The sequence below is a fragment of the Lepeophtheirus salmonis genome, chromosome 5 (genome assembly GCF_016086655.4).
Source record: "Lepeophtheirus salmonis chromosome 5, UVic_Lsal_1.4, whole genome shotgun sequence".
NCBI classification, from domain to species: domain Eukaryota; kingdom Metazoa; phylum Arthropoda; class Copepoda; order Siphonostomatoida; family Caligidae; genus Lepeophtheirus; species Lepeophtheirus salmonis.
This window is the reverse complement of record NC_052135.2, coordinates 59,048,756-59,192,934: the sequence shown is the minus strand read 5'-3', so window position 1 is coordinate 59,192,934 and position 144,179 is coordinate 59,048,756. Positions and strand designations below refer to the sequence as shown.

At 31.2% G+C, this 144,179-nt stretch overlaps 6 protein-coding genes and 1 long non-coding RNA gene across 7 annotated transcripts; 2 read left to right on the top strand and 5 right to left on the bottom strand.

The window, feature by feature from the left end:
- Positions 1 to 10,349: 10,349 nt before the first annotated feature.
- Positions 10,350 to 15,514, bottom strand: LOC121117438 (death-associated inhibitor of apoptosis 2). Its single transcript, XM_040711871.2, has 7 exons — positions 14,946 to 15,514; positions 14,757 to 14,867; positions 13,333 to 13,444; positions 12,789 to 13,247; positions 11,994 to 12,616; positions 11,787 to 11,928; positions 10,350 to 10,852 (listed from the first exon to the last, which is right to left on the bottom strand). The coding sequence occupies exons 1-7, from the start codon at positions 15,033 to 15,035 to the stop codon at positions 10,665 to 10,667; spliced, it is 1,725 nt and encodes a 574-aa protein (XP_040567805.1). The 5' UTR covers positions 15,036 to 15,514; the 3' UTR covers positions 10,350 to 10,664.
- A 12,335-nt stretch (positions 15,515 to 27,849) lies between these two features.
- LOC121117929 (zinc finger FYVE domain-containing protein 21) lies at positions 27,850 to 30,983 on the bottom strand. The gene is made up of 6 exons (XM_040712456.2): positions 30,861 to 30,983; positions 30,590 to 30,733; positions 30,461 to 30,517; positions 30,223 to 30,391; positions 29,837 to 30,162; positions 27,850 to 28,906 (listed from the first exon to the last, which is right to left on the bottom strand). Exons 2-6 carry the CDS (start codon positions 30,710 to 30,712, stop codon positions 28,841 to 28,843), a joined length of 741 nt encoding a protein of 246 aa, XP_040568390.1. The 5' UTR covers positions 30,713 to 30,733; positions 30,861 to 30,983; the 3' UTR covers positions 27,850 to 28,840.
- Positions 30,984 to 42,558: 11,575 nt separating this feature from the next.
- Positions 42,559 to 90,559, top strand: LOC121117781 (SET domain-containing protein SmydA-8). Its single transcript, XM_040712274.2, has 8 exons — positions 42,559 to 42,712; positions 42,779 to 43,158; positions 79,653 to 79,986; positions 85,396 to 85,573; positions 87,161 to 87,407; positions 87,471 to 87,886; positions 87,946 to 88,108; positions 90,361 to 90,559. Exons 2-8 carry the CDS (start codon positions 43,097 to 43,099, stop codon positions 90,458 to 90,460), a joined length of 1,500 nt encoding a protein of 499 aa, XP_040568208.1. The 5' UTR covers positions 42,559 to 42,712; positions 42,779 to 43,096; the 3' UTR covers positions 90,461 to 90,559.
- On the bottom strand, positions 43,187 to 65,714 carry LOC121117780 (uncharacterized). Its single transcript, XM_040712273.2, has 6 exons — positions 65,638 to 65,714; positions 64,904 to 65,157; positions 53,946 to 54,092; positions 47,769 to 49,367; positions 46,999 to 47,707; positions 43,187 to 44,257 (listed from the first exon to the last, which is right to left on the bottom strand). Exons 4-6 carry the CDS (start codon positions 48,726 to 48,728, stop codon positions 43,377 to 43,379), a joined length of 2,550 nt encoding a protein of 849 aa, XP_040568207.1. The 5' UTR covers positions 48,729 to 49,367; positions 53,946 to 54,092; positions 64,904 to 65,157; positions 65,638 to 65,714; the 3' UTR covers positions 43,187 to 43,376.
- On the bottom strand, positions 79,828 to 83,481 carry LOC139905508 (uncharacterized). Its single transcript, XR_011780331.1, has 3 exons — positions 83,355 to 83,481; positions 80,430 to 80,492; positions 79,828 to 79,960 (listed from the first exon to the last, which is right to left on the bottom strand). It is a non-coding gene; the product is annotated as an uncharacterized lncRNA (long non-coding RNA).
- Positions 90,560 to 98,961: 8,402 nt separating the features above from the next.
- LOC121118318 (uncharacterized) lies at positions 98,962 to 102,610 on the top strand. The gene is made up of 4 exons (XM_040712896.2): positions 98,962 to 99,330; positions 100,754 to 100,848; positions 100,911 to 101,059; positions 102,148 to 102,610. The coding sequence occupies exons 1-4, from the start codon at positions 99,040 to 99,042 to the stop codon at positions 102,501 to 102,503; spliced, it is 891 nt and encodes a 296-aa protein (XP_040568830.1). The 5' UTR covers positions 98,962 to 99,039; the 3' UTR covers positions 102,504 to 102,610.
- Positions 102,611 to 107,525: 4,915 nt separating this feature from the next.
- LOC121118493 (uncharacterized) lies at positions 107,526 to 143,873 on the bottom strand. The gene is made up of 3 exons (XM_040713075.2): positions 143,625 to 143,873; positions 120,793 to 121,001; positions 107,526 to 109,916 (listed from the first exon to the last, which is right to left on the bottom strand). The coding sequence occupies exons 2-3, from the start codon at positions 120,992 to 120,994 to the stop codon at positions 107,668 to 107,670; spliced, it is 2,451 nt and encodes an 816-aa protein (XP_040569009.1). The 5' UTR covers positions 120,995 to 121,001; positions 143,625 to 143,873; the 3' UTR covers positions 107,526 to 107,667.
- Positions 143,874 to 144,179: the final 306 nt, after the last annotated feature.

Sequence of the window (144,179 nt, the reverse complement as noted above, 5' to 3'; positions counted from 1 at the left end):
TTTTTTTCGTGCATTTTTTTGAAAATCACTCCACTGTCTCGATTCAAACGAATGCAAAACAGAAAGAAATAGACTGATCTGGCTGAAATTTGATGTGGGTTCTTCAAAACACTAAAAATAATCTCGATACGAGCCAGTAGTGCCATTCCTCGAACATTGCAAGGACTTTTCAAGCAACCCTCATTTATATACCTATGTATATACATATATATTGGTTGGAAACTTGAAACATACACACTTGTATTATATTGATTTGATAGGTTCTGTGAGAGGAAATTAAAGCTGTCTGTTTATGTATAGGTATATATTTCAAACACCTACTGTTTTTGGAATTTTTTAAATCAGACAAGAAATGCCATTGCAGTGAGATTCAACACTTAGGGAATCAACTCTTCTTCATGCAAGTCATACTACTACAGAGGTGGACAGGGTGACAGGAATGGTTTGAAAGACCATCTAAAATGTGAAGAAGAGTCTAAACTACAACGAGACCACAGATATGGAGGAGGGATCTAGAAAATGCCCATCATTAGTGGAGATGCCCGGAAGGACGCCGCTGATTCGGTTCCCGGAGAGATACAGACTCATGGCAGCAATTTATATAGCCATTTTCATGCTAACCTAGTTCCTTGGGTCCATTCAAATTTCCTCGATGCACCCCCACTCATAACTGCGAAAATTATTCAATCCTTCTTTGCCAACAACATCGCTTTCCCCTCGACTTTACTTTCAGCCACACATCCAGACAAGGACTTGTACCATCTGCCACCCGAACGTTGAAGCCATGAATGTCTCTGTCGGTGAAAGTGGGCTGCCGTGAACCCAGCCTTCATTTACAATACTTGCATCTCTTTTCGCAAGAAGTTTGTCGTCATCTGTGAGGGCAATTACGGCCGAATAGAATAAACCAATTTTAGATTGGCTATGTATAAAAAAAAAGATAAATAAATATGTTTTTTAAATGTATAATTAAAGAATGGCAGGCTATTTTCTTTTTTCTTTCCAATTATGAAAGTTTCCAGTTTCTACCCGGTATACATATACTCGTATGATATAAGTGGAAGAGTAACCCCAAAAAAAATATCATTTTTTAATATATATATATATATATACTTAGAGGTGTACACGTAAAATAGATGGTGTAAACTGCATTTACATGACGGTCGGACTCAACGATTTATATTATTTTATTTTATCTAGAATTGACATTCCAGAGCTTGGTACCTCTTTGGCATCAAAATTACCGAAACAGAATCCACGAAACCAAAATTGCACCTGATCCGCAGTTATAATATTAGGACCATGTGTTTTCGCCTTTTCGAAGAAAACTTTAAAATATGGCGTATTTTCTCTTTGCTGTTGTCCATCTTTGACGTACGCTTAAACAATACTGAGGCAAACAATTACAGAACTGTATAAAAAGTTTTTATTACAAAACATTATATTTCTATCGGCATCTAGCATAAACTGATCACACTTATATAACGTGATATACACATTACAAAGCCATCTATTGGAAAAATAATGTATTTTTTTTCTACACTTATTATGATGTCCCGGTTCACTCGTGTAGTACTAGGCTTCTGACGCATTTAAAACAGTACCATACTAAATGGATATTGGAGCCGGTACATGCAGTGACATTATTCCATTAAAAATATGCTATCGCTGATTATTTAATCAACCAAAATTTCGAGGAGAATAGCTTGCTCCTCAAACCATAACTCCGAAACAAAATTCGTGAGGACGCCACTGTAACTGCAAGTAAATTGCTGTAAAAACATATTTGTTTTTACTTTTTGTTCGAAAAAGAATGAAAAAGTATCGAAACACTGATACAAATTTTACTACTGGAACCAGTACGAAAATAATGGGTATCGCAACAACACTAGTATGTGCTTCTAACTATTTTGGGATGAAGGTCAAATGAATTAATAAAAGTGTAATCATTCACTTCTAGAGAATTAAACTGTTCCTTAATATGTATATAATAAAATTACGATATAATATTGTATATCCGATGTCATTTCTTATTGTGTCATTTTAGATACGTACTATATATTGAGGATAGTGTGTCAAATATAAATTAATGGGAATGGAGGTGGAAAAAGTCTTATTATATTGTTATTTGCCGCGGTTTTTTTTATTAAGTAAGCAAAAGAGAATCATAGTTCACATTCGATATAAACGGTTGATTCATTCTCATTGTCCATTGAATCTGAATCATTGATTTATTGACTTTTTCTCTTCTTTAAACATTTTTTCTCTTTGTAATTTATTTGTTTAATTAATTATTAGACAGTTGTCATTAGTGTTGTGTCGGTCTTTATTGGTTCGGTCCAGTCTAGTCTTAGGGCAGGCCCTATCGGACAGTAGGAATGTCGGTTATTTGAGTTTTTCATAAAAAATTTGAAAATTTATTAATGTTCAGTAGTGATGGGATGATTAATCGGAATTGGAGAATCGGATGTTTTTTTCTAGAATCGGCATCCGGAAAATAATCTTTAATTTGCAATTCCGATTCCTAAATATTTTATTTACTACTGGTATATAACTATTTATTACTTTTCTAAGTTATAAGAAAAATAGCCCCCTCAAATGAGAGAGTTTTTCCTTTTTTACTTAAAAATTGGATATTGGATTTTTTTTCAAAAAATTCCAATATTTCTCTTTTAATTTTTCTAATTTTCTCCAAAAAATTTAATATTAGAATTTGTCTTTCAAAAAATTTTAACTTAGAAATATAATTTTTCTAATTTTCTCCAAAAAATTTAATATTAGAATTTGTCTTTCAAAAAATTTTCACTTAGAAATATAATTTTTCTAATTTTTTGGTGAACACTGTGAATTTGAAAAAAAATCCCAATAAAATAGCTAAGCACATTTTGCGATATAATATATCGAATAAAAAGCCTAGCAAAAACATCTTAAAATTGGAAGCATTTATCTTTAACGATTACGCTCCAATGTGGTTTGCAATTAAATGTCAACCGAATTGCTATGACGGTTCGAAGCATTTTCAGCTTGCAATTTCACTATCAAGAGGTATTGATCAAGATCTGGCCCCTATTGTACAAAAAAATTGTATCCCGTAATTATTTCTTCGCTCATCATGAAAATATATTGATAGTCGCATTGGTAGATTAAGATTCAGAAGTTTGTAAATTTGCATTGAACAAAGTCTTGAATGCAAAAATTTCATCTGACCCCCATAGGCAATTCATAATTCCTAATAAATAAACTATGAATTAAATCATTTCATGAATATGATTGATTGGTCTAAGATAGTAATTTCAGTTCCTCTAATCTTCCAATATTGGTCAGATAAAGAACTTATGAAAGCAAAGAATGAGCCTTTGAAATTAGAGAAATACCCCTGGCATTCCCAATCTGTCGTAAGGGTAGTGAAACTAGTTTCAGAGGCTTGCTGCAGGGTTTACGGATATAACCAAAGACACAGATACATTTTGTCAACTTTAAAATTTAGAGATAAACTAAGGAAATGTAAAACTATGTAAGTGTCAGTACCCAGTTTGATATATTTACATATGATATGTTTAAAAATAGCATTCAGCAAAGATAAAGGATAATTATCCACATTATTACATACTAACTTATATAGAATTTAAAAAAAGATATTGGCAGAATGTTCTTCTTTTTATAAGTAATTTTCTCCTTTTTCGACTATTTTCGGACTAAATCCGGGGGCATGCAACGTTTATCTCGCTGTATAAGTAAGGGATTTAGCTTTAGCAAAAAATTACATATCGTGCAATATCATTTTTAAAGCACATAAAGCTTTTTTTATAATAAGGAAAAAAAAGTTTATTTCATAATATTTATTTTACTTCATACAGAAACCTTTTTAGACAAAAAGGGAGGGGGGAATTTTTTTATCCGGGATTTTTTTTACTAAAACAGATTTATATTTACCATTCACAACTTTTGAGGGGTCAGAATGCGTGATAGCTCAATTTTGGGATCCCATGATACCCCCTAATATATATATATTCCTATTCCCCTAATAGCAAAATGGTATTTTTTAACTATTATCTAAAATATTAAAGAATTGGGATTTTTACTAGAATTGCATCCATATCGGCATCAGTTTCTTTTTATATATATATATCTTCCAATCACTAATCTTAAGACCCCTTCAGTTCAGGTCAGCGTTATAATACAGCTCCTGTATATTATATGAAATGTTTTGGTTTTTTTTAATATAAAAAACAGAAATTGTGTTATAAACTTCTAATATCTTACCAACATACAATATGTATTAAATATGCAGTCCAAAATTTATTTTTCTCAGAAATTGCCAAATCAAAATTTACGAAAAATTGTAAACAACTTTTTTGCACTAATTTTGCACAAAAAAAAAGTTTATAGAATTTATTGCTTATGTTAAAAGGAATAAACAACAACCAAGTTTTTTTTTGCACTTGAAAAAGCAAAAAAGTTATGGAGAATAGTTTCGTACAACATCACCCCAATATCTGGTTTTTCTTTCCAAATATTGTAAAAAAATTGAAATGTAATGTTCTGGAAATTAAAAATACCTAATTATTTTAATAAGGTCAAAAATTTCATGTCCAAAATGTATCGTTTTGTGTAATTTCTTCTTAAAAATTGAAAATTGACTTTTGATGAAGAAAAAAAAATGACAAATATTTCAGTTAAGCATCAATTTTTATTTCTCAAATTTATATATACCAAAATCTCCAGGAAAATGTCTACAAACTTTATTTATCTAGAAATCCAATACTCTATTGAAAATTAACTTTTTACACCTGAAAAAAATAACACGAAACTGTAATTTTCACCCATCTCTTTTTTTTACCATAACTTTTGAATTGTGAATAAATTTACAAAACGTCATTATTAGAATAATTATATTTTGAGACGCCAGTCACTTTTTCAATATTAACTCAACCTTCTATTTAGTCTCTATGAGCTCCGAAATATATATATATATATAGAATAAGCCTCCTAGGCCCTCCGGTGTGGGCAGCTATAAAGGACACACACACAAACTCTATTGTATATGTACAGATTATATTTTTACTTAGATATGTAATTTATTCTGTAATATTATATAACGGAATAATTAAAAAGCCTCTCAATGACGTCATTAGGGATCGATTTTACCTTTTTAAGGACTGAAAAGTGGAAGCTGGACCGTGGTCCTCGGTCCTTAATAAGCCCCTTTGTAAGTTCTCCAGGTTGAGTATTTCAAGTCTTATAAAATAATATATAAATTTTACATTCATGGAGAAATTTCAAGCGTTTAGAGATAATATCATAATTACTTCCGCTAAAAAAGTTAAATGGAAGTTAAATTTTGCCACTGTTTGTTTTTTTGACTGTTGGTCACCAGGATTACGGGAAAAGTTTCAGATCGATTTTGATCTAACTTGGTACGAAGATTATATTTAATCACAGTAAGAGACTATTAAATTTTGAGAGGTAAAAGTAGCACAAAACGTTAAAAATACATAATTGACAGTAACTTTGGAATATATTGAAGTACAGAGCTCAAATTGGTATTTTATATAGGTTAAATAAAAATACTCCATACAGCAAAAAATCCTAGGTCAAGATTGCAGGTCAAAATCACAAAAAATGCATAACCAAATTTTGAAACAAATTGTGATAAAGAGCTGAAATCATCTTTTTGTGGCACACAATACACATACATTAAAGTATAAATGCAATATAATATTCATTTATTTTCATTAAGTTCAACATTGCAGATTTTTACTTAAACATAGAGAAGAAATGATAACGACCATAGGACATATGAGTTTATTGAGTCCCGATTATAGTTTGTATTTTTTATTTGAATGCATGTTTATAATACATATTATGTAGGTTAAATAATCTTCATAGAGAGGGTACATGAAGGTGTATGAAAGTACTGGGTGCGGGGGAAAAAAATCTTTACACTTCGTTTTTGCTACAAATGAAAAAAAAAACTAGATCTTCCTAAGTGTCTTAGAACTCTATAAAATGCCATCTGAACGTGACCAACGAATTTCGGTCCGCGCAATTTTGGATGCTGGCAAGAAACCAACAGAGATTGCAAAGCAGTTGGAGATCTAACAGGATGGTGTGCCTGCACAAACGTCCAAAAAGACACAGAAGTGGTTGGAGCACTACTTGCCTTTCTGGCCAAAGAAAATTTAGCCCCCTAATCACCAGATGTCAATCATTGGACTTCACTTTTCGGGTGCATGTTGAATCCAAGGCCTGCACTGTCCCTCACCCAAATATCAACAACGTCAAGTACACTGTCGACCAGCACTGGGATGCCATGTCTGAAGACTACATCTTGATAAAGCTCTATATTGAAAGTGTAAAGATTTTTTCACCGCACCCGATATATCATGTTCTCTTAAATATTATAAATCAATTGCTTTATGATTATCTATATAAAAATATTGTACGTCAAGCGTATGGATAGACACTATAATTATGATCTAATCATGGTGATTAGAAATCAGGGAGTAAATGGGGGATTTGATAGATAAGAACTTTTCATTGGAAAGTATATAGTCTACGGAATAGAGCATAATGCGCAAAGGATACCAGCAGAATATAAATATTAATATACCTACGAGTTATGTCTAAGAAGGTACTTTCTATGACTCTGTACTTTTTATTTTTTGACACATTATTACTCAGTTTGTATATAAGTTTTATTGAGTTTTGTGTCTTTTTTTTTCAAAGTTCAATCGACAGACAAAAATTCAAACTATTTTCTTTACAAAACAAAACTGTAAAATACAATATGTATTAACTAAGTAAACCTTTCCTAAAAAAAAGCAACAAGAATCATATTACTTTATACTCTTGTATAAATTAATTTGAAAATTGTTAATTCTTTATTCTCCAATTTACCAAATAGATGTGGCAAGTTGGTTATCAATAAATAGTACTGTTTATCTGTATAATATTAAAAAAAATAATAATAACCAAAAATATTTTAAATAAACTATTAAACATAACGATATTAATAAAGCTAAATTTGTCTGGATGTTCCCTGGTATCTCATTTTTAAGTGTTTCTCCCTGATCTAAGAATAACAATGTAGCAACGAGCGTTTGTAGCTAAAACTCAAGGCGTCATATTAAAAAAGAGAGAAAAAAAGGAGGGAAGGTCATCTTTATCGTTATAAATCCTAATTATTTTTAAGCGTGCGAGTTTTTTTGTTGTTGGCGACCTGAGCAATATTATTTTTTTCCTAAGCTGTTATCACTATCATTTATCAGTATTATTTTGATATTGAGGAAAGAACATCAAGGTATAAAGTGTAATCACGAATTATCTTCAATAGTAATAAAGAAAATCTAAATTATTAAAGCAAAGTATGTCTGTTCGTCGACGAATAATAACTCGGGGTAATGCTGGGTACTCACTCAAGGGAATAATAAATTAGTTATAAAAATATTAATATTAACAACCAGTGTGAGGCAACTTACACCCTCCACACACACCGGCGTATAAATGTATTTGCAAGTGGGGAGGCGAAATTATATAGTGGTGACGTCATGAAGGACGTTAGTAAGAGGGTAGTTGGTTTTTTACTGAATGTTTTTTTGCTTTTTTTTTGTTTTTTAAGAGCGTTATTTTTTTGAAAAAATTTTGAGTGTAAATTTTTCGGAAAGGATAAAACTTGAGCAAATTACCTTTTAATAAAAAGACAAATTGAAAAAAAAATATCGAAAACTTACTGACACTATAAAAAATTGTCAAAGGTGGGAGCAATGCCCCCTTGGCCCCTATGGCACTACCCCTTCTCCCGCTACTTTTTGACATCATGGAAATCATTTAACTCTTACAATAACCAAAAGTAATCATATTTTCATAAAATAAAATGAGTTTTAGAATTTAACCTAATACTTGAAGTTTCAGAAAAAAATTAATAAAGATGAAAAGAATTACTCCGAGGTTATAAATTCAGAAAGTCAATTATTGGCTATCACCCACAAAAAGTCCTAGCTAACGCAATACTAATAGATCATTATTTGCAGCGCTGGAACACAACATGTAGAAAATTGCTAAAAATTGAATAACGCAAACTTGCTCCGCTCTCCAACAACTTTTGATTCATGCTTAGTTCTTGTTAAAGAAGCGATGTGCCTAAAGAATTAACAAGGCTTAGCGATTAAAAAAGGAAAAACGGTTGATGCGTGTGCTCTTTCTTCTTTTTTGTTCATTATTTAAAAAGTCGTGGGTGTTAACATCTCCCTATAAAAGAAGAATTATCTTTATCTTTGCTGTAAATTGATTTAAAAATGCATAATAAAATAAGTATAACTACCTACACTAATGGTATTTAAAATTTTAAAAGGTTCACCTCTTCATTGGCGTAATTCATTTTTCCCTCCATAATAATACAATAAGCAGCTGATATTAACAAGGGTCTTAATTCAGATGTACCATATGTATCGCTCCCACCTTCTCCTCGTGCTCTTACAAAAAAAAGCATCTCTAAATCTATGAAGTATTACGCTTTTTGTTCTAATACAACAATGAAGAGATTCTCTCACTTTTCCAAAAAATATAGATAAAAATGACAGTTATCATTATTTCTAAACAATCAGGGTTATAATATTTGATTTGAATTTTGGAAAAAATTTGGACAGCCAATTTTTACAGGCCTCTATTTAGGCCTAATTTTTTAGCCTCGAGTGCATTTGTCATAGATAGGATCAAGGTAGTAGTCACTTGGTGCCAGGTCCAGACTGAAGGTTGGATTCATAAGAACTTCCCATCCGAGATCCCAGCTTCTGGCGCATCATGAAAGATGTGTGCGCCCTTGCGTTGTCTTGATGAAAGACGATTCCTCTCTTATTCATCAATGCTGACAGTTTCTGTTGGATCACCAGCTTCAAAGAGTCGAGTTATTTACAATAGAGGGCAAAATTGAGGGTTTGGCCATAGGGGAGCAGGTAATAGTAGATTTTTAACTGCCCATCCCACCAAACACACAACTTCACCTTCCTGGCAGTCAATCCTTAACCGCTTCTTCCCCTTTCGACCACAATCTCCCCAAATCAAGGAATTTATTTGAAAAATTATGAATATGAAAATAAAAAATTATCATGAGAAAATGTTAAATATTTTATTTTTTAGGAATTATTTTCTGAAAAGGTAATTCGATCAAATTATGTTCTGTAGCAAAAATATAAATCTAACCATTTTAACCCCCCTTCAAAAGAGCTATCTATAAAAAGTTCCAGTCTCCTCGGTCCAACGGTGTGGGCACCCATAAAGGACACAAACACATAAACTCTACTATATAAATAAACGTAACAGATATATAAAATAATGAATGTGCCTTTAGATGAGGGGTGCAAGTGTTGTGTCGGTTCTTATTTATTCGGTCCAGTCTTAGGACAGGTATTATCAGTGTTATGTATTTAATATGTCCTTTCTGGTTTTTATCTTCATATATAAGTACTGTGTTTTACGTGTTATAAATAGTATCGTCTCTTGTAAATATATTTAGAGTATAATTAGAATACACATGATCTAGTGTTACATTATTCCTCCACGTGAATTCTTCTCCTCATTTCTCTCGGTCATCCTGGATCTCTCCTATTATAAATAAGCTTTCTTCCCTAGGACGGGTCCTAACAGTCCGTCCTTTGATTTTTTCTTTAAAATGTCGATGGTTTATTTAGCCAAATAGATATATGAGATATGAATTAAGAGCATTGCACATATCTTCCAAAAAATATTCATGTTTTCATTATAATGCCATATAAAACAATCATATTATATATTTATTTAATTATATAATTTATTCTATTTTATAACATAATAATTAAATAAACAAAAAAAAAAACTCAATAATGTCACGAGGGATCGATTTTATCTTCTTAAAGTACTGACAAGTTGGAATGGACAGAGGTCCTAAATGAGGACCGATACAACAATAGGTGGACGTAACTAGCTGAAGCTCAGCCAGAAAGTAGTTAAGTCTCGTGTGAATATATTAATAATGAAAAACGGAGATAACATTGAGGATTTCTTGTGGAGTTATATTTTATGATATTGAAGCAAATTTAGTCTGTTAGTTGACGCCTAATAACTCTGAGTGCTACCATTAGTTCCTTATAAATTTCTTTGTTTGGTGCAAGTTTTTTGACTGCATATTACCCCAACGCTGAAAAACTCGAGCTTGTTTATTAACTTGAAACCAACACTAATTAGAGTGTTGTTGTTTTTATATTGAGGGTATCTTAGTTGACCCAATTGATTTAGTTCGCGTATTAACCCACTTAAATATTATGTGCTGCGACACTGACCCTAATCATACTGAATGAATAATTAGTCAAAGATGAACATAAACACCTTTGTATTTATTTATGTTTAATTGTTACATAATAATAAAGATAAATAAAATGTATAATGAAAATAAAATACATAAATAATATATTTACAATAGTCCAAAGTTATTTAATCATTTTAAAATATATTTAAAAAAAAAAAAAATACATGTGTTAATGAATTCAAAAAATAAATCTAATATGAGTTATGGATATATTAAATTTAAAATTGAGAAAAAGCAAACTTTTAACTAACGTACATATAAGCAAATCCCTTCATTTTACAAATATAGTATCTTTACTACCGTGCTAAAGTAATACAATATTTTAGGACATGTACGTTTTAACCGTTCCTTTGATTGAAGTACGACATAAGGGACAATCCTGAAGAGCGGGAGCACAAGAAGTACAGCAGATGAGATGACCACAAGGTAGAAATACAACTCCAATTTCATTATCCATGCATATTTTGCACTGTCTTTGCTCTTTTAACATACGATTCTCTGATTCCAAATCTAGAAATAAATAGTCACTTAGTTAATAATAATACATCATAAAAAGAAACTTTAAGGTAAAAATTCAAAATTTATGCCACTACCGGGTACGAGCCTGAAATCTGATCACTAAAATTCGCAAATTGACACATTTTGGTGAGCTTTTCAGAGACGTACATAAATAAAGTTATCAAGTTGAAAATTTTATATCACTGTGTAAAAATAACATTCGTCTTTATCTAAGTTATCAAGAAAATGTCGTCTGAACGTGACACTCGCGTGCAAATCCGCGCGTTTCTTGATGCAGGATATAAAATCTGGAGGCGCACCTCTTCCCGAGGGATTTGGCTAACTTCCCAAATGATAATGTGGTCCTGCAACAAAACGGCGCTCCTGTCCACACTGCCAAAGCTACTGAAAGATGGTTGAGCAATAAAATCAATTTCTTGGAAAAAGAAATATGGCCCCCTATTTACCCGATCAGCCTTTGGAATACGACTTCTGGTCGCATGTTAAGTCCAGGTCCTGTACCCTTAGGTACGAGAACATCATGGCCATGAAGGGCATTGTAAACGAACACTGAGCCGATATGTCAAAAAAAAAATACATAAAAAATATGTGAAAAGCCTTCAGATGTTTTGAGGCCATCATGGACGCCAGAGGGGGCTACATCGAAGGTTAGAGCAGACAATATAACGTTAAATATGGTCTCCAAATATTTTTTTTCATATATAGTGGCTACGGAAATATATTTCCTTAAAGTTTTAATTGTTCAGATTTCAACGTCGCGCTCGGTTATCATTAGCACATTATCAGACCGGGATAATAGCAAATGATGTAATTTTGCATGAAAAGTAAGGATTTTTTTGTATTGTTAAAATAAATAAAAAACTGGGGAGAGTGAAAGGTGTGGCCAATAGTTAGTCCAGGGATGACTGTATTTGTATATCAATACCTGAGCCAACTTCTGCATTTTCTTCAAGCTTTGGTGAAATTGAAAGGTTATTTACAGGAGGTATAGCAACAGTTGTGGAAATAGACGATGTTGTCTCAGTTGAAGGAGGGATTATGACATTAGTTTTTGGAACCCTCTCAGCCTTAAATAAATAAATAAAGAATCAATATTTAAGTTTTAATATATATATTTGATAAATTGACTTACTGCTAATTCATTTGTAGAGGTACCATCACATCTTTTTACTCCAAAGGCAGCATCCATAAGTTGTGAAGAAGTTGAAAACCCTATTCCTGTTTCGGAGACTTTTTTCTTTAAAGCGGATTTCACTTTATTAGGATCAATACCCATTGATAATACTTCATTTACAATTGATGTTGACATTAAATTAGTTATTTTCTCGTCCTCACCATCACCACCACTACCTGACTCTTGCTCGGTTAATGGATCAGACTCTGTTGTAGGCTTTTTAACTATACATTCTTGAATAAATTCATCTCCCTTAATTAGGCGAACAAAACCACATTTGGAAAACCATCGAGCATGTTCTGTCCATGGATCGTCTTGAGGTGTCCAATTTCTAAGGCCTCCGTCACATGAAAAACACTTAACTTGATCACTTAATCCAATGTAGTAAAATCCAGCATCAGATAATTCCTTAGGTCGTGGTACTAGAGCTGGGGGCCATTCGGCAAATGTGCGTAACCTTGATTCAACAGTAGAATATTTTGGATGAACAGGGCCCGTGTGTTTAATGATGCCAATGGATTCTTCACTATTAGACTTTGGATTTTCTTTGATTTTTAGTACTTTGTTTGAGTTATTTGTACCTGAAACAAAGTAGGTTGTTAGTATTAGATTGATTAAAAACTTTAAAACATGATTAATTGAACGAATACGTGAATGTAAAATGAACGATAGTGTAACTAGACAAACTCAAATAATTTACTCGTTTACTTGATTTAATTTAGAGTAATAAATATGAAATAGGGATAATCTTACCACCGTAGGGTCTTTCATTATCTGGTCTCTGAGGTCGCATTCCAACCTCATCATATCCCCGATTTCCTTCAACCAATAATGAAGGCGCAGAGGATCGCGCGGAAAGGAAAAAGTCAGTAGAAGAAGGCGAAGAAGAAAAAGGTCTCCGACTTATGGGAATATTTCCTACTTCAAGTCCACGAACAAAAGGACAATGTGAAAACAAATTCCTATGTTCTTCCTCAGGATCATCATTTCGATCCCAATCCCCCACATATTCCCCACAAAAAACACATCGGACACAATCTCCACGTCCTGAATATATAAATCCTGATCTAGCTAATGCAGAGGGATCTATATATGATAGGGGCCAATCTTCAAACGTACTGAAACGTGACGTCTCTGATTTAAAAGATTCAATCCTTTGTGGAGAATAGGATCGTATACGAAGCAATTGAGGTGGTATGTCGACTTCATCATCTAAAAAAAAAGTTAATTCATAAATGAACTTTTATTATTTAAACAAAAAAGAGAGGTAATTTGCGTATATAAAAGATTTTCTTACTGTTATTTGTTTCGGAATCTGATGTACTTGAGTTAAGAATCATGGGAACATTGTCCGATATATTCAAGATAAATGGACAGTTGGAATTTGCATAGCGATGTTTCGCCATAACCTGTAAAGAAAAACATACATTAAAATAAATGAGACATTTATTATATACTCCTACGCTATCAAGAGAAAAATGATAAGATATCCCTAATCAACAAAATTATTCAAAAGTCATTGCCAACTAAACATTAATATATTTGTATTAGAAAAAATGCAGAAATACACTTCTAAAGCATATTCACAGACAAATTGAATTTTAACTCCGAAGATGTGTTGATATTTTATTATTATGAAATCCTTCAATCCTTAGAAAAGGCTGTGTCTAGGTCAAAAAAATCATTTTTTTAAAGGTATAATAGGGGATGAAAAATGCCTTTGTTTTTTTCATTATATTTAAAATAAAAGAACTTCATTTGAAGTACAATTAATCGATGAGACTAAGACAGTTTACTTTAGTAGCAATATTGATTAAATTGCCAATTTTTCAAAGGTAAAACCACTTCAAGTTCAAATGTGGCGCGTCCACATAAATTAAATAGCACAAATCAAGAAAAGTATAAAATCCCAATTAGTTGTTTATTTTATATATACAAATACAGCCCAATATATCATAGACATATTTGAGTCAATTATAGGCTAATTATTCAAATGTGTGGGATAATTTAAGATACCCAAAAATTTAGCTACATTTTATAACCTTTATTTGATTTAAGACTTATATTCGCCCCAATATGGTCCCTTTCAAATAAAATATGACCATTTCGGCTACTTGGTATTGCTGTTTGCGACACACCAAAAGGGTTAATAAGAATAATTTGTTGATAGAAATTAAGAATAATTCGTATGAGAATACAAATGTAATCCAGAAAAATCGTGTGTTGAGAGCCAAATTGTCGTAACTCAAATATTAACTTTACAGAATGAAGCTTGAATAATTGTGTTTTCCAATTTTAACAATCAAATAGATATGATCCGTTTATTTCAACAGTCAGAACGTCTTTGTTTTTCAATATTAACATTACAAATTTGACCTCTAGGATGGTAATAACACGTAAATTTGTAATTTTTGAATTAGGACAAATTGGCACTCAACCCTCGAGATGTTCATAAGTATAATTATATATTGTAGAAAATAAGGGAGTTTGTAATTGTATTTCTGTTTCTTGTTCATGTGTTTTTTCCTTAGTCAAAATTGCCTTTAAAAAAAGTAAAACGAACTTTAAAAAAATTGAAAGGGAGAAAATCTCAAGAATCTAATGTGAAAGGAAAGAAAGGAATTGCAGATTCGTGAAGCGAGAATTTGTAATACTGAGTGCTCAATAATGGAAGCTAGGACTTGGAGCGTAATGACTCTTCTATGAGAAGGAAGGACTCACTTGATCCCCATACTCCCATTGGGAGATCAGAACATTGCACCAGGAACATTGAACTTCACTCTCATTTCCCGTGTGGAAGAATCCAGCCTTGGCAATCTTCCTTGCTTCCACCTGGAACAAAAAGGAATGTGAAGAAGAATACGCTGACTCCAGCTCCATGAGAAGAACTGAAGGTGTCATGCAACTTACTTTCGCATTACTCGGCCAATTCTTGAATGTAGATAGTCTCATTTCCTCGTATCTCATGGGATTCGTCATGTTCACATCCTGTTTCGTCATGGATGATAAGTGCGAGAGAGTGTGAGAAAGAAAGAGAAAATCCTGGAACAGAACACTGCTAATAGTCTAATGGAGTAGTAACTTAAGTGAGACAGTCGAACAGTTCCTGGGCTACTCTACTAACACCTAGAGACTTCTTCTTTTTCTTTCTTCCTAGCTTTAACGTATTATAATATTTATTGGTTGATCTTGGGCGAAAGTTTTATGACGTCATATACACTCCAGTTATGACGTAGTTATCAACACAGACTCACGTATTATGTGTGTACTTGCAAAGTCCATGGGATGCATGGGGCTTGCCTTTTCATGCACCATCTGTATTTGTGATGTTGGGCATTTTGGGGGCCCTGCATAACCAAGTTGTATTTAATAAAAACCTTTTTTCATTCATATGAAGGAAAATAGTCACAATTAAAAGGACTTTTACACTTTACTCTATCAGAAAATTACCCTTCTAATAATTGATTCTAAAATGTACTAAAAATCTGTTATTACGTCATGATACAATCTTATTTACATATTGTAAACAATAAATTAACTTTTAAGTTGGAAAGAATAAAATACTTTTCTCTATTTATTCTACTTTTCCCATCCCTAATCAATCCCAATAAATATTACACATTTAGACAAATCATTGTGATTTTCATTAAATATTAATTAAATTTAATTAAAATATCACTGTTGATCATTGGATTTAAAACGTATTACATGCAGATGTCAAGTCTTTTTTTATTCTTAAAGCTATTAGAGGAAGTTTCATCGAGATTTATTACAGATGTGCCCATTATATGTAGTAAAAATTTCAATTTTGATCACCCAAAATGCCTTCTCCTTCAATTATGAAGCAATGTATGACGTTAGTGAAAATTGATTTATACGCAACGCATATGCCTTATTAATTATTATAACAAGAAATGAGTAATGTCATTCATAATTAAGATAAGTAATTCTAAAGAAAAGTATAAATGTTTATTAAATACGCAGTTTATGGATCAAACATCTTTATGGCATAATAATAATAATATTCAGGTTAAAAAGATAAGTAAATAAAATAATTGCTTATTGATAGAATTCCTGGAATTTCCATCTTCGACAACAGAACAATGATGGTGAAATAATAAAGATGGGGGCAGGGTTGTTATGTTATTTGAACAAAGAAGTAACGCTCGCCTATTGAATAGACACAATGAATAACACAGGAAAGAGTAATATGAAAGACGAACAGATTTTAAATGTGCGTCAGTGTGCTACGCTTTCAAAATCACTAACAACAACGACATATGTTTCAAATAAACACATTTATTAATATATGTATAGTATCCATTTTCACTATGAGTCAGAGAGTATATTGGATTTTGAAGAAATTCTAAAATTAGCATTGACAGACAATCAAATTACAATTTACAAACAAAGCTCACAAGATCTCTGCTGACAGTTAAAGTTTGTTCAGAAAATACCTCAAAGAATGTAAATCTAACAAATCATACTTTGTTTCAAAAGTTGCTCGCAAATCGAATGTGGTAAACAGTGGGAAACTCCGTTCCATATTATAAACATTTACGAATTCATTTTTTTATATGGGTTTATAATAGTACTCTGTAGAGACTATTTTTTTAAATAACAAAATTCAGAAAGTATATCTGTGAAAAAAAGAAATACAGTATGATTTTTGCATTATTATTTTTTTTGTTTTGTTTTGAATAAGTATAGTTTAAATTATCCTTATAAAAAAAATCTACCCATTTATATTTTACGATTTTGCCAAAATGATGAATAGCCTTACATAAAATTCATCTGCTAAGGTTGATTCTTCTCTAATATATTGTTGAACTAACATTTCTTCAATTTGATAAATATATTCCTCATTTATACTTTAGTGTCCATATTTGTTCCGTTTTATGATTTAATTGCATTAAAATCAAGTATCCCCCCCCCTCAAAAAAAAAAAAAAATATGACTATCATCAGGGGCGTTGCTAGATTTTATCATTTGGGGGCTTTGTCCCAAAAATTATAATCACCGTAATATAATGAATTTAATAAATTGATTTATTATACATATATACTCTTATCAGATAAAAATTTTTAGACCCCACTGGTTACTTAAAAGAGCGTCCGCAGGGGGAGCAAGGAACATATAATAATACTTTATAAGCCTGTAAGCGGTGGATCAAGTGCGCCAGCTACAAATTGGGAAGAAGAACTGAGAAATTACAATAATGACATAAAATATGTTCATAAGGACATTTGAAATTTCCCCCCTCCCCCAAAAAAAAAACAAGGAATTTGTGTGTCACTACTCATTAGGTCAAATTCATGCCCTCTCCTTTGCCTTATAGTCTATTCCAAGACAAAATTCCCACTCAAAAAGGAAAATAATAAAAAATTGCGGATGCCCTTGAAAACCTCTTTAAGTTCATAAAATTAGATAACCATTGTTTTTTCGAAGAAAATTTACGCTTAAGATGAAAATTTGATAATAAACAAAAGTCATTGATTGTAATTCAAAACAATAGTAAAATCAAGGTACACCTATATTTAGAATATACTGCCCAATTCAGATAAATCATGTTATCTCTGGGGAAAAAATCGTTTTACTTATCCACAAAAATTTGATAGCATAATACCTTTTTTATAGATAATTCGATTGAAATATTTTTTGTTGTTTGAAAAAATATTTTCTCAACAGATTTCTCATAAAGCATGTTATCAACTAATGTATATTGATATAGTAAAGTTTGTCTTTCTGTCTGTATGAATGACTGAATATATGACAATGAGTCACAGGGCGCACTGCATATAGTGCACCCTGATGCAAATCACATAAATATTTTTGATATAAAAAATAATAATGTGGTCGTATTAATGAACTATTGCAGGCGTGTGCATGTATGTATAAAAAGATCATTGTTTCTGTTTATTTTTGTTATAAGTATCTTATGTACGAGGGTCGTTTGAAAAGTCCATGCAAAGTCCAAGAGATTGCACTACAGGCGCGTATCCAGGTTATGGTTAGTTTGTAGCATCTTTTGGAAGAACAAACACCAACTTTCAGCCAGATCGGCGTGTACGACCAATTGTCGGAGGAGGGGAAGATCATACAGGCGTTGAGAAATGTATTGTCGATGAGTACGTTTACAGCTTACGAGACTTTAAGGCTAAGAAATGGAGACTGGGGGAGTCTGTCTTGTTTGGCCGAAATTAAAACCTCATTAGTCTGATGGGAGTCTCGGATTCATCATGCCTAATTCATCTTGCATTTATATCAACAATGGCTGAAGATGTCAGGTCGCGTATGAGAGCAATGCTGGGAGTAGATGCCATTAGTGATAGTGACCTTGTAACTATGGCACGGACTCTTAAGAGTGAAATGAAAGCCTCCCCCCCTACATGAATTTTCAACTGAGATAGGGTTAGCTGTACAAATACGAATAATTACCTTCTATGGATATAGTGGACCTAATCTCAAACGGGTACATGGTAATGATTTGTTGAAAGAATAAGGGACACGACATGGGGGTTCTGCCGACGCCAGTAGCGCCAAGGGAGACAGACAGACGCAATTACTCCAAGGACCATAATAAAAATAAAAGAAAAATACATTTACGAATTGATCGACACCTGCTGTTCCAAGACAACTATTAGGGTAAGTGCTTGGGACGGAGAGTACATCACATCTAAGAGAAAGGTAATGACGGTGGATGAATCAATTGTGAACTGTAGTGAGAAAGAAATTGTACAAATTGAGGTTAGAGGTCAGTTACATGTGGTGAAGTGTCTTATAAATGAAAAATAGGTTATAGGAGTGGAAGTAATTATTGCAACGATATTCTGGAAAGGTACATGGTTATTATGGCCAAGAAAAGAGTAGTGCTCGGAGCGTGTGCGTCAGTGAAGAGCGAAGAGAGGTCAAAGGATGTTCGTGGGGAAAACTATGTAGTGAAATTCGAGGACGGAGAGTGGACCGTGAAGTAGAAGTGGAAGAAGGACCTGAGACTCAACAATGTTGCCGGGCAGTGAGCAATCTCTTACAGAATGAAGGGAAAATTCGACCAAGAGATAATTATATGGATCCAAAACAGTCGGAATGCTTCGTGAGATCGTAAATAGAAGTAAGAAGTTAGACCCGTCTTATGTTACATGGAGCGTGAGAGGCACTGACCCGTATTAAGTTTGGTATGACGCTAGTTCAATCGCACATGGTGACGATTCTAATGATACTAATACAAATATATTATGTACAAAGGTAAATTCTAATATTACATACATACAGGTTTAATATTTTCATGTGATGATCTCACACTCCAGTATACTCATGTCTTACGACACTACAAAGAGGAGTAAAGAAACTAAGGTTGTCTGGAATATCGGAAATATTTATCGAAAGAATAGTCACATTTCATGGAGAGCTCTTGGTTGAGTATAGAACAGTTTGGGACGTGGAGTTGGTCAGGTCTGAGAAAAACTTAGCCAACACAATTACGCGAGATCCCAAGATATGGATGGTGAGGTGAGGCAGTGATGAGATGGAGATGGAGGAATCGGTGAATAGAAGCCATCTGATACACTTTTGTTGGATATACAGTACCCTGTATTTCGCGAAACAATCAGTGGAGGAAATACCAAAAAGTTGGTTCAGAAGACAGCAAAAGAATGCGATAAATGTAATTCTATCGAACCAACATCAAGAAGGGATGGCGGAGGCTCATTGTTAGTGGAATTAGATTGGCTATTGACGTCACCCATGCTGGTAAGGACATGTTCCTTACTGTAGTAGACTGTGGTCCTATTAGGCTTACAGTATGGAAAGCTCTTAACAGAGAGGGGGATGATGAGGTGTGTCAGAAGATTTCAGAAATATTCAGTCAAATGGGACCACCAAGAGAATTTGTTTGTTATAATGGCAAGACATTTAGGTAAAAAAAAATTACATCAATTCTCGACATATCGAAGACAAGTCTTAAGTTCAGATGCACTGTCAGGAAATTGAATAGTCGAAAGAAACAACAGAACAATTAAAGCCTCCTCTGCTCTTACAATAAACTTAATTAATCAATGTGTTTACTGCTATAACATATGTCTCAGAAGTGATGGTCTGATTCCGCTGGAAAGGATATTTAAGAATGTGTGGAGAAACCCCTTCATGGAATTGACTGAGGAAAAAGAGGACAATGCTTCAAATGATTCTGATTTCCATTGTGGTGATAAAGTGTGGGTAAAACCAAATAAAGCTAGATGCACGGAGAAATGGAAGGAGGGCAATGTCACAGCAGTTAATACGAAGTTTAGCGTCGACATTGACGGAGTTCCTCTTCATGTAGAGGACATATGAGGAAGGGAGAATGAAAGAATAGATTAAAGAAAGCAGTAAACCAGAATCAATGGACTATAAGACATAATTAAGAGAAGGAAGCATGGAAAACTAGTTATGATATTATTGATTAGAACTAATGAAACTAAAAAAAATTACATAGAGTTGTAGTTCGGTGAATAAAGAATAGTTAGCAGATGAAAAAAGAAAAAAAAAACAATTAAAATTCGCAGAGTAACTAGGGATAAAAAAAGTGTATAATGTTAATCGATCAAAAAAAATAAATATATATTACTTAGATATAATTAAAATATCGGTATTTATCATTGACAACAAGTGGTATTCAATCTAGGTGTTAAGTTTTTTCTATTTATATAGCCATTTGATAGAGTTTTATCAAGGTTTATTGAAAATTTGTCTATTTAATATAAAAAATATCAGCTTTGAGCCCCCAAAATGGAATCTCTTTCAATTATGGTACAATTTATGACGTCAGTGAATACCCTCTATAGATACTACTAAAGCGTTAAAAGTTTTAACGCTTTAGAAACTACCTACTTCTAAAAAAAATATTGGGGAAGCCCCGGTGATTACTACACAAAAAATGCATGACATATAGCGGGCTTAGTAGCAATTTGTCATTTACGGAAGAAATATTACCATAAGTGATAACCTTATCATGTTTTATGGAAAATCCTATGACCTTCTCCAAAGCCAGGAGATTATAATATAATATTATTTACCACAGTCAATAGATTTATCAATACGAGGAGGTATATATGGAATATTTTAAATGTTATCCGAGCTTCCCTTCTTGTTCAAAGTTTTTATGTCCAGTTTTTATTAGAGATGGGGACCTACGAGTTTCAACTCGAATAGGACTAACCCATATTTTCAAAAACTTGCGATTTGACTTGATCCCAAAATTAAAGGCTTGACAAAGCAAATATTATTGGATTTCAAACCATTTTATAACATCATTTCTAAAAAGCCATTCAATTTTTTCTAAGGGTTAAATTGACATATTATCTATGTACATAGTACACGTGAAGACACAATGTACGTTGGAATTGTAAATTATATGTACTTAGAATATATTTCCAACAGTCACAGTCCTTTATTTTCACAAAAAAGGGATCAAAACTTTATTTATTAATTTTTAGCATTCAAGTTTTATATGACTTATTTATCAAAAACATATTAGTTTTGAAAGATTTCATACGATTTTTAAATTATTTATTTTGATATTTATGAAAGCAATTGAAATGGTATTTATTGGTTGATCCAGGGCCAATTGGATACATTTTTAATCTAATCCTCATCAGATGGATTATTTACTGTATCAATATACAATAATGATTTAGCATCTGCCGATAATTCTTGTTTATTTCCTTATGAATTATTTTTTCTAAGGTGAGATATTACTTATTAGAAGACAGTGAATTTGATCTGTAAATGTTTTAATTCTTGATAATTTTCTTGAGTGGTTAAGTCTGGCATTTCTAATTTCTTGATTTAATGCCTCTCCAGCTTCTTCCAAATATAGCCCAATTGAATATAGCCCAATTGGAAAAACATGTGGCTCAACTACTTGTTCTCCATGAATCAAGTCTTTATGTGTATACGTAGAATTTCAGCTCATTTTTAGAATTCCGTGAAGAATAGTTGTTAATTCTAATTAGAAAAAAGTGTTCAGAATTTTTCAATCCTTGCGTATCTTGGTTTATTGAAGGCCGGGTGCATAAAAACAATTGAAATGTAGAGGGTTAGTAAAGAAATTGGCAAAAATATTGCATATACTTCCTTCATGTTCCTATTAGCAGCATAATCTGTACAAATATTTTAAATATTCATAAGCGATGGATCTCCAATAATTACTAAAAACTCTATTTGAGTTGAGTTCTTCTTTTCTTCTAACATTTATCATTCAAATTGCGAGAAGCCTTACTGCAACAAAATCAAAATGGTCTTTTATAAATAAAAATATATTTTAACTACTATTGATATTAAAAAAATAATCAAATGTTGTTAAAACCAATCTTATACATTTTATATTCCTGAAAACTCAAGATGATAAGTAGAGGGACAACTTTAGTTGGAGGCTTATCTGGGTAATCCATATAATTATTTTATAAGAATTAATGAGGTTGTTTAGTTATTACTACTAGAAAGAATCAGTTATTATTCTTACATTGAGCCGTGGAGACTCAGTTTTGCTAACTATTTAAGACTAGTTTTTTGTGTAAAATCGAGTTAGGAGAAAATGTTAGTGAAATCTGAATGTTAAAGCTTTACATGATGTAATCATGTAAAATACAATACTGCTTTTTATGTATAATAATAATACTTAAAAATGTTACAATTTTAAGTTGGGGTCTGTGGCGGGCCCTGTAATCCAAGCTACTGGGAGACTAGAATTTGTGGATGGTTTGAGGTTGGGAGTCCTGCTGTGCAGTGCTACACGTTGAACCGGCGTCCGCACTAAGCTTGGCGTCAACATGGGTACCTTGGAGGAGTCCGAGGCATCCAGGTTGTCTAACGAGATATGCAATAGATCTAGGGGAGAAATCCAGCAGTCTAAAGTATCCGCGGCAAGCAGTAGTGGGATCTCGCTGGCGAGTGGGTGCTGTTCAGTAGCCTAGTCAATACAAGCAGACCGGGTTCCTTTTTACTAAAAATACTCCATAACTCTACGATCCCTCACTCTCTCCGTCATACAGATCCTCTATATTAAAATATACAACTCACGCCCTCTACACATTTTCACATAATATTCTCTTTTTCCTTCTTCTCTTCCATTTTTATTCAATATAAATACGATAGTTCATATTTCACAAGATATTTTTATAGATGGCACTGTAAAAATTTGCTTACTTGTTTATTAGTAGTTAAAAATTATCATTTTTGAAATTACGCCTTCTTTTAATCTTATTTTTTTTATCTTTGCTAAAACTTGAGGTATGTACTTTAGCTTGGCATTCCTTTTATTTACTTTCATTTTCGTTAATGGCGTAAAATTGTTGTTAAAGTTTATCACTTAATTATCTGTTTCTGTCCATCACACAAGCATATTTATTCATTTTTGCGTTTTATTTTTCTACAACAAGAATTCCAAAGTAATAGGATCAGCAAAACGAATGTTTAGTGGCGTGTATCAATATAACATAATAAAATAATGCAATGCAGGCCAAAATGTCGGAAAAATAGATCTACTTTATGTTAAAGAGTAGAATTAACAATCTTCAACTTGCTTCCTAATGATAATAGATAATCACAAGTAATAATGAAATCAGGATTGTGCTAGTAGTGATCAGGTTATATAATTGAACATATAGACGATACATCACGAACTCCAAATTATTAATGGAATTGATAAAAATGTTATAAAGATGAGGGATATCCGCGTTATATACATCAAGAACACTGAAGGATTATTATCAATAAAAGAGATTTCTTAGAGTAGCAGAAGAAGTAAAGTTAAGTTAAGGAAGAATTGATTCCATAATTTCAATGAAGGAGATGTAGGTGGAGGATGATAACTCTTTCTGTTTCTCATTTGGTCTTTCATTTGATTATTTTGTGTTTTAATGAAAATAATTATTTCTTATTTGAATTATTATAAATTTGTAGAAGATATAGATTATTTAATTATTCTTGAACATAAAGGGAATTATTTTCGAGGTCAGAAGTCACTATCACAGACCTTGATTTAAAGGGGAATCTGCATAATGAATAATCCTTCCATTAACTGAGACAAGATTCACCGAGTGGGGCACAAAGAGGCTAGATCACGAACAGATCATGAAGTTGAAAAGAGGAAGAGAATTTCCTAATGGAAAAATATAAACTCCTACGGAGGGTCGATGAGATGAATGCTTTGTTCAAAAGATCCATTCTTAAATAAATTTGAAAAACACGAGTACAAAGGTTTCGTGAATCAAAAATAAATTGTACCTCAGATATATACGGATATTAAAGGAAACTCCAATGAGTCCTAATATTATCTGGAGGAGCACAAGCTCTAATCACACAACAGTATTGATGAAAAACTTCCTTTTTTTTTTGATAATTTCGACTTGGTTACTCATATGAACTTTATAAGACTATAATATTATTTGTCGTAGTTAAAATTTTATATAAACATCACGTGGTATTTTAAGAAACTCTTCTTCTAAACTTTGAAATTGTAAAAAATAGCTTTGAGTAAAAATGATGGATTGACTTAATTGATACAAATCAAATTATATGTATTCCCCCCTTAATTTTGCATTAATAAGGATAAACAAGATTCTTATATTTGGTGCCGAAATAGAACCACCTGGAAGCATCAGGCAGACTGTATCGATTTACAATATTCCTTTACTTAAAAGGATCAAAATAAAGTAACTCGTTACATCTTATTCCCATGAAGTAATAATTATGACTGATAAGTGAGCCGGGAGTAAGCAGTCACATGTATTTACTCACAGTGACGGTTTGTATCACAGAAGATATGTATTTTTATAAATTAATTTATCTATGATTCAGTTTCTCAAATTTAAAAAAAAACTGCAGATTCGGAGCCGGGATCTCCAAATATTATAAATCCAACCTCAAAAATCTATTGGAGTCATACTCTAGAAATTAAATTTAAATTATCAATCCTTAAAATAATAAATCAACCTAATTTTTTTCTAAATAAAACTACACAAATCTAAGAATCAATTATTCTTAATTTATAGTAAGGAATGATATTTTGTAATTACGGTTCTGAATCCAAACATGTGAATTATGCAACTCCAAATCCATTTGACTAATTGGGTAAATAGACTCAGCTATACCGACTTAATGAATAAATCCCATTAGTACTGAAAGATCAATTGAAGAATAATATTTCATATTAATTAATTATTTGATTGAAAAATGATCTTCTACAAACACGAACTGAAGTTGATACTTTATTTTTGAAGGACAAATTTCACAGTTTAAATAATTAATTTAATAATTTTTTGAAATTTAACTTTGGAAAAACAATTCAACATAAATCTACTTTGATTTTGAATCAATCGATCATTTTTTCTTCAAAAATAATAATAATAATTTCAAATATTACCCCAAAATGGAAGTTTCAAGTCTTAACTACGAAAAAATTATAGCCTCATAATTGAACAAAGTTTATATCAGTTTACCAAGTCGAATTTATCAAAAAAAAACGAATGATGTTTTTCAGCAACAAGTTGCATGGTTGCAGCTTATGCTCCTCTAGATTGTATTAGAACTATTTACAGAGCTGTCTATAATTGTAAAATATGAACTATTGTATTTATATTGAATAAAAATGGAAGAGAAGAAGGAAAAAGAGAATATTATGTGAAAATGTGTAGAGGGCGTGAGTTGTATATTTTAATATAGAGGATCTGTATGACGGAGAGAGTGAGGGATCGTAGAGTTATGGAGTATTTTTAGTAAAAAGGAACCCGGTCTGCTTGTATTGACTAGGCTACTGAACAGCACCCACTCGCCAGCGAGATCCCACTACTGCTTGCCGCGGATACTTTAGACTGCTGGATTTCTCCCCTAGATCTATTGCATATCTCGTTAGACAACCTGGATGCCTCGGACTCCTCCAAGGTACCCATGTTGACGCCAAGCTTAGTGCGGACGCCGGTTCAACGTGTAGCACTGCACAGCAGGACTCCCAACCTCAAACCATCCACAAATTCTAGTCTCCCAGTAGCTTGGATTACAGGGCCCGCCACAGACCCCAACTTAAAATTGTAACATTTTTAAGTATTATTATTATACATAAAAAGCAGTATTGTATTTTACATGATTACATCATGTAAAGCTTTAACATTCAGATTTCACTAACATTTTCTCCTAACTCGATTTTACACAAAAAACTAGTCTTAAATAGTTAGCAAAACTGAGTCTCCACGGCTCAATGTAAGAATAATAACTGATTCTTTCTAGTAGTAATAACTAAACAACCTCATTAATTCTTATAAAATAATTATATGGATTACCCAGATAAGCCTCCAACTAAAGTTGTCCCTCTACTTATCATCTTGAGTTTTCAGGAATATAAAATGTATAAGATTGGTTTTAACAACATTTGATTATTTTTTTAATATCAATAGTAGTTAAAATATATTTTTTATTTATAAAAGACCATTTTGATTTTGTTGCAGTAAGGCTTCTCGCAATTTGAATGATAAATGTTAGAAGAAAAAGAAGAACTCAACTCAAATAGAGTTTTTAGTAATTATTGGAGATCCATCGCTTATGAATATTTAAAATATTTGTACAGATTATGCTGCTAATAGGAACATGAAGGAAGTATATGCAATATTTTTGCCAATTTCTTTACTAACCCTCTACATTTCAATTGTTTTTATGCACCCGGCCTTCAATAAACCAAGATACGCAAGGATTGAAAAATTCTGAACACTTTTTTTCTAATTATAATTAACAACTATTCTTCACGGAATTCTAAAAATGAGCTGAAATTATATGTATCAATGAAGTTTTGTAGTCATCGGCCTCAGAGATATTTGGAACATTATTAATAATGAGATATTCAATGATTGCATGCACTTTTTCAATTTTGAAAGACGCTTTTCAAAAAAGTATAAATCATATTTTAAAGATAAGGGCAAAAAAAAAAAAAAAAAAAAAAAATGGACGCTATATCTAGTAGAGTTAAATTATCTTTTGCCATTTTGTATGAGTTATAATCATGTGAAGAAAACTTTTTTACGACTTTTGGAAGATTCTTTGCTCATCATTTAAACTATTTATTTAGTATAAAATGCTGTATTTTGACTTACACCGGCTAGTTTTAGGTTATAATAGATATTTCTCATAAAATTGTGAAACTTACAAATTCAAAGGCTGTGTTCATTCTCTATACATTAATCATAATAGCTCTAACTATATATTTCTTCATTTTTTGAACTCTGTCGTCCCAATATTTCGAAAAATAAAAATAAGAACCAGTCTATTCCTAGACACTCGCTACCCATGAATTATAGAGAAATATATCATGGGCCATGATATTATTTCTCTATGCGAGCTGCAACTATTCAGTACTAAACTCTATCCACAACTTAAAATACAATGTATTAAATATAAATATATATTGATAACAAGTTGTAACTTGTATAGGCAAATTGTACAAGTTGCAACTCAAAAATGAGATGAATTATTTTAAATGAAGTGTTTGTGTTGATGATACTGCAATAATTCAATATTTTATGGAATGTTAATATATTAAGGGTGGGATTATTGATTTTTAAATCAAAATTACACATTGATAAGTATTTTGCGGTGTATTGAAAAGTTCAAACGCCCATATTTACGTTACTCATTAATACATTATAACCATGTAGTTTTAATATATCAAAATGAAAGGATATCATCAATTAGTAGTTGGTAACTAAAATAATTCATATTGTATATAAGGGATTTGAAGACAAAAAAAATCACAACTTGTACATAACATAATATGTAAAACTCAAAGAGATTTCTCATTCATAATATTTACTTCAATTGAAAAAACGTTAATTCTATAAATATATAAGTATTTCTTAAATACACAACTATTTAAATAAGAAGAAAGAATAATATTTATAGAGTACATTAATAGAAAGTGAATTTATTATTTTTAATTCAAATTACAATTTGTCAATATAAAGGGTCAGGAAGTAAAAAATAACAATGATATGTAAAATAGCACTTACTACCTAATACTACACCCATCAAATCAATGAGTACAAAATGAAAAACAATAGTAACAGGAAATTTTGTTGTTTTATCACAGTGACGGTGGGGTATTTAGTTTAACGGAAAGGGCTTCTATAATTAAATAATTAATTTACCCTAGTCCTTCATATTAAAAATACAATGCTAAATTGATTAGAAAATATCTTTTTTACGAAAAATCTATATACTTAATATTTCAACAAATCATATAAAAAATATACTCGAGCGCATCACTACTTGTTCTCTGGCAAAAAATAAAAAAAATATGAATATACCTTAACAAAATATTTTGAATACAAGATGGGAATGGGAGTAAGGGATCAACAGCTATTATGTAGCTTGTGCTATAAAATAATTTATCCTGTTTAGTATAGATATTTAAAAAAAAAAAAGTAGCATTTACCACACAAAGTGAAACAAGAAACTAAACTGTAAAATTGGAATTAATAAGCTTTGAACGAATATATATATATGCAAATAAAATCAACATATACATAAATTAATGAGTATTGAAAAAATGGGTAATCTACGATCAGCATAAAATAAACAAAAGTGTGTTTGTCTCCCCCTTCGTAAAGCATGATGGATCCGTAGGCATACCTTTGGGTTATTCACCTATTATTTATGCATAGAGTTGTTGTAGAAATCAAATGACAATACAAAAATGGACAGATAAAAGACTTAAGACTAAGAATTGACAATAAAAAAGAAGAGATTCAAAAATCCGCATTTTCGTTCCATAATTATTGATTTTACTCCAACTCAATCGTATTTACTTCTTCGTCCATGTTGCGCGACTCAAAGATCATTTGTAATGCCTAAAACAATAATAAAAATATATAATTATAAATGAATAATAGATTGGAGGAAATAAGGATTTGATCCCTTGCCGATTTTGTAAGTTTGCTCACTGACAAAGATTTTCTATAGGATTGAGGTCCGGAGACTAGCTAGGCCACTTCATGACCTTGATGAGCTTCTTCTTGAGTCACTTCTTTGTAGACATGGGCGAATGTTTGGAGTCATTTTCGTGGTGGAAAACCCGTTACAAGACACATTTTCAATGACCTGCCCTGATGGAAAGAAGTCGATTTCCCGGTACATGGGGACCATATACCTCCTCTCTTTGATGCTGTGAAGTCGTCCTTTCCCCTTATTAAAGAAATACCCCCAAAATATAACGTTCCTACCCCCAGGCTTGACGGTGGGGAAGGTGTTCTTGGATTATACTCAGTATTTTTTTCCTCCAAACACTTTCTTTAAATGCTCATATAATTTATCTCACTGTCAAAATAAACCTACCATTAAAATAATAAACCGTTCTTATCTTTGTCAGAAGGCAAACATACAAAATTGGCATGGGATTGAATACTTATTTTCTCAACTGTATGTAGTCGTGTAATTCTACATCAAATTGCCCAAAGATTTTTACCAACAAAATCCAAATCTTTTTTTTTTTCCAATCAAATGATGCGTTTCTTTTGGCAATTTGAAGAAAAATTCTGGTCCACGCTAAATTTTAAATAGACATATCTTCTGAAATAATATAAATTGAATTTCATTTCTAATTCAAATCAAAATATCTCCCGAACCAATTTTTTATCCTCTCTATAACGGCATATTTTATAGATGATATTTAGAGATAAAAAATGATTTGGTGGCCGGATTACAAATTAATTTGTAGTGGTTGGTAATTTGATGTGGGATGCCTCATGATACCTTAGTATTAAGTAGCATATTATAAATACCTTATTTAGACCTAAAAGCCAGAGTATAGACGGTTTCTTATTGGGCCCTTGAGGACATACAAAAACAACTGTTTGAACAGGTTTTGGAGCTGAATGTGTAGAAATGGAAAATTCACTTGGACCACATTCACTTTCCATTTTTGGAATGGCGTAGTCTTTGATTTTTGACAATGAAATGGGTTCTACATCGATTCCTTCATCACCATCACATTCAAATATGATCAAACGTTGATCAGCTGAAAGTTTGCAATTGTAAAAGGTGTTTCGAGAAGCAAGTCCTTGAAGTTCCTTGTCTCCACTTTTCAAATCAATAGAAAATGGTGCTCCTTAAAGGGTGTTAAGAATACTTTATTTCGACTCAATATATAAATAATATTGTATAATACCTGATAGAAGAACCTTCAAATCTTGCTCAAAGAAAATTTCTTCTTGCCGAGTTACTTTGGCGCAAGAGATGCAATGTCGAACGGGGTCAACAAACTGCATGCGATCCAATTGAACTTTCACACTGCAACATTTGGAACAAAACACTTTGCCACAGCGGCGACAATGATGCTACAAAGGGAAACAAAATCCAGATGATTAAATGTTTAATTATATGAAGTTGAAGTAATGATGCATTACCCTTCTTTTAATAAAATCAAATTTCGTGGAACAATCCGGTGTTGAGCATTGGACAACCTGAAAAGAAGTTATTCAATATATTGAAATGAGTGTGAGACATTTCCTCGTAACTCAATAATATAATGATACCTCATGATCATCTTGCCAAGAAGGCTCTAATATTTCCCAAGGAGACACTCCAACATCATTATGAGCCACTATCTTTAATCCGGACTTGGATTTTACCAATCGTTTGTTTCCCTTAGAGGACATTGGGCATTTGTCGTGGCACTACTAGGAGGAACCAGAGTATCAATTAAATAGTAATATATTAAATATGGATAAATCATAAATTGAAATATACAAATAATATTTATCAAATCTAAATTATAATTAATAAAATACTTATACTACAACTTACTGTTAGGGAAGGGGGAGTTAAAAGAAGGAAAATGACGTCGAAAGATGTTGTTAATATGAAAAGTTGTGACGTCATGTAGATAGTTTTATAATGGGGAAGACCCGGATTAGTTGTCATGAAGGGACATCGGTTCATATATAGGATCCATGGCTATGTATTAAATTGACTTTATCTCTAGATGCCATGATACTATTTTGTGACTTTGAGTTTGAATACTACTCTATAAATCGATGGAAGCATTGTATCCCAATTAACATTATTAGAATAACGAACAAATTATCTTCAAAATAACTTTTACTAAAAAATACAATTAACGCATATTATATATCTTTGAGTTGTGAGTCAAAATTGATATGTATATAATACTGTTTACCGTTATAAATAGTAACATGCAATTTATAAAGTAGTTTATAGGCTGCATTCCCTGCGGAAATGAATAATGACAAAACAGGTTGTCACAATTGAAATATTTAATTCAACTGAATGAGTAAGAAACATATTTTATTAAACCTATACCTTCAATGTATATATTATAAGGTAAATTTCAGGTTTCATCTGAATTATTAAAAATAAAAGTTTCTTGGTCTTCCCTAGATTGACAATAACAGAACGATATTAATTAAAGGAACATTCTTTTATTTAATGTCAAACTTATATTTGTAATAGGATCTTTTTATTATAGAACCTCATTTAATACACTTTAGTTAATAATTTTTATTCGATTCGTATTATAAACTATTGTCATGTGGTAAATACTATTAGTTTTGCTGTAATGGAATATTGAGGTTGAAGGTACAAAGTAGTTAGTTGAATTTTGATTTTTACTTCATGTACTATAACTATGTAGTATATAAACCTACAACATTTCTGAAAATGATATTGATCATTGGAGGATAAATAATATAGAATCTTGGGGGGACCATATTTTGATTTCCGAGAAAGATGATTTTTGGTCTGATGATCTTGGTCTCTGTTTAGATGAAGGGCGTTAATATTTGAAATTTATGAATAACCTATTAATAAATATATTTTTGTTAATAGGTTATTTTTAGGTCTTTTATTTTTAAAAGAAATGATTTTCAACATCTGCCATTTCATGAATTTATAAAAAAAGTCTCGTGCGTTCCAGATAATATCCAAGATTCAAGGCCAAATTGTTGTAACTCAAAAATTACAAAATATGCGTGTGTTGCTAAATGTCATCCTCGAATACTGATTTAGTGATATGTACTCAATGCTAATATGCACAGATGTTCAAAATGCTATCTATCGGTTCGTGGGTGAATAGATCTTTGTAGCTATATTATGTGAATAAGGAGATAAATACGATCTCAGAGCAGTGTAATGTACATTTCACTCAGTATTCGTCCTTTATGGTATGATTACATAATAGTGAATCAATATTATTTGCTAGTAAAGTGATGGATAGATATCGTCTCCATGTATTTTTATCAAGTTGGATACCACCCGGGTTGTCCTATTCATCTCATTTTATTATAGGCTTCCTCCCTGAGTGATAAATCACACTCAACTCGGCCAAGATGGCATTAGGACTTTAGAATAATCCCAGAATCGTTACACGAACTTAAGTTCGGAAAAAGGGGATTCCACTATAACATAGTGTATTATATTCGCATGAAGGAGTGTTCTGATAAATGTCCTTTGATCTTCTAAGGATTTCTGTGTATTAGGTAAAAAAAAAACCTCGTTATCGCCTCTACTCTCGGTGTATTTTGAAAGAAACTTAAGTTAATGTTAATGAATAAATCAAGCCTGAGTCATGAAGATGAGATCATTAGACTTATATTTTACAAAATAATTATAATGGAACTGAAACTATCGATCAAACAACAAAATATACTGAAATATTCATATATATGTTGATCATATATTTTAACAATAAAAAGGATATATTTTAAAATATAAGACACAAGCTATCTATTCAAAAGTTTATTCAGATAATTTTGTTATTCACCTTATGGTAGGTGGATCGTTTTCTGCTCCATATTTCCTTTTCTCATGTACATTGTCATTCACAAAAGATACAAACTTTTTGGTCATGTAATTAAAAGTTTTCTTGGCGATTTCTGCAATAAATGTAAAAAAAGAATGACTTTCTTTACAAAATTTGGAAAGTAAACCGTCAGATTCTTAAATTTTATAAGAGAAACACCTTATGAATATATCCCGTGGATTTTGAAAAAAAAAAAAAAAAAATAATAATAATGCTTTAGGGGCTACTTCCCGAAATATATCTTCTTTTAATTTTACAGAAGCAAGAGTAGTCAAAAATACAAGATCTGACGGATAAATCAGTCCTCTTCTATCTTTTAAATCTGTAAAAAAATTAGAATTATCTATTTCTTTAGGGAGCTCAACAACTTTATCTTGTTTTAAAAGATTTTTGCAATTGGAGCATTTGTTCCTAAAAATTGTAAACGAGAAATATTCCCTGCACAGTAAAAAAGTAATATTCTTCATTTCTTCTAAATCATACAAATTTAAGAAATCATCATCGTCTCAGGAAGAGAGGCATGACATTAGGAGTGACGTTTCATTTTCAATGATTTGATTAACATTATTTATAACCTTCACTTCACAATTTTGCATTAATTTTATTTCTTTTACTTCCATATTGTTAAATCTTATGAGAGATTTTAACCGTATTTTTTTTTCCAACTCGAAGAATTGATGAATGGAAACATCGAAGTTGGCACCATTTAGCTGTCTGTACAATCCAAATCTTCTTTCCTCAGGATCTGAGTTTATCTTACCTAGTAATATTATATATAATCCAAGACACTAACATCAAATAAGAAAGGACAAAGGTTAATCAGTCCTTTAACGGTGTGAACCAATGCTGCTGTTTCAGTCATCTTTGTGAGATTTTCATTTTTTTCATATTGATTCCATTCAGTAATCTGAAGAATGAAATAAACCAAAAAACATTTTGTGTTCTACTAATATATTGACTCCCTCCTTTATGTATAAAACATACTTAATACGCGCATTAATAAGACACCAATCTTTCACCTCCATTGGGATTGAAAGGAAAAAAGAATAATGAATATATCCCTTCTATAGACTTCCCTGAATAACTTTAATGTACAAATGAGTAATAACGTATATATTAGTTATGACGTATTATAATTTTGAATGAAGAGGTCGTGGCAGCAATTATCAATTATGTTTACTATTATTATCTAAAGGACTCAAGCGAAAGAGAGGACAGACAAAAACAACAACAACAACAAAAATACAATGGAAATAAATAAGATCTAAAGCTACAGTGCTATTACACCGACTCAGGGTTATACCATAACGAGTGTACGAATAATGTTGGACTTCCACCATGCTTTTAAAAATAGAAGTCATAGTGTATGAGTGGTTGCGTGTTTCTCGAATCTGTTTTTCTTGCCCAGTAGTCGGTACGATACATTAAATTGAAAATTATAGTGGTTGCGTTTTTGTCAAAATCCGTCTGTCTTGCGTAATTGTCGGTACAATACATCAGATTGAAAATTAAAGCAAGGCCGATATCATGATGACCTTGTATTACTATCAACCTTGGTACCGACTAATATGGAGTTATTATTTTCTCATGATTCATGATTAAAAATGGTTATTTTTTATAAAATACTTGTTAATATTTTTTTTTATTATCTTTGTTAAAGAATTCAAATAAAATTTTAATTTTTATTAAATTAATATAAAGTTAAAAAAGAACCGAATTTACTAAAATGAATTTTACACAATAAACTTATATAATATTTTTAGGAAATAATACACTTAAATAACTAATTATAAGTAAATGTGGGCAATAATCAAGACATGGGTCGCACAATTTCATGCATATATCAACTTTTTTTTTGTTTCGGTTAAGTGGGAGCTTTCGTTATTTTTATCTTAGAATGTTCAAATAAAGTCGGAATTGTATTAAGTACCGAATGCCATCTTCCTTCTGGAGACTTCCACAGAAACATTTGTTCTTCAAAATGAGCCTAAAGCGAAATAACTTAAGTACTAATAATTAGAATTTGGAGCCCAAAGACATCTTATAAAACCATCCATTAATTTAATTTTTACATACCTGACATAGTAAAAAATAGTTGACTACATAACTTGGCAAACTCTTGAGTCTTTGGTGGGAGACACGTTTGATGGTATTCATTCCCAACTTCCTTCGATTGATGTCTTTTGAAAAATTAAACATTTTCTAAGGGGATAAGCCAGGAGTCTTTTTAGTCGAAATTGATCTATTACTACAATACACTGTACTGCACGTTACCATTATGAAAAATATATTGCAATTAATGAGTATTGCCTGTTTATCATAAATAATTAAATTAAGCTCACAATGTAATTGCCTTCAAGACCTTTGAAATAGACCCTATGACAGCTGACAACTTTAAGCCAATCAGCAAAGAGAAGGAAAAAACATGCTCTTATTCTACTAATTGTCCACTCTTTCCCTTGAATCCTTTATTATTATCTATTCTCTTATTTAATTTTGTATTGGCCAGATATTATAAAAGAAGTCCTTTTAACCATCCGTGATTTAATTAAATAATTCAAATTAATGTCCAAAATGGCTCATAGTTTTGCTTTTTTTCCAAAATAAGGGTGATATTTTTATTAGTTTAAATAGCTAATAAGTATAAAATTCACTTTTTTTAAATATTTGATTTTTAAACATAAATTACTAAACGAAAATGCGAAATTTTAAACACCTAAGAAAAAAAATAAATAAAATAAAGACCTAGCATTAACCATCTATGCGATATTTAATCATTTATTTCTATGAACATAATAATAGCATCTTTTTTTATTCAAACAAATTATATATTTTTGTCTAAGACTGGGTAAAAATAATTTTGTTTATTTTAAATTGTAGTTTTATATATGCACTACAACTTATATTATTAATTTAATTTTATTTTATACATATTTTTTGAAATACAGAAATAAATAACATTAAGTACGTATTATTCAATTCTCAAATAACCATATTCATTCTCGAAACTGCACATCTAGTGCTTTTTTGAAAGGTAAATTATTCATCTGACAAAATTGCATAAGCATGGCATTAACCATTCATGCGATATTTAAACATGATAGTTGTTACTGATAACTAATCACTTGGACTTTTTAATGGCGCAGTGCAAGGTGACTAAATATAAAGGTGAGGCAACAAGGATCTTCTAAGGCAGTCTAGTTGGCATTAGCGGACTCAGATGACGTAGTGACGTCACTGTTGCGGCAGTACAGATAATTTCATTGAAGGGAAGTGCACTAACTTGGATCTGTTAAGCAAAAATGGCATCATTTTGAGGTTCAAAGTGCGTTTGTACCATGCCTTGCTATCCCAATCCACGGGATGCCCAGTATTTTGTATTTCCTCAGAAAAATTTGATGCTCCAGCGTCTTTGGATCTCAGTCTGCAGGAGAAATGCTCCATTAATATTAAGAATGGTAAGATTTGGGATAGGCATTTTACATCCAATGATTTTGTGCAGAATCTCCAGGATAAGATTTTTCAATTAAAAGCTAGGAAGAAATTAAAAAGTGATGCAGTCCCCCTCACTCCATATTTCCTTTGCTTTTCCCAGTTCAGATGAACCCAAATCCTCCAGAGATATTCGTAAGGAAACTTGCAAAAGGAAAGAGCTTGTGAAACAACTATTGGAACCAAGTAAGGTCCAGGAAACCAGTATGAACTCGGAGACAGAGACTGATAATGAAGGGCTCATGGAAATTTGTAGCGGGATCACTGAGTTCCAACAAGAGCCTTTGAACAAAACGCAAAACACTCAGATTCACGTTTACATATTCGAAAAAGGAATCCAGTGTGAGGGAGCAAGTTGGCATTTGTTTTGGAAGAGCAAATGCAAAAAATTGCAAATTAACTTTCTTTAACGAAAATGAATTGTGTCGGTACAAAACCAAGTTCACTTTACTAAACTCAAGGAAGTTTAAACATAAGTTAATAAGGACCATCCTAAAAAAGAGCAACTCCAAAATAATTACAGATCCCTTAAAGAATTTCAATCGAGGATAATCAAATCCTCGGTTGTAACCACTCCCCTCATTTTACGAAGCATTAGTTCTCGACCCTTTGAATATTTACGTTCCATTCTTCTATTATACAGACGCCAGACTCAAGAAACCTTTTTACTAGATTTAATGTGTGAACCTGGCTTCCTCGAAGATAGCATCAAAATTTTCTCTGCAAAAATTAGTATTTCAGAAGAATATCAAGAGGGTATGACGGTTCTTTGTTTCAATGAGATGGAAGTTAGAAGGACGTTTGAAATTTCCTCTAAACTTATGCAAATATCTGGACCTTGGAAAAAAATGCAGGCTGCAATGGAGAGAGGGTTTTTTCATCTTCAGGCCAAGTATATCCTACTTGGCCTAAAGAAGTCATCTTATCCTTTGTGAAAACAAGAACAAGAATTAGAGTAAATGATGACCTTAATAAAAAGCTCAAACTGAAGAACGCAAGTGCTAATCTGAGAAAACTTAGACAAATTAGTCAATTTACAAATTAATATTTATTATTCATGTTTATATATAAAAAAATATGTATGCTATAAATTTTACTTATTGCTATTCTTTTATTCACCACTCTTATATTATTTAATAAAATGGCCAATTAGATAATATACATAAATTATATTAATATAAGCTTACATACTGATAGTTCATTATTATTAATATGCAAATTAATGTTAGTCTTTTTAAATAATAAGTTCTGATTTTGATTTTATTATTCTATAAAGTATCAAGCAAGGATATCGTCAAGCTTCATAACAATCGAAATAAGTATTGTCAAGGATTTACTTTTTTAGATATTAATATCAATATAAGTTAAATACTTTTGCTTTTTATACTTTTTGGCATTGTCCTAAGTTTACCTTTTTGTACTATAAAAAAATTTGTATTATATTTATTTACTTATTTGTGTTGCCATACAATGAATTAAGTCTGGATTTTAAAACTTTTACTTTACAATAATATAGGACAGAGTGCTATTTGCCTCAACAATGACGTCATTAATTTTTCCTTCTTCTCTTGATAATGCAAAAAACACAACCGTATTATTTCCTTGCTGCCTCCCCTATAAAAATAGTTAAAGCATTACACCAAGTAGCGCTTCGAGCACCGTTAGCCTGAGGATGGTCAATATTTTTCATAATATTTTGTAAGATGTTGCTTTTCTATCAAGTCAATCATTTATTTATTGTACGTACTACGTAGTATTAATAAGTTTGAATTATATGTAATAATACATATAAAATTTATTCTTGTCTAAAATATTTTATATTTACATATTATTATAAAGCAAATTTGAAACAAATTACTCTAAAATAATGGGTCATTGTAGTGTCCGAGGAAGCAAAAATACAACTGAGTCAAATTTCCAAAAGCTTCAAAGAAACCTTCACTTTTTTAAATTTCCCATTCCCAAAAACCCAAAAGAAGTCACAAGATATCTTAATTATCTTCCATATTAGAAACCTACTGCCCATTCTGTATGTGAAAATCATTTTGAATCATAATTCCCTTTCCATAATTGCTCAAACAAAAAGTATATGAATAATGAAATGAATACAAGTTGAAACAGTACAGTACTTGACTCATTCATGAGAGAACACATGAAATGATTCTCCAAAATGCTTGAAATAGTAATACCTCTATTGGACAAAAAAAGTAAATTTTGGCCAAGATATTTTTTTTTTCTAATAATGACGTTAACCTTTGATGCGCTACTTGGTTTAATGCTTTATATATAGTCACCTTGGCGTAGTGAAGATAAAAGGAATATAAGCATAATGATGACAGCTTTCGTAAATAAAAACATATATTAAGACAGGAAGCACTCCCCCTGAATCAGCTAACAACTAAAAAAACCTGGGCCCTTTTTTATTATAGCTTTTTGAACATCTCTGCTAATATGCAATGAAAGGTAAAGAAGTAAAGAGGAGACAAGATGGTTGAAATAAAAAGTAAGCAAAAACTATGTAAATGAATGATGTCCATGATTCACGTAACCTCGATCCAAAAAAAATATAGAATATATATACACTTTGCAGATGATTTGGGTTATGTATTTTTGTTATATAATAACTTTTATATTTTTTAGAGCAGAATTGTGATTCAGATACTATAAACTATGGGTTTTAATTAATAATTTATGTTTCTGGTTTAACCTAAAGAAAAATACATAACCTTATCCGAAATGTTGACTTTTATTTAATTACATTAGATGGATCTAAGTCAAAAGAGCGGCCCAATAGATTCAAAAGCGCATATACTGAATTTTAGACGAATCAGAAAAGAGATAATAAAAATATTCTTGATAGATATATATGACGCCTCTTTCCCTTATCGTCTCTTTAATATCTACTATAAAACAAAGAAATTCAGACTCTTAAAATAAATTTTTCAGATCAATTTTATTGTAAAAATTGTAAAACAATTATGAATATCATTTGTTGTTTTATACTAATGTTCAGTTTCTAAAAGGACAAGAATACAATAAATTTTTGATCCCTCGTTATATGTATATACTATATATATTCGCCATTTTAATAATTCCTATGAAAATGTTTAGTCTATCGTAAATAAGTATAAATTCTTAGCTACGCTTTTAATCAAATGTAACTAAACAATATTATTATACAGTATCGAATAAAATACAGTTGGTATGATTTACTTATTCAGATAACAAACTACCAGATGATTTTTGACCTTTTTTATGTTTCTTTAGGAGGAAAGGTTGTGTGATACAATACAAATAACGAAATGCTATATGAACTTTTTGTTTTTGAAAGTAAAATTTAGTCTTTTTAGTTTTCCCCGAAAATAAAAAGTTTGAAATTAACTACGTAAATTCTGCAAGGGGAAGTCAAAGTTGCATATGGCACAAGGAAACATGGCAAAAAATGATATGGAGGGTTTGTACGTAACACCACAATCAAACAACGAAAATGGGGAAGAACAGCTCTGCATGAGACTGAAAATTATTGTTCTCAAAGAAGGAAATATTAATTTTGATTTAAATACTTAATTAAGTAATCAATTTAACATATTAATTAAATCAGAGTATTATTTAATGAATAAAAATCAAATTATTTTGCTCCTTTAAACTCTGAGGTAAGGGAAGATATATTCTAGCCACTATCTACGCAAATAATACTAGGTTTCTAGATTTATATGATCTACGCGCCACTAGATGTGCCAATACATTTATATTTAGTTCTAACCATATCCATTTTAGTTAATATCAATTCATTTATATTATTATTCCATTTGACAAATTAATATGTCTTATAAACAATACGTATTTATCATAATATCATTTTAAATTGAATGAAAATATATAACTTTATATAGCATTATATTAAATATCATTTTTCGGTCAAATGTCCCAAATGCTCATTCGGCAAGTTGTCCATCGGCAATAAAGTTTTTGCCAATTGTCCTAGACCAAAATATATAACTATGTACTATGAGACGGTTACACTGAATACAAAACATTTATCATCAATCATAATAAACCATATTAAGGTACATATATGAACCAATTTTACTGTGAATGGGGATATAGGGCCGATTTTTATAGGAACATTTGTTCCTTGCCCCGTTCCTGTCTTAAATACTTCTTGAGGGTTTATTTTGATAAATAAGACCATAAAAGTAGAAAACATTTAAAAAAAAAAAGTGGGTGCACAAATAATTTCTTAGAAAAAAGTCAGATAATTTTTTAAAAAATCAAAGTAAAAATTAACAAAAACAAGGTAACATAACTATTATTCAAGCTAAAATTTCTTAATTTGACATCAGAAATGAAAAAACCCCATTTCCTCCGGCAAATATAAACAAGTTTCTTATTAACATGATTTTGAAAAAAGTCTTATCAAAAATCGGCCCAACACATTAATTGGGCGATTTTTGGCTTATTGAGAATAAACAGGAAAATATGAGTGCACGTCCAAGGGAAGGTCGTATCCAAACACCACGGCCCTCAAAACCACTGTCAGCCAGTACCGGGATCCCATGACAGAGGATTAATTCTGCAGCGGATGCCATGCCTTTCGCCGTTACCTTTTAGTCATCTTTGTCGCTAAGGGATGCTACATTAAACTTATAACTTCCGAGTAAACCCTCATCGTTACTCTCCGTCTTTGATGAGCACACGTACTAGTGATTATTAAATAACAATGACAACAGATTTGGAAAGCAAAAAAAATCTTGTTCAGGCTGCTACTACAAAAACCCTCGCACTCGTTAATTGTCATATTTTATACAATTCTATACATGCACTTCAGATGGTGAAAAAAGCTTATATTACTATATAATCTTTAAAAGAAATATTCTTTGAGTACAAATCAAGTCAAAGTATAGATTCGTATTTGTTAAAACGATGTAATATTATACGTAATTAGCCATGAGAAAATATTGATATTTCTCATTCAAGTATTTAGACATTTTAAGAGTTATAAGATATCCTTACGACGAGAAGTGTATATCCCTTAAGGGGAGAAATTGGGTCTATTAAGGACTGTGAATCTAGAACGATAGAGGCGAAGGAGCTATTAGCCCCTACTTTTTTTTAATCACCAAGTGTAATATTTCTATAATAAAACTGTAAGGTTGTGTGACCATGACGTCACCATTATATAAGTGATGATATAAAATCAACCATTTGAAAAAAGTAGAAGATTGGGAGCTTTGGATTTCTTAAATAAGTTTTACAGAAAGAAGGCTTTTGCACATTACAGTCAAGAGGGAACCAGTTTAAACGCCTTCTACCCAGTGGTAGCCCGTGGTTATTTGCCACAGGGTGAAAAATATAAAATTTACCTTTTAAAATTTAGGGAAATTAATAAATCATTTAAATAACGCATATTTTTTTACCAGCCCCCTAAGGATGATATCCTATGTGACAATATATATTATTTTTACAGAAAATGGACTGAGAAAGAACCGGATCTCCAATTTAATCGAGAAATTGGATCAGAACCCCTAAAATTTATATATTTTAAAGTTATGTGTTTATGCAATTATGTTTATTGCACGTCTCTGAAACTTTACACTAATTAAGGAGTTTAAAAAAACTTTAAATTGTAAATTTAAAGTTTGTACACTTCTTAATTATTTTATTACCGCTCTAATTTCGACCTAGACAAAGGCTTCAAGCCAGCAAAAATGATGATCTCTTAAGAAACCGGAACCTTTAGAGAAACGAACCACATGAAATGAGTGGGAATTCCCGTCCAAAGATTGCATGGAACGGGAAACCGTTAGAGCAAAGAACTGCATGGAACCCAAAACCGTTAGAGAAAAGTAGTGGAGAGAACTCCGAACCCTTAGAGCCAAGAACTGCATAGAACCCGGAACTTCAAATTAAGGATCCATTACATCACTAATAAAGACGCAATGCGGACATGCTAGCTCATAGCCGGTATTGCTCAGCGCTCTCCTCCCTAGGTAATTAAATCTTTAGTAGTTTTATTTTTGGATTGTGAGATAAAATGAATGTTTTTTGATCTACCGTTTTGCATTTTAAATCTTATTATTCTGTTTAAAATGTGAGATTGATTGTATTTGATAAAACCGTCTGATTAATCAGAAATCGAGAGTTTCGACCCAAAAAGCGGTAAAAGAAAAAATTATATATGAATAATATTTGAGTACGAATTACGTGGAAAAGTAAATGAGTACCTAGTCAAGGATATTCATGAGGCAGCATGCTAAATGTCATGCTTATAATAGGTCTGAAAAGACGAAGCGTTGTTCCTTTTCTTTACTCTTCCCTCAAAGAAGATGGAACCTATGCGTAGCAAGTATTGAGTATTATATTTATGCATCATAGTAGAGTCTCAATATATCTCTATTTTTACCGTATCTAGCTCACCACTTTCCTCACCTTTTCATCTGTGATCTCATGAGAGAAAGCACCCAGCACACACTACCCGCTCCTTCCTTGCCAAAAATACATTATCGTGTAAGCCTATACATACCTATAGTATTATAACTGACTATGTAGCTTAAAAGGGAAAAAGGAATCCCCCCTCCAATATCTGCCGCTGAAATAATCATGCAAGTCTTTGACAAACGAACTTGTTAGTTGTTTTTCATGGGATTATATTATTAATTGTAGTATTTGTGTTCTACCATTGGAGTAGTAGTTGTAGTGAGTTATTACAATCCTTTTTGCAGACGACATCATGGAAGAAAATAATCATCCTGAAGGCCACTTTAGAATCCAAGAGAATGAACGGGACGGAAGGTAATAATAATGATTAATGGACGAATTATTTATAATTTGTAACTGTATACATACTTTTAAATATGTATTTAATTGTATATTTTCACTTTCCATTACAAAGATTTATTAAAAATAATTAACTAATTAATTAATTATCAAATAATAAAGGAATGCATTTACTTACGAATATCGAGTCATTAAATAAATAAATTAATACGAGTAGAATGATGCGTTACAACTTAAAAAATCTTGTGGTCAATCTTCAATTTTCTACAGGTATCCTGTATGAGTTTTTGCGAATGCTCATGAAGTCGACAATGACGTAGATCGATGAATTTAAGTTTGACTTCTTGGGATGAGAGAGCCTGACAAAACTCTTCAATCCCCGTCTTTCCTTTTAAATTATTTCCAGCGAGGTTGAGTGTTTCAAATTTTACGAGTACATCTGAAAGCTCTCCCACCTCATCACTTGTTATTCCACATCCGCGAAGATTTATGGCCTTGAGTTCTCCCATGTCTCTCTTACGACAAAACTTTGCAAGGGTTCTCAGACCCTCTATGGTGAACTTGTTATTGCGAAGATCTACGTTAGGAACATAGGTTATACATCTAGATAGTTCAAATAAGCAATCGTCCAGAAGATTGCAATTTGAGAGGACTAATGTTTTTAATTTCATTGCGTTACTCCCTTCACCAGCTTTTTCTTTGAGATGCCGAGCAAATATCCTTAACTCTAAGGGGTACAGATCATTGCCATCTAAGATGACAACTTCAGTTCGAAGAATGAGAGGTATTAGTTCATAAAAGGCATGGTCATTGATATTGCAACGCCCCAATTCTATTTTTTTTAGTCTCTTTGTTTTTCGTCGGGTAGTGGAGATTTTACGAACGCCATACCAAGTAAAATAGTTATCATTGAGATATATTTCTTCAAGGCTGGAAAGAATTGGTGTCAATTTGGAGAGACATTCATCGTCAAGGGAACAGTTGCTCATGTCGAGTGAGCGAAGGTAGCATTTGTCGTTTTGTTTCCACATTTTAAAACATGAATGCAAGCCATCCATTGAGAGTTGATTCCCCGTTAGTAATAGCTTTTTAGGTTTTTGAAAAATACATTTACCTAAAAAGAGATTTTGAATGTGATTTGATTATAATGATTTGAAGGACAAATAGATATGGAAATATTATGAATGATGACTCAAGGTTTTTTAACATGATTATAATAATAATTATTTATATTTTAATGTTAAAACCATAGAGAAAGACATACATAGAGGCGACTTGATTGAGTACAGGTATCAGCTGACAAAAGGGGTATAATATGACGTGATAGTATTTTGTTTTTTTTTGACATTAATATTTGACAAGGTACTCGTATTTCAAGGTAATTATTGTATCTTTGTTTCTACCCATTGTCAATGCGGATGTTCATTTTGCAGACTTAAAATTTTAATCTACATACGTCCGCAGGGTGGGGGCTGGAGGAACTGAAGCCCCACCTCCAAATTAAGGAATTTTTTCTTTTTACTAGAAAATTTAAGATTTGAAATTTTTTTCGTAAAAATTAATTTTATGTGAACAGCTGTATTTTTTTGATATTTTTTTCCAAAAAATTTAATTTTTTTTTGTGAATAGCTGTGTATTTTAAAACAAATTTAAAAAAAATGAAATATTGAAATTTTTTTCCAAAAAAATATAATTTTTCTAATATTTTTACAAAAAATTTCAACAACCAACCCCCCTTCCTCCAAAATATGATCCAGCGAACGCCCTGACATAATACTGTTTACAAATGCAGAACTGCCTATCAACATCCCTTTGTCATCTCTATGTATTTATTTGGTTCTAGGACACTTTGCCGAAAAACTTATTGTCAAAAAGTCACTTAACCGAAAATAATGATAAATATATTAGTTGATTCATGTTATAATTATGTATTAGATTACTCCAATGACAAATATATCTTGACAATTAAAAGGTCAGAGACAACCTTGGGGTAGAGGAGTGTCAATCAGGACTCGATCAAATACATAAGAGCTCCAAACACATTCGATATAAACGATTGATTCATTCTCATTGTTCATTGAATCTGAATAATTGATTTATTGACTTTTCTCTTCTTTAAACATTTTTTCTCTATCAAATTTATTTGTTTAATTAATTATTGGATTTATTCGGCCCAGTCTTAGGACCTTAGGTCTTATAGGTCCTTAGGACTGGTTCTTTGGAATGCTGTCCTTGGAACCGGTCCTTATCTATCAGTCTTTGGAATTTTTATGAAAATATCCATGCTTTATTAAGCCAAATAAGATAGATGAAATATGTATTCAGATTATTGCACTTATCTAGCAAAAAATATTATTATTTCATAATAATACAATATAATACGAACATGTTATATTTTGTTAAATTATATAACAAAATAATTAAAAAGAGGAAAAACACCCTCATTCCCGTCAAGAGGGATCAATTTTACCTTTTTTAAGCACCCACAAATGGGGCTGGATGGGACTGTACTGTACTGCGGTCTTCAGTCCTAAATCAGGACCGACACAACCCTAGTATTCAAGGTTTTGGTTACAATATCAGTTCGAGCCAACTGAATCATGAATCCTCATCAAATATATATATTTGCAATGTTCGTTTGAAAAAATGACATTCAGGAAAGTGGCTTTCTGTTAATTGCCAGTACACGTATTTCTTTCTGTACAACTAAAACTATTAACTCTTCCATTCTTCATGCAAAAAATACAGAAGACTCATAATTACCTTGGCAAAAACAATGTCCTATTTATTAAGAGGTAAAATAATTTTCTCTAAACAAATGATAAGGGCTATAAAAAAAGAGGAAATAGATTTTTGATAATACGTAAAAACCATGACAAATATTTCCTACTTTTGAGTACACAAGTAAATTGAAAAATAATTTGACTCAACCAATGCATTTATGTAGTCAAGAAAAAAAGAAAGTATAATTAACTATAAATGTTCGTTTTAAGGACTAATGCAAGCAGAAGAAAACAAGTTAGTGCCTACTTTTGCAAACCATGGTTGTATGTAAATATTTATTTATAAGAAAAAGTTGGATTAATTATATTTTAAGCCAATCAATAATAATGGATTTGAATAAAGAAAGAAAGAAAAAGATTTTATTCTCATCATTTCAACTATAGTTGAAATAGCCAATGAAAGAATACTCATTTGAACAATTCACATAATCTCCACATGACATTTATGTAATATTACTTAGGTATGAAGCCGACAGCACAAAAACAAGCTAGATTACATTTGAATTTTTCAACGAATGATCGTCAAATTACAATCAACCAGTCATTCTTATTGATCATTTGTAGGCTCTGCAAATTGTACACAATGCAAAATAAATTTATCGTCACAATAAAAAATTAGAAATTGATATATTTGATCAAAAACCATAAATTTATCAGTCACCATTAAGAAATTAGATTTAATTGATCATTCATTATGCAGCAAAAACATTTATTTTTTTGTGAATTCAATTTTTTTTCCAATATTTGAAATTTCATTTCTTTGTGAACAGCTGTGGATTTTTGAAATTTGTTTCAAAAAATGTAATATCTTTTGCACAAAATTCAATACAATGCCTTTAATTGAGCAGTGGTTGCCTAATAAATATTTGGCTGTATGTATTGATGTAAAAAATTAGTTAGAGATCTATCTTTTCTTGATTTTGTTCAAGATTGTTTTTATGTTGAAGTACCATATATATAAGTCTTAATCCGATCTATTGAAGAAGTATCGCGACGACATAAATGGTTTTAATAAGGTCTATTGAAGATATGCAATATGTGTGTGTTTCAAGTTTCTTTATTTCTTACTTACCTAAAAGCTTTATGCCGTCATCATCTATGTCACAATCTTGGAGCATCAAAACCTCAAGATTCACAGTTTCTGAATCTAAATTCGCTAAATACCAAGAGAGACAAATTAGTTCATGCTGATGCAGTTTGGTAAGACCGAGATTGATCACTTTGGAATTGTCTGGTGGTGGGAATATTTGAATTTTTCTGAGTCGAGCCTCATAGACACAAGTTAAAAATACGAGTTGCGTTTCTTCCCAAAGTCGACTCAGAGAATCCAGGTAGTGAGATGGTTTTCGAATGTTTGGAGAAGGAATTCCAGAGAGAGCTTCTAAAAACATTCGCACGATTTTTTGACTTTCTGAGCCGTCCTCAGAGCTTAGTCCACAGAGAAAGGGAAGTCCCTCAAGAATTTTGTTTTTTGAAAGAGGTTCGTTTTTAGTGGATGTGTGAGAATGAATTGATGCCAAAAATTCAACAAGGGGACAATCTGCTAATTGGACCTCCATTCCACTACCTCCGAGACCATACCCATCCTCTGCGTACTCTGCAATGTCAAACGTGTCCAGACGTTTTTTCTCTACTTTTATTCCATGATGTCGAAAGGATATATAAAGCTTATGCTTTGCCCGGTCATTTTCTAAAAATCCTGTTAGAATGCATGCGTCGGTATTCATAACCATATAGCTGAGGTATGCTATACTTTTGAGGAATTCAACAGTCTCTGAATCCTAACAGAAAAGAAAGCCATTTAAATAATTTATTATTTAATTTAATTTAAAAAATACTTGCCTGAAGTATTTCCTGATATGTTGGAAGAGCCTGGTTCGTGTACATCCAAAAACGTCTAAGTTTCTCCAAAATATGCCAAATCATGATTTGTGTTCGAGTCTGTATTATCATTTTTGAGCCAAATGAAGTATACACCGAGACAATCATGGATAAAATATCTTTGTTATAAGTACAAATGGAATTTAAAAAAGAATCATTTCTGATTTTCCCGTAAATTGAATGTATAATTCCCCCCTCTGAGAGTTCCTTTTCTGTTATGTAATCTAGGGAACTGAGAGAATCCCGGATGTCTTCTCTAAGAGTGTTTAATTCCTCTTTCTCCAGCTTTTTTTCCCTTTGAGTTTTTCTAATTTCCTTCCAGGTACCATATTTTGATAAACGAACTCCATCACCAAAGGAGCTTGACTCAGATGGCCGAGTACGTAAAATCTTATTCTGCCTTCGACGATTATATATTCCTGGATCATATTTTTTCCGTCTGTCTAATTTCGAAGCATCCTCTTCCTCAGGTATTTTATCAGTTGGAGGGGGTTGATGTTTTAAAGGAGACTCTGACGTGGTCCGAGGCAAAGTTCTGCCTCGACGATTTTTCAAGCTATTAGTTGGAGGAGAGCGCTCCCTTGTAGCCAATGAAGATAATGATCTTGATTTCCGGCCTGCAGATTTTTCTTGATAGTCATCAGATTTATTGTCACGATAGCCTCTAGACCTTCTTGTACTGGATACATATGAGCCTTGATCTTCATCAACCTCTTCCAGGATGTCATAATCATCTGGTTCTGAGGGTTCACTATTATCTGAGTCTACATGGAAAATGCGTCTGTTTTTATATTTTGGGTTTGTGGATGTGCTATTGGTATTTGCGGACATTGAGGAAGAGGAGGAAGAAGCAATGGTCTGGAAGCTGTTTGTGGATTTTGTGGATCGTTTTTCCGAAAATGCATTGTTTTTTCCTCTCATTGGAATTTTTTTTTGGGTTCTTAATCATATTTAGTCTTGATGGTCTTTTGTCTAATTTTTTCTTTGGGTTGATTGACTCAGGAATGGATTTTTTCTCCTGTGGCTCGTTCTTAAAAATATTATAAGAGCTGCTTTCTTCCTCATAGTCCTTATCAAACTCCTCAAGGATTTCATTAATTTTGTCCGGTGGTTTTTTCTTGATTACCTTTTTTATTGGAGGCGGTTTCATTGGTGTTGGCTTGCGGTCGGATTTAAGTGCTTTGGATTGAGTTCCTGGACGTTTTTTATTCACTATTTTTGTTGTTTTGGACGTTATATTTGCTTTGGATATCTTTCGATCCAAAGACTTTTTCCCCAATTGACTTTTCCCCCTATTTTTTGGGGATTTGCTATTCTTATTTTCTTTCTCATCTTCTACTTCTGCAATGGTAGTGGGATTATCTTCCTCGGAGCTGGATAGTTTTTCCATCATTCTCATTCCCTGCTCCCCAGAGCCTAATTCAATGGGTTCCTCATCTTCACCTCCATTGAAGGCGAATATCCCACTCTTTGAGCTTGTATCATTTCCGTTCATACTCGACATAGAAATAGGACTTGTGGGAGTAAAAAGCACGGGTGCTTTGACTAATTCCCTTGAACCTAAGTGAAAAGGGAAGGAAAGAAAAAAAAAACTAAAAATAAAAGAATAACTAAGAGATATGTAATTAAGCTTTTAAAGCTTGCTTTTTATTGTATGTTTTCCTGAAAAAGTGTAACATACATAAATATAAACTACTCTATGTAGGTTACTTGTTTACCTATGCTTGTAATTGACTAACAACACAAAAATCCGCAATTCTATCTGCATAATTTTTCTTTCATCTCTTATTACAAAAATATTTTGATTAAATTTGTATATCCTTCATTATTTATACATTGTCTTTATCTACCCATGAACAATAAGTAGTGTTAACATTTTTGTAAGGAAACAAAGAGCTTAAGGAGAAGGCGGGAGCTATACAAATGATACTACTGATTTAACCCATTAGTAGAGATAAGGTCTTTGTAAGAGCACGAGAAAATGCGGGAGCGAGACTTATTGTATTAATGAATTAATACCTTTGTTAATATCAGCTGCCTGTTATATGAACTGGGTGTGTGTGGGGGGGGGAAGGAGAGAAAATTAATTAATCAGGGGTGTCTCAGGGTTTGAAATTTAATTTTTCAATTTTTTCCCCAATAATTTGATTTTCTGTCAATAGCCATTGGTTTTTGAAATATCTCTCCAAAAAATTTAATATTTGTATTTTTTTTTTTGGAAAAATTAAAACTTTAGAAATTTAACTTTTTGAAAACAGCTCAAGTTTTTTCATTTTTTTTTTTGCAAGGAAATTAATACTTGAAAATTATTTTTTGTGAGAAGCCATGGATTTTTGAAATTTTTCTTGAAAAATGTAATATTTGAAATTTAAATTGTGAATTTATTTCCAAATAATTTAATTTTTTTTCAAAAAATTCCCTAACCGAGCCCCCTCCAAAAAAAAAATATATATATAATCCTTTGGACGCCGCTGTTACCACAATAAAGAGAAAAATTCTCAATATTTAAAATAATATAAGTCTAGGGAAAATATTATAATTATAGTTAAAATCATGAATATTTATTTCATCATGCCTTTTTAAAACAATTTACACCAAAGATAGGCGAGAATTATTATTTTAGAGGAGATGTTAACGCTCTCACAACCTATTCAATTATGAACAAAAAAGAAGAAAGAGCACACGCAAACACCCTATTTTCTTTTCTAATTTTTAAAGGTAATTTTTTCACTACAAACAAGTCTAACAAGTAAGTATCATGGATACATACTGGGTGTAACCCGAAAAATTCACACACATACTAAAGATTGTTGTCAAATTTATGGAAAATAATAATCTATTTTTCATTAGCTGTATTATTAATTACGTCCATCTTTAAAAATTTATTTATTGGTGGAAATTAGTACAAAAGTAATTGTCGTGTCAAATTTTTTTTGGTTTTGAAATATATCTTTTCTTAAAAATAACCAAGTTATTAGTTCAAATTTGGTAACTTAAAAAAAAAAAAAAATGTCCCTGTACAATTCCTCAAGCGATGCTCCCATCTGTGTAACGGGTCCTACCTGTAACTTTGCTGCAAAAAGTGTACAAAGTTATAAGGATACTATGCTCAAAACTAAAAACTCAGATTTGTTTTCTAAAACACTCAAATCCACTCACTCAAACGACTGTTACATAAAAGAGGTCCAAAATGGCTAAAACTTTAGTGAATAACAGTCAACAGATGCTAGATAGATGTGACTGGCTTATATTTACAAGTGTTGCCATTTTCACGCTGAGCTCGTAAACTTTTCAGACCACATTCGTGGACTGAGATAACTTCTGAAGTCTACTCACTCCAACTCATTTTTACAAAAAAATATTTATATACTAATACTCAACTTATCCGATAATCTGCTTTCTAAATTCGAAAAAATTGATCAAACCTCCTCCAAAAGACCCACCCTACTACTTATACTACTCTAATTAAAACAAAAATTATTGTATACCTATATATATCCAACAAAGAGATTACTTTATCTGATCCGTAACGATTTTAAAGGTATAAAATACCATTTATTATGGTATTTTTGGGGGACTTCCCGAATATGTGGGCTATACACTCTCTAATAGACTGCATTAATTACTAATTATAGATGACTTATTTTATTTTAAAATAAAGATATGCCCCCTTTAATCAATAAGGTCAAGCCTTATTGAAAAAACGATCCTTTCATTTTTTCAATAAGCCTTCCATTTCTATTTTTGTAAAGTCACTCTGTAAATCCAAAATTCCCAAATAACATTTCTTATTTTCTGACCCTAATACTTCATGAGGGGAAAGTGTCCCCCCGAATGTTCGTTAAAAAAAGGACGGTTGGTCACTCTAATATAATGTTAATAGTTAATCATTAGGGTTGATTACTTTATCAACCATGGTTTTCCAATTGAGAGATGAACATAGCGAAACTTCCAAAGAAAATAAGTAAATAAGAAAACCCCTCTAACTCTGGACCCTTTCTATATAGTTCTCCCTCTCCCTACCTCTTGACTTACATAGACACTACGGTATATATATATATCATACTGTCAATTGTATTGTTATTTTGTCGCATTGTCTTTGATCCTTGGCAAATCCAAGGTTATAAATGTATTTATATACATTAATATCATTATCATAATATATTATATAGAAAGAAAATGACTTAATGGACACACTTAATCAAAACGAATGTTAGTGAGTTAGTGTTGGATTCGAGTATAACTTGAAATTGAAAAAAAAACAACAAACAAATCGAATTTACTATTAAATCCAACAATTTTCTGATAATTATTACAACTCACTCCCGAAATAATATTTGAAAATCTTCAATTATCTGGAAATATTGAAATATATATTAATTTTAATCGAAAAATCAAAATTATATATAAAAATTAGAAATAAAATTGGTTCTGACGATGCAGCTGAGATATTTATAACTATTAGTGTTGGGGCTCGGTCTACGACCCAATTTTTTTTCGGGTTCGGTCTTAAGTGATTTTTTTCTAGAAAGATTTGGACTGATATTTAGGTTCAGGCTGCAATCTCAGACAGTAGACCGAAATCTAATCGTTTTGAAATTATGGATCGATTTTATCCTCACTTCTGATTTAGGAGTTGAATAAATATGATGTATGCAACACATTTAAACTCTTATACCGTTATTGTAGGTCAATGTTCATAACTGACGTCATCAACAATTTATCAATAGAATAAGTTTAGACCAAGTTTTACATAAAAACTTGGTTTTTTTGTAAGGCCGATCCGGACCAAATTTTTCTTTGAGACCAATCAAGACCAAACTTGTTCAGTGGACCGAACTCATTAATTCAGCATAATATCATAACAGTCTCATAGCGGTCTGCATTCAAGTATTACAGTTCTCTCATAATTACTTTTTACCCCCCCCAAAAAAAAAAATATATATATATATTATTTGAAAAGTATACTAATACGAATAATCAAAACTCGAAATATTCATGCGGCTGAGATGTTCATAACTATTAGTTTCCATGTTCGAATGGTTTTTTCGGATCGGTCTGAGGTGAATTTGTTCTCAACAGATTTGGATCGATATTTTAATACAGAATGTGATCTAAGACTGTAGACCCGAATTTAATCGCTTTTAAATCGTAAATCGATTTCTACACACAGTTTTTCTATTTTATCCTGATTTATGCGTGGTACCAACATGAATTTAACACATTTAACTTCATTGTAACGTCATTATAGGTCAATGTTCATAATTTTGAAATACACATGATGTTATCGACAATTTATCTATATAATTGTTTAGACCGAATTTTAAATCAGACTAATCTGATTAAAAAACGATCCTGACCGAATTTTTTATTTCAGACCAATCGAGACCAAACTTCTTTAAAGGACCAAATTAGTTCAGTCCATTACAAATCATAGCGGTTTCATACCGATATATGATTCCAGTGTTACTCCAACTAAAAAAACTTGGACTAACTATTAAAGTCAACAATTTTCTCATAATTACTCGGACTTGTCCTTGGAAATAGTATTTGAAAAACTACAATAAAATCGCATGATCTAAACTCAGATTATTCGACTATAAGTTAATTTACTAGAAACATCAAAATAACCGTCCTCGTTCTCACTCAGTGCAGCCCGCAAATAGATCAATAAATATTAAAGAAGGTTATGTGGCCCTCCAATGATAGTGCTGACAAAAATTGGGTCCTCTTTATCATAGAAGTTGCCCATCCCTGCACTAGATGGTGGAACACTCTGTAGCTTGTTGTTAAAAAAATGGCACACACTGAAGGGAATTTTCACAGAGCCCTCCTTGTGAGTAATATACTCCTATACTTTAATTAAATAATATTATCATTAAGATAGTTGTATTATTTTGCCGCAAGACAGCGCCACTCCCTACTGCTTTGTACAACAAACAAAGATAAGTAAACAACACTCATGCCAAATTGTTGAAATTGGATTGAATCAATTTGATGAAAAAGTATTTTTCATTGACAGATGCGTTTATTCGAACTCGACATGACTGAATGATTCGAACTCGATATTTATTAGTCGAATCCAACACTTGTACATAATATCATGAAGTGAGTATTAGTAACTAGTAGTGACATTACCGCCCCCTGAATTCTTCATCAATTCCTTAACAGCCTTTGCTTGAAGATTCATATTCGAAGACTCCAAAACAGAGAGGAGTTCTTCACCATTATTACTTTTTTAGTGTACCAGATGTACTCCATTCATCCAGTATGTTCATCAAGAAGCTGTAAAAGAGAAGAAAAAGAAGGGATTATGACGTATAAGTCAGATTTATATAATAGCAAAATAAACACATAGAAACGACAAAGGTATTTATATGGGCAGTTCGAGCAAATAAGGCTTTTGTATATTAAAATCTTCAGTCACAGCAATGAACTTCAGCTGTGCAGAAGGGTAGAAACAAAGATACAGTAATACTTTGGGATATGAGTGCCACAGCATACAAATTTTTATTAAAATACGACCTGGTGGATAGTTGGCTATTGAACGTGAGAGCCACTTCAAGCTTAATTTTTTTAAAAGTTATTTCACTTAGAATAAATTTCTTTGATTTACAAACTCCGGTCCAGCCACGAATTAAACCCGTGGGTCAAGGTGATTCTATATAATATTTAATCTCTGGTGTAAAGCGTTTTCACGTGAAGAAAGCATGGTTCATGTGGGTTATTTTGGGGGGTTTAAACAACCAAGTTATATTACAATGCAAAAACTTTTTTCATTAGTATTAAGGGAAAACATGAACTATTGGATATCAAAAATGAACCAACAAATAAAAGGACTCAAATCTTACTCTTCATCAAAAATATAACCCACTTATATCTAGTTTTACTATATATATCAGACGCTAATAAATACTAAAAATATGTTATTACATCGTTATAAAATCTTATTTCTATAGTGTAGACAATAAATGATCAATCGAATTCAATACAAAGTGAGATTCTGTTAATGTATGCATTGAAATTTTGGGGCATGACTCCATCATTTTCCCAACAGTAAGCAAACATTTATTACGTTTGATAGCAATATACATGACATATTTTGATTAAAAAATTCCAAAGGAACATCGATTTTAACCAAAAAAATAAAAACCTATAACTCTAATTAATTTATATATTAAGGTGAAATATCTTCGAGGCAAAATGTCCAGAAGCAAAATAGTGTACGGCAAAATGATTAAAGGCAAAATCTCCAGAGCCAAAATAATTTAAGGTAAAATTACCTAGCGTAATAATTTCAACGTCATCTAAAATAAATAAGTTGATTGGTGTACTATTTATTACCCATGGAAATCTATTAGAGTTGAATACCATTTCTCTAGTTGGAATTTCCAGTTCTTTATGAAAAAAAAAGCAAAAATAATGTGACGTTATAGTTTACCCCTTTTGTCAGCGGATACTTATGTTCAATTATTGCGCATCTTGTTCCCTCAATCTATTATATTTATTTCTCTATGGTCTGATTTATTCACTCGATTACTCACTCCTGTACCCCTTGGATTTCATTAAGTCAAATAAATGTTTTGTTTTGTTGCATGATATTATGTTCTTAATTTATTTTGGAGAATAATAATAATAACAATGTTAGAATAGAAAGGAAGACATAACTACATACTTAGGCTTACATATATATTATGTGTATATTAAATGAAGTATGTATTTTTCATTAAAAAATCATATTTACATATTACAAGGTGTTATGATTAAGCTTTAGACCAGGGGTCCCCAACCTTTTTTATGGCGTGCACCGGTTTCATAATAAATGCCGAACAGCATTCATTGTATCTGTTTAGATAAAGTAATTTTTTTCTAGATGTGATATATTTCGAATGTAGGCCCATCGACACAAGTGCCCTCTGTTAGTAAAGCCTATTATATACATGTGAATAAACTCCTTTTTTTTGGTGTTTGTAAAAGCTATTTAGATTAACAGAGTAGCTAATTAGTGAGGATTGAGTCAACTTACTTTGTTTGCTTAACGATAGAGCTAAATAATAATTTATCAAAGCAAGCAAATCTGGAAAACAGCAAATGTTTAAAACTCTATTTTTCAAACGTTATTAATACTGGGAAAATATTAATCAAAATAGAAAAATTGTTTCCAATGTAGAGGAAACTCTGACGAGGATGAATAAATAAACTGAAAAAGATGTGGATAATAGGTTTTAGAAACAGAGGGCACTTGTGTTGACGGCCTTACGGCCTACATTCGAAATATATCGAAAAATACAACATCTAGAAAAAATTGTTTTTTCTGGATACTGTATTTTTTTAAAGTCTTTAATATATGTAACTACCGGTGTTGCTCGTCCAAGGAGGGAGCGGTACATCACATTGACAATTGTCAAAATAATTGACCAATTATTGAGAAAATAATTTTATATACAGAATTATTCTATTATACTAATAATTATAATATCAATGGTTCGTTGGTTTAAAGAAAGATCCTGATAATTGTAATTATCTTGCTATGAAAAAAACAATGGACGGGAAATTGACTATATTTTATACTACATATTCTAATCCCACAATATCAATCCAGTTAAGTAAGGTAATTCAAAAAGTCTCATAATAGTACCCCCCACCCCCCTAATACTTCAAATATTGGCTCTTGTAACCTTATTACTATTTATATGAATTTAAAATAATAATAATATTATACTTGTGTTATAAATTTCAAATAACATACCAACATATATGCATAAAAAAATTGTTCAGATGAGAAGTCCATTTATATTTTTGTCCAAAATTGTCAATTAGTTAATAAAACTTATGGACGTTGTAAAGAGAAACACAAACCTACCAACATTTTTTCCTACTTGTAAAAACAAAAAAGCTATGGAGAATAATGTTCTTGAAAAAATAACCCTCGAAAACTGGTTCATTTTACCAAATAATGCAAAAATTATTTAATAAAATGTGCTAGAAATTAGAAATAATGTAATTTAATGTTAAAGTCTAACATTTTATGTTAAAAATGCATCGTTTTGTGGCATTTCTTCTGAAAAATTGAAAATTGACGTTTGATGTAAAAAAAGATCCAAAAAATGAAACAAACAGAAACATTATTCAGAATGATTTAGTTAAATATCAATTTTTATGTGTCGAATTAATATGTCAGTTCATTTTTTTGCTCCTGAAAAGATAAAAATTGCAATTTTCACCGATTTTTTTATTTTTGTCTATAACTTTCCTATAACTTTTTTGATACCAATAAATTTAGAAAACGTAATGAATCGTAGAGTTGTTTTTTAAAGACACGAATGACTTTTTGATTTATAACTCAACCCCCTACTTTTTCTTCTTGAGCCTAAAAAAAACCCGATTTTTGTGTTTTGGGTATAGAATGAGCCCCCTTATATACCCCCCAAAAAAAAAAAAAAAAAAAAAAAAAAAAAAAAAAATTGTAATCCCCGTCTTACCATGGCCAGGTTTAAAAGAGCCATCCACACAAAATTTCACCTTTCTAGGTTCAAAGTTGTGGGAGTGCATAAAGGACAAACACAAACTATATACATAGAGAAAGATTACTGAGTGGTACATTAACATCTGAACACTTCAACTTCAACAAGATATACTTTATTAATTAAGAATATAACTTCAACAAAATTAATAGATTAAATATATGTGTGTCTGAACTCTATTAATGTAGCCGCCCTTAGCTGCATTGATGGGTTCCACGCGGTGGGTGAAGGTCTGGATATAGTCCTCTGCCATTCCTTCCCTACAACATGTAACAAAAATGGTGTAGTCGAGAGGGTAAGAAATAAGGCTGTAGGGGGCCAAAAGTGTCAAAAGAACCTCAAATACTCATTCAATACGTATTCAAATGAGTCTTGCAACGGAGGAGATGGGTTTCCCTAATCTTTGGTGTCAAAAAGACCTCTCCCCCCCTCACAACGATATTTTCCCCCACTTTTTTGATAGCTTTCTGGACAGTCCAGTGTGAAACCTCGAGATCTCTTTGCATGACCCCTCATGGACTTGAGGGGATTTGCCTGTGCTGTTTTCTGTAACTTCTTTTGCCATTTTAACAGAACCTTTCTTCCTCTCCAACGTTTCGGACTTGCAGATGATGTACAGAGTGGTTCCAGAGACACACAAATGCTTGGAATATGATTTGATAAGCTTGTTGCTAAACCTCATGTTAAGTCACATTCCTTTTTTTTTCTTTTTAATACGAGTTGAACTGAACGCCTACAAGATTCTATTCATTTTATACAGTGCTCTTTCTATATAATACTTTATTATTATAGATGATATACATTAGGGATCACTCTTTAAAGTGTTGCCTGTATATAAGTATCTATTCTCAAAAATTACTTATTTCCAATATAGATATATGATACATATTACTAATTATTGATATATATTAGTATATTCTTTTTTGAATATTTTTTATTTAACATGACGCACTAAGTATTAGTCACCCATACTCGTTACTAAATTGTTATTTCCTAGATAAAATATGAATTTACGGCATTCATCCAATTATCCATTCATATAATTTTGCTTCCTTAATTTAGAAGATTAGAAAGGTGTAATACCAAACTTTTTGTATTTTAAACTAGCCTTGATTAATGTTATGAACATCAAGTTTTCATTATATATTTATAATTAAAAATTGTGCTTTATAAATAAAAATGGTCAAGTCCATAAACAAAAATGGTTCTTCATATTAAAAAAAAGGTAATTAAAGTTTTAAAAATCTACATGGGAATGGGTCGAGAAGGGACCTGTGTAAAGAAAAAACAAGTTTACTGAGTAGAAGAGGAAAAACAGCTGTTGCAAGTGTACTCCTTTTTTATTTTGTTAATTATTTAAGGATCGTGGGGGTGTGAAAAGAAGAATTCTCGCCTATTTTGGGTGTAAATTGATTTAAAAATGTACAATGAAATAAATATGCAAGAAGTTAAACATAATTACAATATATTCCCTGCACTAATGCTATTTTAAATGTAAATGGTGCTCCTCTTTAATCTTTCATTTTCTCCCCCCAAATGGTAGAACATGCAGCAAATATTAACAAATGTCTTAATTTAGTAGTACGATATGGACCGCCTTCTCCTTGCACTATTACAAAAAAACAAAAAAAAAAAAAAAAACATCTTTACTAATGGCTCACTAAACAGTCGTTGGGGACTACTGCATTATACGAGGGTCTTTTCAAGCCATTCTTTTTTCCCTCCCTTTTCTTTTTATCAAATTAATTATATATATATTGTCTTATTGTTTCATGATGGATTGGATATCCACCAGGGGAAATCTATATACACATTATATGTTTAAGAATTTATATAATTATCTAGACCAGGGATTCTCAACCTTTTTCCAGTGGTGTAGTACTTATAAAATATTTTTTAGCCAAGTCCCTTATAACCAGTACAAATCATTTATATAACTTGTATAAAAATTTTAAAATCTCTAGTACTCCCTGGAGTGGCTCCAAGTACTCCAAGAGATACGTGTATCCCCATTTGAGAACCACTGATCTAGACCCTATTGTTTGGTACTTTTGAACTATTGTTTATGAATAGAACGTTTGTTTGACCATTACGCATTATTGACGTATCAAAAATTAGTAGTGCACTGCATGATACTCAACGTTGTGACATTGTCTTTTTGATAAATAAACAAATTATCCTACTTTAGTTGGTACAAATGATGTTCTGTATGCCAATAATATAGTGGCACCGGGTGCTGAATCACTTCAAGCGGTGTTATAATATCTTGATATTGGAACAGGTACTTGCAGCTCCACTATGTCATAAAAAATTGACCTTTTGAATAAATAAGAAAGAAGAAAAATATTGGTTCTACGACACTTTGCCGAAAATCTCTTTCCCCAACGGATACATTGACATATAAAAAATTTGCTAAAAAAATGGAAATTTTGATAAAAAAATTGAATTTATATATTAAATTTTTTGAAAAAAAAATCAAAAATCCAAAGCCGTTTACAAAAAATTAAACTTTTTGAAAAAAAAGTTAATAATATTAAATTTTTTGTAAAAAAATCTTAAAAATCCAAGGCAATTCTCAAAAAATTTCAAAATCCACCAATGTTTACTAAAATTAAATTTTATAGAAAAAAAAATCAAAAATTAAATTTTAAACATTTGAACAAAATTTCAAAAATCCATAGCTATTCACATTAAATTATTTTTTTAAATTTAAAAATCCATAGTTGTGCTCATAAAATTAATTATTTTAGAAAAATATTTCAAAAATCCAGAGCTGTTCACAAAAAATCAAATCAGTCCACATAAAACTAAATTTTTTGGAAAAAAAAAAATTAAAAATTAAATTGAATTTCAAATATTAAATTTTCTAGTGAAAAGACTTAATTTGGGAAGGGCTACAACCTCTCCAGCCCATTCCCTGGGGACGCCCCTGGCAAGGGTTCTAATAGCGGTTCCATTCAAGCATTTTCATAATGAAATGAATCACTTAATTATTAATTAATGAATACAATTTGTGATTGGTAATTAATTAAAAATTTATTTTTTTAAATTGTTATAATATGAATGGGAATCAAAATTAAATATTATCATCATCAAATATATTTCTTATTTTTTCCGGCAAAGTGGTCATTCAGTATAGTGTTGGTTTGGCAAAATCTCATTCGGTATGGTGACTTTCAAGAAAGTGTCCAAAAAAAGGTTCTTTATTATTAAAACATCATCAAATTTCTGAGCTATGCCTCATCCAACCAAAAATCCTGCGTTTTTGCAATTGTATATCAAATTGCTTTAACGGGAATTTTTATTTTGTATAAAAAGAATGTATCAAAATATTAAACTGGTATCGAGCAACAAAAGTTGGTAGATATTAACTAATGAATATTGACTTATACAGGGTGGATCTTATCTAGTGCTACAAATTTTATTATTTTCAATTTTGAAGAGTAAAGTTCAAAGAGGATGTTTTATGATGACATTTATTTAACAAAATCATCTTAAAATAGTACTTGACACAATATTTATGCAATATGTGAGCATTCAGCTCTAATAGTTGCTTCAATAAATCCTAGGTAGACCTTGATTTTGCCTCCAAATGAAAGCCTAAAGACTGGAAACTCCTGTGAGGAGTAGCACACACCCTCTACCCAGACGCACCTGGATTGAGTAGTCCAAGGAGTTTGCCTCTGGAGAGAAGGGCCTCAGGAAAGTCTGAACGATGACTTTGTCCATAAACTTTTTTCTGCCTCAAGCTAGCACTTTGTAATCCAAAAGTTCATTGAGCAACTCCTTGCTCTCCAAAAAATGGGAGGCCAACTTTGACTGTGCTGGCCACAACGCTCAAGACGATGATTTCTGGGTCTGAAGACATCCTCAATGAAGGTGAGACATTGTGTGGATGTTTGATTGTGATGTAGTGGCTGTTCTGCTTATTCACAGTGGCATCAAGACTGAATTTTTTTTTCATCAAAAAAGAGCAAAACTTTGCCTGATTTTTTGTCGCCCTTGAGAAAATTTTGAATCTTTTCATCTCTTGCTTGCTTGCTCTGTTCAGAAATAAGATGTAATGTTGTCCTCCTCGGTGATTTGGTACCAATGCGATTCCGGATTGAAAATAATAAAATGTGTACCGCTAGATAGGATCTACCCTGTAAATCTATATCTATAAATATATCTGTTAAAAAATGACTTAAATAAGTGCAACTCTTTTGGAATTGCAACCTGAACAGTAATCAATCTTAAGCTGTTCTTGGAGATTACATCCAAGTATAAAGTGTGCACGCTCATGAATAATTGAGAGTAATACTAAGGATCTTTGCAGGAGTTATAAGTGTAAATCTTTTTTGGGGAGGGAGTAAAATTTAGGATTGACATCGGTGGAATTCCTACCTATATCATGTTTGAAGGATAGGGAGTAATATTTGGGTTTATTTCTTTGCCTTTTAATAGCTACTCATAACTAATTTTATAAAACGTCATGGCTGGTAAGCTGCTCTCCCCTCCGGATATTCTTCAAATTACCTTGTTAATTTTCTGCTCCTTTTATTATTACATAGTGGCAGGTCATATTTTTTACAATTCTAGATATATCAATAAAGAAAGGTCGCTTCTTTTGTTTAATAAATAGAAAATTGGCGGCAATTTATACAATTTTTTTATGTCTTGAAAAAGGAGAATAAAAATATTATATATAAATATTAATAAAAAAAGAAAGAAACTATATGGAAAAAAAAAACTAAATGTCATTTATCGTTCAATAAAAAAAATTATAGAAGTAACCTGTCAAACATTTTTACCTTTTATTGTTATTTTTCTAATATGGTCATGAAAAAATGTCCCTGTATGTAATTCCAAATAATATAACATAAATACGTATAATTCTTCTGCTTGCTGTGTTTGTACAAATCTCTTCATGAGATTGCCTTGACTTCAATTCTGTTATGAGGGCGGTCCCAGAATTACCCGGCCTGAGAAAAAGCTGGTGGTAGTTGTTTTAAAAGAATCACTGTATTAGAAGGTATACAATCTATAAAACATAAGTTTTATATTTGAAGGCGCCACGTTGTTTAGTATTTTTCTGGTAGTCATTAATAATGAACGCTGTCAGTGATTCTCTGAAAATGGAGAAAATTGGTCATCGTTAGCTGATACAATATCGGATGTAGAAAAAATACTGAGACCTGCCTCTAAGTAGTCATTTGAATACTCATAATTGATCAGGATGATGTTGTACATAGAAAATTTTATCTTATAATATTTTTTATTATAACAATGCATATTAATTATGAATCTGGCCATCATCAGCCTCAATGACGGCTTCTAACCGCCTCCGGAACCCCTTGCACATATTGACAACCTAGTCCTTTTCCATGATCCTCCAATGCTAGTTAACAGAGGCTTTCAGGGAATAAATATTCGGTTGGTGGACTTTGCAGGCCTTATTTTCAATTTGCCGCCATATAGAGTAATCCAGTTAATTTAAATCTGGGTTCTGAGGGGACCAAAGGTTCTTGTACCAGAAGATCATATTGCTACCTATCCCCTCTTGTACAATACTAGCAGTATGGGTCAGAGTCCCGTCTGCTGAAATACGACTGTTGCCTTGTTGAACTTCTTCATGGTATTGGTGATCTATGGGACCACATATTCTGTGAACATCCCCAAGTAGTCGGCTGCAGGTAACCGGTATCCAACAGCAAACCAAATTGGAGGCATTTTTTATCCAGGTAATGCCACAACCCTCAACATCATCATAGAGGCCAGATGTTTCGTCTTGGTGACTGTCCTAATGTTGTTGTCATCCAATGCATTTTGCTTGTTGTAGACTTGTTTCATCAGAGAAAAAAATTACCCAGTTGCTGTTGTGATTCAGATCATTCGTGAGTTGTATACATTTCTAAAGACTGAGTTCTTTTTGATCTTGATACAGGAGTGGCCTCTCAATTCTTGTAAGCGATTTCCTCCAGGCTTTCAGATGGCCTTGCCCTTAGTAGATCGATGTACCTTCTTTTTCTTGGTGTACTCTAACATTTTCATCGTTGGATTGACCTTCAAAGCCATCATGATGTCTTCAAGCTTCACTTTGGCGGGTCTTTATCCCTTGGAGTTATCTTTAATGTTGTGCCCATCAGCCAAACGATAGCGATTTCTGACGGGACAGTTTCAGGCCTTCACGATGTCCAAGATGGTCCTCCTACTGTGGATTAAATTGCCATAATGGTTCTCCTTGCGTCCATCATGATATATACATCATTTTTATTTACAACATGTACATAAATCAAAGCCTTAGAATCTAGTCTATTCAAAAATAGTTGGAACTTTAAGATTTAATCAACAACACTAATTCAAAACTGTATTTTTAGAAGGTCTCATTACTTTTCCTACACCCGGTACTTCTATTTGAAGGGCTTTATCCCAACTGATATAAAAACTGAGTTGGCTTCTACTCTGGGGGATGTGCTCCTTCGTTTACAAATGTAAAAATTTGGCTAGCTGAGGAGTTTAAACGAACGCGTACGAACTGGTAAGGCGAGCATCGCAGTGGTCAAATTGTTACAAAATCCACAATGGTCGATCGTCCACTAAAAGTGCACTAGCTAGCAGACATTGTAGGAATTTCAAAAAGTGCGGTACTACGCAATTTTTCTGAAAAATTGGGCATGGGAAAGCTGTGTGCAAGAAGGGTACTGTGTTTGCTCACTCTCGAGCAAAAACAGTATTGTGAAGAAATTTCTATTGAGTAGTTAATGAAGTTTTCGAGTAACAAGGAAAAAATAAGTGTATAGAGTTTAAAAAAAGATTATGCTGATCTTTTTTATCTCCCCCCCAAAAAAAAAAAAAAAGCGTGTTTTCTTTGTCGGGCCCTGTACTTCTGGGACGGTCCATTCATATACCATGAATGCGTATATACATATGTAATCAGAGGTGGGGGGAAAAGTCTTACTAGTTCAAGTCCCAGCCAAGTCTCAAGTCTTTGTTTACAAGTACCAATCAATAAATAGTTTCATCGAGTCCAGTTCAAATCCTTAGCAAATAAAAGATACTTGAATGAGTAGTACTTATATTTTGTAAATATATTTGAAAGGAATTTAAAGCCAAGTCGAGTTGTGAGTCTTAGCTTTGGAGTAGTCCAAGTCAAGTCTTGATCTTTGTTTGTGTGATAAAGTCGAGTTACAAGTCTTCAGTCCGTGTCGCCACCTCTGACATAGGAAGAATAGATGGATGAAGTTAGTGGTGGCCAGTCTCAACTTTCGCAGAAGGAGCTTTGGGTAAATATCGCGGCCATTAATGTTAAAAATCAATGTATTCAAGTTTTAGTCTCAGGGTTTGCCATAACTTCTCTGCTCTCCCCATTCCTGACCGCCACTAAATGGAAATAATAAGATATGTATGTTCCCATGCATAAGTACTTACAACTTTGACAAGGGTGTTTTCATGTCTAACAAAGAGACCCAAGTGTTTGTTTAACGAGTCATAAATTTAATAGAATGTCTAATTCTCCATATTTAACGCCTATTTATTTACTTTTAAATTCTAAACAATAAATCTTATCAGAGTAAATTAAAGTGTACTTACTTTGATCGACTTTCCGGCTCAGAGAGTGTCTTATCAAACTCCTCTTTGACACGGTTAAGTACGCCCATGGATGAGGCTAGTGTCTGAAGTTTTTTCTTATTCATCCGTCCCACTAAGGCTTCATTACGCAAATATTCCACAATATCCCTTCCAATAATCTTCTTTGATGCACTCATTGTAATCTTGACCCATTTGGCATTCTATCTAGGTGTACATCTTGAGAAAAGATCCGAGCCTTTTCTTTTTGTGTACTACTGTTTGGTAATACGTAGTATACATATGTGGTGCCTCAACATAAAAATAATCTTGAACCCAAATCAAGAAAAAGAGCTAATTTATTTTTTATATAATATACACACAGCCAAATATTTTAAAGACATTTTTGAGTCAATTTTTAAGATTATTATTCAAATCTGTTGGATGAAGGTATATAGGCAAGAGCTTTAGCTATAGTTTAGAACATTGATTGATGTAAGAAACTTATATTGACCCCCATATGACCCCTTACAAATAAATCCAACGTTTTTTTAAATATTTTATTGTGACTATTAATTTTGGCTGCTACTTGAATAGTTCAATTTGCAACGAAATTAGAGGCTTAATGAAAATAATTGGTCGATAGAGATTGACAATATTACGTTAAAATAGGAATAAAAATGTAATCTACACTTAATTTTGAGAAAAAATATTATAGCTTTATTGTTGACGGACCACATATATATTTCTTCAACTACACTATAAGGGTACTATTTGACTTATCTATTACTAAGAAGAACGTCCTTCCTCACTCACTGCTTTCTAAATTAATACTAAATAAAAAAGAATAATGTTTTATAGAAAACTTACCAACTTTTTTTTTTATAATATATTTTCCTTCTTCTTGAACCGTTGTTTATTTCTGCAGCTATATACACTTCCTCAATCATTTCCTAATATTTATGTTCGTATTTATTTAATATATAGTACATATTGTATATTCTATATATATTTATTGATATATACCTATATAGTTATATCCATTTTTTAAATGAAACATATATTATGAACAATAAAAAAGGTGTTTATCCATTCAATTAAAACAAAAAAACTGACTTCTTGGAACTGCACAATTGAGTAGGAATTTAATGACTTATGTGGATCAGGGGCGTCCACAGGAGGTGGGTTAGAGGGCTTGAATAGCTATGGAATTTTGAAAAAAAAATTTTTTGAAATTTTTTATGAATAGCAATGGATTTTTGAAATATATATAAAAATTTGATTTTTTGATTTTTTTCTTTTCAAAAAGCGGTGTAGCTATGTGAAAAACGCACATTCTCCTGTAGTCATATGCATAGATTCTTACTACTTAAAAACTTACTTGCTTGAAAAGTAAACAACTGAATTAGAATTTAAAGGCTAATTAAGATCATTTTTATGGGCATACAAGTGAACTAGGCTCCCTGCTGAAATGTAAAGATATGTGATCTCCCGAACATAGGTGGAGTTTGAAATTTATACAAGGGGGAAGGACACATTTTATAAGTAAAGGATTTTAGGAAGATTGGCCGTAGAAATACTGCCTTAAAGAAAATTGGGTGCAATTATACTACATATATCTGTAGTGATTCATCTGTCCCATCTACAAATGATTTATCTAAGGATACGAAGATATTTTTCCCATCTACAGATGTGCAACAATAATATACCTCCTTATTCAAATTACACCCTTGGCTCACGGGTCAATGATCGTCCAATCAATCTTCAGATTTTTATGTTTAAAAAAGTAAAAAAATCAAATTTATTAGAAAAACAGAAAATTAAACATATTTTTGCCTTAAGCCCTTATTAATGTAAAAACATACTTTTGGCTTATAAAATTGTGGAAATAATCTTAAGAGACCCCTCTAATTTGATCATGGTACAGTATTATCTCACTCACCTACACAAAAAAAAAAAAAAAATACTTTATTTTGTTGTCAGATGGCAATGACTCTGTTATTTTATCCTGAGCAGTGTCCTGAATGTTGATTGGTTCAATTTCTATTTTCTCTTTTTAAGCTCTGAACAATTCACTTTTCTTTTCAAGGGAGAGGTTGTGCGATACAATAACAGTAATAACGTGATCTAAATAAATACGCAATAGCATATTTACATACGTAATGCCGCAACAATTAAATATATAGACATAAAAGTAATTAAATCAACTGAATCTCAACCATAACTCTAGCGAAGAATACTTATTTTTTTCAGTGAAAAAATAAAAGCACTACGGCCAGAATTCTCTAGAAAATAAAAATCTATTCTAAACTATGTATGTAGTCAATGTATGTTTTTATTCGTGCCTTTGATTACCTACTTAAAGAAATTGGAAATGTGCTTATTCACGAACCTTTATTTGTCTTTAGATTAAATTTGTCTTGGAATAGAATTGTGACATAAAAATCAATTTTAAATTTGATATTGAACTAACACGTAAATCTATAACTAATTATACCTATGTGTATATGAAAACAATTAATAAAAATGTACAACACGGATTTGGCAACATTGAAAAAACAATATGAGCATGTAGAAGCAACAGTCTATGCTTTTTTTGGGATGTAAGAGTGCGAGGCAAAAGAGGGAGTGAGACTCAGGACATTATTGAATTATATTCATATAATACTAGAAACCTGCAAGCGAAGGCTCAAGCGCACCCGCTACAAATGGGGTAAAAGAACTGAGAAATTAGTAGAATGACAAGTGAGGAAAATCCAGTGTAGAATGGGCATGTTAAAAAAAAAAAGAAACCGAAAATCAACATGGTAACCCTGACGATTTGTAGAATGTTTTGGAAATAATACTCATGACGTTTCATTAGATCAGCTACAATCAACTGGAACTAGAAGGGAAGGAGACAAGGCTATCAACAATGTCATTTGCGAGAATTACTTGATATCGATCCCCAATTCTAATCAGAGTTCAAGAAGGACTTACAATAATAACTCCGGAACAAATCTTGAGGGTTATGCGCCGTCTTTAATGAGTACACAAGAATGTTCAAACAGGGTTTCAATAGAATTGAATCTATCTAGGGAAGGATGTTCACTACTCAGGAATTAAATGATAATTACAACCGCTAAGGAAAAGACAATTCATTCTTTATATTACACATTCAAAAGAGGAAGAAGAAAAAAAAAAGAAAACGGCCCAGCTAAAAAAAAATCAACGGATTTTCATCACAAACAATGACATAACATAAGTTATTAAGGCCATATCTCAACCATTTGTCATACTTTTAATGAAACAACACCCATTTATTTGATTTAAATAGTCAAATAAATATCTATAACTAAAAAAAAAGTATGTGATAGGCTTGATATTGGAATTAAATAATTTCATAAAAACTATGATTTATGAATTTATTAGACCAGTTTTTTGATATATTTGATTATTTAAATATAATATATAAATTTTTTTTCATAATAATTTGACAAATGGCCTTTTAAAGATATGGTATGTCATTGGAGTATTTTCTCATTTCTTTGTAGCGGGGCATTTTATCCTTGGCTTACAGGTTTCTATTATTCTATGACTGAATTTATACCCTTGTTAATATCTGCTGTCTGTTATATGATTTGAGGGGGGAAAATAATTACTGCTTTAAATAGGAGAACCTTCTAGATTTAAAATAGTATTAGTGCATGGAAAATATTATGATTAAATTTATTTCATGATGTATTTTTAAAACAATTTATACCAAAGATAGGCGGGAATGCTTACTTCAAGGGGGAAGTTAACACTGCTTACAAGCTATTAACAGATTAAGAAAGAGAACACGCAACAACCCTGGTCCCTGGTCAGTGCACGGATACAGTGCTACATAGTTCTGTAAAAAATATGACCTGGTAAAATATTTTTACCAAAGCTGTTATCATGATTTTCCATTCTTGAGGAAGGAACATCTTAATATATAGTGTTTGTGCTCATGAATGAAAGAGAATGGCATTTATGATTTGCTTTACAGGGTGAGGACTCAAAAATTGGAATTCTCTTCGAGGCCGTCTAGGCTCAGTTATAAAAGTATGACAATTTTGTACTTTGAGTTATTCAAAAAGGTACAATTTGATGTTTGTTTTGTTTTTGATCGATAAAAAATGGTCGAGCAACAACTAAATCAGCAGAGGGCGTGTGATCCCCTCCGTGCATTAGTCGATCTCCGACAAGAATATCTTCATAGTGGATGCTGTTATGAACCAGGGATTCTTGGTTGAATCAAGAGCTCAGTCGAAGGAATCATCTGGACCAAACATCCAGCTCAGGCCATAGTCCTTGGCGTCGGTGCTTCCTACGGAAGAAATATGCCTTGCTACTTCTTCAAGGCCAACGAGAATGTTAACACGAACGTCTACTATAAGGTCCTCAGGTACTATATCTTTCCATGTTTGAAGAGGACGTTCCCCAAGGACAACTATGTATTTACCCAAAACGGTACTCTGGTATATACGTGCAAGAAGGTGTGGCATTTCTGCAGCTGCTTTCTGGACGTTAGAATTCTGGCCTTCGTCTTCACCCGACGTGAACCCCCTGAACTTTGCTGTTTGGTACATCTTGGAGGTCAAGACGAACAAGACTTCGCACCCAAATTTAGATGCCCTCAAGGCCGTGATCACAGATGAGTGGAACAACTTGTCCTCAGACTTCATCATTGACAGCTGTGCTTCTGCTTGTCCCCGAATAAAATACGAATACGATGGATTCATTCTGAATGTAGAGGGGGATATAAAATAAAAAGTGTAGAAAATTGTTAAATTTCTAACTTTTGCTTCAAAAGATTGCCATAAAATGGCACAAAATAAAAATATGTCGAAGTAAGAACTGCCTTAAAATTTTTCTAATTTTTTAGTCCTCACCCTGTGTATCCATTACCCAGCTATTAGTGTAATTCCCTGTTGGGTTTAGAGTAGAATTGAGGATCGACATGGAGGAAACTCGTTCCTTCTAGATTAGGAGTGTTATTTTATTTTTTTCTTTCCTCGCCAAATCATAGCTTCTTGAAAGCCTATCTAATAAAACGACATCACAGATAAGCTTCTTTACTCTCAAAAATTATTCCAATTGTCATATATTTGTACAACTCTAATCTTTATACTAAGACATAAGATATTACAATGAAATAATGTACTCATAGCAAGATTTTTTTTGTATGCGAACAGATGATTCTGCATTTCGGAATACATTGTTTTTGGCTATGTCAAATACAGAAAATACCTGTATGCGTCTAATAAATTGGCCAGAAACTTAATATATCTATAACTAATGAGTGACATACATTGATCCTTTGTAAATATATTGAGGCCATTCTTTTTCCAACTCCTACCCCCACCACATAAAAATTTATGTTTGTGGTTCTCTTGTTACTCAAAAGTTTGCATGACTCAGAGGGATAATTTATTTTTCAAAAACCAGATAAGAAACTTTGTAATCGATTTTTGATATTTTGAACAGTGTTATATGAAAAGTAACTTCTTACGCAACTATTACTCATTACTTTTTGAAAAGTAATTTATTTGTATTACTTATTAGGGGTAGCACTCAGCCTTGCTCGGTGATATTAGACTTGGACAAACAGACAAACTTTCCTTCAATAATATTGATTTGATTTATTAATATAAAAGATAACTCCGTAAAAAATCTTAGGTGTTCTTCTCCATTTTTTGTGATCACTACTCAATACTTAGATCTTCTCTCCTCAAGAATGAAATAATATTGATAATAGCTTGAGAAAATAAAGAATGTTGTTCAAGTTGTCCACAAAAAAGCACTCGCATGCTAAAATGTATGCTTAGGATTTACAACCTTAAATATACGAGAGTGGTCTGCAAAGTTTCCAACCTCAACATAAAAATGTTAGTACTCGTAAATAAAAGCCTGTCACATCTATTTATCATCTGTTGACAGTTCATCAGCAAAGTTTCAGCCATTTTTGACACGCAGTTGTTATGTAAAAGTTGTTTGAGTGACTTGGTTTGAGTGTTTTTTTGATGCCCCTCTTTTGATCTGACTAGGCCATTTTATTAATAATTTAAGTAATTATTTAATAAAGTAATACATGCTCTAACAACGAAATCTGGCACTACAAATTTCCAGATTTTCCCGCCATATATGATGATGAAATTGGGTAATGCTTTTTTTGTGGTTAAATATACATATTTTAAGTTTTACTGTATGCGTCATAAGTATTGTAAACTATTTACTTTATTAGAAAGAAAGAGAAAACTAGGCTTAATATTAATGAAAAAAAAATTATTATTAAAAAGGAGATGAATGTAGTTTTTCCATTACTGTATTTTGGAACTCCTGAAAGACCTACAGCTGATTTTATTTTTTTCAACAAACACCTAAAAGGAAACTGTTTAAAAAAAAAAATTATTTCTCCCTTTCTATGAAATTCGCGAAATTTAAACGTTATTATCTGTATTAAAGTGTACAAGGACTTATGGTGCATACGGTACTTAGAAATCAAAACCCCTCCATGGATTCAACAACATAATATTTCAAGCCTTTTACATTTTTAGAGACATAACACAGTTGCCTTTTTGTGATGTTTTTGTGGAACAACGATCTAAATTTTAACAATGCTGAGGTCTCAAATGTAGTCAGGAGAAGGGTTTCAGAGTTGAGAAAGGTCATGGTGGAGACCAAGGGTATTGATCACAAGGAAGGAGATGCCCAGTTCAGGACTCCAATCGAGGACGTTATTGAGATCAACGGAGGCTCCATTGAGTGAGATTTATTCTCAATGATTGTATCTGTTACAAAGTTTTTGTATTGTGAATACATCTTTAAAAATGCCCATTTTTTGTTAATTTAAACTATATAGATCAAAAGCACGGGATTTCGTTGTTATACCCTTTATAAAAAATTATCAAGGATGTGATGCATGTAAAGAAAAAACTACGTATAGGGATTAGAAAAGAAAAAACTGTTACGCGTGTGCATTTTCTAATTTTTTGCTTATTATTTAATCAGTCGTGCGTGTGTTAACATCTCCCTCTCAAAGAAGAATTCTCGCCTATCTTTGGTATAAATTATTTTTTAAATGCATAATAAAATAAATAAATATGTTTTCAAATATAATTACAATATTTTGTCTGCACTAAATCTATTTGACTTTATCGCAGTAATTCATTTTCTCCCTCCAAAATCATAAGATAGGCAGCTGATATTAACAATGGTCTTAATTGAGTAATACCTTATGCCTCGCTTCTGCCATTTCCCCGTGCTCTTTTACAGAAATCCAATTTCTTATACTAATTTATTACATTTATTATGTATTAATGAAATAAAAAGTAATTTCATTATATCACTCCTTAGGAAAGTAATATCCTTATACTTAGTTACTAGAAAAGTAATATATGACTAACTAGTGCGTTACTGCCCAACACTGATTATAATGAATCAATATTCATTACTTTCAAAAAGGTTTGAAAGTGTATCTACACATTATGTATATACATACAATCAAAGGAGGTAACATTGCTTCATATCAATAGTGTCAAGGGACTCTATTAACTCCTTCTTACATACCCTCAGTAGTACAAAAGTTTTATAGCATATCATACCTAGTATAAAGTAGAGTGATCTATAAACAGTAGAATGTAAGTTAGGGTTAACTAATAAATAATAATCTTAAAAACAAAGAATATAAGGAAAACTATGTCCTAACATGTGTATTTACAAACTCTTCTAATAAAGAAAGTCTCTAGAACACTTCTTTCCCTTATTATTATTATTTTTTTTTGTCTCTTTTGTCTTTTTACCCCTTATAATACTTTGCTACACAGATCCAGTGTTTTTATGTATTTGTAGTATAACAAAATGTGAACTTCCCCAATTGACAAATTAATTTTTGAATTCAAAAGCTTTCTAAAATAGAACACCTTTGTTCCCCAGTCTAATTATATATTAATGTTAGTAACAATAAATACACACTTTAAAAACCGGTCTCAGTCATGGATTGGGGTGCAGTGGTCTCAAATGGCAAAAAAAAGAAAAAAAAAAAAGATTAATAATACAAAATCAGCTCTTTTCTGTATTCCTTATGGGGCGAGGACAAAGAATACTTTATATTAAAGATTGGACAGATCCACATTTTCTCACATCCGGATCGGTTCGGTTCTTTAGACGTACATATTTGAGTGAATTTCGGGTACTCGAACTTGTGGATTTAGACCCAAAAACAAAATTAGACGGATTCTTGTTTTTTGAATTTTATGAGCATATTACTCGAAGTTAGGTCTTTCAATAAAATAGGATCCTGATTAAAGTCTCACTTTTTTAAATCTTCCTTTTCTTGGTCAGATGGAGTTAGACTGATTAAGTATAAGTAAACATGACTGTATTACATTTTGTAATGCATCCGACCTAGGAATTGCCTTTGACGTCAATATACATTAAGTATATTTCTTTCTCTTGGAGAACCCGAACTTTCGGGTTTAGGTCTGAAACCAAAATTAAAGGATACTTATCTCGAATTTTATGTGTATTTTACTCGAAGTTAATACCTAAACCAAATAGAATATGATATATTTCAGTTGAGTCAATGTTACTTTTTTTATTTTTTATTCAAGATAATAGCCATTTTTTTCTTCAAAAGAATAAATATTTTACTCAATCCAGTCAAATTGTATCAACTCGCTGAATACTCAAATAGGTTATCATAGTCACATAATGAAATCTCCTAATTCCCTTAATGGAACATCCTTTTAGATTTAAAGAAGCAAGAGTTGATGTTATTATAATACCTTGGAGTGAAACTTTGATTTAATTTATGAAGATAACCTCATAGTCTCTTAGCCGCACATATAGAGTTAATGAGTTTAAGGTTCTATTTCGTGAAAAAAGTTGTCACTTTTAAAAAATTATTAATGAATAATGTTCATTACAGTTATACTATAGACAATACATTTTTATTAATACATTTGTACGTTCATCTTATCTCTTTGAAGGTCTTGAATCCATTTTGGGGGGACAGTAATTTATAACAACCCTGAATATATATTCATAATTACCGGGTGGTCCATTGAAATCTGATCACTTAGTTATTCAATAATTAATAAAGGTTGAGTGATTGAAATTAATTTATATTTCGATATATTAAAAAATAAACAATTAGTAGTAAAACAAACTTAAGCTCTTTATCTTACGTACAAGTTGAGGAAATGACATCTGAATGTGATTGATAAATTACTATTCGCGCACTCCAAGCAGCTTGGCATCTCTAAGACCACAGTCAGTAACACTGTCAGCAAGTCTGAAACGTTGGGGAGGAAGAAGGGCTCTGTCAAAGGGGCCAAACTGGATCCAGATGAGTTAAATTAAACAACCCAAGATAATCTCTTCAAAACCACGAGTGCCCATGCAAGAGATGTCGGGGTTTCACTCAAGAGTGTCCAGAGATCTATCAAAAAAATGGTTGGAAAGAGCCTTGTGAGTATAGAGAAGTTTCTTTTGACACCAACGATGAAAGAACCCCATCTCAATTGTTGCAAGACTCTTTTGCATACGTTTTGAATGAGTCTTTTGAACACTTTTTTGACTCTTTTGGGCCCCATACAGCACTGATGCTAACACACTTGAATACAACTTTTGCGTACATGTTGAGGGGAAGGCCTGCAGTATCCTTCATCCAAACACAGATCCCTTCTAAGGGACTGTCAGCCAGCACTGGGACGCCATGACGGAGGGCTAGATATCCAGCGTGTAACATGCTTTCCACCGTCGCCTTGAATCCATCATTGTCGCCAAGGGAGGCTACATTAATGATTAAGAGAGATCATACACACATCTGTATTAATTTGTTGAAATTATATTTTTAATTAATAAATGATATCTTTTTGAAGTTTAAAATCCAAAGTGTTCAGATTTTAATGGACCACCCAGTATGTTATAAAATCTAAGATTATGTGGTTGGTGACAAAGGGCATTTATTTTTTTAGCTTGGGAAAAAATAAATGTCACAAAGCTCTTTAAAGAATATAAAATTAAGCATAAAAACGCAAAAAGTGCATTTAATTTCTATGCTTATATAAATGTGTACCCTATTTATAAAAAAGTAGCATGTCTTTTCTTCATATACTTATAAAACCTGTTTATTCTTCAACATGTCAATATATACATATATGTAGTGGAATTAAGGAAATGAAGGAATTTTTGCTTTTTACTAGAAAATTTAAAATTAAAAAAGTAATTTATTTAATCATTGAATTTTTTTTTCCAAAAAAATTAAAATATTCTGTGAATAACTTTGGACTTTTTAAATATTTCTCCAAAAAATATAATATTTGAAATTTTTCTGCCAAAAAAATATAATATTTGAAATTTTTCTGCCAAAAAATATAATATTTGTTTTAATTTCTGAAATTTTTTGTGATTAGTAGTTGATATATGATTTTTTTTTAAAATTTAATTTTTTGAGAATGACAATGAATTTTGATTTGTTTTGCAAAAAAATCAAAATTCATTTTTAGTGTATATCTGGGGATTTCGAAGTTTTTTTTAAATAAAAATTAATATTAAAATTTTAATTTTTTTCGGACTTTTTTAGAAAAAATGAAATTTTTGGACTTTTTTGAAAAAAAATCCAAAAACCAAGCCCCCTTTCTTTTATGATTCAGAGCAAAACACTACGCATGGGAAATCTGCAAGATTATATATTTATTTTGGATTTAAAAAAAAATCTGTTTTCCATTTCAAAATTTAAAATTTCCTATCAAAGGATTTGTTGTAAGGCTTTTTTTTTTTTTTTGCAAAAAATAGATTCTCCCATTTTTCAATTCAATAATAAATAATTTTTATTTCTTTGTTTTATAAAATAAATCTTTTCAAATATTAATTTTTGACAAAAAAAAAAATAATAAAAAAACGTCATCCATTTTTTTCCTAGATATTCGGTCAAATTTTGTATCAAAATAAAAATAAAGTCATACAAATTTTGATTTAAAAAATTATGAGCTAGTCACGCTCCCAAAAGAACTCACATATTGACTTTGCCTCAAGCCCCACTCACGGTAAAACCGGTTCAGCCTACGCCAAGGGACTTCATAGATAGGGCTCTAAGTTCTAAGCAAATACTAGCCCGTAATTAAAAAAAAAAAAATTAGTTGTCAATCTGAACAGTGCTTTTTATTCTCTGAATTAATATTCTTTAATCCTTCTGGAAAGATCATCTAATTCAATATGTTGTAAGCACTATTTTGTGCACACATGAATGACAGAGAGTAATAATGATTTTTTTCTGGAGTAATAAGCGTAGATTGAATGCGGATTGACATCGGAGTAATTAATGCTCATATGTCCTTGCGATATGGGGATTCCTTATTTTCTTCCTCGTCCTCTCATAGTTGGTAAGCTAATAAAAAGTTATACCAGCTAGCTTCTCTTTTTTCAAACATTCTTCAAATTGTCACACCAACTAGGGGTGAGTTGTTTAAAATATGACCTATGACGCGTGCGAGATTTTTTATAGCTGTAACCTGTAAAAGCTGTTTATATTGTTATTTAATTCTTGAAAAGAAGACATCTGACTATAAAGTGATAATCATATTATATATGCTCATGAATTAGAGAGTGAGAATAACACTGAGGATTTGTTGAGGCATTTTAAGTGTAAGTCCTTGTTGGACTCAGAGTATAATTGATGATTGAAATAAGACCTGCTTATGTCCTTGCTATTTACGGAGTGACATTTGACTATATTTACATTCTCACATAGCTATCTGCTTATAGCTAATCTAATGAAATATCATGACAACGCTCCACTCTTAAACATTCTTCCAATTCTCATTGTTACAATGCCATTTCTTGGTTTCTTTTAAGTACGGAAAGTACATTAAATTAACAACTCTGCATATAGGCCATTGTATTCTACTCCTTGCCGACTCGTTCTCACGACACAGCACCATTGTTACCATCTAATATTTTTTTTTTGCTACTTTGAAGTTTTAAGTGGCCTCAACTAACCAGTAACTACTCTTATGAAAAATTTCTCTAGACAATTCTGGTTAGCTAAAATTGAAGTGAGGAATAAATTTAAATAAAAAAGTTGGTGAAATGATGACATCATTAGTTAGAATAATAGGATATAATTTATACATAATTTTGTTTCTTATAGAAATCCCTCAATAAGGACTTAATAGGTATCAGGGATCTCTGAAATTTGGTCTGTCTGAAAACGGAATGAGGGACTAATTCTATTAGTTAATGCAACGACCATTTGATTAACTCTTTTCACTAAAATTGGCATATAAGCTATAACCAATATGCGTACACAAATTGCTTCATAACCTTTTAAAATACATGGAAAGCAAATATAATGTAATATATAGATTTTTACTTTTCATATACTTGAATGGAAACAATGTTTTGATTGAACATAATTGCATATAATGTCTCACACCCAATGATTTTACTTCAAGTACGGAAAATATTCCTTCATAGTGGGTAATGTACAAAATTAAGTTCTTTAGTGGTAAACAAAAAGGGGTTTATTTTCTCTCAAACTTATTTTGTAAAGTTTTCAATTATGAATCAAATGGAATAAATGCTTTTATAAGTACATACGAAAAAGCTGTTTTGTAAAGTCTATGTATAAATATGTTATATTATTTCCATAGTAGTGCAATTAGAACTTAGTAATAAAAGTTTTTCAATGAAACCTCTTGAAACAAGGGGAAAATGTGTTATTATTACTTTACAATGTTTTTTACTCATGTTCTTCAAAAAGTATACGGAAAATACGTAAGAGGTTTTGTTGCTTTGTAAAAAGTTGCGATGATTTGACAAGTTTGTATATTAATTTATATAATAAGTGTTACTTCATTCTTCATGTCAAGAGGATTTTCACTGTAAATGCTTCATACTATTATAAAAGAAATATTTGCATATATTTAGTACTGTATTAGTGTAATATTAAACAGTAACACCTTGGCATACGAGTTTTATTCGTTCTTGGACCGAGTTCGTTATAAAAAAAAATAAAAAAACAACTCGCAAGTCAAAGCAATGCGTCTCGTTGTCAACTCTCGACCAGTTTGTATATCAATACAAATTTTTGTTCGTAATCCACCATGTTATCTAAAAAAAAATACCATATTATGTTGGAGCACTCGTACCTCAAGGTATTGCTGTATACACATATTATTTTTTGAACGAGTCAAATTGAGCATTAACGACAGACTGATGCAAAGAATTACATCTATTTGATTTGGTTATTCAAATTCTATACATTTATTTTATTTTTGGTAATCAATAAGAAGTAGAAACAACTGAGCGAAAAAAAACAATGGCGTCCCTTATTTTTATATCTCGTTGTTTTAGTTATATGTACTCTTGGTTTCAGGTAGTACTTTCCTGTAGTGTGTATTCAGAAAACTTTGACCTTGTTCTTGGAATAATATGTCAAATATGACAGTTTCTTATTATAATTAAAACAAAAAAAATAATTCAAAGAAAGAAAATTACTTTGCGCAACGAGAACAAATAAAAAGTCTGAATCAGTTTTTTCTGTTTGTGTGTCTTAATTTTTCTTTTTTTTCAAGTATTACAACGTCCATAAACAATGCTAATATTATAAACTCTGTATAATTATATGGTTTTAGTCTTTACTCCTGTAAAACTATAATCTATAATAGAGTGGACAAGGCTCTTCTTGTTCCCTTTTTAAAATGTTCCTCTCCTGAGAGTGAATATATGATATATGTACTTGTGAAAACTAAACAATTCCTTGAAAACAGACTTTTTAAATTAAACTTTTTGTGACCTCATTTTTCCGCCTGGGTTTTTCTCAATTTAAAATGTCGTTATGCACTCTTTTTAAAACTGAAGTACGACAGATTTGACTTGAACTATTATTTTAGGAATATATATACATTTGACTATTTGAATCTAATAAATGAGTGATTTTTTCAACAGAATATAAACTTATTTTTCTAAACTGGTATAAAATGAATGTAAAAAGTTAGTGTTCCAGTTAGATTACACAACAGCACTTGATGATATTTTTCGAGGGAAAATATGCCTGCAAAACCCCTCCTTTATTAGGCTCTCATCTGGAGGTAAAATACGTATATGATGAAATCTGGTTTATGACTTCATAGTCGGATATGTGAGGGATCTAGGTTCCAACAATATCCAACTAGAGGAATGATAAATTTGGTGCAAAATTGATTGTTTAATAATCCCCATTGAATTTGACAAGATATGAAAAATAAATTTGAGGCAAATTGCCAAATCCTCATCCTCCATTTATGCAATAGTTGTACGCACTATCCATGGTGGTTATGATGAGATGCTTCACTCATACAAGACACATAAAGATATCGCCAACTTCAAATTTCCTTCAACTACTAATGTGGGCTTCTTTTAGTATGTTTAAAACTACCAATACCGATCGAAGACAAAAATTAAAGGAAATAAAATCTTTTTAAAATCTCGATTTGTCGATATAATATAGCAAAATTTATGAGTGAATTATAATAAATATTAAACAAAATTAATTACTTTATACTATTCTTATTAAGCTGTATTTTTCTTTTAATACAAATTGCTCAATTTCATATTTATGGTGCTCATTTTTCAAAATTTTAGCGTTCGTTTTTTGCTAATTTTGTCAAAAAAAAAAAAAAATCCCAAGTCTATTCATCAGGCTTTATAATTATAGTTTAGTTCCCTAAATAATATATTTTAAATAAAACAAACAACATTTTATGACTTTTTTTCTCTCTTTCAGACACTTGGTCTCAACCTGTGATTTAATGCCTGGAGATGTGATATTTTTTGAAAAACCCATTGCATTCTCACCTAGTAGCAGTGAGGATGATGCTTGCATTGTCTGCTTAAAACGATTGGGCACAGAGGACTCTGTATGTTCAGGCTGTTGGTGGCCACTTTGCTCATTTGACTGTGGACAAAGTACGATTCATAAGGCAGAATGTCAGAGTCTAGCAGCCTGTGTGGGTCGTCCTGATGATGAAATGCTGCCTTTTCAACATCTTTTAGTTTTGCGTTGTTTGCTACTCCGGCTAAATGATAAGGAAGCTTGGGAAAAATTACTCAGCCTCGAAGTAAGTTCATTAATATATTAATAAAGTAAAATAAAATTTATAATAACTGAAAGTAATTAGAATACTGCAATAAGTTTTTTGATACTATACCTGGCTCAGAAAATCACAGAATTACACTTCAAAATACGGCATAATGAACCTATCGAATAAATATAGGTTCATATTTCAAATGAAAAATAAAATTCTATGAAAAGGTTGTGCTAAAAAATATGTACTTTTTTAAGAGGTTTTGTGGTCATTAGTTAATTTCCTTGTGTATATTCTTAGTTATAGATTTGATCTTTCTTTTTTAAATGTTAGGATCTAAGGTCAACTATAGGAATACTCCCTATTTCTTTTTCACAAAACCTCGACCAGAAACGGCCAAAACAAACAATAATCTAAAAAACTTTCTAGGAAATGAAACAAAAATATTTGATATAGAATATAAATAAGGAACTTACTTTGAAAAGTGTGTGAACGAGAAAATACACATGTCTTTTTAATACTGGGATTTCCAAGGAACCCTATGAAAAAGAGTTAATGATTATATTTGAAGATGAATAATGAATTCAGTTTTTCGTATATTTGGTAGTCAAATTAATTCATCTAAGTATGTCCAATTGATTTTTTGCTTTTAGATGAAATATATTATCAAATAGTTTATTTCCCCAACAATATTAAGTTGATTTTGATTTTTTATAGTAAATTTGATCTTTGACTACCTATTAAAATTTGTACAAGTATATTTCATTTTTAAAAATATGTTGTATGAAATTAAAAACGTAAATCGATTGATTTTTGCCTTAAAAAATAAATTAAATACGGCATGAGCAAACCAAAAAAACAACAACATATATCAGCAAGGTGATGTGGCAATCTGTAGCTTGGAGGCGCAACATAATTTTTCAGAGCGCTCTCTTAGTGAGTAAAATATCTATATTTTAATACTAGCGGTTACACATTGCTTAAACCCTATAGAAATTAACTACATAAAAACCATCAGTATTATTCACAAAATATACCCTGAGGAAACTAACACGTAGCTACTCAATACATACCTGGAGTTTATCTCCTCAAGAACAAAAGATTAATAATAAAAGTTTGGAGAAATAAATAATATGACGTTACAACTAATAAACCTGGAGTACTTTTGTAGCCTTAGCAACTAACGCTCGAAGCTACATGCAAACGCTTTCAAGATTTAATGAATATTACTACATTGTCATTTCTTAGATAAAAAATATGAATATGATTAATGATGTAAATCTGTTGTGTTTTTTAGCTGCCCCGTTAATTTGTAATTGCTAATATTAAAAAGGAATGTTCTTTTCCTTGGCAGTTGTCATTATTATTTAATTCCTGCGTAGTGAACATCCTGTCCTAAACAGGTTCCATTATATTCAAAACATGATTGAACATTCGTGTGTGCTCATGAAAGATGGAGCGTAATCCTGAGGATTTGTTGCGGAGTTAATATTGTAAGTCCTTGTTGGACTCAGAGTACATGTAATTGAAGATCAACATGGGAGTAATTCTAGCAATTGTCCTTGTTTATATCCTTTACTGCTTCCTTTCTTGTCACAGATGATTGTAGCTAATCTAATGAAACGTCATGAACATTATTCTTTCTCTCCTCCGAAACATTCTTCAAATTGTCAGGGTTACCATGTTGATTTTCGGTTTCCTTTTTTTAACATGCCCATTCTACACTGTATTTTCATAATTAAATATGATAGTGGATCAGGAAGTACTATATACGGTGCACTAGCTATACACGTTCCATGCTAAATCCAAAACAGCTACAAAATTCCATCAATATGACTACATTGTTATTTCTGAAAATAAAAATGACTGTTGTTCATTCAAACACACATTCATAAAGACAAACTTGCTCTATGAAGTATAGATTAAATAATATTATCAATTAGGTAGTTGTACTATTTTCCCACAAGATAGCGCCACTTTTTTTTCTAACTTACAAATATAGTAAACAACACTCATGCCCGATTAAAGTTACAAACAAAATAGATCCATAATATTTATTTGCTCTTTTGAAAATTAAAGATGCATTATTCATGCTTCAAATAAGTCCATTCAGAACTTCAAAATATAGTTTTGATACTCTAATTTCTGAAAATCAAAACAAAACAAGGGAACAAACTAAAAAATAAAAAAATAAGAACTAAAAAACACTTGCGAACATTTTTAGAATATGATTAAACACCGCAATAAAAAAACGTTGGAATTTCAATTATATTGTCAAGAAGTTGTGTTCTTGAGATTAATAGAGGCATCATTCATTTCAAATAAAATTCTTCAAAAAACATAACCTTTTCACCTTAACATTGCCTTTTCTTAAAGTTGCATGCTCTTATGTGATATGTAAATCCATGTTTAGAATTATTAATAATTTCTATTTAAAAATTATGTCTTAAATGTATCTTCATATTTTTTTCTTTACGAAAACAACCGTCGCCAAATTATAAAAAGTGTAAAATAACAAAAACATTGGATTTGAAAATTATCGAGAACCTAAAGTAATACGAAAAATCTTCTCTTATTAAAAGTCATCGTGAAGAAAATTTGTCATTAGGTTAAATTTGTGTATTTTAAAAATCTTATTATTTATAAACAAGCGAGTGTTGATAACTGATTACCAGAGTATTAGTCCACTCAGGAAATCCTGAGCGCACTCCCGCTTGTTTTTAGTACAATGAGGGCTCTCTCGCTGAATTTAAAATGAGCGGTGCTCATGTTTTCGCTCGTATAGTTGTAGATTGGTTTTATTGGAATAGATGTATCAATTTTTTTAAAAATTGTTTTTTGGTGTGCCTCGGGCACAAACACATTGAAAACTACTGTCTGAAGGGAAGATGGGTTTATTAAGTTTCGTGCAATATCCTCTAATTAAACCTGATAATTAGCTTGAGTATCTCAAGTTTTTGAAAACAGTGCTTGCGTAAAATTTTGAGATCTTATGTCCATATGCATCTAAAAATATTAGAAAATCGTATTTTTGTTTGAGAAATTCCTTTACAAAAAATAAAAATTTATCTTCCAACTGTTATCGCCACAAAGGAAGGAGCTGGTGGTGTCTATGGGGGAGCTGAAATCTGAGTCTTCTTAAAGTGACCAGCTACATGAGAGGCAAACTTGCCAACCAAAAACAGCAGAGAGTCACAGATACATCATGGAAATAAGTTTCTAGGTAATTTCGGAATATAAACGTCAATTTTTGCAACCTTTAAAATTATTTATACAAACTTATATAAAGGAGCGAAATTAAAGCGATTTCATCGCTCTTCTAAAATGATGAGCGCCCTCCCGCTCAATAATTTTGAGCGTCGCTCTCTAATACATTGCTTATTAGTGGTTTGTTTACATACCCGATCATGGCGGCACCAGTAGTAGAACTGATTAAAAAAAAGAAATAAAAGTTGAGTTACGTCATCAAGGATCGAACTTTTTAAGTTATAGGACTGATAAGTAAGAATGAACTGGACGGGACTGCAGTCTTCAGTCCCAACCTAGAACTCACACAACAACAATTGTGAATAATAACATATACAATATTTACAGGGTGACACCTCTATTGAACAACCAAACAATTAAATAGCAATAAAATATGACATTAATACAGTAAACTTAAAAATGTCTCTTACTTTTACTGAGTGTAAGCACTACTTTCAAAGTTTTTGATATAAATCCTCAAGAATAACTTTCCCACGGCGAGTTTTCCAAGAATCATCAAATCTAATTATACCCTAGTTCATAATTAGTATATAACATAATAATAAAATAATCAGATATCCAACCTTATAAACTTTTGAAAAAGCAATTTTGTTGACTTTGTCGTATTATTAAAGTCAAGTGCATTTCACATAATAATATTAATTAATAAGTTGGGAGTCTCTGTGTAATAAATTCCAAGAAATGTGCAAGGGTATGATTCATCAACATAATACATAACATAGTCATATAATATCATTATTCACAAGGCAAGCAACCGTATGTCCTATGTGAATAGTTAGGGTAATTTCTATTTTTGAAATGAAATAGTATAAAAGTTCCTATTTAAAGTATGAGGTTGCGAGGAATATATATATATTGATTTAAGATATGCTCCGAACAATACTTCACTAGTCATTTGTCAAATGGTAAACATAAATATCCAAATATTTGAAAGTTTTGTTTCCTAATCTTGTTTCAAATTGATTTGAAACCGTAGAAATGCTTCTTTCTTGTGATATCTTTAAAGTTTATGAGTAGACTAGTGAAAGTAACGGACATTGCTCAGAGTTAACAGGCGCCATGAACAGAAACATTTTGCTTTAATAATATAAAATATATCTCCTCAATAAATACTCGGTTTTATTCTCCGATTTTTATGAGGACACTACCATATACTTACTCAATACTTTAACGTTTTATCCTCAAAAAATAAAAAAATAGTAACGACAGCTTGATAATTTAAAATAAATATAACTTGATGACTCAAGGAGTAATTTAGCTTGTTGCTAAATATTATCTAAAGTCACTGTCATTTTTTTAAAAATTTTATATAAAGTACTTCCTTTTATAACATAACTTGAACTAAACGCCTACGACATTTCATTCATTTTTACATACCTGCATTTCATATTTTACACCACTCTGTAAATGTTTATCAATTATGATTTACACCAGAGAGCATTATTATACAGTGCTTCCTGTAAATTATACTCCATCCTTTTTTTCTTTATAGTGTATAGGTATATGATATACAATGCACCCTATATACACACTCGATTTTACATGAGAAAAGCCTGCAAGACTTCATTAATATGACTAAATCGTTATTTAATAGATCAAAAGTATGTATATTATATACATGAGTATAAGGCACCCTGTATATACGCTCGATGCTAAATCCAAAATGTCTGCAAGACTTCATTCATATGACTACATCCTTAGTTCTTATTTTAAAAAATGTAAATGCTTTACATAAGGAAGCACAATATACAATGCACCCTATACGCACGCTCAATGGCTGCGGAACTTCATTAAATGCGACTACATTGTTATTCCTTGGATCGAAAATATGTATACGCTCTACATCGGGGAGCACTATATCAAGTGCACACTATATACACGCTCGATGCTACATGCAAAACGCCTGCAAGATTTCGTAAAATGATTGAATTTAATTTTTTTAGATCAAAAATACCTTTTTTCAAACATCCAAACATAGATTTATACAAAGAGATAAACTTTTCTTTATTTGTATAGATTTTTGAGAATCTGTGAATTATCTTTTTCTTTTGTTGGCTGTTAATGTTATGCAAAAGGGATTTGTTCAAAAATTAGCCAATATCTTTAAAATGCCTTAATAATTTCATTTAACTTATATATTTTCAACCTCTTATAAAATTCGTCATGTGTTTACAGGATCATCATGGAATTCAAACCCTTATTCAAAGTGATCAAGAAGAAGAATCAGATTCAAGTCTGAATGAGCTTTTGCTATTTATACGGGATGACTGTGGGATTGGAAATGTAATGGATGATGAAACGATTGAAACAGTTTTCGATATCGTGCGAAGCTGTTTGATACACGTTAAATGTGGTAATTAAAAGGAATATTATATATAATGCAATAATATATAATTATGATTATAAGGTTGGGAAATTATTATACAATTATTATTTTAACTTCATGTCTCTAACTTTTGTTAGTCAAAATAAAGATCATACTTTATTTGTTCTACCTGCAATTAAATAATACTATAAATAGATGAACATAGTGTATATGAGGAAATCCAATCGGAATGAATGCATCACGAAAATATAATTTCATTAAACGAGTTTTAGAGATTTGCCAATGGGGTCCACTGAGAATAAAGAATGCTTTAAAATAATTAAATTAATTAGACTTCTCAAATGGCTTTGTAATAAATAATGGAAGAAAAATACTATAGTATCCTACCAGTTATGTTTTCCTGCATTGATACTTTGTCTATTTGCTTTTAATAATAGTCATATCTATGTATACTCAGACTTGCTTAAATATTATTTCGTATCAAACTCGTTATTAAGTTTCTATAATGTTTTATTGATGAATTACATATACAAATCTATATTAGTATTATTTAGTTAACTGATAATACAATACAGGTAGGGGATTTTAAATCCGGAACAAGTTTAGACCTCAATCTCTTAACAACCTTTATGAAAGTGTGCTCATCAGATTTAGATGACAAAACTGTAAAAGAAAAAATACAAAATCCTTGTGATTTCATCCAAATACGAACGCCCTGAGGCCATTATTTTGTGCCTCTGTACCGGGTGTACGCCCACGGAGATTATTGAGCTGAGTAAGCTACTCAAATCAACTGTTGACGATGTTGCCAAGGCTTTCAAGGAGTCTAGTGGGTTTGCAGCTCCTGCAAGGAAGACTCGTGATCCTTCTGTGAGCAAAACACGCACTCCAAACTTCTTGAAGCAAAAGGGCAAAGGAAATGTGGCCTCGTCAGGTCTGAAGCCCATGGACAACTATGTGCTGATGTTACGAAGAGATACTCCAATAAACGTGTACGCTGTTGACTCCTTGTGGGTTTCCATTCTCGAGGTGGTCATCAACATGGAAAAGGATTCCTCACGAAGGCCTGTGTCAGATTGGAGGCTGTGGTTAAAGCTGGAGGTGGTTGGTTTGAGTTATTGACTTCGCTACATATGTACCCCTACATGAAAGACCAAAAAATTTCCGAATTGATTAATTAATTTTTGGAAATAAATTGTGATATGCATTATCCTTAAATTTTCCGGATTTAAAATCCCCACTCTGTGTAAAGTTGTACCGGAGTACTGATGCATTTGAAACGGTACTATATTAAATTGATATAGGAACCGGTACTTGTATACCCATTACGTCATACAAAATGGTCCCACCTATAATCTAAGCCCCAACTTTCTTATCTAAAATAATTGAAATTTATCAAATCTCTGAGCTAATATCCTCTCACCATCCCAAATAAAAATCATGTGGACATACATGTAAGTGCATGTGAATTGTGCTTAAAGGACTTTTTGTTTAATATTTTTAGTAAGAAAAGTATTGAAATATCAATACTAATTTTGGTAGGTTTAAAAATATAGTTATCGTGTTCCTTTATTGTTACTGACTATTTTATAAGTTTTACACATTTATTGATAGATGAGCCTATAGTCAAAAAATTTCCCGCTCTTTACCTCACTGCTGGGCTGATTAGTCATTCCTGCTTTGAAAACACACGTCTCGTTTTCCATCCAGACAACTTTGGTGTCTCTGTCATTGCATGCTTGCCAATTAAGGCTGGAACAAAGTTAACACGCTGCTACCTTCAAAAAGACGTTATCTTCCTAGGCACTGAGGAACGTCGCACTTTTTTAGAGGATTATCTCATTGACTGTTACTGTATAAGGTAAGGGATCTCATAAATTTGTTCCATCAACGCATATGTTCTTCCTACTCTATATTTTTAAAGGTGCATGGACTCAACAGAGTGCGGAAGTTTTTCAAGTGCAATACTCTGTCCTACCTGTGATAAGTTAAATAGCCCAGTACTTAGTTCTAATCCTTTAGATGAAGACACTGAATGGCAATGTGCCGTTTGTTCGTCGACTTTTTCTTCGGATTTTGTTAGATCATTGTGTCTCAGCTCTAAGGATCAGTTAGAAAATGCATATCAAACCCCAGAATTGCGAAACTTTTTGATATCCAATCAATTTGTTCTGCATCCTCATCACTTTCTCATGATCAGTTGCAAAGCAAAAATATTCCATTGTTTGGGTAGAGAGAATGAGTCTTCCACGATTGGGGATCTAATAGAGAAAGTGAAATTGGGCAAGGAGTTAATGGCGGTTGCAGAAATTCTCATTCCGGGAATAACTGTTTCCCGAGGTAAGATATCCTGTTATTAAAATAAATATATAATGCTTAAATTCTAAATCATGCTATAGGTAAGCTCTTGCTTAAATTGGGGAATGCATTCCAATTATTAGTTTCCCGCGAACTAATGAATCGAATTGAATGTAGAGAAGAACTTGGTTTGAGTGAAAAACAGGTTTTCAATACTTTTTTTGATTCCAATTATTGCTACCAGGAGGTTCTTCACATACTTAGGTAATTATATAAGCGTATGTTTTAGATAGACAGATTTCATAATAAAAAAAAAAAAATGAACTGACAAGTACCATATATTCATCATACTGATAAGCAATTGTGTCAAATACATAAACTATAGTCCTTCCCCCGTCGCAACTCGTTTCTATGTACATCATTCCTTATCAGAGTGAGTGAGTAATTACATGCATAGAGAATATATCGGGTACTTATTTTTGTGGAAGTTGCTAAGGTATATGTAAATATAAGTGTTGATACTCAGCCCAAGACTGATTTTCCCAGTTTAGTCTGAAGTGATTTTTTCTCAACCGATTTGGACCGATATTTCGGTCCAGACCGTCATCTCAGTCTATAAACTGAAATTGTATCGTTATAAAATCGTGGATCGATTTGTCTACCCTCTCTTAATGTTTGAGTTGTACAAATATAATTTATTCAACACACTTATCTTCATATGAAGTCAGTGTAGGTAGATGTTCACTTTTTAGAAACTCTGCTGACATCATCAAAAATTAATCTATAGAATCGGTCTAGACCGATCCAGACTTAATTGTTCTTTGGTACCGATCTAAATCGTATTTTTCCTAAAGACCAGTCCGGACCAAACTTTTTTAAATGACCGAATTACCTATAATAAACCGTTTTGGTATGAAAAAAATAGCATGGTAAACATGACAGTTTGAAAAATGTTTTGGAGGAGAGCATCTTAGCTGTGCTTGGCGGTTTCTTCTCTGTATCAATCAAGAATATAAGCAGGAATTACTTCTGTTGTTGATCTTCAATTTTAATCTAATTCCAAGAGGGATTAACACTTATAATTTCTTAAACAATCCACTGTTTACTCTCCGTCATTCTTGAGCAGTGACCATACATACTCGTGGTTACACTTAATACTTATATGTTCTCTCTTCAAGAATGAAAAATTAATGATAACAGTTTTTGAAAAAAAAAACCCAAAAAAACATTGTTCAGATTTACAACACAAACGTGTTGCAAGTGAAGTTTCTACATTTAATTAGCTTTAGATACATATGTGTACATCACTCAAACACAATGCAATTTAATTGTATCTTTCAACATATCCGTCTCACTAAAAAAAATCTACTCTGCACTTATTGTCAGTTGTCAGTTTTTCTGCTTTTTCCTTTTATCAGTGTTATAGGAATTGATTGTTTGGAATGTTTAATCAATAATTGTTGGGAATTGTTCACAGTTTAAGAAGAGCTAATTCAAATTCAGTGTTGGAAAGAATTGGCCCAGAAGGGCTCAACTACAAACTAAATTTGGGTCTTTTTTCGGTTTCTTTCTTGTGGAAAGAAAAAAGTGCAGAAAATAACTCAATTTCCCCCAATTGTAGGACTATTTTTCATTTATAACCGGAAATGGTTCACAAAAACATAACAATAGCTAATTCGTGCTTAAAACCAATCAACGTTTAGAACACTAATAAAAGGCAAGAAAAGTAGAAAATTGACAACTAACACAAATATGTAGTAGTTATTTATGATTCGGGGGAAATCAATTGCTTTTATGTTGACACACCACAAATATTCTATCTTCACTTTATTACAAATTATATATTTTAATTCTTATAACATTAAAAATAATATTTTCTAATTACAGCTCTTTAAAAATTATCAATTCCTCAATGTGAAAGTTTCACAGAAAATTTTTCTCTCTCCTGGTCTGGACAATTCTATAGATGAATTGTTGATGAAGTCATATGTTTTCCATATTGAGATTTTATATATATATATATATATTTTTTTTTTTTGAAATTACAAAAAAAATATATATTTATTAGGGGGTCCCTCCAGCCCCTCCCTGCGGATACCCCTGTACAATGACGTCATATGAAGCCTTAATCGTTTCATATATTGTGTATAACTGAATTAAGATAGAAAATCAGTCTGAAAAAAATGATTCACAATTTGAGAACTACTAAATTAAGATCCACGATCGGACCAAGTCTCAACACTAGACTAAATAATAGGATTAATTGAACCCAAAACAATAAAATGTCTCATAAACAATTATTTGGCAGAAAAAAACGGCGAGTAATATTTGGACGGGTTACAGTGTTGAAAACACCTGTGGGGGAAGTGTGCAGAGTTACAATGAGACTATGTTGAAAAATTAAATAAAAAAATAAGAGGAAATGTCTTTATTAAGTAGGAAACTTTTCAGACCACCCTTGTACATAACTTTATTCGATAGACATTATTAACGGTATATTTTTAATCTTTTTGCAGTAGTGATATGCGAAAAAGTGCAAGGATCGTCGAGAAGAATGTAAAAGAGGCCTTGAATACCCTGGAACAGATGAGGATTGATTTCGAGAATAGTTTATAGATTTACAAATATATTCATCATTATTTAAAAATATTCATAATACATAGATATATTGTTCGCATTTAGCAAATTAGAAAAATAAAAGAACATGCTCAAATATTTTATAGTTCCGTGTCAAAAGAGTCCATAGGAGGCCACAATGATTTTTATTTAATCTGTAAATAGAATAAAGCCATTTTATTTCAAAAAATTAAAATATAAATATAGAGTGAATTATTGTAACATTTTAATGTGAGGTAATAAAATATTGATATCAGGACTTTGCTTCGTCACGATATAATACTATGATACTTTTTTCAAAATATTTGTTTAAATTTTAGAGCATAACAAAATATTTGTAATCAAAAACCTTAAATGCAGTATTTGTTTAACGATGTCCGTAAAAATAGCAATTCCGATTGCAACATATCCTATATTCATACAATATCTATTATTATTGAACCTTGTAAAATGTGTTTCCCAAAGATTCATTGATACACTCAAAGATATGCTCGTTTACCCACCTATATAAGGATCACTCAGTCTCAATATTTGTCGGGCTATTGGCTAAGTTTGATGATTTCACACATATACAAAAATGTACAAACATTTTTGTCAGCTGTCGTTTCTCTTCTCCCCCACACGGCGTTACCCCGCTTACACAAAAATATATAGTCTATTTTGTTGTCAGCTGTCGTTTCTCTTCTCCCCCACACGGCGTTACCCCGCTAACACAAAAATATATAGTCTATTTTGTTATCAGCTGTCGATGTCTCTGCTTCTTTCCCCCATATTATTGTTTTGATCATTGATTGGTATACTAAGAATTAGCTATTTTCGAGGGCTCTAGAATGTTTCACTCCAGGAATTTTCACCCTGGGATCTTTCGCTCTTGCATATATTATGGCAAAATATATCTTCTCAAATACAATTTAAGGTTTAAAATGAGTCTCCCTCCACTTGAAGTCATTTTGAATGCATTATTACATTCATTAGCGAAAAATGTGGGCATTTAATTTAATTTTAATATATTTAAAATTTGTCTATCATGAATGTTGCATCTTTTTTAATGAGTTCGAACCGACTTTTTTTATTAACGTTGTACTGTGGATGAGAGAAAAGAGGGGAAAACAATATAAAAAAATTAATTAAACATTATACCATAAAGTCTTATCTAATCTACAAGAAGTTATCTGATGCTAAGGCACTCGGGAAGGGCCTCTAACAGACAGGAAGACGACATATTCTTTATTCCTCTTTTTTCTCAGCTAAAGTACACCAGTAAAAGGAAAAGTTCGAATTAATCATAGTAAGAAACAACATTCATTTAATTTGAATGCTTTAAATCCAAATTATATTAAAATACACACTTTTCAAGTTATTCCTAGTAAAAAAAATTTTACTAAGGTTTTCAAGTGAAGAAAAAATCCTTTTTGGGCAAGAAAATAAAATAACCTCAAGTATAAATTTGTGCCCTAGTATATATATATATATAATAGGGCAAAAAGTTATCGGGGAGAATTTCCCAATTACCGTTTTTAAGATGTGAAGACTTTTAAATAATTATCCAAAAATAACTCCATAATTGTCTAACTACCTTATCCTCATTTTTATACAGAAATAAATATACTTATTAGGAGAATATAATATACATTGGGAATGTTGACAAAACTATCAAGAAAAAAGAGGCAAATTATCTTTAGGAGTCTATAATTATCTTCTACTCGTTTTCCAATGACAAAAGAGGCACACAAGTAATAAAGAAATCAAGGGTCCATGTTATATAAGTAATTAGCCAGATAGATTATACCTAACAAATGGAATTGTGATTGAGATAAGTTATTTCAGCGTTATATACATCAAGGAAACTGAATGACTCTTATAAATGAAATATTTTTCTTAGAGTATGAGACGAAACAGAGTTGACTTAAGAACAAAATAACTTCTGAATTTCAATGAAGGAGCAGTGGATGGAGGATGAGAACTCTTTCTGTTCCTCACTTGTGCTTTCAGTGGATTATTCTCTGCTTTTATGGCACTCATTAGTTGTTATAGCAGTATACGATTGTTCCCTAGAAGATTTGGAAGAATTTATATATTTTAAGTATAGAGGCAATGATTCACGATGTCAGGAGTAACTATCACAGACTTTGATGGGAAGGTATATAATGAATGATCCTTCCATGAAAGGAGATGTGATCCACCGAGTGAGGCACATAGAGACGAGATCCCTTGAACAGTACCTGAAGAGAGGATCAAAAGGCGTGTGGCTAGGATATCCAAAGAGAAAATATGAAATCCGAAGGAAAATGGATAGATGAAGATCCAATGAATTGCAATTGAGGGGAACTTTTTTAAGGCACTTGACTAATAAAGTTAATTATATTCAATACTGTACCAAGGTAAGCGGCAATATGTAGTTTTTATTAGAGAGAGATGTTGCACAAGAATTATTAATAAATAATGAATAAAAAAATAAGGAAAAAGAAAGAGAACGCGCAAGAACTGTTTTCCATTTCTAATCTCAAAAAAGTAATTTATTTGACCAAACGCGCCCATCCTTGAATATAACATTATAGTAGATGTATGTATCTACTAAAAACGCACAACCAGCGTATTTATTTCTCAACCCGAGACAGATACAGCCCTTAGACATATTAGTAAATAAAAGTTGTTCAGAATTCTGAGTTACGTACCTAAGACTAGGTTTTATTCTGATCAGACCCGATTCCTGGGCTCTGGAGGGGAAGTTTGTTTTTTGCTAAAAAGCTGATTTTTTTCATAAAGTAAGATCGATTCCCTGTGTCTCAAAAGTTTTTTTAAAAGTATGGAGTGTAAATTCGAAAATGCACTAAAAAAAATTAAAAAAACAAAACAGGGAGAACGTTTATATATTAAATACAAATTAAAAAAAGGGAATTATGAAGAGGATTATCGAGTTTGTCTTAATATGTATAAATAAAATTATTCGAAATAAAATCTATAATACTGAAACATCTTAGTAAATATATTACAGTGTTATTTCCCGAACACAAAAATTTAGATTGTATTTATTTATCAATAGTCGATTTTTCAGCATTCTTCTCTCGTCATCCATGTTCTGTGTTAGTTGAATCCGAATGAGTTCTTGTTAAGCAGCTATGAACAATTTCCAACAATTATTTTTCAATAATTTTATAGGTGGGAATAATTGGCTAACTACCAACTGATTTTAAGTATGGTCTGTTTGCATGAAAAGGTTTGGAGATATAATAAATGTAAGGAGGTGATACCATTGAAACGGTACTATGAAAACTGCCACATGGAAAATTTTCCTTGGAAGATTACCATGGAGGAAAATTGTCGGTATTGTGTTCAAACTTCATGATGAATAATAACACATTATAAATTCGTTTAATATTATTTATAAAAAATAACTAAATAAATTTGTTTTTTCCATCCCCTAAACCTATACTTAAGGATTAAAAAAAAAAAAAAAAATAAGCAGCAATTCACAGAAATATTCAAAAATCCACAGCTGTTCATAAAAATTTAAAAAATCCACAGCTATTCACAACTTTTTTTAAATTCATACATATAAAAAAAAAAAATTTTGATAGAAAAAAATTCAAAAATGAAATTTCAAGTATAAAATTTTTTGAAATTTTTTTTCAAAAATCCACAACTATTTACAAAAAATTCAATTTTGGTCAAAAAAATTTTATATTTGAATTTTTTTTCAATTAAAAATTTCACAGTTATGTATTTTTTTTTGAAAAAAATCCCAAAACTAAGCCCTTCCCAAAATATAAAGCTCCGAATGACCTTTCATTATATTATTATCATGGCTGGGATATATAGAAGAAAATTAATCTATTGCGTGGGTGATGTGCATGATTGCAAAAAGGATTTATTAAGCGTATTTTCCAATTAAGATATGCCAATATGACGTTACGTACGTACAGCATATTAAAAAGTCCATTACACTTAATGACAAGTTTTTATATCTATTTATTACATTATACATATTATTGATTGTACTGATACCTACGTCTATCAAATTGAGAGATTCAATACCTTCTATGGGAATCTTATTGTATCAATTGGTCAATGATTTATTCTATAGATATATATGTAATTCAATCAAACAATAGATAACTATAATGACATATTGTTTGATATTGAGTTGAAGGCTTAATTCATTGAGCAACTCATTCTAGGAATACATGAATTATGATAATTTTCTATTCATTTCATAGTACATCCCACATTACAAATAATAGGATATTCATTATATGATTCTCCTTCAAAGAATTATATGAATTTTTGCAAGGATTCTAGTTTTTCTTGTTAATTTATTTTCATTGTAGAAGTAGGGAATAATGATGATGTCACGGATCGTGAGTCCGAAGCAGTTTGCGAACCGCTAAACGGAGAAAAGTGCCTTACATGGGAATCGTTTTTCAAAAAACGTAAATGAACCAGTTCATGAGTAGTGAATATTGGATGCTTATAAATCACCATGTTAAAAAAATATATGATATCCTGTAAAATATATTACCTTTGAGAGTTTTAAAAATTAGATTGACCGTTTGAAATACGAAGAAAAAAGGGGCTTTGGATTTTATAATATAGGTTTTACTAATTGTGGGAACTGGACGCTACAGATATGAGTAAACCAGGTAAATCACCATCTACCTAGTAACGGTCGTTGTTTTTGCAGTTCTAAGAAGAGGCCCAGGCATGCTTTTTTTTATGTATACCCCCCTCTTTTTTAATGTTATTTTTCATTTATTTTCTACAAAAAAAATTAATTTTCTGTAAATATTTATATTTTTGAAATTTTTCAACAAGAAATTAAATATTTGAAATTTATTTTCAAAAAGTTTAATTATTTAAATATTTTTTTTTTAATTGAATATTATTTTGTTTGTTCAATTTAATTTTCTATGAATGGCATTGGATTTTTTTTCCAAAAAAAATTATTATTAGAAATTTAGTTTTTCAAAAAAATTATTATTAGAAATTTAATTTTTCAAAAAATTATTATTAGAAATTTAATTTTCAAAAAAATTATTATTAGAAATTTAATTTTTCAAAAAAATTATTATTAGAAATTTAATTTTTCAAAAAATGTAATTTTCTATAAATTACCATGGATTTTGAAATTTTTCCAAAACATATACTTTTGTCTGAACAGCTATGGATTTTTAGAAATTATTTTCCATGAAATTTAATTTCTTAAATTCTTTTCGAAAAAATTCTTTTTTTGTGAATGGCTATGGATTTTTGGATTTTTTTTCCCAAAAAATTTGATATTTAAAATTATTTTCGAAAAAATATAATTTTTTCTGAATTGCTGTGGATTTTTGAAATTTTTCTCACAAAAATTAATTTGTGTGAATATTTTGGGATTTTTGAAACTGTTTGTCAAAACCTCTGTACTTTTGATCTTTTTTTCCACAAAAATTTAATATTTTAAATTTTTTTCAAAAATCTAATTTTTTCTGTATTGCTGGGGATTTTTGAAATTTTTTCCAAAAAATTTAATATTTGAACAATTTTCCATAAAAAATTAGCTTTTCAAATTTCTTTTCAAAAAAATTCAAAAACAAAGCTCTGCTCAACATATATATTTATATTCCTTCAAACTCTCTTGAAGACAGTATTTCAGCATGTTAAATGAGTTGCTGTAAATATTGGAAGCTAGTTATGTGCACTGATAAACATGAGTTCCCATAGAAATAATCTCTGGACTGACACTACATACAAATATGTATATGTACAGAGAGATGTGTATAATGTAGAATGTGCATATGCCTAGTACATATATAAATATCTTAAATCTAATCTCGAAATAAACATACCCTGTAGTGTGAGACTGCTTCTCTGAGAAAATGCATTTGATATTGAATTTGCATCGAGACATCATTTTTCTGCTAAAAATAATCAAGGTGGTAATCTCTTCAATTGATTAATATTATATTATTTTTATCATGATACACCAATAATTTCGAAGCAGTATTTCGGTACTTTTCAACCAAAGACATAAGACAAAGTTTAATCAAGATAAATTTACATGCACTTACAGGAGTTCCCACAGGTTTTTTCATTAGAATGGAGCTAGGCTAAGAAATTTGATCATTTTTTTTTCAAAATTCTAAACCTCAATAATTATTTTTGGTAATATTGTTAGGGTTAGATGGCTCAAAAAGTTTTTTAAAGTTACGTCATTGGTGTGTTATTTTCTGTATGATAAAGTGATGTTGCAATTCCGGTTCATTACAAATGTAATGAATTATTGCTTAAAAATACAGGTATAGAACCCATATTTTTGTACCGGTTCCGATACCAAAATTTTGATATTTGTTGGTATATTTTCGACTAACAATGAAAAAAAAACAATTTTTTTAACATAACACTTTTCAAGCCATGACTTAGCTTGAATGGTATTTTTTTCGAATAGTAACTCAGAAACTGAGGAACAAATTGTCATGAAATCTTGACAGCTGTCATTTGAGGGTTAGTACCAACAGAAAATGAATGAATTAAAGCTCGGGACTTTCCAGTCCATGTATTATAGTATCGTTTTAAATGTGTTAGTACCCCGATAGATAAAACAGTCAATACTAATATCTACATTTAGACTGACCCGTTTTGTGCTTATATTTTTTCTCTGCACAAATACCTTTTCTGCCCAGAACCATTAAAAAAACTTACTTTAACAGAGTCTTTTATGCCATTTTAAATTGAAAAATAATTGACGGGGATCTAAGATAACAAATCAAAATTTATCCCTAGCTGAAGCTGTAGATGTTGAACAAATAGGAGGAAAGTTATCTATATTAATAAAGCAACGTCTGTTTAACGAGTGTGTGTAATAAAGCTCAGCCAGTCACATTAGAAAAGAAAAGGGGAGAACATAAAAAAATAATAACAAATGAACGTGTATAGTTAAAGCTCAGCGCGAAATATTAAAAAAAAAAAAGAAGGAAAAAAAAGGGGATTATCTTTAGAGCGCTCCCTACTATGTTTTTTAAAGATATTTCCGTTTTGTTATTGGTTGTAAGTTGAGGAATGATATGACAGGAAAAGCTTAATGTAAATGTATGTCAGAAAATGTAAATAATGACGAAGGATGGGAAATCTACGAAATTCTCGTGAGCAAACATTTATAAAAAAAGTAAAAGTACAATATAAGGCCTGCACAATGTTCTTATTAATTATTTCTTCCTCTTTTGAAATTTAAAACGTATTAACGAGCAAGGAGCACTATAGTTTATTTATAGTTTGTATCTCTGTCAGCAGGTATGTCGTAGGTCAAAGTTGTTAAAATATACTTTTCTTTTTCTTAAACTCACAAGGATTTATACCGTTTTTACATCCCTAAAAATAGCGTTCCACTAGAATAACCAGACTACCAACAGAAAGTAATATTATTATTTTGCAAACACGGGGATATAGTTTTTATTTACATCACTGTATACAGCGAGCAATTGTTGCTTAAAAACAAACTTTGAGGGCCTCTCACAACTGCACATGTGCAGGTAGGATGTTGTTATGCCGTTAGCCAAAGAGTTAGGCGTCAAATTAAAAAAAATAGCATCAATCAATGAAGTACTTATATATTCCAAAATAGTAGAATTGACAAAATGTCCTTGATGCGGTCCGTGCTGTACGAGACAATAGATAATTTGAAAATTTATTAAGCCTGAATGGTCCTTCGTCTGGAGACTCAGGAAAAACTGGAAGAGTTTGGAGCTGATTTTGACTCTGCTGCATGCCACACTGCAAAAAAGAACCGTTTACCTGAACGTCATTTTTTTTTTTTGACTTTGATGTATCCAGTGTTTGGCCTCCAAGCTCATTGGACCTAAACCCCGTGGACTTCTTTGTGTGGGATGCAGTTTAGTGGCATACAAACAGATCCTCATGTAATATAAAATCTGAGCTGATGTCCAGGATTCGGGAGGAATTCCGGAATATGCCAAGAACTGCTTCCGTTTCCTAGCTGTAGTCGAGGCTGTTTTTGAGACCAAAAGCGATTATATTGCTTAATAACTTTTTTTTATTCAGCATTCATTTGGCACTGGTTTTTATTAAAATTGTATTATTTGTTTAGGAGAAAATCAAAATTGAAAAAACAATCCGTTATTTTTAAAGCAAACTTTGTATCTCTTTTAGTCTGTTAATCGATGCCTCATAACTCAAGTAATGCAGGGTATTCCTATTAGTCTTTGATAAAACAGGGATGCTACAAATCATTAAGTTCAATAGATTGTGTATCTATGTGGAATTGATTGGCACATCCTAGACTCCAACATATCATTAATTTTGATTTGAAAGGATGCAAATGAAGGTTGAGTTTTCATCAGTCATTTTTGTTATCTTTAATTTACGAAATTCAGATGCATACATCATACTGTTTTTGAGTATAATGTATGTATGTCAAGTCACTCATGAGGGATTTGCTTGGCTACGTCTCTTTCAAAAAAAATATCTACACATACAATATGCTAAATGAAGTATGGGATACAATTTTGAGTTTTATCTCATTTTGACATTTAAAACACTCACTCATCCATTTATTCCCAATCATTCTTCATTGAAACAAATAATAAATGCAATATTATTACTTGTCACTTTTTTGGATATTCTGCTTCTCCTTCCATTCTAATGGATTACAAGCAATCCAAAGCGGGTCTGGCACATTTCCTGCAATTCGTGAACACCATACGCATCCCCTAGAGTCCATTGACTTTCCTTTTGTTCCTGGATCCAATAGGGAAGGAAGTAAGCTTCTTCTTGTGTCTATTGAATCCTATCAAGATATTACAAATGAAACTGTTCTTTACATGCCACTTGTTTGGAAGTTTGTTCGGGAAAAGTTTGGAGAGAATGAAACGAATTCGGTAAGTGCTATGATGTTATGAATATGATTAATCTATATTTAGGATCTACATAATCCATTCCATGTTGAAATAATCCGTATTATTGATGACGTAATATCCTTACCTCATCCTCTGTTCAAATCGGATAAGGGAAGTCCTTGTAATGTTTCTATGTACATAGTTTGTTGATAATAATCGATTTATTCTCTCAATGACAAATTATAGACTCTTTCTAAGACGGTAAATTCAATGCAATTTGATATAATTCCAATGTACTCTTCATATGTACCTACTCCTACATAGTATGATAATACTATCCACTTAAAGATTTATCGTGATGCGTCAACATAAAAACAATGTTGAACAAAAATTAAGAAAATGAGAAAATCCTAATCTTTTTTTTTTAATTAATGTTATAACAGTCCTTGTTTTGACTAAATACTGGAGCTCCGTCCAGTTGAGTCTCGGTCCAGTCCGGTCTAGTTCAGTCCTTCAATTCAGATCTGCAAATCAGTACAAGTAACTTATAAAGTTTGGTCATTGATGCCGTAACTTAAATTTGTCTCTTCTTTTTTTTTAATCAGATCGAATACTGATTGTCTGAAGGACCGGTCCCAAGGACTGATGGGACAGGTCCTAAGACTAGACCGAATAAATAAGTGCTGACACAACACTACATACAGGCATCGGCACTGGAAAATATTTACAAGTGCGATCCTAAATTATGTAATGGTCACGTCATCGGCGGCGACCGAATGATGATGATGATTTTTGGTGGTGAGGGGGGAGGGTTTATGGAGCATTTGTCTTTTCTGACAGAACATTTTTTTTTATAAATGTCAAATTTGCAAAATAGTTTTTTTAGAAGAGATATAAAACTTTTAAAAAAAGGAAATGGATTATTTTTTCTCGAAAATTATGACATTTAAAGTTTTTTAGACACGATATTTTTTTTATATTGTAATTGTTGGATAGATTTTTTTAATATTGTAATTGTTGGATACATTTTGTACAAGTGTGGCCCATTCCTCATATGGTTACAGCGATACTGCAAACATGCCAATATTTCAAAGAGACATTTTAGTCAATTATAGCCCTTTACATTCAAATTTGTGGGATGAGTTAATTTACCAAAGAATTTTAGCTTTAGTTTAGAACCTTTATTTGATTAAAGAGACTTATATAGGCCCCGATATGCCTTTTCAAATGAGATTTGTAAATTTATAATTTTTTTATTGCAACCATCAATTTTAGAGTCTTTAAGTACAAGTTGTGATACACGCTAAGGGTTAATAAGAATAGTTTGTTGATATATAATTAGGATAATTTTTTGCAACCGTAACCCACCCTCAATTTTTGGAAGTATCATTCCAGCTTTTTTTTTTGTTGACGGGCCACATATATGTATAAGCAATTTGTGAAGTAATCTTTATTTTTATTTAAGAGGATTTCTGTTAAGTACGCGGGATGGAGATTTTCTCCTACTAAAAAGGATGTTATGATTCGATTCAAACACTTTGATAGCGCAAACAATAGCATGTAAGTATGGAGACAAAAGTAGATTATTTTCAAATACCATAACTAATGAATATGCATTTCAGAGAAATGAATTGTGCAATCCTCATGGATTTCGTAAAAGATAATGCGTATCTCTTACAGAGCTCTAATTGTATACCTGCAACTGAGGCCAAATGTTATTCTCTTAAGACAAACTTAGCACAGATTACAATCGATATTTTTAACCCAACACGTATAAAACAAAAGCATTATTTTAGCATAATTTCTTATAAATTGCAAACGTACCCAGTGACGTTAACAGAATTTTTAATTAAGGACGGGCCCTTTTGAAAAAGTGTAGACAATTTTAATTATTTTTGTTTATAAATTGCAAATTAAACAAATCAAATTTTTAATATAGTGATAAATGATAAACGATAAAAAACTTTTTTGAAAAATTTAACAGTAAATTATTTTTTAAGAATGTGCCAGTGTTAATATTTTTAAAAACAAATTTAAAGTAATAATTCTATGAGCAATTTGACAAATATAAATGTTTTCAAAATTATCGGGGGGGGGATCTGTCCCTGAAACAAATGTAATGATATTGGTTTTTCTTTTTAGCACACTGCAAATCCGTACGGATTTGCATGCAGTAGAATCCTAGAACTTGACCGTATCAGTACTCCATATGCTCGGATTTATACTCAAAATGGCAAGACAATTTTTTTAGGAGCTGGAACAAACCTATGGAATCTGACTCGACTCACGGGACTTTAGTTAACAAAATACAGTTGTGCAATATTTCATCCACAAGGTAGTAGTGTAACAGTCTTTAGGTTGTTGTTAAAAAAATGACAATTGCTAAAAATTATTTTCACAATGCCCTCTGTGTTAGTAGATCTTTCATAACAAAAATATTATCATTTGAAGAGTTATTTTTTGCCGCAAGATGGTACTACTCTCTATTGCTTTGTCATCAAACTAATATAAGCAAACAACGCTCATGCCCAACTGCAAGGGTGTGGTCTAAGCTTTTTTAGGAGATTTTTGTGGATGTACGAAAAAATAAAAATAAAATAATGTGGAATTTTTTCATGATACTTGATGGTTGAGAACGGACTCCTTTCTTGTAGGAAAAAATGATTTGTAACTCGGCAGCATCATCACTTCTCTAGGCAACTTCCAGAGCATATCAGCGTCGAGTTCGAGGATTCTACTGTACTTGTAATTGGAAAAGATCCCAATGCACTCCTCAGGCTGTAACAATTATAGTTTATGAATTACAAGGGAACAAATCTAAAATGATGCTTTTATTTTGTATAAAACCCTATGAATAAGGACGAATGGAAAGTGAGCTCGACATCATAGACTGCTATGGAACAAGGTCCTGTATCTCAGAATATAAAACCATAAGAGGAATTCGAACGATCCACAAACTAGGCTGTTTCCGTAAAGAAGCTATGAATGTTGTAAAGCAAGAAACCCTCGATGGTTCGAATTGTTTGCATCGATCTGAAGTTCTAGAGAATGAAATCCGTCGAACGGAATGTATGAAGCCATTATGCAATGATCCTTACTACTCTGAGATTGCTGACAGTACTGCTCAACCCATTATTGAGCATTTGAATCAAGTCGTTCACAGACTTGATGCTAAATTCCAAGATTTAGAAAATCTAATAAAATCAATGAAGTGATTCAAAATTCTGTAGAAATTATTTAGTTAATACAACATGCATGATTATAATTATTGTTATTAGAAGTAAAGTATGTTATTAATGAAAGTATATCTACTATGAAGCAATTCCATGTTTTTTTTTCTCGGATAGTATTCATTATTTATTTTAATATTGAGGAGGGATATAATATAATAATATCATTTTCTCGACAGACTTCAAAAAGAATTATGTTTATTTCATTGATGGATATTTCTAATTTAATTACGTTTTTCTCACGCGGTAAAGTCGTCAGATGAGTAATAACATAATATAAAAATAGATAAATGTAAACATTCTCTAATGCATAAAATAATTTTATATTATGTATTTTCTATCAATGACCTTCATATTATTTATACCAATTATTTCATGTCCAGAGGGCTCTTCTCCTTTTTTTCTCTTCTCTTTTCTCCTTTTCTCTCTCTTTCCTTCGATTCCTAATCGGTGCAGCCTTTCAAAGGAAAGAAAATAATCACGCAACCTTGATAAATTACATACATCTTGTGTATTCATTCAAGAGGACAGCGCAGTGCCTCCTCTTTTAATTTCTACAAACTTAGGCATAAAATACATTATTGTCTACTGCTGTTTTCGCTTATTTATTAATTATAATGTTTAATTGAGCACGTTGAGAAGAAGATCAAGGCATTCATTGTATTACACCAAGTTCCAAGACTTTCTTTATGAGCCAACATACTTCTTCATGAGCCAACATATTTCATTCTTCTACCAAATGGCCCATATGAACCTTAGAGTAGTCACTCGAAAGAAGGATTGAAAATATAAAATATTTCTCTTTGCCCCTTTGATAAGCCCAGCCTCAGATATTTATTTGTGGGGGGCATGGCATAACACTCCCAATTATAACCTATTTATTATTGATTATACTGAAATTAGTCCAATTTTGTGAGAGACACGTGATTTAATATTTAATACACAAATTGTAATACAAATATTTATTCAATTAAAATGAGGGATTTTTCCCCAACCTATTATGTACATAGGGCTGTGTATCTTAACCACTTTTTTAGTGTGGAAAATTTGTTGTTGTTCAAATCTGAAAAGTGAAATTATTGCTCTTATTAATTATTTCTCTATATTTTGAAAATTCAAAAGTATTCGTGAGCAAGGAGCACAATCATTTTTAGTGATCTCTGTAAGCAGATATGTCTGTCCTCTATCAAAGCTGCAAAATATATTTTGCTTTTGGATTAACACTCATGAGAATTTAGACAATTTTCACATCCCTAATCATTATTGTTTTATTCTTATGGAGATAATAACTATTTATGTTATAAAGTCTAACCATAAGTGTTTGTACTATCAAATGACGTAGAGTAACGCTGAGGAGCTGTTATTAGTTTACGGTTGATTTTTTAAAGGAGGAAGGGTTTTTTTAGTGAAATGTGGATCCCTTTTTCACTCCAAGTAGAATTGAGGACCCTTGGTTGATATAGTGCTTATTTTCACAATCTCACAGCTGCTTGCCGCTAATTTAACGAAATGTTGTAACAGATAAACTGTTCTTCTCTCAAACATCCTTAAAATTGTCAGAGGTATCATGTTAATTATCGTTTTCTTTTACATAGCGAAAATGATTACGATTTACAAACCTAATTATCATTATTTTTTCTTCCTTGAGAAGTATAAAATTTAACCACGAGAGTGTCTGCTCATGAATCAAGTTATAAAATCCTAAGTTCACGTTGGACTCAGAGTAGAATTGTGGATCGACAACAAAGTAATTCCTGCCTATGACCTTGCTAGATAAGGTGTGAAATTTGTGTTTAGCAGCTCGCAGGTAACTTAATAAAACGTCATGACAGCTAAGCTGATCTCCTCTCAAACATTTATAAATTTTTTGTCCTTTTTTACATACCGAAAACGCTTACGATTTACATCCCTAGTTATTTAAATATAAGATGGAATAATAAAAATTAATTTTTTGTCCTGTCATATCCTTTATATAAAAAGATTTATTTGCCTTGTTTATACATTTAAAAAAAAGAAAATTACATTGATTTTGTGTGTACTTACAAATATGTGTGGGTGGGTGGATGGACATTTATATTTAAGGTACAAAAAGCTCATGTCTATAGAAAAAAAATAAGGATACAAAATGATAATAATAAGAATACACGAATTTAAAGATACAATTATTCACAAAACCTTTTAACAATATATTATCAGGCTAATCTTTCATATACAAACCACAAATAAAACTCTGTCATTACGCCATTGATTGGAAGTGATACAAATGGAGAAAGGGGGCCGGTGTAATCAATGATGAACCCCCCTCCCCCACAATTGAATATTTAAAAAAGGCCATTTAAAAAAAAAGTAAATAAATATTTTTTTCTAAATAATAATACACATTTCATATGTATATAATTTATTAAAAAAGGCCGTTTGCAAAAAAAATAGCTCATAAAAAAAGGTTATTTGAAAAATTAGATTAAAAAAATCCTAGTATTTACAATAAATAAAAAAAAGACGTTTGAAAGGGTGCGCGCTAAAATTTACAAAATGGCCTCCCATGCGAAAGTTGCCCCACTTCAGTATATTACCTAGACAATTTCGTAGGAGACGTGGGTCATAAAATGTCATGAACAATATCTTATGTATAAAAATAAGATAATCGAAAAAAGGAAATAAAATGTTTTTATAAAAAATATGCAAGTCACAAACACTCTATCCCTACGCCTGTGAATATATCTAGGGTCTCTTGCTTATTGCATAGTGCAAACATACCTCCACATAAGATGGAGGACTACCGTACATTAAGGTGGCTCTTATTGTGTACTTTAAAAATTAAATTCATCCATCTTAACATTAAAACTTTTGACTAAAATGGTTAGTTGCTCAACATTGACCGCCGTTTGTTTATATTTGTTGACATAAATGAAAACGTGGACTAAATTAATTTTTATCCACCACAGAAATGAGAAGAGTAAAAGCTAATATTACTGAATGGGGGGTGCTACAGCAGTTTGTGGTTTGTGTACTTATAATAGTATGTAAACAAAGTGATAGAGAGTGGCGCCGTGTTGTGGCAAAATAATACAACTGTTTAACTGATCCTATTATTTATATATAACTTAAATAGAAGGTGCTGTACAAATTCTTCTTAGAAGGTGCCCTTTATTTGAAAAACACAAGCTACACCATTTTTTCAACCTAATTCTTCAATATTGGACAAAAAATTAAAAAAATTGGGCTACCATTACATATTAATTAAAGTCAAAGGTATTTTTACAATAGCGAAGTTCTATTATGAAGGAAACTAAATGGAAGACGTTGAGACAGTTAAAAGTGAAACATTGATTTGTAAAAGCCACTCTAATATACACAGCTACATACAATTTTCCATAAATTATGATAATTAAAAAAAATGAAAATAACAAATCATTCACCAGGCGTACAATTCATAAATCTTTTATATAAATATATGTATAATATATTTTTGTCTTTTAGATAAGTAAAGTTTTTTTTGTTTTTTTTTTCTTCATTTTTTGACACATAAGAAAAGGAAGAAGAGAAGGAAGAAGGAGCCAGGTCTTTAGATCCGGGTTTAAAAAAAGTAAGATATATTATTGTATAATATTTCAAAACAAAATTATATTACTAATACTATCATTATAATTATTTAACAAATAAAAATTACAAATAAATAATAGCATATAAATGTGTGTTTTCCATATTGTATACATATTATGTGACGTATCAACATCAAAGCAGGCTGGAATAAAAATATTCAATTTGAAAAAAAAGACTTTTCTGTCTCAACTATTTTACTTTATAAAAAAGGCCATAATGTAGCCTTATATCAAGGATTTTTAAGTTTGAAACTATTTTACTTCATCAGGTTTTTTGAGTCCTTTACTTCGAAAAGGACTCAAAGTCCGTTGGTAGTAAGGCCAATCTTACCTACTATAGAATAAAAGTACAATATAATTGTTGTTCATTGTTAACAGCTCAACAAGGGCGATTTCTAATTCATTACTGATAGCTGAAAACAATAAACAGTCTATACTTTTGTGTTTGTGACCGTGTCATAAGAAAAAGTCATAGGATTCTTTACAGGCCATTCTGCATGCTTTTATCAACAAGATCCTATAATATGAGATTATGATAATTAAAGAGGCTTTTTGATAATGCTTCTCATTTAAAGTTATAGAACTAATTTAGAATGTAACTTTAAAATTAAATTGTAAAAAAACGAGTCTTACACTCAACAAATTAAAAAAAAATATTGTGCATATAATTAAAAGAGTAGAATTTTAACATTTATTGTTGTTTATTGATCAAGTTTCATAAATGAAAAAAAAAAAAAAAAAACCCCAGCATTTATGTTGAATCGTCACTAATAACATATATTGAACAAAATTGAATTTGAATGAATCACCTATAAATTATATAAATAAATAAATTTATATATATATACATAATATGCTTTAGTATGTATATATATATATTTATGTCTAAACAAACCTTTAAAAAAAGTGTGGACTTCTTGGCTTGCAGTTCAAAGTTAAACTAGATAATATAATATTTGGCTTCAAGTCCCCATTCATTTTAAGTTTTTATTAAAATGAACAGATAATTGAATAATAAATGATGAAAAAGAAATGATAATTATAAAGTAATTAATTAATTATTTTTTTGAATAATAATAGTAGGAAACAAAGTCCAGGAACTTATTTGGAAAAAAAAGTGAGATTTTGGGGACGGAAAAAAAAAAATAGTGAAGAGTTAATATACAAAAAAAAAAAAAAAAGAATACCAAATTACATCATAACTAATTAATTCTGTTATATTATATAATTATTGTATATATATATATATATATATAATTTAAGTATAATATATGTATGTATATAATATATATATATTTATATGTATATGCACTTAAAAGAAGTCTTTAGAGACATTCTTCTTCGTTTTTCAAAAACAACTAAATATTGTGTATAGATTATAATTAATTTTATTTGGAATCATTGCATTTGCTATTTTTTTCTTCATGTTATTCAATTCTCGTTTTCTCTAACTCCATTATAATATTAATAGCAAACACTAAACTATTCTTAAAAATGCCCTAATTGTTCTCAAAATCCAATGAGTTATACAAATTTGATTATAATCATCATTCAACAACCAATGGTGATGGACTCGTTCCGTCCTCTGAATGATTCTTCTCAATGGACTCCTCTTGTTCCTTTCTCCTTGCACCTTTCCTTCTAATCCGCTTCTTATTTGTGTTATTGCTATTTTTGGATTGGGAGATCCTTTCTGAAAAAAAGTAATCAGAGAGTCTTGACAAAAGCCCTTCCTTATCAGATTCCGAGGACCCCTGGGTCAAAAGTCTATTTTTCTTCGTTGTTGTGCTAGTGGCGTTTTTTTGTGGAGTAGAGTCCGTAATGGGTTCTACGAAGGAGGGCGATGTTGGATTGGGCGTTGTCGTCGTAGTTGTGGTATTCGTAGGGTCAGGTGAGACCTTGGTGTCAGACGGCTTATAAATCTTAATTTTGGACTGGCTTCTAATGACAGAGAGCTTGGGTGCAGCTTGATTTTCTTGGGAGGGTAATTGCACATTAAATCCGGAGTAATGAACAGTGTTTTTAGCAGGTGGACTTTTCTTTTTTGATCGCTGACTCTCATTGTCTTGAATGTTTCGCGATCTTTTTTCTTTTTCGAGTAAAGGTGGACAAAGAACATTTCTTAAATACTCTGGCACTTCAAGTAAACATAAACGATATATTTCTTGTGGGGACTTTTCATTTATGTCCTCATCTTCAAAATCCTGGAATTCTTGCCCGTGTCGTGGATTATCATCGTAATTGAAACCGATCACTAATAAGTTTGGGGATGCTTCCTTATCATTTTCCTTCTTTACATTGACTTTACGTTTTGGCTTTGAAAGTTGAGGAAATTTAAGGGGACGGGATGTTGTTGTTGTTGAGGGTTTTGGACGGTCACTTGGAATTAAATTAAATTTCTCTGTTGGTGATAAAGCATCAGAGAAATCTGGTCTCCACGGAGACGCTGTAGTCAATACAATTCGTCCCTCCTTTCCTGGAGGTGCACTTAGTGTATCCAAGCGAGGATTGTAAAGCTCTCCAGATTCTTTTACTCTAAAAATGGTTGATGGCTGACTGTACTCAATGTCCCTTACTGTTTTATAGACAATTCGAGACTCAACATCATTTCTCCTGACGGACCTTGATGATGATGGAGGGGGACTTTGACCCCTATCTAATTTGGGAATAGCAGGTCCAAATACACCTTCAAGTCTATGTGGAGCTATTTTGTAGATAGGTGGAGATTTTTGAGGCTTGAAGAATTTTGGACGGGCTTGCACATTTGTATTTGCGAAGGGGTTTCCCAAAGGATAGTTCATTTGAGCTGGTGGTACTGTTTGATGGTACTTGTAGCCATGGTAAACGTGGGATATTTTTCCGGATACTAATTCGCTGTGAGATGGTTCTTTAACATTGGGACGGAATGTAGGAGGAGAACTATTAAAGCTGATGGGTATGGGTCTCAAGGAAGATGTATATTTCTTCGGATTTCTTAGAATGGAGTCCTTATTGGAGTTAAAAATTCGATTTATTTGTGAAGCCCCCACATTGTCCCGCTTGAAAATCACCCCAACTTTTTGTTTCTGACCATTATCCCTTTCAAAAGTGTAAACAACAGCAGAGGCATCGTCATCAAAAGAAGTTGGAAGAACATCATAATCTCGTCTGTTAGCTCTAGACTCAACTTTATCAGCTGTTCTCGAAGCAGCTGGTGAATATATATCCCTTGGGTCGATTGAAAGTTGGGGTTTCTCATCTGCAAAGTAATAACGATAAGTATCCGTCTTTGGGGGATTTGTATACTGAAGCCCACCACCAAATCTTTGGGGTAGTGAAGACGATCGATCCTCATTCCTAAAAAATGATAACTCCTGATAAGGATCTGCACTCCGAGATTCAACTGCAGATCCGTAATATTCTCTTTGAAAATCTGCATGTGCAATCAGTTGCTCCTCCGGTAAAAGTCCTTCCCCCGATTTTGGAGGATTTTTATAATACTGAGAATAGTTTATGTCGGGTGATCCATAGACCGAGTATTTTCCTTTGTCTGCATTAATTTTGCGCTCTGCTCTTATCACGACAGGAACAGAAGGAGACACAAAAGAGCTTCGACTCGTACCAACGTCTTCCACACTGTCACTTGCTCGACTTGAGCGATCTGTTTCGGCAAATGAACCTTGAAAGACCACTCTTTCTAATGAAGGGGGAGCATACAAAACCGTTGGATCTCTCATGGGATGTCCACTATTCACGGGCTTCCATTCCTTATAAACATTTTCTATCTTTGCTTCAGGGAAGTTTGCTAATACCTTACCTGTAAAATAAAAATTTGATACAAATATTAGTACATGAATGTACCGGAGAAAGACCCCAGTAAACGACAACGCCTTGCTACATTAAGAATACAAAGTAATAAATGATTTTAGTTATGCAAACTTGATAATTTATTTCTCTTTTCCTTGTGTTAAACAATAAATTACACAAATATTCGAATAGAAATTTGCGAAATATGACCAATACATTTCGAAACTATATAATTTGTCTTCAACGTAAATCTAAGTATTTAAGCAAAGCCCCTTCATCTTCTTGTTCATAGAATATTTCATCATTCCTTGTCATAAAGTAATTCATAATGATTACAGTAAAAAAAATGGAAATATTTTTGTATATTCAAAATGTGGCTATAAAAAAAAACTTGCCAAGGTTTTTATTCGTAAGTGAGTCAAATTCAATTTTTAATTGCCATCATTTATCGTCAATAATATTCTTTTAAAATAATATATACTTACATAAGGTCCATAATCTTCATGTCGAAAAAAAAAATACCACAATTCATTCTTGTGGTATCTTTTATATATTAACAAACAAATTCATAGAAGTCATTCAATGCGTAGTGAAAAAAAAAAAAAACCATTTATTTTTATCGTTTTTTTTATCAAATAAGAATTTCATGGACGAAATTGCTTTTTTATCAAATTCAATCGCATAATTACACACTTAAAATGTGAAGAAAAAACTACGTCCAAACAACATGATAAAAATGACGACCTCTACGTCACGTAACATTCTGTCTTTTATGTACATATGTATTGTATTAAAAAGAAATGGAGTTTCGAATAGCAGGACTCAAGCAACTTAACTAGAGTCTTTCCGAGTCAAATATTTAAATCACTCTTGAGTTACACGAAATATTAATTTCGAGTCATAACTGGAAAATAATTTTGAAGCTACTTAATAATTTAAAAAAATTCGATTTGAAGAGTCCTTTATCTCGTTGCTAAAGTCACATTCTTTTCTTTTTTTATAATTTAATATAAAGTACTTCCTTTAAAAAAAAATCCAAATATAAGTTGAACTAAACACCTGCGAGATTTCATTTATTTTTCATACCAGCGTTTAATATTATATACATCACTTAACATATACTGTAAAGGTATATGAATTATGATATACATCAGGGAAGTTATTTAACAGTGCTTCCTGTATATTCTTTTTTTTCCTTTGACTTCATAGGTATATGATATAAATCAGGGAACACTATATACAATACACCCTGCATACAGGCTTGACCTTACATTCAAAACACCCGACAGACTTCATAATTATAAGTACTTTGTTAGTTGCTTGACATATAGGTGGCGCTATTTTTTTAAGTTCACCAAATCTTCAGTTAGGACAAACTTTCGAAATACAGCTGTCAAAATTTCATGTCAATCTATTCTGATTGTGACGCAACTTTTGTTATTTCCGAAACAATGGACCAAAACAATATCGTGTTTTAAGTTTACACTGCTTCTTAATGCCAAAAAAAAAATATACTCAAGCTAAGCCATGGCTTTAAAGCTTTAAAAGGGTTATGGGGACTGTGCTATATAAAGCGAATAAAATAATAATTATTATTATAAAAACAGCCAATTCTGAATGAAAAAAACCCCGGCGTTGTGTTTGTTAAGGCCAGGAATTATCAGCCCATGTGCTATATACTGTGCACCCTGTATACCTGCTTGATGCTAAATTGTTAAATTCCTGCGATATTTCATTAATATGACTAAATGGTTGTTTCTTGGATCAGAAATGCCTTTTTTCAAACATCCCAAAATACATATATACATACAAGTAAACTTTACTTTAATTTTATAGATTAAGGATCGATATATAATTCTGTTCAATGTTACCAAATATAATGAGATATAAAAAATAGTTGAAAAATGATCAAGTTTCGTCTTTTTCTCAGACTCAAATCTTTAAAAAAGTAATATTATATTGTTTAAACGATGTGTGAAAATGGGTACTTCCTTATAATGAAAGGAATTCATATTTTATTCTCAACCAAATACCACCAACCAGAAGTGTGAAGGAATAGTCACATTATGGGCATTTAACGAGGGGAATCAAAGAGTACAATGTACTTACATAGGTAGAATTATACCTTCACTATAATGTACAAATATACAAACAATAGGTCCCTTATTTGTTATAGGGGATGGGGGCTTCTTTGTTTTTGTTTTCTGAGATGTGAGAAGAAAGTTTTATAACAACAACTACCTATGTAATAGTGTTAGGTACTGAAGATATATTATAATATTTAAAAGTATACATATTCATTAGGGTGGTCCTTCACTTTTACTTTCATTTTGTTGTTCCCTTCATAATAAAACACCAACTAAGCAAAACATTTTTGACTTTAATTGCTATTTAGTCGTGGGCCTTAATGTTTTGCCCTATATTAAAGATTTAGATTGGAAAAAATTCGATATCTTCAAAAGAGGATGAAAAAACTAAAAATAATGTATAGTCTCCAATCTTGTTATTTAAGCTTTTGTTTTTAAAAAAACGGCACATGCTGTGAAGAATTTTCCCATCCCCCTCTATGTGAGTAATATGCACCTATATTTTATATTAACCAATATTATAATTTAGATAGTTGCATTTTTTTGCTGCAAGACGGCGCGTGCCACTCTCTATCACTTTGTTTACATTCTCTTATAAGAAAAAAAACCTCATTAATTACAGAACTGTTTAACGAAAGACACGACTTGACTGCAGATGCTCAGGGACAACTGTATCACGGCAAAAGTCAATAGGACTTCCGTTTAGAGCAGAGTTCCGGTAACTTTTTTTACCCCTACCCTAAGGAACTTTTAGTTAAATTAATTTACCCGAAACTAGTGCAGGGGGGTCTGGAGGATTGTATTTTGAGAGGGGAGCTTTGTTTTTGGAATTTAAAAAAATCCATAAATAAATTCATTATGAAAAACAGTTAAAAAATCAATAACTATAAACAAAAATTTAAATTTTTTCCCCCAAAATCCAAAGCTGTTTTTCGGAAGAAAAATTTAAATTTGTCTGCAAGTATAAATACATGTTATACCAATTCCATTACTGGTTTTGTTAGTTTTTTTAGTCTCAATATTCAATTTTTTAACATATTGGTATTAGCATATTCTTTCATATTTATTTACTAAAAAAAACCATTTTTTGATATACTCTTCCCGGTAGTCTATAAATTTAAATATATTGAACTTTTAATTTGTGGCTAAGAATAAAAACGCGGGCAAATGTTGAGTAACATTGATTTTTAGAGGCAAGATAAATGAATGTTGTTCAGGTGTTACAATTTTTGAGAGAGGAATATATTTTCAAACATAGAAGGGATTGAGAGGTTGAGATAATGAAAGTAAAACCATTGGTTTTTTGTGTAAAGAGTAAGAGCCACGCTAATAGTATGCACACTATGATGATTATTTATCCATCAAGGGAAATAGGATGTAGAATTGGGGGGAGGAGGGGAGTTAAAAGCATATCAACATCACGCAACTTTGAAAAAAGAAAAAAAAAACACAACTCAAAAAATTATATTATATATATAGGTATAGTCTAATCTACTTCACACCTTTTTTTCCATCATTCAAAAGGTAATATAATTAAAAGATCTTATTATGTAGACGCGTTCATTTTGTCCATGTTCTTTCTCTCCCTCTTGCTACTATCATTATTATTATTACAAAAAACCACATATTTATAACGTATAATACATATTAATGATTTTTAAAAGAACCATCTGTAATAAGGAAGAAAAAACCCTGACGTAGCCACTTCTTCCTTCTTTTACTCTAAGTAAATGAAAGTCATATACAACTTGCAATTTTTTTGCATTTCTTAAAAGGAAAATATGTAGATGTTTTCCTATCAATCCTTAGTTGTTTATTACTACCCCTTATTTTGAGTTCCTATAACCTAAATTATAGTTACTCCTTTCTTACATCATCATCTGGTGATGACCAAATGACCATGTATTAAAGAATATACACAATACGTACATACAAGATAATGTAAGATGCTTGTTATTTATATTGAGTGGCAAAGAAGAAGAAGAAGAAGCATTTCAAAATAATCAAGTCTTTTAAACATATCTTGAATATACAGGGTGAGCCAGACAAATGGGGAACAATTTCAATCAATTTTATCACGGCTTTTACGGGCTGTGTGATAAAAATTACTTTAGTTCCGAATAGCCACGTGTGTTTTTAGTAAACAAACAAAAAAAAAAAAAAATCATTTTTCAGATAGAGATGGAGCAGACCAGAAGAACCGTTAAATTTTAATTGCTTCGCGTGAGATTATCAAGCGTCCCAAGTACTCAACAGTACAATTTACTGGATTGATGATGAATTTGATGCCGTGAGGAAGACCCAAAGAAAACATCACCAGATGAGAGCTGACAAACAAAAAATGATCAACTAGATTTGTGGTGGGGCTCAAAAAGTCCATCGATGCAAATCTAAGCACCCCCATTGCCTAGCTCACAAAGGCACCGAAATACATTTTTTTATGAGCATGAGAAAGACGACCATCAAGAGAGCCATCAGTGTCTACCCGGGATATCTCTCTAGAGCCAGGGATGTCAAACATTTCCTCACTGAGTACAACAAGCGGTACTTTTTAACCCGTCTGGAGATCTCACAGGTATCCTACACAAATTTTGTGTCTCGTGGGTGCAGTGTAAAATTTTAGTAACCCAAGTGGAAAAGTATTTATTTTGCAAGCTTTGACTCATTTAATTACAAACGTAAATAACTAAAATATAATATGTATTTATTTGTCGTTTTGACCAATGTTGCAGTAGGAATCATTGAAACAATTTCCTATCAATCATAAGTGGAGTAGAATATATTTTCTTGAGCCTCCATACAAATCATAATAATTATTTATTTGATAACTCTTATCAATGGTATCTCTAAAACATCATTAGATTTTGTAATTTTTGTCATTAGTAGATTTGTATTCTTCTATGAGTGTTCTCACCGTTGTTTTACTTCACTGTGAGCGTTGTCTATTTATATAAGTTTGTAACAAAGCGGTAGAGAGGATGTCATTCTGTGACAAAATAATATTACTCCCTGAATTATGATATTATTGAATATAAATATATATGTATGTTACTCACATAGAAGGCGCTCTGAACATTCTCCACAGGATGTACCATTTTCTTTTTAAACTACAAGATACAAGTTGTCACGCCAGTTCGCGAATAATACATGTTTTTTAGTTTTTTCATGCCCTATTGTGTAACAAAAACCAGTTAATTTCGTGCATTCCTCCTTATTTTAAAGAAAAGGCTGAGAATACTATCGGGAAGACGAAGCATTGCACAGAGTTATTAGGTGTCAATGAACAGAAAAAAAATATACATAAAACTTTGCTTTAGTAATAAAGATGTTATAGGGTTATAAGTCGTAATAATTTTTGGCATGAAAAAAACAAACAAAAAACAACGAAAATCAATATGGTAGCCCTGACAATTTAAAAGGACAGCAGCATAGCTGTCTTGATGTTTAATTAGATTAGTTGACTGCAAAACTATCCCATAAATGAAATAAACAATAGGCCTACTCATAATCCATCAAGGACTCAGTCGTGAATTTCTCCTATTCTATCCTCAATTCTACTCAGAATCGAACAAAGACTTAGCCTTTTAACTCTCACACACCTCCTTAATGGTGCTTTACATCATTCATGAGCAAATCCTTGGGGTTACACTTTATACATGGATGTTCTCTCCACAATAATGATTTAAAATAAATACACTCTTCAAGTTGCCAAAAAAACACACACTTAAAAACATACTAAGGATTTACAAATAAAGATATAACTGTACTCCTTTTTTTTTTCTTTTCTTATTTTATCTGACACACTCAGCTTTAAATACAAAAGCTCATTGCAACATTTCATTTCTTAGATCAGATAGTCACGCAGTTCTGAAATATTTTGCACACACTCAAAAATAAGTCCTTCACAGACAAACTTGCTTTAATAATATATGTAAATGTGAATATACTAGCTACTAGGGTTTTCACGAAACTAATATGTTTTGTTACGAAAATCAGCATCAATATTTACTTTTTTTTTTTTAAATAAAAATATATAACAAAAAAGATTATTACACAAGAACTTTTAATGTCGTCCTACGATTTTCTACCGTCATTCATTCATCATTACAATAACGTTTATAATGCTAATTGCTAGTTTAGTTAGAGTCGACATTTTTTAGCAAATAATTTAACTATACTCACTAGCATAAACATTTACAATATATATTGTTGCTAACTTTTGAATTTCTAGAGCGTTGATTGCTTGGTTGGACTCAATTTAGATTTCCTTAAGATGTGAACAATTATTTAGCATCAAATAAATCCCACAGGTGGGAAGAATTAACTAATTAAAAACTAGTGATACTTTGAAATAGGAGTTTAGTTTTAATATTGTAAGTCATGGCAATTTATCCTATAAGTGATATCTATAAAAAAATGAGAGAGGAGCTCTTTAGTCCTGTTGCCAACTCTCGACAAACTTGTATCTCAAGCTATTACACGGATATCTTTTTCTTTCTGAATGAAAGTTTGAGATATGTCATTAAGATAGCAGAATTGTGATAAAAAAATAAAAAGGGAATAGTATATTGATGGATATGATATTCGTAGGCTAAGAAAATGACATTTATCTAGAGGACAACGTCAACTTGGTCCGCGTATTAATAACTAATGCAAAATAATTTGGCCTTTTTATAAATAGTAAATTTTCGGAATGACCTTTTCTTATAAAAACAATTTTTAAATTTTCATTTTCGGGACTGCAGTAGTGTCCAGTGCCAGTTTTTAGTTCTTAAATGAACACTCAATTCCTCTTGACATCATTAATGTGTTATTTTCCTTATTAACTAACAAGCACAGCTCGTCGTTACTAGGCTTTGCTTTAATAATATATTTGAAGATACCTCCACAAAAAAATCCGTGCTACTTAGTATTTTTCATGTAGCCTCACACATAGTGCCTGAATAATTTGATGTTCAAAGTTTGATTTGAACTATCAAAGCCATTGTTGAAGTTGCTAATAATAATAGAATTCATACACTAATAAATGCTCAGGATGTACAATCATAAATATATGTGAGCTACGCACACTCGTCCTTCAAAGTGTGTCCTTTTCAGAAAATTAATCAAACAAACAGAGAAACTGAAAAACTTTGCTTTATAATTATATATATTATTCAGTTGTATTTAAGGATTATCCCTACAGCCCTAGACTGGAGCTAAAAAATTAGGACTAACAAAAGACTTTCTACACCTATGAATGATGAGAACTAAATAAAAATGATTGAAGTTACTTGATTTTAGGGAAATATCAAGGGGATGGATCTTTATTAAAATGTATGGAAGCAACAATCATTCAAATTGAAGAATAAAAAATGTAATTATTAATATCCTCCTCTCCGCCGGTTCATTTTCTAGATAAAAAAAACTTGATATGTTATCTGTAATGGGTTTTTTGTTTTTTTTATTAATACGATTTGTCAAACTCCTAGAGGCATTAAATAACAAGTATACATCACCTTATATATAAAATTTATCATAATATAAAAAATGGTAAATTCTCACGCAAAGGAAATCCAGCTGATTATGAGTTTTCTTAATATCCTGTATTTTTTATATATTACTATTAGAATTAGACTATCTTTATTCGAATGAACTTTGCTATAATTTGCTCAATCCTTTATGTCGGAACACATATCGTATAAAAAAAGTTACAAAGAACTTATTTGAATGTATCCTTATTTATATGTAGTATGTATATGGTTATAATTGAGCCCTGGTCATTGCTCTTTTCTAATTCATGAAGGTCGTATGCTTCAGGGCAAGAAAATATTTTAACTATGTCGGTATGTTCGTATCTCCCATAACATGAAAGGGAGAATGACGTCATGGGAAAATTGAATCACAATAGTAATTCATTAGGGCTTTTGTTTGTACAAATACATTTTCTATTGTTGGGGTTCGATCTTAAAATATATGTAAGTACATAATTGCACACCAATATCGTAGTTGAAACCTGGACACTTAAAAACGAAATATGGGAGAAATTGATAATTTCTCTTATCAACTGACAAACTATGTTTATTGACACCCCTCTCCAAAAAAAAATATAACAATAAATCTAAAAATGGGCTCACAAAGAGTCAGAAAGAAACGAAATTACTACTCCACTTTGCGGAGAACACACACCAATATAGATTCGAAAATTGACTTAGGTAAGCAAGAAGACTATTTACAATATCAAGAAGGCCATTAATGAACCGGCATCTTCACGTTGACGAGTACCAACCACGGGGCATCAGTCATGAACTTGGTATTTGTTGCATCCTATGGACTGACAATGCCACTGATCATGTTCAAATCAGCCTATAGACTCAACGAGGCTGACTACGTTGACATGTTGAGAACCAAGTTGATTTTCTGGATCTAGAAATGGAACTGCTGATGAACATTGGAACTCCATGAGCCCCAATTAAAAAATTACCACATATCAGAAGTTCTGACTGTGCATTGGGGCCATTATCAAAGTTAATGGAGGCTATATTGAAGAATCAAAAAGCTACAAAAGTGCCAACATATGTACAAAATTTTGTTCATGTAGTGCCCCTAGTTTTTGAAATAAAATTCGTTAAATATCCAGATTCAAAAGTGTCTAGTTTTCAATTACGCAACTGGTAAAAGAAAATAGAAGAATAATTCTTGATAATGTCTTGTGTATTTCAAAATTGTGAACATCAACCTATAATAACTTCATATGATGTACATTTAAATGTAAATCATATTCGTAGAATTCAAAAAACAGGATAGGGAAGAAAATGGTTCAGAGATTGAAACCAAACGGTCCACAATTCAAAAAGAATTTCAATTCGGTCTACAGTGTGAGATCGCGGTATGGACCAAAATATTGGTCCAAATCACTCTTGAAAAATCACTTAAGACCCAAGATTAATAGAAATACAAGGTTAGACCATCATGTAATCGGACTTGCTAGAATTTTCAATTTGATGTATTAGTCAGACTGTAGTAAAAGACAGGCAGATTTTGACAAAACAGGCAACCATTCCTAGTCTATGACGTCACTATTGCTATCATTTTTAATTTAATGTATCGTACCAACTGCTGGGAAAGAAAAATAGATTTTGACAAAACATGCAACCAATGATCTACTATGACGTCAATATTAAAAGCGTGATGGAAGTCAAACATGAGTGGTACACGCGTTTTGGTTATACCTTGTATTTGTATTAACCTTGTTAAGACCAAATCGTAAAAAAATCGTTCTTGGACCGAGTCTCAACACTATTACAATATATGTAACTCCCTAATATGTGGCCTGTCAAAGAAGAATAATTCATCATCACATTAACGATGAAAAAATTAGAAATGGATTGCTATTACTTAAAAGTTCATTATATCACAGGCAAAATAACATCTTGGCTATCCGGTAAAAAAAAAAAATTGTAAGCTTATAATTTTACAATAATCAGGGGTGTCCGCAGGGGTAGGCTGGTTGTATCTGAATAAATATGGATTTATATGAACCAATAATTATTACAACGGACGCCCCTGGTAATATGTATGAAATTTTTGCCTGCATATTCCGTACAAAGAAATAAAGTTTATATTTATCTACATATTTGTCTTCAATTTTGTTCAAGATTGTTTTTATCTTGACTCACCGTATATTTATGTATGTATTATAATCACTATATGACGATGTTCTATGTAAAGGCTTTGGGATACTTTAGGTACTGTCAAATCGATTTATTATCATTATACCTATATTGCCGCAAGAAGAAAAATTCTTGCAAAAGAGGATTGAAATATGTCCTGTCTATATATATGGGCCTAAAATATGAGGTAATAATCATAATGAGTATTTTAATTGATGTTATGTATGATGGAGAAAGGAACATTAAGAAACCACAACAGACTTGAGAAATTGCAAGTAAGGGAAGTTATTTTTTGTTTTAGCGAAAATAATTGCAGCGATTTCATGCTTCTCTCTATCATCTTTGTAACTTGGGTACTATGCATATACCGGGAGGTAGGTAACTCATTAATCTTATCTTCAAAAGAAGAAAAAATCTCATTGCGAAATCTTCAATTTTGTTAAGTTTTTTCTTTCAAGTATCTTAGTATGAGTATGTATAAATACAATATTTATGGAAAAGTAAAAATGACTTGGAAGTTTATAGAACGTATCACTAACGTCATCAATTGCATCATAATTAAAAAAGACGCCATTTTAGGGGCTATACGTTGATATTTTTACTATGTATATATTAAATGAACAAATAGGCAAAACATATTGATTCAAACTCTTCTATCAAATGGCTTTATGAATAAAAAACGACTAAACATATACATAAAATACTACTTGATATCAAAGAATAACCGGTCATTTTTGAATATAATCAAAGTAATACATATGTACTCCAAATCCCTCATGAAATGTTCAAATTTGCACTTTCATTTGTTTTGATCAATTAAGGAGAAAAAAAGTAGGATAATCAGAGAAAAATATCACATACTTTCCATTGTAGAAGTTAATTTTCATCTACAATATGGAAATAATAGTGTATAATAATATAATAGCATATTTTAAATACATTTTATAGTGAGATATATAATAAAACTAGGCAATAGTTTATGTGTTGGTCCCATTTTGACATCCAATTGTTCATTATTTTTCTTAATATTAATAAAAAAAGAGTCTTGATTGATATAAAGCATGGAGGTTTTGCCTCCAAAAATGGCCGACATCATCAAATCTGACGTCAGATGAAAACGCTCTATTTAAAGTCGAACTTTTCTTACCGTTTTCTTTCTCTTTTTCATTAGAATATAAATTTTCCCAATCGTTTACATTAATAACTCTTGCAGATGCTCCAGACTCCGTACCAGAGGCAAATTCTGGACCAGATACAAGGCATAAACAAAACAATAAGGAGTGAAGTTGAACAAACATGGTGGTCATCCCCAAATTTCTTCTCTTCAATTTTTCAATTTCATTCTTCATTCAGTACCTGCAAATCAAAGAAAAATAGTTAAATATAAATTGTTAGTTAATGATATCACACTAGTATAAACCTTTTTCAATCCCTAAATACAACATGGAAATATTATATAAAGATCATCATTAGAATAATGATGATGAAGAAGAAGAAATTGTCACCTTAGTCATCGACTATATTATAGCTGCAGATTGTCTCAGGGGGCCCCCTACTATTCCTCTTCTTTTACTGCTTATGAATGTGTAGCTTATACAACCATATCTTCAATCACACTTAAAATGGAAAGTGATTGATGGTAGATACTTTAGAGTTATCTATCTACAATGTACATATTAGGGTTGGGTTTTGGTCTGAAGATTCTAGACTGGTCTGAGAAGGATTTTAAGGGGACCGAACTAATTCGTACAGTACAGTACATATGTAAGGTCTCTTAAGAGGAAGCCATACAAAGGAGTAAGGGCGGGAATGACAACTTCTAGCTCCCATTACTGGAACTAGGTTAGGCGTCTACCTCATATATAGAGTCCTTGATATTACTTTAGTGGGAATAGGTCAAGTTCTTCTCCCCCTCTTTTTGTTATTAGTTTTTGTTAGTATCAATCCTATTAAGGATTGATACAGAGAGTGAAATTACATATATTAAAGGTGAGGATTTGCCATTTATATAGGTAGCTATGCAATATGCACTTACGTATCATGCTATGATATCAAGATACAAATGTTTATACATATACAAATATAAATGTTGAAACTCGGTTCGAGATAGATTTTAGTTCAGTTCGGTCTTATATGATTCCTTGATGAAGACTGATTTGAATTGATATTTCAGCATAGACATTGAATTCAATCGGAGGACAGATGTCTTACAAAATTTATAACAGACCGGTCTATGATTTTTATACTGAAACTCAAAACTGATATTTTGGTTTGTTTAATTGATTAGTGTTGAGGTACGGTCTGAGATAGATTTTTTTTCGGTTCGGTCTTATATGATTTTTTTATGTAAAATGATTTGGATAGATATTTCGGCATATAATATCATACAAAAATTGCAATAGTCTGAGACCGGCTTAGTATTTCCAGACCGAAACTCAACAGTAATAACGGGGTATATATTAGTGTTGAGACTCGTTCTGATACTTAGTTTTACTCGTTCGAACGTCAATGTATTTTATAGTTCAATTTGGGCAAATATTTCGTTCAAGACTGCAATCTCAGACAGTGAACCGAAATGTAGGCTTTTTCATATAGTGGACCAATTGTTTTTCGACCAATTTCCTCTCTATCCCAGTTATACGTGTTGTACAGATAATAAACACTTTAAACTTCGTAAGACGTCATCTATTGTGTTCACAGTTTGTCATCGATTCATCTTTATAATTGGTACAAACCAAATTGTTATTTGGGAGTCCTAGGTACCAAACATATCTAAATGACCGAATTAATTCTATTGAACAAAAATGATAGGGGTGTCAGACCGGCTTAGGTTTTCCAGACCGAGTCACAACACTAGTATATTTCTTACACATGACTTACAGGAATAGAATGGTCAAAAATTATGATACGGAAAGATTCTAGAATGATGGGAGAACTCTTTCAAGGAACATGATATATTAATATTACACAATAATCATAATCAAAAATATGGCTAAGAATTTTTATTTTTTTCTTCCAAAAAGTATACAGAAAAGTAATAATAAATAATTATTACATTCATTATTCAAAGTATACGTATTTAAAAAAAAAATTCCCTCTATGATAAATCTTAAATAATAATAGCAGTAGTCGTTTATTGTAATAATAAATTCTTCTCTAACCTTGAGATAAGCCTTTCTCTTATTGCCTAAAGCTATAGTAAATCTAGATTCATTATATATAGATATAGGTTTGAATAGGAAGGTAAGTTAGAAATGGTGATACCTTGGATCAATAGAAGGAAATTACAAAAAAAAAAAAAAGTCATGACTCATTATAGAATGGTTTCACTTCACCATTACAACCAAAAACATGAGTTAAAAGCCCTCAAAATTAGCGAACTATCTACTTTAAAATAATAATTATATCTCTGTATGTTTAATAGGGAAAACCCATAGACAAATTTCAAACTGCAGGATTGTGTAAAAGTGGCAACCCAAAAAGAATGGAGAGTCCTATATACTTGTGATTAGAATAATTATATGATTGAATATCCTTCCAATAGTTGATATACATATTAATGGTTTAATTTTTTTGATGAAATTTTTCCAATTGGTAAGTCTTCTGTGACACATTATAATAGAGTTCAACTAAATATTAGCTAAAGTTCTGAAAATGGTCGAAATCCTCGTGAGCATATTTAAAAAAATAGTATATATTGGTAACCTGGTGGACGTTTGTGTTTTTGTTAATTATTCCTCCTTATTTTGAAAATGCGAACGTATTTGCAAGCAAGTACCACTATCTGTATTATTAAAACAAAGTTTATCTCTGTGACACTTTGACTTTTCTTAGTCATTCTTTGAATATGGACTTAACATATAAAGGTGGGGTCACTGGATTTATTGTGCTTCCACATATCCTCTTTTTATACCATTATTAATTAACGAAAGTTTGTCCGTTTGTTATATGTCTTGGGAGAACATATTTTTAACAACAAGGTGGGTAAGGACAGTGCGTCATATTAAAAAGGGAAAGAAAAGGAGTTTATGTTTATTTAGGATTGTAAATCCTAAGCATTTTTTAACGTTTGATTTTTTTTTGTTGCCCACCTGAACAATGTTTTATATTTTTCCATGCTGTCACTATTCTTTGATTCATGAGGAGAAAACATGTAAATATTGAGTAGCTACGTGTGAGAATACTCATGAAAAACGGAAAGTAACTCTGAGGGTTTATTAACGGATTTGTCTTCTATATTATAAATACAAATCTAGTCTGCTCATTGACGCCTAATAAATCCAGGCAAAGCTAGAGACTACTGCTAGTAGCTTATACAGTGAACTCAGTCGTCTCTAAGCAGTTAACAACATATACTTATTTTAAAGTTATATTCGCATGAATTTCTACAATTTCCGCATTGAAATTGTAATTTGTAGAATCTCCTATTACAAGTTACACATGGACAGAAATTACAACTTGTACACAAGATATATGAACCTAAGTATACCTACTATAAACTTATTAAACATTTTTTAAATAAATGTAGTTATATTCTTACAAATTAATCTTGAGACTCGGTCCAAGAACAAATATTTTTCTGTCTAGCCTAAAGTGATTTATTCTACACCGATTTAGACCGATAGTTCAGTCCAGACCACAATCTCAAACTTTAAACCGAAATTAAATCCATTTCTACGGATATTTTGGTCAAGACCGCAGTAGTAGAGAGTGAGCCGATTTGAAATCGTTTTCAAATTTTGGACCAATTGTGTTACAGCCTCATTCTAGTGCCCGATTTTCCATCCATCCCAATAATACTTGTTGTACGTATAACTAATACTTTAAACTTCATATGACGTCATTCTATCGATGTCGACAGTTTGTCCACACAAATCACGTCATCAATCATTCATCTATAAAATGAATAGAACCCAAATTGTTCATTTGTGGGATGTGAACTGAATTTCTTTAAGAGGCGGAATTAGTTCGATACACTCAAAATCGGTCATAGACCGGTCTTTTCAGATCGAATCCCAACACGAATAACTATATAAAAGACAATTCACCTTGAAAAAATCAAACACTAAAAAAAAAAATGTTATAAATCCATGAAAAATGATTCAATGATAATTGAATAATGAAAGAAAAGGTAGGTAACAACAACTCCCCCCTCCAAGGAGAGTATGAATGCTGTTAATCAAGAGTAGAAATGAATTGAGGGTCATTTAGATGTTCCATTGATTAATGGATCTTGTGGACCCATTGGCAAAGAAACAACCAATCTGTATACAATATACATATAGAGAGATTTTTTTGAGTGATTTCTTGAACCTACATTCTTATAGGTACATACTACATATTAGACTTATTTCAAGGTTATAGAAAAGAAATAATATAGGTTTTAAAAAAATACTACAAAGTTAAATATTTTTTATAAGCATTTCCCTTATTTTTCCGGGAGGAATAGAAAAATATGTATATACCAGGTTCAATAAGTATATTTACTATTGGATGTATATATGAATAGTCATCTATAGAAGACATCCAGGTAGGTAGATAGATACCTACTTATCTAATTAGAGTAATGATCAATTGGTGCAATGCATTATTGTAATTCGTGAACAATATTATATATGTGGTGGTGCGTCAACATATAAACAAGAAAAAGAGAAAATCCCAATTAATTTTTTTACTTCATATACGTAGACATACAGTCTATATTTTTTATAAGCATACATGAGTCAATTATAGGCTTATTATTCAAATAAAGGGGATGCGTTAATATACACAATAATTTTATCTATAGTTTAGAACCTTTATTTGATGTAAGAGACTAATATTGGCCGCTACATTAAAAAAATATTTAAAAAAATAAATCAATTATTTCAATCTGACGAAAGTGCAAATCAACTATTTCAATCTGACGAAAGTGCAAATCAATTATTTCAATCTGACGAAAGTGCAAATTGTGGTAGCTTCGAAGGGATAATAAGGATAATTTATAATGAAAAACTTACTTCGACCTTAAATTGGGTATATATGACATACGTGATGGGTCAAAATAAGAACAATCTTGAACACAAATCAAGAAAAGAAGAATATCCCGATATATTTTTTTACTTAATACATGCATACAGCCTAATATTACATAAACATATTTGAGTCAATTATAGGCCTTGTTTTCAAATTTGTGGATGATTTAAAATACACAAAAGTGAATAAATAAAAGATTGCTTATTTTTGGAACTTGTAAAAATCTGTGAATTTTGAAGGATCAACTATGGTTACTTTAGTTGCAATTTCCAAAACAACCATAGGATTAATAAAAATAATTTTTTGGCATAAATTAATTATTTTTTTAATAAGACAGAATTTCATTGTTGTTTTAATTTAATAAAATACATTTCTGGAGAGAAGATCTAAGGTGACCTTAAGCTTGAAAACAAAGTAGTAAAACTAAAACCTCGTTATCAATATTTGTGCAAGGTATGGGGTTGTCCAGTGAAATCTGAACACTTAGTTATTCAATAATTCATTAAGGTTGTGTGATTGAAATTATTTCATATTTCGATATGTAAAAGCATAAACAATTAGTTACAAAGTAAAACAAAGTCACTGTCATCCAGCACTGGGACGCCATGATGGAGAACTACATTTGCACCGGGTACAAGCCCTTCTACCACTCCTGGAAGCCATAATTGCCAATAAAGGCGACTAAATTTATGATTAAAGGAGCTCAGACCTACATTAATTTATACTATTAATTTGGTTGATTAATTATTTTTAATTTATAAAATATATCCTGTTAAATTTTAAAATTCAAATTGTTTAGATTTTCATGGACAAGACAGTACACTTTTTTATTCACTAGGAGTGTTGAATATTACTTCATAACTAATTAGCCTCTATGAATTCACCCTTTTAACTGAATTTACAACTGCATAAGGGAAAATGTCAAAAAATGATACAATGACGTCATCTGTGAGGTATTTTTAAAATGGACATCTTGTGTAGGAAACCGATAACTCCACAAACATGTATCTCTTCAAACTTCCAAAGTACAATTGCGTTTCGCTACTTTGTTTTAAAGCTTGAGGGTGACCAACCTTCCTCTTTTCCATTGACACGTCTTCAATTTTTATCCTATCCTAGACATCCAGATACTTTTTTTTTATAAATTCCTAAAATACTCGTGCTCAATACCTCTATACCATTGCACTGGAAAAAAATCTCCATAAAACTATTTAAAAAAATTAAAATATATAGGAAGACAGTATGAAATATTTTCATAAAAAAAAAAAACAACAGATCCAAATGATCCTTTTTATAAAAAAAGCAAAAATCACCAAGGAAATCCATTGAAGGGTACGTCATCGACGGCCCAATATTTTTATAACGTAATGAAGCTGAAAATATTTAATTCAATGACAATTTAGTAAAATATCGTTTTAAATGCGTCAATACTGGAGTTGGGGTTCGTTCTGTTATGATTTTTAGTGTACTGAACTAATTCTTTACAGAAATTCGGTTTGAACTGGTCTGAATCGGTAATACAAAAAATCTTTCTGGATTTGTCTCATTTGATATTCGGTACATGGAAATAAATAGATGAATTGTTTCATTGAAATTTCAAAAAAAATTATATTATCACATCGACATCAACTTACAATAACGTCATTTGACGTAAATTGTGTTGCATAAATCATATTTTTACGATCATAAATCAGGTGGATATGGAAAAAATCTGTTAATAGATTAACACCGAAGAAAGTTGCTCCGCCAATTATGAAAAAAAATGTCCACGATTTGAAAACGATTACATTTCGATCTACTATCTGTGTTCGTAGTTTGGACACAAATATCGCTCCAAATCAGTCTGGAAAAATCTATTAAGACGAAGAATGTAGCAATACCAAAATTTTAGCCGATTTCGATACCATCTTTATGAACAATTCCGATTCTTTTTTATTATGTATAAAGGAATTACATAAACTAATCAGAAAAGGATTGACTTTCTTTAATCTTTAACTTTTTTAAATTAAGATTCGACAAAAAAGACAAAAATATATCTTTCCTAAAGATGACTATAATGAGTTAAAATTATTTCAAATTAAATTTATTTTAAAATTTAGTTCTTCTCTGTGCTCAAAAGTCAATTTATTCCAGGTTGGCTCAATTATTATATTGCCTGTACTACTGAAAATATTTTCATTTTTAATGGATGGACTTGAATTTTGTGATGTAGATCTATTATTTTTGCACTGGTTATATGTTAAAATAAAAATTAAAGAAAACATAGTTTTATCCGAGGCCCTTTCAGGTAGGAGTCCCTAGTCTTAAGTATGGGCTAGTCTATACTATGATCCCCACTTCCTTTTATTTGTCTGCCATTTGAAATAATAAAATTAGAACTAATTATTTTTTTGCTTAATAATGCATTAAATTAAAAAAAATATATATATATTATATTTCGCTCTGTTACATAATTTGACCGAATTACGAAAACATTTCTTGTAAAATTCCTTTTATGGGGAGAGTCCCTATATCCCACGAGGACGCCCTTGTAGGGTCTCCCATTATTGAGCCGACTCTGATAACTCATACTTAAAAAAAGGCATATTTTTGCCGATTCTGATGTATCGGTACACCCCTACTTAAGACCGAAACTAAAAAATATCCGGTCTTCCCAACAAAGAGATCATTCACATCGAATCTGATTTTTCATTGGGAATTAGTTTTGCTGTTAGGAAAGTCATGGGACTTTGTTTTGAATTTAGTAAAACATTTGACAATGTTGGTCTTCAGTACAAATTGAAATCAATTGGAATTGGTGGCCAGCTTTGATAGTGGGATATTTCTTGGTTCAGAAACCAAAAGTCTCAACAATAGTTAGTCCACCAGTGCTATTATATTTCCGGTCTACTGAACAACACAAGTACTATAATATCTAATTAGAGTCATAATTAAATAAATCTGATCTATTTTTGCAATGAATCCTTAATTGTAAGTCGAGAGCAATATTATATATAATAATATGTAGTTATTAATATAAAAGTACTTATAATGTTTTGTTATTAAAAAAAATATATTAAAGAAAGTTTTATTGTATGACCCCTCCTTCACTCCCTTTTTCAGAGTAGGATCGTGAGTAAATTTAATACAGGTAATTTTTTTATAAAGTTTTTCTTCGACCACCCATCACAAAAAGAAAAAAATATATTAAAGGGAAGTGAGAAAACAACAACAAAATAAAAAAAGGACTTTCTTTAAGATAACATATTATATTGCTGTATATGAATAAATATATGTGACGCGCCAATACAAAAGCGAGCTGGAAGGATTTTCTTTTAATTAATTATGGATTATCTATTCTTTGACAAATAATAATTAACGTCCATTTCTGATTCATTCTTTGACTCACTTTAAATTACATTTAACGACAGATATAGGTCTATGAGTTATTTGGCTATAGGTACCACATTTTTCAAATATTTTCAAAAAAAAAAATGATTACTAAATGTCAACAATACGTAGTTATACGAAAGAATCCACTGAGAGACACTGGTATTTTTATATGTATTTAATGTTTAATAGTGATGGGAGGATTCTAGGAGCGTTCACAGGAATATATTTTAGGCTCTGGAAATGTTGAAATAAACTTCCTTTAAGTCCAGATCTGAGCTCCCTTGATTATTTTGTATAGATTTGTTTATCTAGAGTCAGAAGTCAAGGTTTTTTCCTTGTAGAATTTGGAATTTCCTCATCAAATTATCCAAGAAGTATCGGAGGCACAACCGACTAGATTACAGCTCATTCCAAACTCGTTTAGCCGACATAGTGTTAAATGACAGCTTCTTTAGATTGAATAAGTTGCTTTAAATGAATTAAATTTATAAGTTTTCTGCTACTATTTCTTCAGTTTTGTTTTTTTGTCTTATTAATAATCACGGAAATGAATACCTTCAAAACTTATAAATAACTCTTTTATGGTATAAAAAAGTGTATTGAACATTTCTGGTGCGTCCACACAGAAGCAAAATTGAGTGATTTTCTCAAAATTGAGTATTTGTATTCTTTGACAAATAATCTTTAATTTCTATGAAAAAAAAATAAACATTCATCCTTTGGGTGTATCAAGTTCCAGTTAAAGTAGTCACAAATATGTAATTGTAACAATAAAAGAAGGAGAACTGGATGGATGTTCTCATATAGGTAATATCGGAAACAATATTAAATCAAGTAAAGGTACAAAACTATAGGTCAAGTTCTTGGGCATCTAAACTTATCCCACAGTTTTGAATAATAAGTCGATAATTGACAAAAATATGTCTATGAAATATTGGAGTGTATATTTCACTGTAAAGAAATAGGGATTTTTTTATATTTTTAGATTGGGTTTATATTGACGCACCACGATTATTTTTTTCATTATTTTTGTTGGGAATAGCTTTTGTGTTAATTTACCAGCATTTACTATGTAAAAAATCATAGCGTTGCTGATGGCATGTCAGTCATTGCACACATTATTGAATGAATGAATGGAAATCATGAACCTATCTTCAATTGGCATGCGTGTGGCTCTTTCAAGAAACATAATAATATATATGAATACATATTTTTATAAATAAAAACAAGGTAAAAAACTTACTCAATGGTCTACAAAAAATCAACTTCATTCATTTAATAAAGTGTGTTTTCTATCTTTCTCTCTCTTTCTTCTTTGAAATGAAAGGAAAATAATTTTGTAATCTTGTGTAAAAAGTTGTTATTACATAAAATAATAACACAATATTTCAATCATGGACTGACTAATGACGACTAGGTACATAATATACCTATGGAAAATTATGATTTTAATTATAATTGTTCACAACTGACGTCCATATGTTTTATTTTCCTAGTAGTAATATAAATGTATATCTATAATAATAGTGTTGGAGTCGAATACTAAACTACGCAGGTCGTTCAAACTTATGTAATAAATCATGATCAAACTATAATATTAATAACTGCAAAATGGCACTGATGTACAAAGTTGTTAATATAACAATAATGACCTCAAGGTGGCGCTACTATCCTCGGGTAAATAAAGAAAGCTCGTGACAGATTGAATATTCAGCCGAGCTATGTAAAGGCATCAGGCAAAGAAAAATACGGTTTCTTTGAATTGATATAGTCTAAGTTCAACAACTAAGTGTTTGAATATCTCCATGAGACAGGCAGTCCATTATTAATCAAATAATGTATCCGCTTTTATAAAATATTTATAAGGTGTATCCATAAAACAGCATCCATCAAATTAATTTTGATTGCAATATATACATGGCTATTAATGGGGTTGTAAGTTGTTATTTTGGTTATGTTTAAAAAAAACCGATAATTAAGATGGTAGGCCGGACAATTTGAGGAATGTCTTGGAGTAGAGGAGGTAGCTGTCGTGACCTTTCATTAAATTAGCTGCAAGTAGCTATAAGAAGAAAAATATAAACTCAAGCTCAAATCCCTATCAATTAATGTTCGAGACAGGAGTTACTCCTATCTCGATCCTGCTCATAGTTCAAGAAGGACTTAGTCTCAAGGCTCCCTAAAAAGTAGAACTCAGAGGCGTCCGCAGGTGGTTAACTGGAAGGGCTGTAGCCCCCTCCAAATGAAAGAATTTTTGCTTTTTACTAGAAAATGTACTATTTGAAAATTTTTGTGAACAGCTGAGGGTTTTAGAAACTTTTTCCCAAAATTTAACTTTTTGAGAATGGCTATGGATTTCTGAAATTTTTTTTACAAAAAAAATATTTTTTGTGAATAGCTGTGGATTTTTGAAATTTTTTTAGAAAAAATTTAATTTTTCAAATCATATTCTAAGAAATTTTAATTTTTGGAAATTTTTTTCAGAAAAAAATTCTAAAACCAACCCTCTCACCAATTATATATAAATAATCCTGCAGACGGCCCTGGGTCTCTCCATGATTCTGAGCACACCCATTTTATACTTGGAGATTCCTTCCTCAAGAATGAAAGAATTGTAACGTAACCGTTTTAGAAAATAAAACTAAAACTTGTTGAACATGGCAACAACAAAAAATCTCACAGCCAAAAAGTGTTAAGGTTTTATATCCCTAATTATGAACGATTCTGCCACATTTGTATCCAGACATATGTATCTGCAATATTTGTAACCACGACATTTGTATCAAGACATTTGTACCAAATCCCTTGTGTCTCAGCTCAGTTAGCTCACAGTTTACTATATATACCATATGTATGAAAATTGAGTATGAACACATTCAGACCTTATATACTATGTAATTAAAGTTAGTACTAATGATTTCACACCACATACTTATCTTATAATTAATTTATGTATTTTACATACAATCAGCCAAAAGTGATATATATTCTTTTTTGTCCGTTATGTAATTGTATTTTGCACATATATTTCATATATTTCTTTTTTCTTGTCCCTAATCTTTGCTCATCTTGATGACCCCTGAATCCCATCGTCATTTATTCGGACGCTAGATATTTGATCCCTCCACTTTTGTCGTGCCAGCCCATCTTCATCCCTTATGTGGGCATTCCCTTCCATTGTCTCGACCACACTTACACATGCCATCTTAGAGTATAAATAGTTTTCATCATCGCGTAGATATGATGCATTTCCTTTTTTCAAATATCTATGGGTGCAGTTTGACAAAATATAATAGATAAAAAATGTGTGGGTACAAAAGTTGATACAAATGTAATGGCAGAACAAATGTGGCCCTCATTTGACTTTAATGGAGTTTTCAAATAACATTTCGTGTAAGTTCGAATAATTTTCCAGGAAGTTGTTGGCTCGAGTCAAATGAAGTTTTTTTTAGTGAGTTGGAGTGTTACTCGAATCCACATTATACAATCCTTTCTTTGCAAAACTCTCAAAGATCAATCAACTAATGTTTTGGGCCAATGATTCTCCTTATTCTTTTTCTTGCTCATAAGGGAAATCTTCACGATAATCAAGGTGGAAGGACGGAGATAGGCACTCCCATAAAAATTTAAACCAACCCTTTTACAAAATACCTACCAAAGTGGATGTGAGTAAGTAAGAGAAGAGAAAAAAAAAGGAAAAAAATAAATAAAGATGGTTTACGTCATTTATGAAGAGTAATGAAATTCATGCGAAAAACATGTTTTCACTTTTATTGTTTTACTTATTATATTTTTATTTTTGTGTGCCCTGTTCACAGTGATGTAATTTTTAACTATGTACAACTTTCGTTGTTCCCCTGCATAAAATGTGATACTTACATACATCGTAAGAAATCCCCGTGTGAATTTTGTATGAGGAGAGATAAATATCATTTGAGCAGATCCACAAGGGAATACAAAAAAAAAAAAATGTATAACATTATGATGTACCTCATAGGTAGGTAAAAATATATTTCATCATTAGAAAGTTTAGTTAAATTAATAATAAATGTCGTTAAATGAGTCTAGATGTATTTTTGCTACAAGAATATATTATTTAAGATGAGGACGAATGGAATAAAGGAAGGAGGCTAAAGGTTATGAAGTGAAACCTTCAATAATTACTTCAAAATTAAGGTTTCTTAAATAGTAAAATAAAAAAACAACAACTTCTTGTCGTTATTCTTAGTATAATTATGTATGGGTCTGAGTGTCATTATAAATTATTACGTAAGAGAGTTCGAGAAAGCAGGATGAATATGGTAGTTCATAGATCCCAAGTGAGGATACTCTAGGGCGGGAAATTTTAAAAAGTTGAAGAAATTTATAAATCTCTTAATAAAAAAAGGTCTTCTCTCCCAAAAGTATTTTATAAAAAGTAGTTTTAGGATTCAGTCGGACGATCCAAGACCGCCCTGAGACCATTCTAATTTTAATTGGACCAAATTAATTCCTCCCCATAAAAATCTTTGGTCTATAGCGGTCACAAAGAAAAAATCGCTTTAGATTGATCCCATAGAGGAAATAGAAAAATCGCACTTTATCAGTCCTATCTAAAATTTGATATAGCCGGATTCTATAGATGAATTGTTGATGACGTCACCTGTATTTAAAAAATATAAACATCGGAACAATAAAGTAATATGATGTCTTAAATAAATTACAAATCAAAAATCGGAATAGGGAGGAAGTTTGTCCATAAATTGAAACCGAAGAATTTATGTTTATATATTTCCTAGTTTTGGGCTTGGCCTGCAAAGCCTAGAAAGGTCAGACATCGTTATGATTTTAAAGTAATCGAACTAATTCGATCCTTTAAAGAAGTTCCATCTGGACGGATCTCTAAGAAAAATTTGATCTAGATCGTTTCCAAAGAAAAATTAGGGCTGAATCTGTATTACAAAAGAAAAACATTTTGGATTTATAAAATTTATTATTCAGCTTCATAGATTAATTAATCATGACGTCAGCTGTGTTGTAAAATTATGAACATCGACCTTTAATAACGTCATCTGAACTTAAATGATTTGCATAAATCATATTTGTACAGCTCATAGTAGGTTACCCACCCTCCTATTTAAAAATTAGCCAATATTTGAAAGTCTAGGGGTTTCAACTTATTTGACAACCCACAACACCAAGCTTTTGAAGATTTTCAACAACTATTCAAAAAACAAGGCACCAATAATAGGATTGTTTACTAATCTTTATAGGGCTAATTACGAATATATAGCAAATTAAGAACTGAGGGGACAATTAAAAAAAACAAAAAACAATATCGATACCGATTCAATTCTAGAAAAAATTACCAAAGTCGGTTCTGATTCTTCAATATTTTATATAATAGTTAAGAAATACAATTTTACTATCAAGGGCGTCCACAGGATTATATTTTAGGAAGGAAGGTGCTTGGTTTTTGGAATTTTTGAAGAAAAAAAATCCAAAAATTTGAAAGATTAAATTTTTTGAAAAATAAAAATTTAAATATACAATTTGATATTTAAATTTTTTTCAAAAATTTACAACTATTCACAAAAACTAAGTTTTTGGAAAAAAAATTCAAAAAACAATGGCTGTTTATAAAAGATTAAATTAAAAAAATATTTATTTAAATATACAGTTTGATATTTAAATTTTCTTCAAAAATTTACAACTATTCACAAAAACTAAGTGTTGGAAAAAATTCAAAAAACCATGGCTGTTTTTAAAAGATTAAATTTTTTGTAAAAAAAAATTTTAAATATACAATTTGATATTTAAATTTTTTTCAAAAATTTACAACTATTCACAAAAACTAAGTTTTTGGGAAAAAAAATTCAAAAAACAATGGCTGTTTTTAAAAGATAAATTTTTTTTTTTGAAAAAAAATATTCAAAAATCTGCAACTGTTTAAATTTTTTTTTTTTTTTTTTTTTTGGGGAAAAATTCAAATATTAATACATAGTTATTTACAGAAAATAAAATTTTGGAACGAAATTTGAAAAGTGTAATTAAATTTCAAATGTTAAATTTATTGAAAAAATTTCAAGTATTAATTTTTTTTATAAAAGCAAAAATTCCTTAATTTTGGAGAGGCAATATTTTTTTATAGCCTAGGAAAGTTATAAATAAGGATTGGAATCGCAAATCGTCTCATTACTAACATTAAGTATACAAACATTGAGGAGGTCCCTTTTATGCATGCAGACATTTTGGCACTCAAAATTTTCTATATGTTATTATTATTCTTCTCTTTGGTGAAAGTTTGGTAGAAGAATAATAAAAAGTCAAGAAGAAGGAAGGAAGGACGTTGGTATGATAGTTATTTTTTATTATTTTGAAGACTTAAGAGAAGAGAAGTAGTCGAAGAAGTTGTTTATTTCTTAAAAGTAGAAAAAAAAATCCAATGTTTTTTTTTTTAAATTATTATTATCACATAGAGGAAAAATTTTATATTAGAATATGACATATCCTATTATTATTTAACATATATGAAATAAGTGACCGAGAAACATACTATATAAATAATATATCCTTGAAGAAAGAAAACATTGATGTTTTTTTTTAGGGAATGGACGTGAATAAATAAATATCTTACAATATTTATTAAATAATCTATTCAACCACATCACATATATACATATTAATAATGAAAGTTAAAAAAATGTCATGATTCTATGTACTGAGGCCTTTATTATATATATTTAAAAAAAAAAAATATTGCCAAAGCCATGGACTGCAAAAAAAAGAAATAGAAAAAAAGGAAACACCTTCTTCTAAGTCATGTACATTGTATAAGAACATTTCCACTCGTAGTATCTACCTTGGTGCCTACTTTAATGACTTACTATTCTTTAGCAAATTGTTGTGCAATAATACAGTAACCCCAATGAGCCACCCATTTTCTTATAGGTGGTGCGTCAACATAAAAACAATCTTAAATAAGAATCAAGCAAAAGAATAAATCACCATTCATATAAAATATATAATACCTACGGCCCAATGTTTTAAATGCATAATTGAGTCCATTATGGCCATAGTATTCAAATTTGTGGGATGAGTGTAGATACTAAATAGTTTTAAATATAGTTTAAAACCTTTGTTTGAATAAAAATACTTTTTTGACCCAATGTATGGGGCGTTCACAAGGGTGGGCTGAAGGGGCTGTTGCCCCCACTGCCGAATTAAGGTATTTTGGCTTTTTATTAGAAAATGTAATATTTGAATATGAATGTTTGAATTTTTTTTCTCCAAAACATTTAATTTTACGTAAATTGCTGTGGATTTTGGATTTTTTTATTGAAAAATTTAATATTCAAAATCTAACTTTTGAATTTTTTTCCAAAAATTTAATGTTATGTGAACAAATTTGGATTTTCGACTTTTTTTTGAAAAAAATTCTATATTTGAAATTGAAATTTTGAATATTTAAAAAAAAAATGTACCTTTTGGATTTTTTTTTTTCGAAAAATTTCCCCCCCCCAAAAAAAATCCCGTCCACACCCCTTGGTAGTTGCGATGTAGATTTTTTGCTATTTCAAGTGCCGTTTGCAGGGTACCCAAAGAGCTAATTAAAATAATTTATTAATAGAAATTGACAAATATACGTTGTAAAAGATAACAAATGTAATCTGAATATTGTAGCTTGCTTTTGTGTTGACTGGCAACATATATTTGAAGATTAAATAACAAGGGGTTGGGGAAAAACGCACTGTCATGACCGAAAATTCCATTCAATGTTTTTTGCTATTTTCTTTTTTTTTCCTCTAGCTCACTACTACCTATGTATGACCCAACATTTTTTTACAATATATATATATCATTCATGTATATAGAAAGTTTCCTCAATGTATGTACATAAACCCATTATACACATAAGTGTACATATATATATATATATTAACAGAGCTTACAAAAGTAAATAAACAAATACTCATTTTGCAGCAGTCATAAAAATAAAGGTTTTATTTGTTAATCTATGAAGCCGGTCAATACAAAAGCCGGCAAGAATGATTTTTCTTGCCATAAATAAGTCTGGATTACATTCTTCTACTCTTGAACTAATTCATGAATTAGCTATCTTCCTTTTCGACTCTTCAATTATGATGATTAATCCGTCAAAGTTACCGCAAATTACAGCCAAGGGTCAGAATAAAAAAACATAATATGATTCATTATATTTATAAATTTTATGACTGAACTGGACCAGACTGAGCTGGAGGGAGCTGCAGTCTTCAGTCCTAAATAAGGATGGACGCACACTATAAAGTATGTGTTATTACAATACCAATATGGGTACAGGGGCGTCCGCTGGATTATAAATATATATATTTATTTATTTTTAGGGGGAGGGGCTTTCGTCATTGATGGACCGATTTTGTATGAAATGGAGGAGCCGAAAGTACCGGTTTCAATATTAGTTTAGTATAATTACCCTTTCAAATGCGTCAGTACCACGGTATTTATTACGATCATATCGAAAAACACTAGCTTCATAAATCAAATGAAGGCTCTAACGTGAATTTGTTCCCAAACTGTGATAGTGAAATGGTAGGCCCTGTAATTGTACGTGGACGAAAATAATGAAAAGTAAGGAAGTCGCAAAGGGGTTTTTATATTTTCTCAGGGGACACACCACTATGTAGAAAAAGTTTGAGAACTACTGTTTGAAAATAATTAATTATAAATATTTTTAAGAAGCTCAACTCACACCCAGGCTCGATTTGACTTTAAGCAGGGCCTAGGGCAAAGATAAATGTGATACTTTTTATTCCTTTTTTTGATTAGAATTTATTTTAAACTTTTTTTTTTTTTGAAAATACATTTCAAAATTTAATTTCAAATAACACATCTAAACCCGTCCTGCCCACCCAAGAAATTTTAATAAAAAGTCTCCAATTGACAGAAATAATTTATCTATTAAATTTGTATCGTTTTTTTTTTCATTCATTAAGTACAAAAGATATTCGGAATATATATGCACGATAGATTAGAAATGAAAGGCACTCAATCGCCATTCTTAGATAAAGGCGCATTACAAGCAATATAAAAATTGTAGGTGCCTCCGCGTCTGTCATATCTCACAAGGACCTAAAGGCTGCTTACAGTATATTCTCCTTCAAAAACTATATAACAAGTACCAAATTCTTACAAGGATATTGAATAATTATCATTATTAATTAATTCTAGAAGTACTATATCCAGTCGCTCCCGCCTTCACTTCGCACTCTAAAAACTTTAGTTTTCTAGCTTATTTTTTAAATAGTACATATTAAAAAGGATCATATCCTTATCTGACGATAATTTAAAACAATTGCCATTAAACATTTAATGGCATTGAAGATATTTAGAAAATTATGATATTTAAAATCATCAATTAATTATTTTATGTGTCTAAATACTACAGTATATATTTCATTCATGATTACCCATAACGCTCATTTGAAATTATTAAACGGGGCCGTAATCACCGTGGGGGGGCTCCATGGAACTTTTTCAGTATTAGTATTTATTGGTCAAGTATTAATGGGGAATCATCAATACCAACTTCAATAACAACAAAAAACAGACCTAATTTATAAACCGTTATTTTGGCATTCATTGTTGCAATATCATTTTATTTGATTTAGTCAGGACCGTTACTGGTCTTTTTTTTTTGCCAATAGATGGTTTTAGTAATGTCTATTACGAGTAGTATAATTAGGATGGGTTGACGCTGGATGGAGTTAAGATATAGGATATTGTACAAAAAAAACTTTTTTTGACAATTTTGTGCTTGTAATACGCAGGATTGTTTGATCCACGTCAATGATAGACACCAGCAAAGAGAAAATACACCATATTTCGATTTTTTCTTAAAACAATGTGAAAACGCATGCCAAGCCGCTGAAAATGTGAATAGTATTTATGGTACAGATATTGTAGCAGCCAATCACGCAAAGTTTTGTTTTCGTGAATTCTCTTCTGGTAATTTTGATGTCAAAGAAGCAAAATCGAAAATGTGGATAAAATAATGGAAATCGTCGAGTCTGATCGTCATGTACACCATTTTTTGATTGCCTAGGTGATAAACATTAATGGGGGGAGGAAAAATCCATTAAAAATAATAGATTTATTTTTACTACGCCTTCTAATTTTAAATTGGGACTACAACCTTTGATTTTTTGATAAAAAACGCTATCGTTTAGACCAACTTGAGACTCACACTCAATCCCTGTAAGCCACCATCCTGGATGCATTAAGGCACTCAACTTTGTGTCAGACCGATTTTTGAGGACTAGTAGATATTAGTGCATTTTTAGAGAAATATATACAATATTCCAAAGGTGGACACACCACGTTTTATGTGTATTTATTGCCATCAAATGAGTCCACAAAAAAAAAAAAAAAAAAAAAAAAAAAAAAAAAAAAATTGCGCTCAAATTGAGGGAAGTATAAGTTGTTTTTTTCCCCTTGCGTCATAACCTATCCACTACTACTATTATACCATGTAGTAGTATGTACTACTATTTTTACAAACTACTAGGTATATAAATATATGTATAAATGTGTGTAGATTTATCCAACTTCCAGGTATGACGCGGAGAAAGTTTTCAATGATTTTTTATTATTATTTTTTTTTTTACTCAAGAACTTGGTTTATTTTTATTTTATTATTTTCTTCTGAAAAATAATAAACTTTTTTTCCCAAAAAAGAAGAAAATTACAATAAACACCTATTCTCTATGGAAGGGACTCTGTTGATAATGAAGATGACCCTAAATATATGTAGGATACATCTCCAGCCCTTTTTATATTGTTTTCATACATATGGCTTTGAAAATGGCTAGATAATATTGGAAATATTATCTAGGTATAAGTATGTATACATGTTGATCCCCCCCCCCCCTCCTTATGACGACCCTGAAAATCTTATACATCTAGAATATTCTTTCTTTATTAGGATTATTTTAAAATGAGGTAAAGAGATTGGTTGACCAGTTAGTTTGCTGATGGATTATCCACCCCCTTATTGAATAAAAATATTGATAATCTGTAATAGTCCCTGCACGGAGGATGGCCCGCAAGAAAATTACTCTCAAAGAAAAAGGGCGCCAGAAGGCCTGGCACATACTGCGGATGTATTCCTCTGTCATGGTGTCATCCAAACACCGAGTCCTATTGTCAGTTAGCACTGGGATGCTGAGATAGAGGACTCCATCCGAAGTGGGTGCCAGGCTTTCCACCACGCCCTGGAAGCTATCATTGCCGATAAGGGCGGTTACACACTCAGACACACATCTATTTATAGTATTATTTTTTTAAATTCTATTGAAATTTAATAAATTATATTTTGTTGAATTTTTAAATTCAAAGGTTTTTGAATTTAATGGACCACTCGGTAAATCCTTCATTTATAAATATTCATTTAATTTTTTGGTTGTAACTTGATCAATCTTCTCGTAAAGTTTACACCTTGCTCAAAATCACAAATTGTACAAGACATATATATGTATACCTATATCTTAATGGATAATTTAATAACTAATATTGTGTCGTTCCTTATCTAAAAACTAGTCCAATCCAACTTTTTAGTCCTTAAAAAAATGAAAACTTGAGACCTCATAACGTTATTGAGGTTTTTCATTCTAATGAATTAATATTAATCCATTATATTGAAAGACTGGTCCTCGACTGGACCAAGTACATTAGTACCGACACAACACTATTAATAAGTAGGTTTATAGGTGGCTTATACCTAGAGATAAAGCAGACTTTATAAGGAGAAGGAGAATAATCAGAAGAGAAGGAAAGTCCAGACAAAATTTGGCAACGGGCAACGCCCGTTAAAGTTATTTTTTAAAAGTTTTATGGTCAAGTTCGTTAGGGAGAGGAGTGTATCTATGCACCTATGATTGCAAGGGAGGGGTGCTATAGTGGGGTGAGAACAAGTTGTTGTAGAATATCTACTTCATACATATATATGTTCCTAGAGATGCATAACAGTGGGGTGAGAGACAGTCAATAGACATGTATATTAGGGTGGTTCGTTTAAGGTTTTTTTTTTCCTTCAAAAAGTTGAAAATAAATAATACATATTAGACGAGTAAGGAAACTTGTAACGTAATACAAAATGACTACAAAACAAATTTCCGGTCTGTCAGACAAAGTTTTGAGGTTCCGCAATGTAATTGAATGTATAAAAGTGCTATTTTGATGACTAGGTAGTATTTTAGTTATATTACTTTATATGATAGCCACAGTGTATATTTTTAGTTGAATGGATCAAATTTATTAAGAGGTTAATGGTAGTATTTGAATTCTTACGCGCTTAAGGGGGTTATTAATAGGGAAAATATGAAAGTTCATGACTTCAAATGCGATGCGGAACCTCCAAATATTTGCAGTGTATATTTAAATATCTAGGAATAACTTTTGATAGTAGACATTCCCAAAAGTATATAATCTTTGAGCCAGTCTAATATATGGGTATATATAGCTTCACATAATAACATAAACCATCTTCCCCCCTCTCTCTCTTCTCAACAGCCTTCAATGAAAGTAAGTCTTATTTTGTCTCTTCTCCACCTCCTCCTGGGGCATCATCATGGCTCTATGTCTATCACATATCTACGTATGTACAACCAACACTCCCAAAATAACAATGAAGAAAAAACAACAACACTATACTTACACTATAGACATTATGCCTACATTTGTAGCTATTAGTATTAGTGTGGAGACTCGATCCGACACGTAATTTTTTGTTCGGTTCGGTCTGAAGTAATTTATTATAGAACAAGATTACTTCCAAAGTCTATATACGTATAATAAGGCTTGGAGAGTAGAAAATAAAACATTATTCTAATGACGTCACTGCTGTAAGAATATATATGTTGAATCAAATCGTGTTGAGTTCATGGATAAGGAATGTACTAAACAAAAAATACTTTTTGGCCCATTCCCACCAATTGCTGTATAAATAATACTTACAGATCGGATATTCCAAATTGTTTATTTCACTTCCGTGACGTCATTATATAGTAATGCACCCAAAAATGCCTCTCTTTTGAACCACATACTTTGTTGTATAGACTTTGATTACTTTGGTCCAGACCTTCGTCTGAAATCTTATAATTTTTAAAATCCATTGGGACAATCCCAATGTCTTCTTTCCCCAGTTACGTCATTAGATGTATAGTAACACTTACTCTTTCTAATGCCTAGACCTTGATTATTTTGGTCCAGACCGTAGTCTGAAATTGTGGACAGCATTTTTATTTACTAAAAAAAGGTCATTGACCAGGGGCCCAGACGTAACTTGGCGCAAATTAGTCTGGTCTTACGAAAGTTATAATGGTGTTGAGAGGTCTGAGATGGGTTTTAGACCAAAAGCCACCACTAGTGGCTTTTTATAATATGTAGATATTTGTACCATAACAATATGGTACAAATATGATGTAAATGACAAAAAAAATCTCCTGGTTCATATAAGAAGTTCAAGCATTGTTGATAGAGTTAACTTGTTTTTTATATATATTATAAGCATACCCAAGATTAAATTGGCTTTCTTCCTCTTTTTTTAATAACTTATTATTATGTTTCTTTCTTTTAAGATTGCCTTGGTCCAGTAAAGTATATAAAATAGTATGTGGACAAACATATACAATGTACCTACACACATCAATATCCTTGTCCTATAGAAAATTTATATCGTGGTTTTTTTTTTGCATTTCACATTGGTATAAATAGAAATCCTGTCTCTCTATAACAAGGAATGAAATCTTGTTTTTTTATGTATGTATTTAGGTATATCTTATTTATATAGATGTGTATATTTATTTGTTTCTGGCATCCTGAAAATTTAGTATGTAGAACAACTAACTTAGTTCTCGTCTACTGGGTGAGTATGGGATAAAGGAGGATAATAAGTGAAGAAATATATGGCGTGCCACATCAAAACAATCCTGAACAAGACACAAGAAAAAAAGGAAGTCCCAATTATTTTTTTACTTCATAGAGACCAATGTTCATAGACATATTAGAGTAAATTATAGGATCACTATTTAAATTTGTCGGATGAGTGTAGATACCCAAGAGTTTTAGCTAGAGCCTCGAATTTTTATTTGATTGAAGATACATATATTGGCCCCGATATAGTCCCCTTCAAATAAACAAAGACTTTTGGCTAATTACAATTTGCGACTGTCACAAAGTATTAATAAATATGTTTTGAATAAGAAATGAGCAACTATAATTTGTCAAAGACGATAGTGGTATTCAGAGTCAATTTTGATGGGAAGAAATCATCTTTATAGCTTGCTTATATGCTGACAGGCCACATAGGAAGAATTCAAAAAACTTAAAGGTCAATAAACTAGCTTGCAAATTATATATATACAAAAAAAAAAAAAAAGAAGAACACAAATGAGAGAGAAAACATTGCCCTAAGTGAAGCATTGGTAGATTTTCGTACTAATACACACCACACAAGGTAGGAAAAAGGGGGTAATTAATCAACGATAAATAGGTACTAATATTAATATATATATATACATATAAAAGCACAAATATGGAGTAAATAGAATCACTTACCACGTGTTTGTTGCTCTTTCCTTGGTATGCTTGATGTCCGTAGATGTCGGTATTCGTATGTAAAATCCCACCGATATTATAACTTTTTATTACAATTATTGTATATAATTAAATATATATATAGTCTTCTGTCTTAAAATGATAATTTCGATTATATAATAATCTTTCGTCTCTCCTTCTCTCTATTCAAATAAAAAAAGAACCAAGAGAGTAGTAGCGTATTCACCCGGAAAGATTAAAATGTACACTAAGTCGATGCAAGAAAATAAGGGCCCTTAAGCTTGATGAAGGAAGAAAAAGTTAGAGAATCCGAATTTCCTACGCGCGCTCAAGGAATCTATGAATCTCCCGTACGTGTGGTGTATCTAAGGATATGTACAAAATTCTTGTCTTAGTATTATTCACTATTACGAGTATATAATATATGGTGTATATTTATACTATGTAAGGCAGTTTATGCGTACATAAGCACGGGTGTATATTATATCTATATTTGCAAAGAAAGTACCAACTCACGAAACCCTTTGCAAAATCAAATGGGATTACATTTATCCA

Coding starts and splice junctions, on each gene's coding strand:
- LOC121117438 (XM_040711871.2), bottom strand. CDS start 15,035: ATGACGAAACAGGATGTGAACATGACGAATCCCATGAGATACGAGGAA. Junction 13,248..13,332: donor AGATTCCGAAACAAATAACA/GTAAGAAAATCT, acceptor CTTTTTTTTTAG/ATGATGAAGTCGACATACCA. Junction 10,853..11,786: donor AAATGCAGAAGTTGGCTCAG/GTATTGATATAC, acceptor ATTTATTTCTAG/ATTTGGAATCAGAGAATCGT.
- LOC121117929 (XM_040712456.2), bottom strand. CDS start 30,712: ATGTCCTCTAAGGGAAACAAACGATTGGTAAAATCCAAGTCCGGATTA. Junction 30,518..30,589: donor CTTGGCAAGATGATCATGAG/GTATCATTATAT, acceptor ACTTCTTTTCAG/GTTGTCCAATGCTCAACACC. Junction 30,392..30,460: donor TTGATTTTATTAAAAGAAGG/GTAATGCATCAT, acceptor TTCCCTTTGTAG/CATCATTGTCGCCGCTGTGG.
- LOC121117781 (XM_040712274.2), top strand. CDS start 43,097: ATGGAAGAAAATAATCATCCTGAAGGCCACTTTAGAATCCAAGAGAAT. Junction 87,408..87,470: donor ATTGACTGTTACTGTATAAG/GTAAGGGATCTC, acceptor ATATTTTTAAAG/GTGCATGGACTCAACAGAGT. Junction 87,887..87,945: donor GGGAATAACTGTTTCCCGAG/GTAAGATATCCT, acceptor ATCATGCTATAG/GTAAGCTCTTGCTTAAATTG.
- LOC121117780 (XM_040712273.2), bottom strand. CDS start 48,728: ATGAGAGGAAAAAACAATGCATTTTCGGAAAAACGATCCACAAAATCC. Junction 47,708..47,768: donor CATATCAGGAAATACTTCAG/GCAAGTATTTTT, acceptor CTTTTCTGTTAG/GATTCAGAGACTGTTGAATT. Junction 44,258..46,998: donor TGACGGCATAAAGCTTTTAG/GTAAGTAAGAAA, acceptor ATCTCTTTTTAG/GTAAATGTATTTTTCAAAAA.
- LOC121118318 (XM_040712896.2), top strand. CDS start 99,040: ATGCAATATTATTACTTGTCACTTTTTTGGATATTCTGCTTCTCCTTC. Junction 99,331..100,753: donor GAGAGAATGAAACGAATTCG/GTAAGTGCTATG, acceptor TTTTTATTTAAG/AGGATTTCTGTTAAGTACGC. Junction 101,060..102,147: donor CGATATTTTTAACCCAACAC/GTATAAAACAAA, acceptor CCTATGAATAAG/GACGAATGGAAAGTGAGCTC.
- LOC121118493 (XM_040713075.2), bottom strand. CDS start 120,994: ATGAAGAATGAAATTGAAAAATTGAAGAGAAGAAATTTGGGGATGACC. Junction 109,917..120,792: donor TGAAAAAGAGAAAGAAAACG/GTAAGAAAAGTT, acceptor TTTATTTTACAG/GTAAGGTATTAGCAAACTTC.